This window comes from Neoarius graeffei, chromosome 8, assembly GCF_027579695.1.
Source record: "Neoarius graeffei isolate fNeoGra1 chromosome 8, fNeoGra1.pri, whole genome shotgun sequence".
Classification (NCBI taxonomy): Eukaryota; Metazoa; Chordata; class Actinopteri; order Siluriformes; family Ariidae; genus Neoarius; species Neoarius graeffei.
Genome location: NC_083576.1, coordinates 13,597,575 through 13,738,105, shown reverse-complemented (window position 1 = coordinate 13,738,105; position 140,531 = coordinate 13,597,575). Strand labels below are relative to the sequence as shown.

The 140,531-nt window shown below is 41.1% G+C and overlaps 8 protein-coding genes across 14 annotated transcripts in view; 3 read left to right on the top strand and 5 right to left on the bottom strand.

Annotated features, from left to right (window-relative positions):
* The window catches only part of si:dkey-6i22.5 (polyamine-modulated factor 1), a 16,035-nt gene extending 3,308 nt beyond the window's left edge, over nucleotides 1-12,727 (bottom strand). The window contains exons 1-3 of the mRNA XM_060927316.1: nucleotides 12,454-12,727; nucleotides 4,925-5,030; nucleotides 4,616-4,716 (exon numbers count right to left, since the gene is read on the bottom strand). Of these exons, the coding sequence (XP_060783299.1) occupies nucleotides 4,616-4,716; nucleotides 4,925-5,030; nucleotides 12,454-12,665 (419 nt within the window). The 5' untranslated portion in view covers nucleotides 12,666-12,727. The remainder of the gene's footprint in view (nucleotides 1-4,615; nucleotides 4,717-4,924; nucleotides 5,031-12,453) is intronic.
* A 7,545-nt stretch (nucleotides 12,728-20,272) lies between these two features.
* Nucleotides 20,273-32,548, top strand: tmx2a (thioredoxin-related transmembrane protein 2a). Its single transcript, XM_060927315.1, has 8 exons — nucleotides 20,273-20,461; nucleotides 24,002-24,062; nucleotides 27,032-27,145; nucleotides 28,980-29,056; nucleotides 29,161-29,267; nucleotides 29,399-29,464; nucleotides 29,602-29,731; nucleotides 32,393-32,548. The coding sequence occupies exons 1-8, from the start codon at nucleotides 20,273-20,275 to the stop codon at nucleotides 32,546-32,548; spliced, it is 900 nt and encodes a 299-aa protein (XP_060783298.1).
* Nucleotides 32,549-35,805: 3,257 nt separating this feature from the next.
* On the bottom strand, nucleotides 35,806-64,035 carry zdhhc5b (zinc finger DHHC-type palmitoyltransferase 5b). 2 transcript variants are annotated; one of them, XM_060927313.1, is made up of 12 exons: nucleotides 63,780-64,035; nucleotides 50,355-51,692; nucleotides 50,147-50,268; nucleotides 45,653-45,810; nucleotides 45,393-45,565; nucleotides 43,863-43,965; nucleotides 43,665-43,756; nucleotides 43,445-43,559; nucleotides 42,698-42,806; nucleotides 42,492-42,592; nucleotides 40,983-41,737; nucleotides 35,806-37,484 (listed from the first exon to the last, which is right to left on the bottom strand). In XM_060927313.1, exons 2-12 carry the CDS (start codon nucleotides 50,489-50,491, stop codon nucleotides 37,379-37,381), a joined length of 1,971 nt encoding a protein of 656 aa, XP_060783296.1. In that variant the 5' UTR covers nucleotides 50,492-51,692; nucleotides 63,780-64,035; the 3' UTR covers nucleotides 35,806-37,378. The 2 variants fall into 2 exon arrangements, with proteins under 2 accessions (XP_060783296.1, XP_060783297.1); XM_060927314.1 differs by lacking the exon at nucleotides 63,780-64,035 and adding an exon at nucleotides 63,394-63,755.
* Nucleotides 64,036-64,999: 964 nt separating this feature from the next.
* On the bottom strand, nucleotides 65,000-76,893 carry clp1 (cleavage factor polyribonucleotide kinase subunit 1). The gene is made up of 6 exons (XM_060927309.1): nucleotides 76,732-76,893; nucleotides 76,094-76,374; nucleotides 71,176-71,283; nucleotides 70,973-71,092; nucleotides 70,722-70,859; nucleotides 65,000-66,040 (listed from the first exon to the last, which is right to left on the bottom strand). The coding sequence occupies exons 2-6, from the start codon at nucleotides 76,370-76,372 to the stop codon at nucleotides 65,345-65,347; spliced, it is 1,341 nt and encodes a 446-aa protein (XP_060783292.1). The 5' UTR covers nucleotides 76,373-76,374; nucleotides 76,732-76,893; the 3' UTR covers nucleotides 65,000-65,344.
* Nucleotides 76,894-76,904: 11 nt separating this feature from the next.
* selenoh (selenoprotein H) lies at nucleotides 76,905-85,380 on the bottom strand. 2 transcript variants are annotated; one of them, XM_060927311.1, is made up of 5 exons: nucleotides 85,285-85,380; nucleotides 79,416-79,533; nucleotides 79,089-79,231; nucleotides 77,844-77,965; nucleotides 76,905-77,703 (listed from the first exon to the last, which is right to left on the bottom strand). In XM_060927311.1, exons 1-4 carry the CDS (start codon nucleotides 85,370-85,372, stop codon nucleotides 77,859-77,861), a joined length of 456 nt encoding a protein of 151 aa, XP_060783294.1. In that variant the 5' UTR covers nucleotides 85,373-85,380; the 3' UTR covers nucleotides 76,905-77,703; nucleotides 77,844-77,858. The 2 variants fall into 2 exon arrangements, with proteins under 2 accessions (XP_060783294.1, XP_060783293.1); XM_060927310.1 differs by having other exon boundaries at nucleotides 76,905-77,685.
* Nucleotides 85,381-88,456: 3,076 nt separating this feature from the next.
* On the bottom strand, nucleotides 88,457-91,638 carry mif (macrophage migration inhibitory factor). The gene is made up of 3 exons (XM_060926854.1): nucleotides 91,412-91,638; nucleotides 90,951-91,123; nucleotides 88,457-88,770 (listed from the first exon to the last, which is right to left on the bottom strand). The coding sequence occupies exons 1-3, from the start codon at nucleotides 91,517-91,519 to the stop codon at nucleotides 88,704-88,706; spliced, it is 348 nt and encodes a 115-aa protein (XP_060782837.1). The 5' UTR covers nucleotides 91,520-91,638; the 3' UTR covers nucleotides 88,457-88,703.
* A 1,292-nt stretch (nucleotides 91,639-92,930) lies between these two features.
* si:dkeyp-121d2.7 (zinc finger protein 776) lies at nucleotides 92,931-98,994 on the top strand. Of its 5 annotated transcripts, none has more exons than XM_060927305.1 (5): nucleotides 92,931-93,147; nucleotides 93,481-93,798; nucleotides 94,041-94,231; nucleotides 96,514-96,595; nucleotides 97,052-98,994. In XM_060927305.1, the coding sequence occupies exons 2-5, from the start codon at nucleotides 93,498-93,500 to the stop codon at nucleotides 97,867-97,869; spliced, it is 1,392 nt and encodes a 463-aa protein (XP_060783288.1). In that variant the 5' UTR covers nucleotides 92,931-93,147; nucleotides 93,481-93,497; the 3' UTR covers nucleotides 97,870-98,994. The 5 variants fall into 5 exon arrangements, with proteins under 5 accessions (XP_060783288.1, XP_060783291.1, XP_060783287.1 ...); XM_060927306.1 differs by having other exon boundaries at nucleotides 92,933-93,046; XM_060927307.1 differs by having other exon boundaries at nucleotides 92,980-92,998.
* Nucleotides 98,995-129,252: 30,258 nt separating this feature from the next.
* cabp2b (calcium binding protein 2b) overlaps nucleotides 129,253-140,531 on the top strand; it is a 15,712-nt gene continuing 4,433 nt past the window's right edge. Inside the window, 3 exon segments of the mRNA XM_060926853.1 lie at nucleotides 129,253-129,294; nucleotides 136,165-136,195; nucleotides 136,344-136,484. Coding sequence (XP_060782836.1) covers nucleotides 129,253-129,294; nucleotides 136,165-136,195; nucleotides 136,344-136,484 — 214 coding nt within the window.

Genomic DNA, 140,531 nt, shown 5'->3' with positions numbered 1-140,531 from the left:
TGCTAACAATATTGCATGCTATTGAACAAATGAATGAAACCTGTTAGAAAGGAATAGAACATGTTTTTTATTCCAGTGAAAAAGTGTCCTGTATGTATAATGTATAATAATTCCTGATATTTCACTCAGATGACGTCACTCCCAGTGTTTTCCCGCTGATTAGACACACGTTGTCAAATGGTGAACAGGTTCAAAATTAAAATTCTTTTGATTAACTTGCCTTTTTTTTATGGATGCGTCCATATAATATAAAGAACATTACACAGTGGCACGAAGATATGAAGTTTATCTTCTCGTGTTGAAAATATATCACCCATTCAGATATATCCATTCACCACTCGAAGATAAACTTCATATCTTCACACCACTGTGTAATATCTTCTATTTATTTTTTTCGTGGTCCGGTTTCCATCAAATCCTGCGCTCTGATTGGCTGGCGAGCTGGTCCGTATCCTACGATACGGACCCCAGTTACGGACCTCTGGCGATTCATTCGTTCACAACAAACATAGTAGCATTTTTTAATCAGCATTTATATTTTTTTAATAAGATTTACTTATAAGATTATCAAAAATCTTATACATTTTTGCCAGCACTTCTCAGGAGAATAGCATTATTAGCTAACGCCGAGCAAAAACATGGCTGAATCCTGAATGACTCAATTTTGTATAAATAGGGGACTACATAGGCGGCAAAATGTAGTTTTTTTTCCTGCCATGGAAATGCACTTGTATACCGAGGAGGAAGCAATTTGCATTACAGCCATGAATGAGGATTCAAACCTGCGGCGTGGCTCGCCTCAGCTCGGTTTTTCCTTTCGGGCGCTCTTGTTTTCTGTTAGAATTTGGTAAAGAAAAAAATAAATATATTATTTACCAGCTTAAGGTCAGTCCATATAGTGAAATACCGTGACCTTGGCCTTGAATACTGACCTCGGCCCAGACGGCCTCGGTCAGTACTTTCAAGACCTCGGTCAAGGTATTTCACGATACGGACCTCCCAGCTGGTAAATAACATATATTTTTTTATTTCAATATCAAACACTTGATACTTTTACCAAAAAATATGTGACTGAGAAAAAATAAATAAAACTCATATTGACGCGTACTTCTATTAATTTGATTAATGTAGGTCTTGTAAAGCAGGCACAATATCTCATTCTACAGGGTCGCAGGCAAGCTGGAGCCTATCCCAGCTGACTACGGGCGAAAGGCGGGGTACACCCTAGACAAGTCGCCAGGTCATCACAGGGCTGACACAGACAACCATTCACACTCACACCTACGGTCAATTTAGAGTCACCAGTTAACCTAACCTGCATGTCTTTGGACTGTGGGGGAAACCGGAGCACCCGGAGGAAACCCACGCGGACACGGGGAGAACATGCAAACTCCACACAGAAAGGCCCTCGCCGGCCCCGGGGCTCGAACCCAGGACCTTCTTGCTGTGAGGCGACAGCGCTAACCACTACACCACCGAGGCACAATATCCTTAACCTAAATTGTTCAAAATATAGTTGCACAGACAGATAGTGTTTTGAGGCAGTATTAGTGATAAAGACTCTTTTGGAAGGCTGCCAACAATGGAAACTAGAGTGCTCCAAGAGCCCCACTGGCAACTCGGCCATAACTCTGGTAAAATGCGACTGAATTGAACGAAATTATAAGATGCATATTACTGACATATAACAAAGAATCCTGTCAAGTTTTGTGAAATTCCTCCAAAAATTGTGAGGGGAGTTGATTTCAGAAGGCGAGTACCCTTTCCTGGGACAGATGGACATTGCCATGACATAATCCCCCTTCAGGCCTTCCAGCCAACCGGGGATAAAAATTGTGAGGGAAGTTGATTTCAGAAAGCAAGCACACCTTGATGAAATTGCCAAAGTCCAAGTTTGTTAATAATGGAGGGCATAACTCTGGGAAAATTTGCCCAAATGAAAGGAAATTTCAAAATGCGTATAACTGTCATATAACAAAGCCTTTTACCAAGTTTGGTGAAATTCCTCCACAAACTGTGAGAGGAGTTGATTTCAGAAGAACCTACACCCTCATGAAATTGTCAAAGTACAAGTCATTTAATCAAGGGTTAAAACTCTGGTAAAAATTTTCACAAATGAAATTAAATCGCAATGTGCGTATTACCATCACAGAACAAGGCCTTCTGCCGAGCTTCGAGAAATTCGTCCAAAAACTGTGAGAAGAGTTGATGTCAGAAGGCAAACACACCTTCATGAAATTGTCAAAGTACAAGGATGTTAATCAAGGGCTGTAACTCTGGTAAAATGTGACCGAATTGAACAAAATAACAATATGCGTATTACCGACATATAACAAAGTCTCTTGTCAAGTTTCATGAAATTCTTCCAAGAATTGTGACAGGAGTTGATTTCAGAAGGTGAGCGCCCTTCCTGGGACGGACGGACAGACAGAAATCGCCACGACATAATCCCCCTTGGGGCCTTTCGGCCAGAGGCAGATAATAAAAACTGCATTGTTGCAAAGAGGAAAAAATAATAATAATAACCATATTTAAATGGTAGTGTCACGCCCCCGAGCTACGTACAGTTAGGTTCATAAATGTTTGGACAGAGGCAACATTTTTCTAATTTTGGTTCTGTACATTACCACAATGAATTGTGAACAAAACAATTCAGAAGCGGGCGGCACGGTGGTGTAGTGGTTAGCGCTGTCGCCTCACAGCAAGAAGGTCCGGGTTCGAGCCCCGTGGCCAGCGAAGGCCTTTCTGTGCGGAGTTTGCATGTTCTCCCCGTGTCTGCATGGGTTTCCTCCGGGTGCTCCGGTTTCCCCCACAGTCCAAAGACATGCAGGTTAGGTTAACTGGTGACTCTAAATTGACCGTAGGTGTGAATGTGAGTGTGACTGGTTGTCTGTGTCTATGTGTCAGCCCTGTGATGACCTGGCGACTTGTCCAGGGTGTACCCCGCCTTTTGCCCGTAGTCAGCTGGGATAGGCTCCAGCTTGCCTGCGACCCTGTAGGACAAGATAAAGCGGCTAGAGATAATGAGATGAGATGAGACAATTCAGATGCAGTTGAAGTTCAGACTTTCAGCTTTAATTCAGTGGGTTGAACAAAATGATTGCATAAAAATGTGAGGAACTAAAAGCATTTTTTAAACACAATCCCTTCATTTCAGGGGCTCAAAAGTAATTGGACAAATTAAATAATTGTAAATAAAATGTTAATTTCTAATACTTGGTTGAAAACCCTTTGTTGGCAATGACTGCCTGAAGTCTTGAACTCATGGACATCACGAGACACTGCGTTTCCTCCTTTTTAATGCTCTGCCAGGCCTTTACTGCAGCGGTTTTCAGTTGCTGTTTGTTTGTGGGCCTTTCTGTCTGAAGTTTAGTCTTTAACAAGTGAAATGCATGCTCAGTTGGGTTGAGATCAGGTGACTGACTTGGCCATTCAAGAATATTCCACTTCTTTGCTTTAATAAACTCCTGGGTTGCTTTGGCTTTATGTTTTGGGTCATTGTCCATCTGTATTATGAAACGCCGATTATTATTTGGCTGCATTTGAGCACACAGTATGTCTCTGAATACCTCAGAATTCATCCGGCTGCTTCTATCCTGTGTCACATCATCAATAAACACTAGTGACCCAGTGCCACTGGCAGCCATGCATGCCCAAGTCATCACACTGCCTCCGCCGTGTTTTACAGATGATGTGGTATGCTTTGGATCATGAGCTGTACCACGCCTTCGCCATACTTTTTTCTTTCCATCATTCTGGTAGAGGTTGATCTTGGTTTCATCTGTCCAAAGAATGTTCTTCCAGAACTGTGCTGGCTTTTTTAGATGTTTTTTTTTTTTTTTAGCAAAGTACAATCTAGCCTTTTTATTCTTGAGGCTTATGAGTGGCTTGCACCGTGCAGTGAACCCTCTGTATTTACTTTCATGCAGTCTTCTCTTTATGGTAGATTTGGATATTGATACGCCTACCTTCTGGAGAGTGTTGTTCACTTGGTTGGCTGTTGTGAAGGGGTTTCTCTTCACCATGGAAATTATTCTGCGATCATCCACCACTGTTGTCTTCTGTGGGCGTCCAGGTCTTTTTGCATTGATGAGTTCACCAGTGCTTGCTTTCTTTCTCAGGATGTACCAAACTGTAGATTTTGCCACTTCTAATATTGTAGCAATTTCTCGGATGGGTTTTTTCTGTTTTCGCAGCTTAAGGATGGCTTGTTTCACCTGCATGGAGAGCTCCTTTGACCGCATGTTTTCTTCACAGCAAAATCTTCCAAATGCAAGCACCACACCTCAAATCAACTCCAGGCCTTTTATCTGCTTAATTGAGCGTGACATAACGAAGGAATTGCCCACACCTGCCCATGAAATAACCTTTGAGTCAATTGTCCAATTACTTTTGGTCCCTTTAAAAACAGGGTGGCACATGTTAAGGAGCTGAAACTCCTAAACCCTTCATCCAATTTTAATGTGGATACCCTCAAATGAAAGCTGAAAGTCTGGACTTTATGTCCATTATATAACTACAACTTGAATGTGTTTCAGTAAACAGGTAAAAAAAAAAACAAAATTTGTGTCAGTGTCCAAATATATATGGACCTAACTGTATATAGTAAATCTACCATGCAGGCCCTGGCGTGTCTTTAGCTTGCTCTTCTAGTTTGTCCAACTCCTCCAGTTTCACCTGCAGGTCCCCTTCCTCTATCACTCTGTTTATGTCCTCCTGCATACACAAAAGATCCAGGTTAGTTATACATTTAGAACCTGCGTTCCTAAAAACAATGCAATAATTAGTCCTGAGAATATAGTACTAATGACACTAGTTTTAGCTATTAGTAAAGGCTTATAAGAAACTAGTGGTTGTGAAATATATACAGTGGCATACAACGTACAATAGTATGCTAATAAGCACATATGACTGCATATGTTACCTGGATAGCTTTCTGCAGATCGGTTATGAACTGCTTATGGATGACCTCGGCCATCTGTGGATTCTGCTTGCACAGTGGATGGAAAGAGTGGGCAAACCTGTTGAAACTGAACCAATGCACACAACATGATCTGTATGTTTACATCAGTTTTTAATGTTGCCTTTTTCAGTTTACAGCCTGGATAAAGAAAACATCCAGGCAGCTTTTTTCTCCCGGATGTCCATTTATAGCAATGGATGAGGTAGAAAGGGGTCGGACACACCGTACAGCGCAACAGACGGCGGGCTACAGACTAGTGATGGATCTTTACAGTGAGTCAGATGATTTGGTTCAGCTCACCAAGAAGAGATGACTCTTTAAGCTCCCGAATGGCTCGCTCTCATTCATTTTTGCTTGAAGCTTTTTCTTCTTTGCCTGACTGTCACTGAATCCGTTTCATAAAGCCATGAAACTCTGTCTTTTAAAATTAACAAAACATTAAGCTGTACATTAAACAAATAACGCATTTTTTATTTACACTTGACTCCATGCAGTACTTTTCAAACAACTGAGATTCAAACCTAGCAAGCACAGAACATTTCCCCAATGTTAGCATCTGGATTATTTTACAACGTTCTAGGAATGTTTTATTTTGGTTAATAAGCCCAGTGCTGTTTCCACAGCTTTCTGGAAACACAGTGTTCTCTTACTGTTCTATGACAACTGAAACGGAACAATCGCCAAAGGTTGCTTTTAAGAATTATCTTTTGTTTCTAACTATAAACTATCATTCTGAGTAATGATCCATCCATCTATCCATTCATTATCCGTAACCGCTTATCCTGTGCAGGGTCACGGGCAAGCTGGAGCCCACATAGAGACAACCATTCACACTCATTCACACCTATGGTTAATTTAAAGTCAACAATTAATCTAACCTACATGCCTTTGGACTGTGGGGGAAACCGGAGCACCCGGAGGAAACCCATGCAGACACGGGGAGAACATGCAAACTCCACACAGAAAGGCCCTCGTCGGCTGCTGGGCTTGAACCCAGGACCTTCTTGCTGTGAGGCAACAGTGCAAACCAATACACCACCGGCTGCCCAAAAAACAAATTTTAAATAAAAACTACGTTTTGTTAACTGAATATTACATACCAATTATTATTATTATTATTATTATTAATTTTATTTTTTATAAATAATCATCTGGATGTTGATAATTCTGGAACGGTGTTGATAACTGTAGACAAAGGTGTCATGTGATCTGATAAGCTAAATAATCGGAAATCAACTCTCCCCCCCCAGTGGAAGTTTGAGTAATTATTCATGCACAATTTACGTATTAAAAGTGTCTTCTACAATAGCCAAAAGATCGTTAAGGTGTCGATAATTGTAGTTATAATTTTTTTATAATAATTGTAAATATTAGACTTATCCTTGCTGTGAATAAGTTATGTCTTGTGTCTGAAATTTGGGCAAACTCTCCCTGGCCCACCCTATTGCCCCCTTACTGTACTGAACTCCTACAGAGTGCAAAAATATGATGTTTATTCGTTTATCATGGCTGTCTGCCTGAATGCTATGATATCTATCATAGCATTCAGGCAGACAGCCATGATAAACGAATAAACATCATATTCTTCATATACATATGAGAGAGAGAGAGAGAGAGAGAGAGAGAGAGAGAGAGAGAGAGAGAGAGAGAGAGACTCTAATTTGGGGCCCCCGGCAAACTCTCCCTGGCCCACCTTATTGCCCAGAGCTGGAGCCCTTACTGTACTGAACTGAACTCCTCCAGAGTGCAAAAGTATGAGGTGTATTTGTTGATCATGGCTGTCTGACTGAATGCTTTGATGCTAATTAGGGCCCGTTCGGTGCGAAGACCCTATTGTTTTTCGAAGGATTGTTATTATTATTCTGCCGCGTTTGGCCTTATTTGAGGCATTTCCCATGCATGAAAACTCATGAAATTTGATACACACATCAGTCATTGTCATCGCTACTCAGCCACAGACTTTTGGCTCCGGGCATGGCCCAGGGACTTCATAGCACCCCTTTTTCCATTTCCCATTGAAATGAATGGGTAGAACTTTGGAATGATGTCATAAGGCCATTTGGAGTGAAATTACTGTACACATGGTCATTTTTAACATACTCCTCCTGGACGGTTCATCAAATTCATGTCAAACATGATGCCAAGATATTGCTGAAGTTGAATTGCTCAGGGATTTTTGATATGTTGTAATATGTTGAAATATTATAACATAATATGCCAAGATATTGCTGAATGTTGAACTTGATATCTTGTAATATGATTCTGATACTCTTTAAGCCTAGGGCCAAGTTTACATTAGACCGTATCTGTCTCATTTTCTTCGCGGATGCACTGTCCGTTTACATTAAAACGCCTGGAAACGGGAATCCGCCAGGGTCCACGTATTCAATCTAGATCGTGTCTGGTCCGGTGCTGTGTAAACATTGAGAATACGCATATACGCTGTGCTGAGCTCTAGCTGGCGTCGTCATTGGACAACGTCACTGTGACATCCACCTTCCTGATTCGCTGGCGTTGGTCATGTGACGTGACTGCTGAAAAACGGCGCGGACTTCCGCCTTGTATCACCTTTCATTAAAGAGTATAAAAGTATGAAAATACTGCAAATACTGATGCAAATACTGCCCATTGTGTAGTTAGGATGCAGTGCTGCAGCACAGCAACCTATGGACTCCCCTAGGGGAGCCCATAGGTTGCAGTGCAAAGCACTGCAACTATTGTTCTTCTACATATTTCTTCTTCTTCTTCTTCATCTTATTCCTACGCAAATTTCGATTTCGATTAACTCAATAACCGTACGTCGCACACAGACAAACAATATATCAAAACGTGCGGCTCGATCGGACTCGCTATGCTATTACTTTTCTCTACAGATTACGATTTTTTCGCGACGTAGTCGCGAAAAAATCGTCCAAAAAAACCCCATTCATTTCTATGGAATTAATTGAAAAAAAAGCACTTTTTCAACGTTTTTCAAACGTCCGCTGCTCTGGGATGCTTTCACCTAGAGACGTGATTCAAACTCTAAAACGTAGGAAAACTTCTCCTCTGTGGATCTGGCATTCAACTTTTCTGCTAGGTTCTACACTTTCGGATCAGTCCCGGCTCAAACGCCATGTGGGTTCTGGGAGAAAATCCGGCTTTTGAATGGGTGTCTATTGCGTTACACACCAGTGGACCTCGTTAAGCTCAGAGTGGAGAGAGGTTAAAAAAAAAGGGTCAAACTTTCTCGCTTAAACTGTGTTTTCAGCCACAAATTTCACTCTACAGACATGATTTTCTCAAAAGTAGTAGGAAAACTTGTCCTGATTCACACAATGTGTCTACCTAAACAATAGGATTTACGGTTTTTGAATGACAAGCGTCAAACTGAGGACAGGGCAGCTGACAGCCCTCATTGACACACATTATAAACGTGAGAGAAAAGTCACTCGTTTTTAAATCGCTCTAGTGTCGTTATTTTTAAGACTACAGACAAAAAAATACATCATTTTATTCAGGAGACCCTTCTAGCGCTCACTGTGAAAGAATTTTGTGAATAGCTGCTTCCGTTGTCGAGTTATTTGTCATTGTTCGAGGCCTGCTCCTTCATAAAAAACAGTAGGAAACTCCAGCCCTTGTGTGTCTTAGTTCATTGACACGCATTATAAACGTGAGAGAAAAGTCACTCGTATTTAAATCGCTCTAGTGTCGTTATTTTTAAGACTACAGACAAAAAATACATCATTTTATTCAGGAGACCCTTCTAGCGCTCACTGTGAAAGAATTTTGTGAATAGCTGCTTCCGTTGTCGAGTTATTTGTCATTGTTCGAGGCCTGCTACTTCATAAAAATCAGTAGAAAACTCCAGCCCTTGTGTGTCTTAGCTCATTGATACGTATTATAAACGTGAGAGAAAAGTCACTCGTTTTTAAATCGCTCTAGTGTCATTATTTTTAAGACTACAGACAAAAAAATACATCATTTTATTCAGGAGACCCTTCTAGCACTCACTGTGAAAGAATTTTGTGAATAGCTGCTTCCGTTGTCGAGTTATTTGTCATTGTTCGAGGCCTGGTCCTTCGTAAAACACAGCACAAAATTCAAGACCTTGTGTGTCTTAGCTCATTGACACGCATTATAAACGTGAGAGAAAAGTCACTCGTTTTTAAATCGCTCTAGTGTCATTATTTTTAAGACTACAGACAAAAAAAATACATCATTTTATTCAGGAGACCCTTCTAGCACTCACTGTGAAAGAATTTTGTGAATTTCTTTTTATTGTGGAAAAAAAAACAGCCTCGGTCGGCATGACACTTCACCTTAGCCGCCCACTTTATTAGGAACACTTCTGTTCGTACATACAAACACTCTTCTTAGAGTTTAGAGTTTATTTTATTTTTAAAAGGGACAGTGCACAAATTAAACATTATCCTTGTGGTAAGGACAGATGTCTGTCCCAGGTTATAGCAGTACATGCTAATTTCCGCCTGTAGTCACTTTGGTTATACTCTTGAATAGCTCTTATTCATGACGGCTGCTGTCTCAAGCATACACACAATCATTGCATTGAAACATCATTGCAGGTCACACATTCACGGCCAGCAAATATGCGTGACCGAATTGCTTCGCGCACTGCATCCTCTCACAATTTCCCCCGGGGAATTGTCCGGTCTAGTTATGATTGTCTTTAGGCTTGCCATCCTTCCACTTGCAAGTGGTAAGTGATATACGCTGGGATCACACACACAGCAGCTCAGTCCCGAATCACAGCTTGTGCACTTCACTCGCGCGCTCTGCGAGCTGCGCAGGGCCGGAGTGCGCACCCTCCAGAGGGCACTCGCTGTTCAGGGCGGAGTGATTTGGAGCGCAGGATGCCTGCGGAGCCGAGCGTATCCGTGTATTGGTGTTGCTGTATGCACGCGAATCGTGTACTGGTGTTGCTGTGTGCACACTAATCGTTTTAAAAACGTTAATCTGATGATCCGCTGATATGGTCTAATGTAAACCCCACCTAGGTCACAACCGGACGTACGATTTTTTGGCCATGCGATTTTTGGCGTTTCCCAAATCGCTGCATTTCTTTTGTTTGTGGAGAAAGACGCACGTTAGCCGTAAGTTTGTCTTGCAACCTGAAAAAAACGTAAGCACCCATAGAGTTTGTTTGACATGACAAAGAACCTCTGCAGCCGGTCTGCGGCCAGTCTACGGCTCGAAAATCAGCACATCACACGCGCGCGCCCTCCGTGCGTTTCTTGCACGTAGACCGGCCGTAGGAGCACGTACGGCCCGTTGTAACCTAGGCTTTAGCCGTTATGGGCCTGTCTGGTATAGCGCCACCAACTGGCCAAGGAAAGAATAGAGTTTTGAATATGTGTGTTTTGACACATGATGAATTTTAACATGCTCCTCCTAGACGGTTCATGAGATTCATGTGAAATTTGTTATACGTGATGCCAAGATGTCACTGATATTAAATCGCGAAGGGATTTTTGATATCTTGTAATATGTTGAAATGGCCTTATGATTTTAATTTCTTGCCACATAAACAGGAAACGTGTCAGAAAGCCACAGTGCATTGACTGTATGGTCAGACACTTCTTACTTCAATAGATATGATTATTATGATAACCTGACGCCCAATGGGCCTGCCTGTTATAGCGCCACCATCTGGCCAAGCAGGAAATGGGGGAAAAATGTTCAATTCACTGACGGATTGATCTGAAACTTTACAAAATATTGGATATCATGAGTCTGATATATACAATTCTGTGCACACTCATATGCATATTTATGCATACACACAAGTATGCATTCATATACACATGCAACATCTATGAGCACACTCTTTCACACACACACTTTCTCTCTCCCTCTAACAAACAGACAGACACACACAATAATAGTGGAGCTCCAGCAGAGCACCATACCCAAGAAAAAATGGTAAACCCATCGAGTCGATTTTTTTGTGGTTTGTCCGTGTACCACCAGGCATACACACCGCCTAGTGGTCAGTGCTAGTAATTACCGGTCATACACACCGCCTAAAGGCCGGTGCTAGTAATTACCAGTCATACGTGCCGCCTAGTGGCCAGTGCTAGTGATTACCGGTCATACGCGCTGCCTAGTGGCCAGTGCTAGTAATTACCGGTCATACGTGCCGCCTAGTGGCCAGTACTAGTAATTACCGGTCATACGTGCCGCCTAGTGGCCAGTGCTAGTGATTACCGGACATACGCGCCGCCTAGTGGCCAGTGCTAGTAATTACCGGTCATACGCGCCGCCTAGTGGCCAGTGCTAGTGATTACCGGTCATACGCGCCGCCTAGTGGCCAGTGCTAGTGATTACCGGTCACACGCGCCGCCTAGCGGCCAGTGCTAGTGATTACCGGTCATACACGCCGCCTAGCGGCCAGTGTTAGTGATTACCGGACATACGCGCCGCCTAGCGGCCAGTGCTAGTGATTACCGGACATACGCGCCGCCTAGCGGCCAGTGCTAGTGATTACCGGACATACGCGCCGCCTAGTGGCCAGTGCTAGTGATTACCGGTCATACGCGCCGCCTAGTGGCCAGTGCTAGTGATTACCGGACATACGCGCCGCCTAGTGGCCAGTGCTAGTGATTACCGGACATACCGGACATACGCGCCGCCTAGTGGCCAGTGCTAGTGATTACCGGTCATACGCGCCGCCTAGTGGCCAGTGCTAGTGATTACCGGACATACGCGCCGCCTAGTGGCCAGTGCTAGTGATTACCGGTCATACGCGCCGCCTAGTGGCCAGTGCTAGTGATTACCGGTCATATGCGCCGCCTAGTGGCCAGTGCTAGTGATTACCGGTCATATGCGCCGCCTAGTGGCCAGTGCTAGTGATTACCGGTCATACGCGCCGCCTAGCGGCCAGTGTTAGTGATTACCGGTCATACGCGCCGCCTAGCGGCCAGTGTTAGTAATTACCGGTCATACACGCCTCTTGGCCAGTGTTAGTAATTACCGGTCATACACGCCGCGGAGTGGCCACTGTTAGTATTTACCAGTCATACACGCCGCCTAGTGGCCAGTGTTAGTAATTACCAGTCATACACGCCGCCTAGTGGCCAGCGCTAGCCAGTAAAGAAATAAAACAAAAGAGACTGGCTAGGATATAAGAAAATTCTACAACCCAGAAACATGGGAGCTCCGCTTTTAGGCAGTGCCTAAATCTATATAGTGACCTGCCATCATTGTGCATTTTGTTGCAGACATATGAAAACTCTGCATGTATACACACACTGCAGACACAGGAAAGCTAAGATGACTTAAGATTACAGCGTGAGATAGAGATAAGGAGGAGACACATGTATAGTTTTGTACATGTGACTGTGTTGTTGGGTTGCGGAAGCAAATAAGTACTCTGTGCCTGTAGCTGCGGATAAAAATATGTAAAACCAAACTGTTAGAAGTCATAACATGACATTTTATACATAACCCAGTGAGTTTTAATCCAAACAGGAGGGTTTAGTTTCAATCACCTGGCATCCGCTACCAGCCGCTGCAGGCTTTTCTCCATCACTTTATTAAAGACTTTCAGTCTGCTCCGCCGCGGCTCACATTTAGCCGACTTCACCGAGACAGTTTCAGGGCCTCCGGTCTGAACCGACCCGTCCGAACTCGCATTCTCACTGGTTTGACCAGACTCTGTTAAACTGGGCTCATCAGACCGACGCTTAGCGGCTTCCTCCATAGTCTCTCGCCCTGAATGTTGACATTCTCATCGGCCCGCCAACAGGAGCACACCAACTACGGAAGCTGTAGTAGCTCACGTCATCTTTTTCAAATCGCGTTTTATTTTGTCAGTCTTCTTCAAGCACTGTATCTCTCAGGATAGTGTAGTATGGAATCAATTTTGTGCCAAAATGTTCATACAATACTTTTGAAATATCAAACAATAACGACAAATCAAAATACAAAAAAAAAGTCAATTTTTTTAGACTGGCAAACAAATTATTCGTGTAATCGTGCAAAATATCAGTCTATTACTCTTCAGAAACCTTTTATTTTTGTTCCGTGGCTTTCTCAGTTTTGTTTGACGTAATTTATTTTGGTTGCGATTCTAGCTCTCTCGTTTGCGCTCCCTGACTTTTTGATTGCAGTTTTGGCACAAACGTCACGTGTAGGCGGGCTGTCCAGGAATGCATTCCCATTGGCTAACTTGTGTTTGACTGACAGCTACGCTCAGCCATTCCCCGGAAGCTGTTGCGGCCATTTCCTACTCGGATTTTGGCGGACTGTTTGACGAGTGTAATATCATAGTCGCCACTGAAGTCCACTCGATCCTTGTTTACCGTCAATGGATCGGTCACTCGTCAAACAGTCCGCCAGAATCCGAGTAGGGAATGGCCGCAACAGCTTCCGGGGAATGGCTGAGCGTAGCTGTCAGTCAAACACAAGTTACCCAATGGGAATGCATTCCTGGACAGCCCACCCACACGTGAAGTTTGTGCCAAAACTGCAAGCAAAAAGTCAGGGAGCGCAAACGAGAAAGCTGGAATCGCAACCAAAATAAATTACGTCAAGCAAAACTGAGAAAGCCACGGAACAAAAATAAAAGGTCTCTGAAGAGTAATAGACTGATATTTTGCACGATTACACGAATAATTTGTTTGCCAGTCTAAAAAAATTGACTCTTTTTTGTATTTTGATTTGTCGTTTTTGTTTGATATTTCAAAAGTATTGTATGAACATTTTGGCACAAAATTGAGTGGTTAGCACTGTCGCCTCACTGCAAAAAGGTTCTGGGTTCCTTTCTGTGTCGAGTTTGCATGTTCTCCCCAAACGTGTGCTCCAGTTTCCCCCACAGTCCAAAGACATGCAGGTTAGGTTGCACGTACAGTGGTGCTTGAAAGTTTGTGAACCCTTTAGAATTTTCTATATTTCTGCATAAATGTGACCTAAAACATCATCAGATTTTCACACAAGTCCTAAAAGTAGATAAAGAGATAAACAAATTAGACAAAAATATTACACTTGGTCATTTATTTATTGAAGAAAATGATCCAATATTACATATCTGTGAGTGGCAAAAGTATGTGAACCTCTAGGATTAGCAGTTAATTTGAAGGTAAAATTAGAGTCAGGTGTTTTCAATCAGGTGTGAGTGGGCACCCTGTTTTATTTAAAGAACAGGGATCTATCAAAGTCTGATCTTCACAACACATGTTTGTGGAAGTGTATCATGGCCCGAACTAAGGAGATTTCTGAGGACCTCAGAAAAAAAGCATTGCTGATGCTCATCAGGCTGGAAAAGGTTACAAAACCATCTCTAAAGAGTTTGGACTCCAACAATTCACAGTCAGACAGATTGTGTACAAATGGAGGAAATTCAAGACCATTGTTACCCTCCCCAGGAGTGGTCGACCAACAAAGATCATTCCAAGAGCAAGGCGTGTAATAGTCGGTGAGGTCACAAAGGACCCCAGGGTAACTTCTAAGCAACTGAAGGACTCTCTCACATTGGCTAATGTTAATGTTCATGAGTCCATCATCAGGAGAACACTGAACAACAATGGTGTGCGTGGCAGGGTTGCAAGGAGAAAGCCACTGCTGTCCAAAAAGAACATTGCTGCTCGTCTGCAGTTTGCTAAAGATCATGTGGACAAGCCAGAAGGCCGTTGGAAAAATGTTTTGTGAATGGATGAGACCAAAATAGAACTTTTTGGTTTAAATAAAAAGCGTTATGTTTGGAGAAAGGAAAACACTGTGTTACAGCATAAGAACCTTATCCCATCTGTGAAACATGGTGGTGGTAGTATCATGGTTTGGGCCTGTTTTGCTGCATCTGGGCCAGGACAGCTTGCCATCATTGATGGAACAATGAACTCTGAATTATGCCAGTGAATTCTAAAGGACAATGTCAGGACATCTGTCCATGAACTGCATCTCAAGAGAAGGTGGGTCATGCAGCAAGACAATGACTCTAAGCACACAAGTAGTTCTACCAAAGAATGGTTAAAGAAGAATAAAGTTAATGTTTTGGAATGGCCAAGTCAAAGTCCTGACCTTAATCCAATCGAAATGTTGTGGAAGGACCTGAAGCGAGCAGTTCATGTGAGGAAACCCACCAACATCTCTGAGTTGAAGCTGTTCTATACGGAGGAATGGGCTAAAATTCCTCCAAGCCGGTGTGCAGGACTGATCAACAGTTACCGCAAACGTTTAGTTGCAGTTATTGCTGCACAAGGGGGTCACACCAGATACTGAAAGCAAAGCTTCACATGCTTTTGTCACTCACAGATATGTAATATTGGATCATTTTCCTCAATAAATAAAAGATCAAGTATAATATTTTTGTCTCATTTGTTTAACTGGGTTCTCTTTATCTACATTTAGGACTTGTGTGAAAATCTGATGATGTTTTAGGTCATATTTATGCAGAAATATAGAAAATTCTAAAGGGTTCACAAACTTTCAAGCACCACTGTACGTCACGAATCTCCCATGATGCTCTCTGACTTTGTTGTGTCCACCATCTTTGTGGGGTCGTGAACTGTAATTTTTCGCAAATATATCACAAATTGAGTAACAGTGACAAGGTCAGGTACTGGGAAAAGATAAAAGACTGTTCAGGGGTGGATCCGTACAGCGATGTTGTAGAGTATGAAGACGATGTACGGATGTGGCTGAGTGTGAATTACACAGACATTGTGAATTACCTGGTGTTCACTACTAGCTTTGTCACTGGGAAGCAGATGAAAGCATAGAAAAGTTTAGCGCAAGTTTACTGTAAGGATCTAGTAGGTTCCTGATGTGGGCAAAGGTTACACAAAACACAAACCAAAAAACCCAACCTAATTATTGACGTCTTCTAAGGCAACATTTTACCGAGCTCAACTACCTACATTTTACTGCGGCTTTGTGCTATCCATTTGTAACTGCAATATAAATTGGAGTAGCGCTTACATGTATATCACTTACAGTATGTTGCATCTTTATATACATTTGGTCTATGGTTCACATAAACGGAAGAAATATCAACTTTCCCTATACAAAGTGATCTGCACATACTCGTACATATTTGCAGCTGGTCCGATCTGTTCAGATTTGCAAGCTCTGTCGTCTATGGGTTAGATCTTCCATTTGGGGTCTTTCTTGCATTTTAACAGTGGGTAAACTAAACAATCTGACTCCAGCCTTATCAGAATTGTTTGAGCAGCCGATAACTGCGCAAATTTGCGGCATTTCGTATTAAGGTACTTGTCGCTACGCATGTGTTATTCCACAAAGATGGTGGACACAGCTAAATCAGAGAGTCCCATGGGACATGTGATGTCATGTGCAAACGCTCTTGACTGTAGGTGTGAATGGTTGCTTGTCTCTATGTGTCAGCCCTGTGATGACCTGGTGACTTGTCCAGGGTGTATCCCGGCTTTCGCCCGTAGTCAGCTGGCATAGATGCGACCCTGGTTATGGATAATGAATGTACATCTCACACATTGGACCCTGCATAAAAACCTGGAAAACTCTTAGCCTATTCCCTGCTGTACAGACGAGTGAAGCCATCTGGCTGCCATCTTACCACTCACATTGCGTGTATTTGGTTTGTGTGTCAAACAGGGGCATAGCCATCATTTTAGAAGTGAGGGGGACAAATTGTTCAGAGGTCTATTGAGTGATTTATCATCCTCTCACATTCAATTCCACCTCTCCTTAGCAGCTAAAGAACCACATAACCACAAACAGCACAGCACCAGGGAACCGACTTTAGTTCTTTAAAATGATATACTATCAAAATCTAAAGTCAAAATCTATAAATCTATGAAGTAAAATTTACAAATAGAATTAAGAATAGTAGTAGTGACATAGCTAGTTATATTCTCTTCTCACCTGTGACCCTGCATAATCCTCTCTGTTGGCCTCTGGTCCACTGTCTCCTCTCTCACCCTGCTCTTTCTATTGTGGCAATAAAGATTAAAAAATATGTGGAAAGCAACATTTTGAAATAGAATTAGGAATACAGTAATAATAATCAGCAAATTCATGTACTTTAAACTTTAACTACCACAAAAATAAATTAAATATTTACAAAAATAACAGTCAAAGGAACACAAATACATTTATATTCTTATTTTCTACCCAGAAGTGAGAAATCTTAGAGTAGCCAAAATAGTAACGTTACTCAAGTAAGCGTATTGTTACTTTAGAATAATATTACTCAAGTAAAAGTAAAACGTATTTTGCAACAAAACAACTCTTAAGAGTACAATTTATCCAAAAAGTTACTCAAGTAAATGTAACTGAGTAAATGTAACTAGTTACTACTGTCTCTAAGTTAGCTAGCTAGCTAGCTTAACTAACTAAATTGACATCTATTTGTCATCTTTTAGCTAAACATTATCTACATTCAACAGCATTACTCAACTTACACAGTTTGTTTGGAAAAAACTGTCTAAAGTCTTTAGCCTCTTGGTTGGTTTGCTGAACATACAGAAGCACTGCCCAGATCTGAATCACACCAAAGATAGTCATACAATATTTTCTAAAGCATCTCTGATCACGGGCGGCACGGTGGTGTAGTGGTTAGCGCTGTCGCCTCACAGCAAGAAGGTCCTGGGTTCGAGCCCCGGGGCCGGCGAGGGCCTTTCTGTGTGGAGTTTGCATGTTCTCCCCGTGTCCGCGTGGGTTTCCTCCGGGTGCTCCGGTTTCCCCCATAGTCCAAAGACATGCAGGTTAGGTTAACTGGTGACTCTAAATTGACCGTAGGTGTGAATGTGAGTGTGAATGGTTGTCTGTGTCTATGTGTCAGCCCTGTGATGACCTGGCGACTTGTCCAGGGTGTACCCCGCCTTTCGCCCGTAGTCAGCTGGGATAGGCTCCAGCTTGCCTGCGACCCTGTAGAAGGATAAAGCGGCTAGAGATAATGTGATGTGTGTGATCTCTGATCACACATGACAGCAGTGTTTGTTTGCCGCCTTAGCGCTGCCTGCTCATGATGTGTTTAGAGGCGGCTCGGAAAAATGCATTTCCACATGTTAAAAATGAATTGAGTGGTTGTAATGGCTGTAAAACAGTGCGGGGGACAGAGGGCACAAATACGGGAAATGCGGGGGACATGTCTCCCGCGTACCCCGCGTCCGCTACGCCCATGGTGTCAAACCGTCATATCCGATCACATTTGCTGCAAGAAAAAGTATCTCCTAACTTTTTATTCCCTTTCATTACCTCCTCTTATTTTCTCAACTTTACCTACATTCCTTACATATCTTTGTAGCACTCCCCTTCATTGTTATTGTCTTTTTTCCTTTTCCAGGATCATTTAATGCCTCTTTTACGACTATAATTATTTTTACAGAGATCGTTTGAGTTTTTCTTTGTACAGGAAATCATATATTGGACTCCGTCTGGAAAATAAGCCGTTGACCGGGAAATATGACCAACCCTGATTTAAGAGTACAGTTTATCAATATACTTGCACTCAATTTAAACTAAAATCATGCAGTTAAAACAGACCAGGGTGGCACGGTGGTGTTGTGGTTAGCACTGCCGCCTCACAGCAAGAAGGTTCTTGGTTCATGCTTTCTGAGTCACGGGAAAGTGGTCAGGCTCGCTCTCTTTCTTCTGATCAAGTTCCGACTGGATTACTCGTGAATATCAATCAGATAACTTTTACAGGGATGTTCTCTAACTCTGACTGTTTCTGATGAAGTATTCAGCAAAATTTTCCATCAGCTAGTTTTGATGTTATGATTCACGGGAGACTTTGAAGTGAGTTTTCGTAGCTTTACCTACTTATTTTTTCAAATCAAACTGATTCTTGTAAATAAATAACTATTTTAGAATATAACTGAAGTTGTTTTGATGAAAAATCTTGAGAGCTTAGTGGTCGGAATGATATTTTAAACAATCGGAAGTCAGAAACGCAAGTGTCAATTTCAATTCAATTAAATTGGAAATGTTTATTGGATGTGGCTCAGACACTTTTTTCGAGGTTTGCCTTGAAAGCTGTGAATATTAGGATTCATATTCTTTAATATAAACACTACTAGGCCCTACGTTTGAGAAATACAAAAGTCTACAGAGCACGAAGAGGGGATTAGAAATAGTCTTTTATTACTTTTTTATTGAGTGTACCAATTTAACGGTTTTATCTCATCTCATTATCTCTAGCCGCTTTATCCTGTTCTACAGGGTCGCAGGCAAGCTGGAGCCTATCCCAGCTGACTACGGGCGAAAGGCGGGGTACACCCTGGACAAGTCGCCAGGTCATCACAGGGCTGACACATAGACACAGACAACCATTCACACTCACATTCACACCTACGGTCAATTTAGAGTCACCAGTTAACCTAACCTGCATGTCTTTAGACTGTGGGGGAAACCGGAGCACCCGGAGGAAACCCACGTGGACACGGGGAGAACATGCAAACTCCACACAGAAAGGCCCTCGCCGGCCACGGGGCTCGAACCCGGACCTTCTTGCTGTGAGGCGACAGCGCTAACCACTACACCACCGTGCCGCCCACGGCTTTACCTAATTAGCATAATTAATATTAATTAAATACTACTTTGCATAATTTGTTTTTACTCATTTTTCAAACTTTGTATTCAGTATCCAACCATCTATGTGCCTGCCAATTTCCATGGAAATATCTTGAAAAATAGAAAAGTTATTAAGAAAAAACATTTGATCTCATTGGTTAATGAGGCCCATTTTGGACCATGTGATCCTCATACAGAATATTACATCCGTTTAGTAAAAATTAAGCCGTTTCTTCAATCTTTGATTTGTAATATCTCAAGAACGCATAAACATATTTTAACTCTGTAAAAAGTATATTGTTCAGCATTCAATTCTGATTTAAATTCAGTCGAGAGCAGTTTCGAGCAATTTGGATTGAATTAGAATTTTCACCTGATATGCCTACTGTGAAATATAATGGTGGATTATTGGCGTTCTGCAGCCGTTCCTCACATTGTAGTCCAACGGCTACTGAAAACTGCTTCAGTTCTGCTAATTACCAGGATATTTTAGTTTAAAGCCTGGTTGCCTCTGCCAGGAGGTTCAGATGTGGCCTTAGAGGGATCAGCAAGACATAATATTTGAATAAATGCTAAACTAGGAACATGCTACATACCTTTGCTATTATTAACACACAATTTGTCTTACTATCCTTACCAACCAAATGTCTCTGTAGATTATCATTACATATTCTTGTCCTTGTGGGGACACATAGTACCCTCCAAGATATAAAAACCACACACACACACCTGTTGCTGTCCTGTTTCTGCCTCTCACGCCTCTCTCTTCTGCCTTTTCTCTCATTACATACACTTTTTTTTCTCACTCCACAAACTATGGGATTAATCACCGGCCTCTTCGCATTTTTCTTCAACCTGCCACAGATTTATAAATGGCTCTTAAAGCCATATTATTTGCTGTCATTTCTTCTGTCTGTTGCTTTCCTTGCTGTGCGGAAATGCCCTGGTGTGTGTGAGCACTTACCCTCTCAGAGAGAAGACGGAGACTCCTGCAGCTTTGACTGGGTTAGTTAAACATGCTTCACCTCGCAGGTTACTAAAATCTATTTTCCCTTTCCCTCATACACTGTAAAATGTCCTGTGATCCTCTTACTTAAAAACAGTTATTAAACATTGTTGTACTTTTAATTCAAGTAAAAGTCCACTCTGAAACACATTAATGATGTTTATATTGAAATATGTGTGACGTGTTTAGTGATCCTGGTGCTATTTTGTTAGTTGATGCTGTATTTTCATTATTCCAGTGAAAAGTTAACGCTTGTGTGCCATGCTGATGTCACAGGATGACACTGCTAGTTCAATTACACTGGTGTTTATTAGGTTGTATTCAGTCATGTGACTTTTGCTTGCGAGGTTACTTCTGGTGAATGAAGTGGTGGTCAGGCAAACCGATTTGGCTGCCGTTTTGTAAAGAGCTAGTGAAACCGTCTCCGACTATTTTCGCAGTTTAGAGGCCAATGCATGCTCAAGATACCTTCAGAAAGTTGCTCTTTGTGATGGGATAGATCCTTACACACTAGTAAAGAAGGATTTTTCCTATGAGTTGGAAAATTATCCATCCGTTAAGTTCCCCGGCATCTCAAACTACCTGGTGCTGCAGACATCGTTCTACACGGACAAACAGATGAAAAAATGAAACGGTATAGAAGAAAACAACTTTTTATATGTGGCTGGGTTAAAGATCTGGAAATCAGGACACTATAAGATAAATCCCTGTATTGTTTTTGCCCGGGTAAGGAGGCATTTTTGGGCTTTTTGTCCACGCCTTTGCGATGTTTGGTAGGACGCTATAAGTTTTAGTTTCGGGTGTAAACAAACCACAGACGCTCGATTCCCAATCCTCCCTGCTCTTCTCTTCCAGGTAAATCATTCATAAAGATCCACAGAAAGCCCTTTAAAGATCTAGGGATTGGTGAAACAGGATGGAGAAGTTATCACGGCTCACTGTAACTGCACGGCCGGGGAAGCAGTTTCGTGCTGTTAACTCGTGAGCTCTGCTTTTGTGTTTACGTGGATCGTCTCGACGATCTTATCTCTCTAGTTCAGTGTAGCAGCCCAATCTACATCATCGTCCTTGTAAAGATTACTCAGACATCCAGATAAATGAAGTGAAAACATAATGTTTTCATAATGTGTTAGTTTATAAAATGGCAACCAGGATCAAACAGTAAACAAAAACACGTCTGAGGACTGAAGCATCTCCTGAACTTCAAAACATCATGAAATAACAAAAAATGGTGAGAAAAGTGATTTGCAAATCCAAACGGAATAAATCAGAGGAATTTACAAACCTTTCACGAAGTGATCAGTGCAAACTCGAGCGTTCTTCAACTTGGCTCCCTTGAACCCTTCACAGTGAAGGGTTCAAGAGCCAGCTTTCTCATCATCTTTTGATAAAATCATTCACGGGGAACCCGGAAGAAACTTTTATCAGTTTCACGGTTTGTTCGAGTCAAGCAGCCCAAAACGATGCAAGCGTTGGGCATTTTAACGACTAGCAAGGAGTCCCAGTGATGGTAACACTTTGAACAGTGAGCTCAGCTGACCACCACTTCATGTCTTGCATATCTAATGAGGCAAATACAGTGGCATGCAAAAGTTTGGGCACCCTTACTGAAAATGTCTGTTACTGTGAATAGTTAAGTGAGCAGAAGATGAACTGATCACCAAAAGGCATAAAAGGTAAAGACGACACATTTCTTTTCAGCGTTTTCTGCAAGATTTGCGTATTATTTTTGTTTTGTACAATTGGAGAGTGAGAAAAGAAAAGGAACACCACGCGAAAGTTTGGGCACCCCAATACATTTGAGTTCTCAGGTAACTCTTACCAAGGTTCCAGACCTTAATTAGCTTATTGAGCTGTGGCTTGTTCAAATTCTTCATTAGGAAAGGTCAGATTATACAGCTTTGAAAGGTGTATAAATTCTCTGACTCCTCAAACTTGTCCCTAAAATCAACAGCCATGGGCTCCTCTAAGCAACTCCCTCGCATTCTGAATAATAAAATAATTGATGCTCACAAAGCAGGAGAAGGCTACAAGAACATAGCAAAGTGTTTTCAGGTAGCTGTTTCCTCAGGCTGTAATGTTATTAAGAAATGGCAGTTAACAGAAAGAGTGGAGATCAAGGTGAGGTCTGGAAGATGAAGAAAACTTTCTGAAAGAACTGCTCGTTGGATTGCTAGAAAGGCAAATAAAAACCCCTGTTTGACTGCAAAAGACCTTCAGAAAGATTTAGCAGACCCTGGAGTGGTGGTGCACTGTTCTACTATGCAGCGACACCTGAACAAATATGACCTTCATGGAAGAGTCATCAGAAGAAACCCTTTCCTGTGTCCTAGCCACAAAATTCAGCATCTGAAGTTTGCAAATGAACATCTAAATAAGCCTGATGCATTTTGGAAACAAGTCCTGTGGACTGATGAACTCAAAATAGAACTTTTTGGCCACAATGTGCAAAGGTATGTTTGGAGAAAAAAGGGTGCCAAATTCCAGGAAAAGAACACCTCTCCATCTCTGAAGCATGGGTGTGGATCGATCATGCTTTGGGGTTGTGTTGCAGCCAGTGGCACAGGGCACATTTCAGTGGTCGAGGGAAGCATGGATTCGAATAAATACCAGCAAATTCTGGAAGCAAACATCACACCATCTGTAAAAAAGTTGAAGTTAAAAAGAGGATGGGTCCTACAATAAGACGATGATCCAAAACACACCTCAAAATCTACAATGGAATACCTCAAGAGGCACAAGCTGAAGGTTTTGCCCTGGCCCTCACAGTCCCCTGACCTAAACATCATTGAAAATCTGTGGATAGATCTCAAAAGTGCAGTGCATGCAAGACAGCCCAAGAAACTTGTAGAACTGGAAGCCTTTTGCAAGGACGAATGTGTGAAAATCCCCCAGGTAAGAACTGAAAGATTATTAGCTGGCTACAAAAAGCGTTTACAAGCTGTGATACTTGCCAAAGGGGGTGTTGCTAGGTACTAACCATGCAGGGTGCCCAAACTTTTGCTTCGGGCCCTTTTCCTTTGTCATTTTGAAAATGTAGAAGATGAAAATAAAAAATTGTTTTTGCTTAAAATATTAAAGGGAATGAGTCATCTTTAACTTTATGCCTTTTGGAGATCATTTCATCTTCAACTTGCTTAACTGTTCACAGTAACAGCAATTTTGACCAGGGGTGCCCAAACGTTTACATACCACTGTATGATGTCAAACACAACCCACCCATAGGAGAAATAATTCGAACATAAGGGTTCAGGTTCTGCTTTTAGCTCCTGAAAACAAGAGCTTCTTTTTCCTCTTGCCATTTTCAAACAACATTCAACATCATGTTAATGAGAAGTCCATCACAGAAGGAGTGGAGACACTGGTGCAAATGTTGGCACTGCAGCTATACAACAGTTACAGTAGAGATGAAGAGCATGATGTTGCTACTATGTTAGCATCAAAGCTGGAGCTCTTTATTACGATGACTGTTTAGTTTACAATCATTTGGTCCAAGATCATAAATCTGGATAATATTTTCATCCTGAAATGTGTTTCAGAGGGAGGTGGAGATCCTCATGTTCCTCAGTGCTATTGTCATGATGAAGAACCGCAGAGCGAGTGAGTGGCTGTCCTGGACTCATTCATCTCATCTCATTATCTCTAGCCGCTTTATCCTGTCCTACAGGGTCGCAGGCAAGCTGGAGCCTATCCCAGCTGACTATGGGCGAAAGGCGGGGTACACCCTGGACAAGTCGCCAGGTCATCACAGGGCTGACACATAGACACAGACAACCATTCACACTCACATTCACACCTACGGTCAATTTAGAGTCACCAGTTAACCTAACCTGCATGTCTTTGGACTGTGGGGGAAACCGGAGCACCTGGAGGAAACCCACACAGACATGGGGAGAACATGCAAACTCCACACAGAAAGGCCCTCGCCGGCCACGGGGCTCGAACCCGGACCTTCTTGCTTTGAGGCGACGGCGCTAACCACTACACCACCGTGCCGCCCCTGTCCTGGACTCATTCTTTCTTTATGTTAAGTAAGATAATAATTTGCAGTTAGGCATTTTAATGTCTATGACAGTTTATAAGTATGCCACATTCCAAAGATAATATTCTGACATGTTGTTATAATTGTAAGTACAATACATATGAAGATATAAATCCTAAACCTACATTCCAATCAGGAACTATGTAAGGAATAAAACATTTCGAGGTGTGATGTTATGGAAAAATAATCAACATTGATACAGCTTGATCTAAAGCAGAGTTAAGGTTCATACCTCAATGTTGTTAATTTTCTTTATTCCTTTTACACCTCAGCACGTTGCCAATGATTGTGATTTTATTTAATAACATTTAATTTAATCCATTTAATTATAACTGATGTTTAATTATATGTTTAATTATATGTTTAATTATAACTGATAACAAACCAGTTCCTGGTAATATTTACAGCAGTGCTGGAAAGTTTGTGAACCCTTTAGAATTTTCTATATTTCTGCATAAATGTGACCTAAAACATCATCAGATTTTCACACAAGTCCTAAAAGTAGATAAAGAGAACCCAGTTAAACAAACAAGACAAAAATATTACACTTGGTCATTTATTTACTGAGGAAAATGATCCAATATTACATATCTGTGAATGGCAAAAGTATGTGAAGCTTTGCTTTCAGTATCTGGTGTGACCCTCTTGCGCAGCAATAACTGCAACTAAATGTTTGCGGTAACTGTTGATCAGTCCTGCACACTGGCTTGGAGGAATTTTAGCCCATTCCTCCGTATAGAACAGCTTCAACTCTGGGATGTTGGTGGGTTTCCTCACATGAACTGCTCGCTTCAGGTCCTTCCACAACATTTCGGTTGGATTAAGGTCAGGACTTTGACTTGGCCATTCCAAAACATTAACCTTATTCTTCTTTAATCATTCTTTGGTAGAACGACTTGTGTGCTTAGGGTCGTTGTCTTGCTGCATGACCCACCTTCTCCTGAGATTCAGTACATGGACAGATGTCCTGACATTTTCCTTTAGAATTCGCTGGTATAATTCAGAATTCATTGTTCCATCAATAATGGCAAGCCGTTCTGGCCCAGATGCAGCAAAACAGGCCCAAACCATGATACTACCACCACCATGTTTCACAGATGGGATAAGGTTCTTATGCTGGTATGCAGTGTTTTCCTTTCTCCAAACATAACGCTTCTCATTTAAATCAAAAAGTTCTATTTTGGTCTCATCCATCCACAAAACATTTTTCCAATGTTTGTCCACGTGATCTTTAGCAAACTGCAGACGAGCGGCAATGTTCTTTTTGAAGAGCAGTGGCTTTCTCCTTGCAACCCTGCCATGCACACCATTGTTGTTCAGTGTTCTCCTGATGGTGGACTCATGAACATTAACATTAGCCAATGTCAGAGAGGCCTTCAGATGCTTAGAAGTTACCCTGGGGTCCTTTGTGACCTCGCCGACTATTACACGCCTTGCTCTTGGAGTGATCTTTGTTGGTCGACCACTCCTGGGGAGGGTAACAATGGTCTTGAATTTCCTCCATTTGTACACAATCTGTCTGACTGTGGATTGGTGGAGTCCAAACTCTTTAAAGATGGTTTTGTAACCTTTTCCAGCCTGATGAGCATCAGCAATGCTTTTTCTGAGGTCCTCAGAAATCTTTGTTCATGCCATGATACACTTCCACAAACATGTGTTGTGAAGATCAGACTTTGATAGATCCCTGTTCTTTAAATAAAACAGGGTGCTCACTCACACCTGATTGTCATTCCATTGATTGAAAACACCTGACTCTAATTTCACCTTCAAATTAACTGCTAATCCTAGAGGTTCACATACTTTTGCCACTCACAGATATGTAATATTGGATCATTTTCCTCAATAAATAAATGACCAAGTATCATATTTTTCTCTCATTTGTTTAACTGGGTTCTCTTTAGCTACTTTTAGGACTTGTGTGAAAATCTGATGATGTTTTAGGTCATATTTATGCAGAAATATAGAAAATTCTAAAGGGTTCACAAACTTTCAAACACCACTGTAGATCAAGCGCATTAATATAAACATGTTATTTCAAATAGTCAGTATTACTGCTGCGATAGAGAATTAATCAACACCATCTGACCAATCAGATTCAAGAATGCAACAATGCTGTGGTATTAGGAGCCCTGATATTACATTACAATACATTAGAGACATTTAGTGGACGCTCTTATCCAGAGCAACGTTCAACAGAACCTTGACATACCCACAGCAGTGGGCAGCCCAAGGAGCAGTTGGGGGTTAGGTGTCTTTCTCAACAGTACTTCAGCCATTCCTGCTGGTCCAGGAAATCAACCCAGCAACCTTTTGTTCCCAAAGCTTCTTCTCTAACCATGAGGCCACGGCTTCCTCATATAAATACCCTGAAGAGTAGATTTACTGTATGTTGTTTGTTTGTTGGGTGATAACCTCATATCACGTTCAGATTTCCCTTGTTTACTCTGGACTGTAGTGTCCATGTGCTTGGTCTATTCAGAATGATGAAAGTGTGGGAAACATTGCTTGCTCTTGTCTGTGTTATCAGTAACTCTGGAGCAGCATTTTGGAAATATTTTCCTCTTCAGTAAGGTGGCAAACTTGGTGCTGTTCTTCAGAGTGGACCTGAGATTTGGCCTCCTCTACATCACACTGTGTGTCGGTAATAAAGCTGATAATATGCATTATATTTTATATATCCACACCTTCTCACCAACACGTGTCACATTGCACTCTGTAAGTATTTGAACAGACACAATTTTTGTAATTTTGCATCTGTACACCACCACAATGGATTTGAAATGAAGCCATCAAGATGTAAGTGAAGTGTAGACTTTCAGCTTGGCAAAAATATTGTATTAACTATTTAGGAATTATAGCCATTTTTACATAAACTCCATTTTTACAGATTCAAAAGTAATTGGACAAACTAATCTACAACCCCAATTCCAAAAAAATTGGGATGTTATGTAAACTGAAAATAAAAACAGAATGCGATAATTTGCAAATCATGGAAACCCTATATTTCATTGAAAATAGTACAAAGACAACATATCAAATGTTGAAACTGAAATTTTATTGTTTTTTGAAAAATATATGCTCATTTTGAATTTGATGTCAGCAATACATTTCAGAAAAATTGGGACGGGGCAGGTTTACCACTGTGTACCACCTCTACTTTTAACAACACTCTGTAAACGTTCAGGAACTGAGGAGACCAATTGCTGTAGTGTTGAAAGAGAAACTTTGTCCCATTCTTGCCTGATAAACAATTTCAGTTGCTCGACAGGTGGGGTCTCCTTTGTCATATTTTGCAGTTCATAATGCACCAAATGTTTTAAATGGGAGACAGGTCTGGACTGCAGGCAGGCCAGTTTAGCACCTGGACTCTTTTAGCCTGGAGGACATGGTGTCCATGATTTCTAAAAAGAATTTCTACTTTTGATTCATCAAATCTTGGGACAATTTTCCACTTTGCCTCAGTCCATTGTAAAAGAGCTCGGGCCCAGAGAAGGTGGTGGCGTTTCTGGATATTGTTGATATTTGGTTTTAACTTGCATTTGTAGAGGCAGTAATGAACTGTTTTCACAGACGATGGTTTTCTGAAGTGTTCCTGAGCCCATATAGCAATTTCCACTACAGACACGTGTCTGCTTTTAATGCAGTGTCGCCCGAGGGCCTGAAGATCACAAGCATCTATTGTCGGTTTTCAGCCTTGTTTCTCACATACAGAGATTTCTCCAGATTCTCTGAATCTTTTAATGATATTATGGACCAGAGATGATAGGATCCCCAAATTCTTTGCCATTTTACATTGAGGAACGTTATTCTTAAATTGTTTCACTGTTTGCCCACGCAGTCTTTCACAGAGCGGTGAACCCCTCCCCACCTTTACTTCTGAGAGACTCCGCCTCTCTGGGATGCTCTTTTTATACCCAATAATTGGCCTGTTGCCAATTAACCAAATTAGTTGTTGTTTTTTTAGCATTACACAACTTTTTCAGTCTTTTGCTGCCCTGTCCTAACTTTTCTGAAATATGTTGTTGATAGCAAATTCAAAATGAGCATATTTTTCAAAAAACAATAACATTTCTCAGTTTCAACATTTGATATGTTGTCTTTATACTATTTTCAATGAAATACAGGGTTTCCATGATTTGCAAATGCTCACATTCTGTTTTTATTTACTGTTTACACAGCATCCCAACATTTTTTGGAATCGAGGTTGTAATTTTAAATATAAGGATTATTTTTAATACTTGGAAGCAGATCCCTTTGCAGTCAATGACTAGACAATTGTGTACTTCAAACTTTGTGGCAACGGTTTGGGAAGAACCACATACTTTTTGCCATATAGTGTATCATTCATGCACAGAGAAACACCTTATTAAACATGAAAGGAATACTATAAACATGATTCACCAAATTATAATATTTGTGTACTTTGTGAAACGCTGATTTATATTATTTATCTGAATGAATCCTCTAAACTACAGTGTTCCTGATCACATGTAAACCTCCCATCTACATGGGTCCGGAACACATCACATACTTCAATGACAAAACCATAGATGTGAGTATAGCACAAAAGACCATCAAGGGTTTGTTTAACTGCATACAGTTGTTTATATTTTATTATTATAATAGTCTGAAATTATACTTATTTTGTGACATTAGGAAGAACTGGAGAGGGACAGTCGAGTAACGTGGCTTGTCGAGTTCTATGCCAACTGGTCCTCAGAGTGTCAGTGTTTTGCACCTGTTTTTGCCAATCTCTCGCTGAAGTAAGGCAGCAAATAAACACTCAATATACAATCAATACAGAGAAAGGAAAACTAATATAGGTTTGAACTAATACTGTCTGCAGATTTTATATATGTACATGTAAAATGCAGTTCATCCTTATATCTTGCAGGTATAACTGTGCTGGACTCAAATTTGGAAAAATAGACATAGGACAATATGCAGGTGCTGCTGAGAGGTGAACCAACTTGTCTTTCTCTGAAACTGTAAACAATGGTGTGATATAAGGGGTCAATAACTACAAATCTAATTACAAAGTAATCTATATGCTGGATAAAATGGGCAGAACCTTTATAAACGTATTTCTGTGCTCAGGTATAAAGTAAGTCTCTCGCTGCTCTCCAAGCAACTGCCGTCTCTGCTGCTGCTGCAGGGCGGCCGTGAATTTACGCGTCGTCCCCAAGTGGATAAGAAGGGAAGAGCTGTGAGCTGGAACTTCACAGAGGTAAAGGGTGCATCAAATACTAACTACAGGGGGTGGGACTGGTCAAAAATGTTGTGCAGAAGTGAGCAGCATTCATCAGAGTTGCTTTTGAGGCAGGCAGAATTGGTCAGAACTGCTTTTAGAGCAGGCAGGATTGGTCAGAATTGCCTTTGAGGCAGGCAGGATTGGTCAGAATCGCCTTTGAGATGGCAGGATTGATCAGAATTGCTTCTGGAGCAGATAGTATTGGTCAGAATTGCTTTGGGGTCAGGCAGGATTGGTCAGAATTGCTTTTAGAGCAGGCAGGATTGGTCAGAATTGCTTTGGGGTCAGGCAGGATTGGTCAGAATTGCTTTGGGAGTAGATAGTATTGGTCAGAATTGCTTTGGGGTCAGGCAGGATTGGTCAGAATTGCTTTTGGAGCAGGCAAGTTTGGTCAGAATTGTTTGTTGGGGACAAGCACCATTGGTCAGAATGCTTTTGGAGTAAGAAGGATTGATCAGAATTGCTTTTGGAGCAGGCAGGACTGTTCAGAATTGCTTTTGGAGCAAGAAGCAGAATTGCTTTTGGAGCAGGAAAGATTGGTCAGAATTGCTTTTGGAGCAGATAGGATTGGTCAGAATTGCTTTTGGGGACAAGCAGAATTGGCTAGAATTGCTTTGGGGAGAAGCAGGATTAGTCAGAATTGCTTTGAGGAGAAGCAGGATTGGTCAGAATTACTTTTGGAGCAAGGATTGGTCGGAATTGCTTTTGAGGCACACAGGATTGGTCAGAATTACTTTGGGGCAGGCAGACAGAATTGGTCAGAATTGGTTTTGGGGCAGGCAGGATTGGTCAGAATTGCTTTTGGAGCAAGAAGGATTGGTCGGAATTGCTTTTGAGGTACGCAGGATCAGTCAGAATTGGTTTGGGCAGGCAGACAGGATTGGTCAGAATTGATTTGGGGGCAGGCAGACAGGATTGGTCAGAATTGGTTTGGCGGCAGGCAGACAGGATTGGTCGGAATCGCTTTTGAGGCACGCAGGATCGGTCATAATTGGTTTGGGGCAGGCAGACAGGATTGGTCAGAATTGGTTTGGTGGCAGGCAGACAGGATTGGTCGGAATTGCTTTTGAGGCATGCAGGATTGGTCATAATTGGTTTGGGGCAGGCAGACAGGATTGGTCAGAATTGCTTTGGGGGCGGGCAGGCAGGATTAATCAGAATTGCTTTTGGGGGCAGGCAGGATTGGTTAGAATTGTTTTTGGAAGATGAGGCAAGATTGGTCAGAATTGATTTTGGAGGAGGAGGCAAGATGATCAGAATTGCTTTTGGGAGTAGGCAGGATTGGTCAGAATTGCTTTTGGAGGAAGAGGCAAGATTGATCAGAATTGCTTTTGGAGCAGGCAGGATTGATCAGAATTTCTATGGGATCAGAAGGGAGTGGGATTAAAAATAAACTATCATACACCTCTAGATTTTATGTACTACAGCCTATGACCTAGAAATCAGTTGAAGCCTGCCATCTTCAAGGACATATCACTTAAGTAAATGTGCTCAGAGGAATCAAGCAAAAGGAGGTTTCTAGATCAAGGGTACACAGATACTTCCGACCCGGAAATCTTTTCTGTTTCTTGTTGAGGCTTGTGATGCTTGTAATTGTGCTAATGCACAATTAATGTAATGTTCACAAAGAACAGAGTCTACAAGTACAATTCTTTGAAATAAAAACAATTTAAATGTATCGGACATTAACAGACAATTAACACCATGCTGTGTATCGACAAATCCGGTGACCAATGTTTGTATTCCGCAATCTTGCATCACTTCCATTACTGCAGTGGCAAGTCGTAGTGACGAAAAACAAACTACTTGCCCATTCGCCACATTTAAAGTGATGAAGTGTAACATACTGTATTAACGTCGACTGTACTACTCTAGCTAGCATAATCATTCACGTGTTGCATTTCACCATTACAGACCAGTCACATTATTTAAAAAATAATAAAAATATGTACAACTTTAAGGTATTCGAGATTATTTAATTTATTGCTTGGCTTGTGATGACCAACTTCCGTTGAACATTTTGGTCCTCTGCATGCCCAGGGAATCTGTGTGAAGTGTATAGTCTCTGAGAGGGGAACCCTTCATGAACTAAAATGCTTGTGTATTTCACATTCAGTCCCCCCCCCAAAAAAAAAAATTTGAAGATTGCCACTACTTTTGGAGCAGCTGAGAACTGCACAGGTTTTTCCTGATTTCATAGACATCACTATCAAAAATAATGTTACATAGAAAGTAAATGTAAACATAGAACACTGCATACTTCTGAGGACAGCTTGCATTCTGACAAGCGCATCTTGTAGGGAGACATCACCGTAGTAATAGCGACTTGTTTTCTTCTGATATTTCCCCGGATTTGTCTGTACACAGACTCATTCTTTCCCATCAGCAAGAATGATATCTCAGACTGGGCATCTCATTTGCCAAATATGTTTGTCCTGATTTCCTCCTGTGCAAGTTTCCTTTCCTTGCATCCTTTACTCATAGTCTTCAGGATAAGAAGCTAAGAAGTGAATAAAGGAAACAAGGAAAGAAAATGAAGAGATGCAACTAAAGAAATGAGTAGTGCCCAAAGAATGAAGAAATAATGCTCACTGTGGCCATGATTAGGCTTGAAAACCCATTTTTATGTTTTGGCAGGAAAATATCATCCGCGAGTTCAACTTGAATGAAATACTTGAGAAATGTAAAAAGCTTGGCAAGGGCCGGAGTGAGAAGATAGAGGATCTCCGACAAGAACAAGCTGATGGAGATCAACCACTGATGGAGGAGTCGGAGAGCAAAAAAGACAGATAAAAGCAGAATCTGGCAAGATTGATGAAAGACAAGATATCTGGTTTTGTACCTCTGTAAAGCACAAGTTAATAAATTATTAGTGTTAGTGTTCATCTGTTGAAGTTGCACAGCTTTTGTTGTGGATATACCAGTGTGTCTCCTGGAAAGCACAAGAAAGGAATCGGTGTCCTTTGGTGATAAGGCAAATTTGTCTCCATCCATCCATTATCTGTAGCCGCTTATCTTGTACAGGGTCGCAGGCAAACTGGAGCCTATCCCAGCTGACTATGGGCGAGAGGCGGGGTACACCTTGGACAAGTCTCCAGGTTATCGCAGGGCTGACACATAGAGACACACAACCATTCACACCAGGGCTTTACATTAACTTTTTTGTTCACCGGCCACTGTGGCTAGTGGTTTTCCCGAGTCACTAGCCATTCAGCCTTTTCACTAGCCACAATTTTGTTGCCAGGAAATCGCAGTTTTTTCTTCACCATGATATGTTAAAGTTCGGACGATATAGATTTAATTATGAATGGCAGCGTATAATGTATCTCTACAGTAGCACTCAAGTATTCAGTGCTGTTAAGGTAGCTCCCTATATGAAAACATGCAACCAATTCAGACAAAAATATAAACAGAGTATTCTGTTTATTGAACTCAAATTCAAGCCCCTTACAATATGAAATATCGTATAATATGAAAAATAACATTCAGTACAACTGAACTGATTCTAATATTAAAAGTCCAATTCAAAACATTTATCATTGAAAAACATTTGATGTTTTGATATGCAAGTATTATATGTGTATTATCAAGTATCTCATCTCATTATCTCTAGCCGCTTTATCCTGTTCTACAGGGTTGCAGGCAAGCTGGAGCCTATCCCAGCTGACTACGGGCGAAAGGCGGGGTACACCCTGGACAAGTCGCCAGGTCATCACAGGGCTGACACATAGACACAGACAACCATTCACACCTACGGTCAATTTAGAGTCACCAGTTAACCGAACCTTCATGTCTTTGGACTGTGGGGGAAACCGGAGCGCCCGGAGGAAACCCACGCGGACACGGGGAGAACATGCAAACTCTGCACAGAAAGGCCCTCGCCGGCCACGGGGCTCAAACCCGGACCTTCTTGCTGTGAGGCGACAGTGCTAACCACTACACCACCGTGCCGCCCCATTATCAAGTATTATGTATTATCTATTAATAGTGTGTGTGTGTACAGTATGTGTGAACATGTGTAGAGAGAGACATTAAATGTCCTCATTACATTCATCATCAGATGAGTCTGAATGGTCCATGAAAAATGGTCTTCGTGACCTGAGGCTTCCAGCAGGCCGGAAGTTGATAGCTGGGTCGAGATCAACTTCTTTACAATCGCGTCAACGTTTCTAAACAGCAGCTCCATCCTCTCCAGCTCAGCCGACTTCATGACAGCCAGGGACTTGAAAGCAATGCTGTCCTGTAGTGAACCAGCCGTCTTTGCCGGTTTTGATGTTATAGTACCGATGTGTGCATTTGACTTTTCGTGGTCCTTTATAGTTTCGAGTTTAAAATTACTGGTGCCTGTCTTTGCCAGACTTTCTACAGTCTTCACAGTACATGGTATTTTCGGTTTTGCTATGAACTAGCCAATCTCACCTGAACTTCCATTTGTCATTCAACTGTCTTATCTTCCTATTAGCGTCTTGTTCATTTCCATGGCAGTAGCCAGCTATGAGGCCCCCGAGGGCCGGACCTCGGTCATTTTTAAGAGCTGAAAATACATTTGTACGCTAAATATTCAACTGGATAAAAAAATAAAGAATAACATTAAAATGTCTCTGTAAAAAGTGCATTGTTAATTATGTTAAACGTTGATTCTGTCTTCTGTGTCTGTTTCACGCTCGTGGCTCTGAGACCAAGAACACAAAAGCGAATGAGCGCGCGACTCGGGGGAGGAACGCAGTGCAGTAGACACGGGTTTCCATGGTAACCATCAGCGCACTTTCATCAAGCTGTTCAATTTACATTTTCGAAGCAGCGCAGTTGTAGTCTGCCTTGTTTGTGATTTTAAAAATAAATCATTCGATAAGCCAAAGCAATAGAGGGGAAAGTTTCAACTTATGTTTGTCTTGGATAACTTTGCCTAAAACAGTGGTGTATACTGATTTTTTTTCCCAGAATTTTTTTTTTTGTGTGTAGGTGTAACAGATGCCAGATTGTTAATGTATCTTAGTTCCATAGGCTACATGGTTAGGGTATCTTTTTTCCTCATTGCTTGGGCCAGATCAAACCATGAAACAAGCTTAAATTATTCTTACTCTTGCCACATACATAATTTTTTTTTCAAAACTGATGGTATTCAGTTCAAACACCATTAAAAGTAATTTCAGGAATAGATCTCTTGTGTGGCGTGTAATTCACCCCTCTCATTTAAATATGTCGAACATTTTTCGGCGTGCACTTTGCACATCACGGACCTCGGTGATTTTAAAATGCTGCTCCGGCCCTGATCATCTCTGCCCCTTTTTCCTGAGCAGCAGGGTTTGAAACTCCAGCTATATGCCGCCACATAGTGCGCTTGTCAGTTGTCAGCAACTTTGTTGCTTCGTTCATTAACCGCAGGTTAAAGTATCACTGATTTTATCTGAGACGTTAAAGTACGTTCTCAACAATTCTAACGTCAGAATGTTTATGCAGGTGCTCATGGGAGTTGTAGGTGCGTAATATTACATTGCAATGCGTTTATTATATCAGATGCCTTCAGAGAAAACTACAATTAAATATATTGTCATACCACAGAATAAATCACCCGCCAAAGTGGCTAGTGGGACTAAAGTCATTACCCGCCAAAGCCAAATTTTACCCGCATTTGGCTAATGTAAAGCCCTACGTAAAGGGCTACGGGGATCGTACATGGCGTGGGAAGGACTTTGATTTTGATGTTCCACAACATTAACTATAAACGGGTAAATATGTTTTAAAAAATTCTAACCGTTGATAAATTGCTGTGGTATAAGTGACTTCAGTGGTATAAAAAACACTTCAGGATGTGTTGCTATACGAAAAGAAACAACTTCTGCATGGTAGTTAACATCAAGAGCGCATCGTTGATTCTTTTCCTACATCAGCATGCCTTGCCTTGTTTATTCCCTTACATTATTTATCCAGAAACTTTTAAAAACATCACCAACCACACCTTTAAATATACGAGTGGAAGAATATAAGAGTGGAAGTTTACGTTCAATATATAAACCCATTCTGTATTTTGAATCAGTAAAACAGTGAAATTTCAGTGTTGCAATATTATTTATTGTTCTGTTGGAAATGTGTTGGCTCACGTGACCCAGTGTCACCTGCATTAAAGGAATACAGACAGGTAGAAAAAAAAACCTTCACCCTTTGAACTTGTCCTGTTAACACGTGCAGGTAAATTACATTTAAAAAGGCTTCATAAGGCCATGGTGGAAATGACAAAAGGTTATCAGTAAAAATACTTGTGTGTGTGTGTGTGTGTCACTGCATAAGCTCTTTTACGTTACACAGACCGTTCACTGGTCCTCAGATCTCAAAGCTAAACTTAAACGTAATGCGTACATATTCTCTTTTCGTCTGTTACTCACTCTCTCACACACACACACACACACACACGCTCTTCTTAGCAGAGTGTCTGAAGAGCTTCAAAGTTGGAATGTGCTCTAGTAGAATAGTTTGAGACATCAAAAATTGTTTCTCTGCCATTTTCTCATGCTCATTCACACACACACACACACACACACACACACACACACACACACACACACACACACACACACACACACCAATTCAGCTTGCAAACCTCAAAGTGATAATGGTCAGGAGACATATCATAATCCAGCTCTGAACTGCAGCAACAACTTCTTATAAAAAGAAAAGAAAAGAAAAGAAAAGAACAAGAATAGTTCCCCCGTCTCAGTGGCGTACTGCGCATCCAGCATGTACTAACACAGGACCAGAGCCCTCTCCTCCGGCTAACGACTGAAATGGCTCCTTCCTGATTGATGGACAAATAAAAACCAAAAGGAACCCTTATCTTGCACAAAAAGCATTCAGTATCCAGATAGTTTTTCCATCACAAAACATTTTGTGCTGTAATGATTCAGATGTTACATTCATTCTTCTTTACCAAGTGTGCTGTCTGTCAAAAGTAGGTCCCTGACTACACTTGTCTCTTTGGCTGTCAACTCCAGCTCGGGTTCTGACTGGCTGATGCAGCCGTCTATTATATCCAACAGCAAAACAACAAAAAAAAAACCCTCAAAAGCAGTGCCTACGGTACGTGCTACTATGATTGGCGTTCCTATCAAACATATTCAATAAATCTTACAATATACTGAATCAGTACCTGTATAAAATAATATTAGGAAAAGAAACATAAAAAATACAAGTAAAATGAAAGTCCCTGCGGCGTATGCAGGAAAAACAACTTGGGATTTTGATTTCCATTGGAGTCTATGAGCAATTGTTCATACAGCAAGGTCGGCAGGCAACTCCAGCCTGGATGGAACAGCCTTCGTGGATCTTAAACGATTCTTTAAATATGTAAAAAAAAAAAAATCAAAAATCATGGAGATTCATGTACCATGATATGGAGAATAAGAAACTTGAGCCAGGCTCTTTATTCACTAATCCACATTTTAGCATTCTTCCTCTAAAGGTGGATCAGTTACGAGTTTATTTGTTTTCTCTTTTTTTTTCCTCCTTTGTGTCTTTATACTTTGATTTCTTTTTTCTTTTTTTGGCTTACATGGATGATCTGATCTCTGGTTGCCCTCTCAGAAGACGACGCGAGTGAATCCTGTGCGTCATTTAAACAAAAACAGCTCATACTGAAATCTCATAGGTTGTTCCTCCGACGCCGCTCACTTTCTTCACACCACCGCCAGGTTTGTGCGCGTGGGAGCTGTGATTGTTCAGTCTCTGCCTAGAGCTGGATGAATGATCGGAAAAAAGAAGAGACACAGGCGTAAGTAAAATAAACAAAAACACAACACAACGAGGTTGTGTTAGTAAGTTAGGGGCTAGGGCTGGGCATTACATCATGCTCATCATTTCATGATATTCAATTACAGTGCCTTGAATAAGTATTTACACCCCTTGAACTTTTCCACATTTTGTAATGTTTCAACCTGAAACTGAAATGGATTTTGCTCGGATTATACGGGCTGTTTCGCAATCACGGTTGTCTTTCTGAATAACACCAACTAACTCCTGCAACTAGGTCCAGTATACTGTATATACACACTGGAGTGTCTTGTACCTTATTTTACAGGGACACACCAGCCCTACCTACAGCACTAATGTCTCATAAGTTCTTATAAATATGTCTGTAAGAGTCAAATCCGGGCTCGGTTTTGACCTTGAGGTCGTTTCTTTGAATTCTACTTTCATTATTACATTTAGATTTTTCTCCAGCTCGATGAAAAACAACCCTTTTTCTGAGGTCCAGGAATCTCCTTTGTTTGTGCAATGATACATTTCCACAAACGTGTGTTGTGAAGCTCAGACTTTGACAGAGCTCTGTTCTTTAAATAAAACACGCCCACACTCACACCTGATTGTCACCCCATTAACTGAAATCACCCGACTCTAATTTCATCTTCAAATTAACTGCTAATCCTAGAGGTTTGCATACTTTTGCGACTCACAGATGTGGATCATATTTTCCTCAATAAACAAATGACCAAATATAATATTGCTGTCTCTTGGGTTCTCTTTATCTACTTTTAAGACTTGTGTGAAAATCTGATGATGTTCTAGGCAGTGTTGTAGTTGAATCACTAAACCTCGAGTCCGAGTCCAGTCTCGAGTCCCCAGTGTTCAAGTCCAAGTCATTAAAAAAACCTTCAAGTCGAGTCCGCTACTGATCCGAGTCGAGTCCGAGAACAAGACTCCAGCCGTACCATTTGACGGTGGCTGTTTCAGCGCCATTAACATTAGTTCATTCCTGAACATGGCGTATGAACAGGTGAATGTGCTTCTCTTTATCAGGGAGTGTGAAGTATTCTGTTAGAGATGGTTGGGAGATGGATGTACAGTAAGTGCAGAAGGTGTGTTTATTAATACAAGTGAAGACGGTAAACAATCCAGAACAGCAGGCAAAATTATAAAACAGTGAAACAGGCAATAGGTCGAGCGAGGCACAAACAGGCTATCGTAGACTCGGCAGAATCAAAGACGAGAAACAGGAAATCAGGAAACCAAACAAGGAAATAAGGCTCGGTAACGTGTCAGTAACGCAACTCAATACTTCCCAAAGTAAGTGCGTTTTCACAGTTTTTATCTAGGCACGCTGATTGCACCTTAATCCTGTGCAGGTGCAAGTCATTTACGGCGCATGCAAAAGAGTCCGCTTAGGACACGCGCTCTCTGGAGCGCACCCAAGAGTCTATCTGATGTACGTGCCAAGGCGCACAGGTGTGACACTCTTGCACGAAATTAGTACAAAATTAATGTAGATATAAATATCTTATGCCAAATTATTATGGCATGTTACAAAAAATACAGAAAAGATCCGAGTCCTGGTCTCCAATTTACAAGTCCTAATGCAGTTAATGCACGGGTCCGAGTCATCAGTGCTCAAGTCCACGTCAAGTCACGAGTCCTTAAAATTAGACCACGAGTCGGACTTGAGTCCGAGTCCTGGACTTGAGTACTACAAGCCTGGTGTTAGGTCATATTTATGCAGTAATATGAAAATTCGAAAGGTTCACAAACTTTCAAGCACCACTGTATATCACAAAACAGCCCATAATACTGAAGGGAGAAGAAGATCAAAGAGGGTGAATACTTATGCAGTACTGTACATTGTATCTATGGTTATTAAAGGGGAACTGAAGTCATTTTTAAACTTGCTTTATTTCTTAATTAACGTATTATTCAATTACGTTTTCGGTTTTATTAACCTCATATCGTGACTCGTATTGGCATATAATATTACATTTATCAGCCTTTTCGGTTTTTAGCCACATTGAATATAGTTCATATGGTCCACAGCAGGCGTCGCTTATCCGCGCGATCTTCACGAAACTTGTGCGAGACTTCAAACGTGAAATGTCGGCGCCGCCATTTTGAAAACTGTTTACACAGTGGCCAGATCGCCGCATCATTCCACTTTAGATTAATTTTGAGATCTTCCAGCTTCATCAGTGATGGAGATTATTCCATACGACTTCGAACCAACGTGGAGTAGAGAAGAGTTGGAAAGACGACAGGATAAGGACGAGTCTGTCGCGCTGGTATTTACATCATTGCTGTCGCACAATTAAAACACGCCAGATCAGGCGGCTGGTGGGTTTTCAAAATAATAAATACATGCATGTGTTTTTGTGATTAATACATATTATACTGAGCGCATTTCCCACATAATCCTCACTAAGGTTTCAGACAGTGCTACAAAATGGCGTCCACACTATATAGTGCACTATATAGTGAGTAGGGAGCGATTTCGGACACAGGGAAAACTTCCGGCTTGATTACGTCAGCATTCGAAGGAGGGCGTGCGCGTCCTTTGACAACGTTGGCAGATGTTGGTCACTTTGATTTCCGCTGTACGTTTTACTTCCGTTCTACGAAGTCTTGCACAGGTCTCAGCGAATCTCATTTACGGCCGTTGCTTTGACACATGGACTGATATATTACAGAGCATATTTCAAACACTCATAACTTGCTATAGTGGTGACAAAATGGCTGTCAGAAATGCATTCCTATATTTAATAAAATCAGATAAATAGAATTTTGATAATAAAAAATTTGCCTTCAGTTCCCCTAAAATATGAAAATTTCTGCTTCTTTTCTTCAAGATAATAGAAGAAAAAAAATCTTCTACCTAACCTAAACCTAAGTTTCCCAATGTATTGCCTTTTCCTTTACAACAGTGTGTGTGATACATGCAGGGTGAGATTGAAGCATGCATGTTTTATCATAAAGATTCACACACACACACACACACACACACACACACACACACACACACACACACACACACACACACACAAAACACATCAGCACACATTTAGAGTGACACAAACAGAATGAACAAAGAGAGACAAACCTTAGCACAGAGACAGAGTCATCCTTAACGGTCACAAGGCAGGAGAAGTGAGGAAGAGACAGGAGAGGAAGATCGGAAAAGAGCAGGCAGATAAAAATAAAGGAGGAAAAGGGAACGGTGGGACAAGAACATCGCAGACACATGGGCAAATGAAAAAGAGGCAGCACAAGAGTGGAAATAATACGGTAGGTAGCAAGAAAGATATCACATTACTGACTGATCAGAGAGAGAGAGAGAGAGAGAGAGATTAACCCAAAAAACACAGAGCACCAAATCTCAGCAGGGACACAGAACTTTACCATCTTTAAAGGAGAGACAATGTGTGGGGAGGAGGGACAGAAAAATGGAACGGCGTTATCTGCGGGCGTTACTCACTTTGACGTGGAAGCCCCACCCCCTGTGTTATTTGGGCATTGCCGTAACTCTGCTCCACCTGCGTAGGATAATGATTTGCCCACAGGCATGCTTCCTGGGGCAGGGCCAGGAGGCGGTGAACCCAAAGAGCGAGCGCGAGGAGACAGGGGCGGAGCTCGGGAAGGGGGTGGGCTTGTGGGGCGCAGGAAAGGTCTGTTGGGGGAGGGTCTTAGGGGGGCAGGGCAGGCCTGGAGAGAACCCTCCCTCTGCTGAGCAGACAAGAACGGTGAGGTGTAACCCATGAGGGGTGGAGCTGCAGGAGTGGAACCGAGTGAGCGTGGGGGTGCCGGCCTGGGAGGGGACAGCTCAGGAGCAGCCGATTCAAACTCCGGACTCTCCGAGGGCGTCAGCAGACTGTCGTAGGACAGGCTGCCGTTGCGTGTCTGATTAGCCAAGCTTTTATAGCTGGTGGAGGTCGTGCCCTCAGACAGTAGTGGCCCCAGTGCATTGTGGGTTGCCTGAGCAGAGCGGATACTGGAGGAGCATGAAGCCACCGCTGAGTGTAGGAGTGTGTCAGTGAAGGAAGGATAAGACCGCCCTCCGAGAGTAGAGGGCCCACCCAGTCCCCCCGAGCCTGCTCTGCCTCCCTCCCCTCCCCCTCCTGGTCGCCACCCAGAAATAACCCGGCCTGAAAGGCTGGGCTCCGAGCGATAGCTGGCGTGACCGGTCGACAGGGGGACGGAGGGCGACTCGGTCACACTGTCCCCCCGATTCATCTGAGAGAAAGACACACAGAGGGAGACAGTGTATCAAACGCTCCACACAGCAGCAGTAACACGGGGGAGGTTTAAAGATGATGTGAAACAGAAGCAAACTCTCAACAGAGTCTCTCAACCATAACGGATTCTCACTCGTAATGGACGGAGCAATAGTATAAATAAGACATTAGCGTGAATAAGATGGACACAGTAGTCAAGATAGTGTTTTAATTGTGTGCGAGTAAAATTACAGATGCAAGCGATACATTTAAGTCACAAATAATGCCATGTGGAAAATATGGATGCAAGCCAATAAATTTCAATTAATTTAGTGGAAATGTGTGGAATTTGGACATTTTGGGTGAAGTATAAAATTGTCTGTTGTAGATCATCTGTCTCATGGAAGGGAACTTTGCTAATCAAAGCACAATTATAGCCAGTAAGCTGTAAGTGTAAAACTATAATGTTGTTTCACATCATGTTAACCAAAGGGGCAGGAGGAGAAAAGAAGAACATAACCCTTAAGACAGACTGAAACATATTCGTAGGAACTGGCACGGCATGACACAAATACAACCACAGAGCAACACAACACAACACAACACACACAGCTACAACATATGTGACTGTCTGATCATTAGAAGGTTAAAAACAGAGACATATTTGTGCACAATTATAAATATTACAAAAAGTGCAGACCATCCAGAGTGAAGAGTCTGTTCTTACCAGTGTGTGTGTGTGTGTGTGAGTTCACATCTGCACACTTTCTTACCTTGTGTGTAGAATGTGTGTGGTTTTTTCCTGGACTGCTATAGGCAGGCCGATATTTATATAATGCAGGTGTGGGTGGAGCTTCACTCAGGAGACTGCTCTCTGATTGGACGATGAGCGAAATAAATAATGTGCATAAAATTATACCAGACCTAATTCATAGATTTCATCTGATCCAGACTGTATGGGTGCGGTTAAAATACTGACCTTCGTTGTGTGTGTGAGGCAGCCCTTGGTATCTGTGCTCTGGTTTAGGAGGTGGGGGCGGTTCAATGTCTGTAGACTGACTTCCCATGGCCTCCAGGCTACTTTTGGACTACAACACACGCACAAACAACTTTATTCATGTGAAAAACTAAATGCTAATCAAGCTAACAAGACAACGATGAGGTGTGACACACTGTGGTAATATTAAATAGGTTATAAACACAATAAATCTATACTCGCTAGCCACGTACTCATGCACAACATTATCTAAGTTTACAATGAAAAAAACAAAAACAAACCCAAAGCAGCAGTTCTGCTATCAGAGCCAGCCTGGTTAAAGCGGACAGTAAAGCTATGGTAACTCAAATAACCACTCTTTACAACCATGGTGAGCAGAAAAGCAGCTCAGAACGCACAACACGTTAAACTTTGAGTTGGATGGACAACAACAGCAGAACGTTCCCATTCGGTTCTACTCTTTCCAGCCAAGAACAGGAATTTGAGTCTACAGTAGACCAAAGCTAGACAGCTAGAGACTGGAAACAGACCAAGCAAGGTTTTTCTAATCTTCAACTGTCCAGTTTCAGTAACTATAAAATGGAAACTAACAATAAAATGTCAAATAATAAAATAGATTTTAAAAAATGCAATGTGCTATTGACTAATATAAAAGACAGCACTGCAATACAGTTGTATAGATAACACCTGTGTTTGTGTTTACATGTGTCTGCGCGTGTAAATGTGTACCTGCTGGATCCCGTTGTCCAGAACTTTAGCAGCAAGCTGTGCTTCGGAAAGTTGAGGCCGCAGAAACGGAGGCTGAACCTGAAAAGACTGGCTCTGCCTCAACCTCCCTACATACCTGCGCACACATACACACACACACACACTCCTCAGGATCAGGATTACACTGGTAGGAGATAAAATAAAACAGATTTGTACACATTTATAAAATAAGTGTGCAAACCTTGGCGCTTGAGCGCTGCAGAGCACATGAGACACGTTTTTACAACATCCGTGTGTGAATGGGTTCACGCCCCCTCTGAACTTCCCTGTAACCTGAAAAGAGTGAAAGAAAAGGACAAAAAATGACTTTACAGGTTTCTACTACCAAACTATACATAATATTTATACTGCCTCAATCTTCACACATGTAAACACACACCTGTTCATTTGTTGTTCTTCCTCTGGCTACCAGTACAACATGGAAGCCTGTGAGTCCTGCGACTGGGACAAAAAACAGACCTGCGATACACATCACTGCCATACTGAAGACTGTGTTAAGGACGTATGATATTCATTAATTCCTTATCTTTACTGCTTATCCATTGCAGGTCACAGGTGAGAGAGGAACTGTGCAGGAAGTACATATACTATCTAAATGTGTGTATAGATTGTTTATGCAGCACTTTATATCATACACGATATAATTTCTCGCATTGTAGTTCAAGCAAATTGCCCAGAAGAGGATGGGTTCTCTTTCGAGTCTGTTTCCTCTCAAGCGTTTTTGAGTCCTTGTACAACTGGAATTTTTGTAGAGCTGCTTTGTGACAATGAAAAAGAAGAAGCCTTTATTTGGTCACATGTACATTCAAGCACAGCGAAATTCCTCCTCTGCATTTAACCCGTCTGAAGCAGTGAACACATTCATGCACACACAAGTGAGCAATGAGCACACACGCATACCCAGAGCAGTGGGCAGCTATGGTACAGTGCCCGGGGAGCAGTTGGGGTTTGGTGCCTTGTGCAAGAGCCTTGAACCCAAGGCTGCTTCTCTAAGCTTCAGACATTGTTAAAAGTGCTACACAAATAAAAGCAAACTGAACTGAACTAAGTGAAAATTCACAACAGCCAAACCCAGTGGAATACAGTACACAGTTACCCCTTTTCCACCAAATCAGTTCCAGGGCTGGTTCGGGGCCAGTGCTGGTGCTGGTTCACAACTCGTTCAACTTGCGAGCCAGCTGAGAACCAGTTTACTTTTCCATAGCTCGCGGTGCTAACGGAAGACACGTCATTACGTCGCTGTATACGTCAGTTATGTCGTTGTATACGTCATTACGTCGCTGTATACGTCAGTTACGTCGCTACGTTTGCATAAACCTTGGCGCGAATATTGAAGCAAAAACAACACGGAAGAAGCAGCAGCAGCAACAACAATAATAATAATGGATGACTTCGCGTTTGTACAGTTGCTGCTTCTCGTCGCTTAAAAATGGTGATCTTTTGCGGTCTTGTTATTGTTGTTGGTCTTAACAATTCCACCCCTCGCTGACGTAAGTGGTTCTTTCCTCTGGCCCAGCAGAGAGCTGGTGCTAGCCTGGAACCGGTTTTTCTGGCCCCAGAGCCAGTTCTTTGTCAGTGGAAACAGAAAACCCGGTTCCAAACTAAGCACTGGCCCCGAACCAGCCCTGGAACTGCTTTGGTGGAAAAGGGGCAAGTGTGAGTTCTTGGAACGTTTACTAAAAGGCAGGTTTCTGCTCCAAAACCCTTTTCAGGAACTTTTCCTTTATAGGAATCAGTGCTGATTTTATCTTTTGGTATGGTTTTAGTTCCTGCATCTGGCTAGCACGTGATTAAAACATGAGCATGGTTTAGCTCAGTGATATGGCAACTCAAAAGAAACCGGAGAACCTTCGTTCTACTGCCTCAGAGGCTGACCGAGACTCGCTGATGCCTTGTGTTAAAAGGATACGTAACTCCAGAATGCACTTCGTCCAGTTGTTCGGTGTGATAGAGGATGTACAGCAGGCTGAATCCAAACACGCCCATTATGTGTGTCGATAGAGATAAAAGGAACAGGAAGAAATAACGGTAGTTCCGCCTCCCGATGCAGTTATTCACCCATGGACAGTGATGGTCAAACTCCTAAAGTCCGAAGAGACAGAGATATTAAACAGATGATTTAACAGGGATACAACATGACACAGAAGAATGCAGTGAAAGTGTGCGCACCTCGACACAGTTGTCACACACAGAGCAGTGTGAGCATCGGGGAGGTCTGTAGAAGCGGCACGTGGAACACCATTTCATGCGCACCTGAATGCCCCTCACCTCCACAGTCTTATAAAGAGGAGCCCGGAAATCATCCTCCTTATCTTCATCTTCCTCCGCTGCAGAATACAAACAAACAAACAAACAAACAAACAAACAAACAAATAACCAGCTACTCGTGATTAAAATTGATGAATTAAAAGAAAAACTTGTGGGTATCTGGTGTGTGTGTGTGTGTGTGTGGTGGGGGGGATTTATTTTTTCTGGCATGGTTTCTATCCATCTGGAGGATGAAGCATCATGATGAAACATTTCTATCCTGATCGGAGTGTATTTCTAATATACGTTATTGTTTCTATAGCGACAACTACGCTACATGTAGACAGATTTTTTTTTTAAATATAGTGACGTTTTCTGGAAGTAAACACGGCTACAACTGAACTGAAATGTTTCTTGGATGTTCCACAAACCATAAACACACAAAATTAATAACATAAAATTTTATACATTTATTAATTTTATTAATTGAACAATTGTAATCGTTGGCAAACTGTTCTTGTACAAGAGAAACAAGAGTGCTCAGAGAGCACAATATCCCCCACTGGCAACTAGACCATAACTCTGGTAAAATGCGACTGAATTGAACGAAATTGCAATATGCTTATTAACGACATATAACAAAGAATCCTGCCAAGCTTCATGAAATTCCTCCAAAAATTGTGAGGGGAGTTGATTTCAGAAGGTGAGTACCCTTCCCAGGACGGACAGATGAACATCACCACAACATAATCCCCCTTTGGGAATTTCGACTAGCGGGGGATAAAAACTTTTTGCCAAATTACATGAAATTCCTCCAAAAATTGTGAGGGAAGTTGATTTCAGAAAGCAAGCACACCTTGATGAAATTGCCAAAGTCCAAGTTTGTTAATAATCGAGGGCATAACTGGGAAAATTTGCCCAAATTAAAGGAAATTTCAATAACTGTCATATAACAAAGTCTTTTACCAAATTTGGTTCAATTCCTCCACAAATTGTGAGAGGAGTTGATTTCAGAAGAACGTCCACCCTCATGAAATTGTCAGAGTACAAATTATTTAATCAAGGGTCAAAACTCTGGTAAAAATTTTCACAAACGAAATTAAATCGCAATATGCGTATTACCATCACAGAACAAGGCCTTTTGCCAAGCTTTGAGAAATTCGTCCAAAAACTGTGAGAAGAGTTGATGTCAGAAGGCAAACACACCTTCATGGAATTGTCAAAGTACAAGGATGTTAATCAAGGGCTGTAACTCTGGTAAAATGCGACCAAATTGAACAAAATAACAATATTTGTACTAATGACATACAACAATGCCTTTTACCAGGTTTCATGAAATTCCTCCAAAAACTGTGAGAGGAGTTTATTTCAGAAGGAAAACACACTCAAGAAATTGTCAAAGTATAATTTTGTTAATCAAGGGCTGTAACTCTGGTAAAATGTGACCGAATTGAACGAAATTACAATATATGTACCGTACTACTGACATATAACAAAGCTCCCAAAATTGTGAGAGGAGTCGATTTCAGAAGGTGAGCACCCTTCCTGGGACCGATGGGCATCGCCACGACATAATCCCCCTTCGGGCCTTTCAGCCAGAGGGGGATAATAAAAACTTAAACAATGGATAATTTTCCAACAAGAGCACACCCCCAAGTGTTCTACCCTTTACTTAAGGCCCTGGTCATGCTTTTGGTCCCAATCACATTGCACAAGGTGTAAAATTGAAACATCTTTGTATGTACCCAGTACTATACTTTTTGATTTCCTAATACCCTAAAGTTAACAAGTCACATGGAGTGCGATCTCAACGGGACCTAGTGCACATTATCCAGGCATCTGAATGAAGCAACAAGAAGGCTCTTCTGTTTCAAATAAGAAGGTGGTGTAAACTCGAGGTTTCTAAAATTCACTTTACCTCGGCTTGTCAGTGATCGAAGCAAGGAAAATAAACACACTTTCTTTGTGGCAAAACTTGAAAATTTCAGCAGAATCAGAACACCGCTTACAGAGGCGACTGAAATTCCGTATGTGACATAAATGTTTACGGAAAATAGTCGAATGAACTTTGGCCAAATGGCACATCTTAAAATTCTCAGTGTTTCAGAAGTCTGTGTATATTACACCTATACATGTTCGACTCTGCCTTCTGAGAGAGTGTTTTGAATGACTCCAGTTGTTACCTGTTGGGACACAGCAGCCTACTAGAAATAACTTAAAGCTGTTTACGGAAAATGTTACATACGGAACCATGGGTTTGCATTGCATCTGGTGAGACTGACATTCACAACATACAGCTTGAATCTTACTAAACATTTCAGCTATCAGCTGTTAGTAGTCCATTCAACCAACAAGAAATTTAGAGGCCATGCCAAACAGGTAAACACTATTAACAGTTCCTATCTGATCCTATATCTGCACACAACACGGCATACGGCCAAATGGGAGGCTTTTGGTGACTGTGGTCACCTGGACATAATGTGACCTAAAATATCATCAGATTTTCACACAAGTCCTAAAAGTAGATAAAGAGAACCCAGTTAAACAAATAAGACAAAAATATTATACTTGGTCATTTATTTATTGAGGAAAATGATCCAATATTACATATCTGTGAGTAGCAAAAGTATGTGAACCTCTAGGATTAGCAGTTAATTTGAAGGTGAAATTAGAGTCAGGTGTTTTCAATCAATGGGATGACAATCAGGTGTGAGTGGGCACCCTGTTTTATTTAAAGAACAGGGATCTATCAAAGTCTGAGCTTCACAACACATGTTTGTGGAAGTGTATCATGGCACAAACAAAGGAGATTTCTGAGGACTTCAGAAAAAGCATTGCTGATGCTCATCAGGCTGGAAAAGGTTACAAAACCATCTCTAAAGAGTTTGGACTCCACCAATCCACAGTCAAACAGATTGTGTACAAATGGAGGAGATTCAAGACCATTGTTACCCTCCCCAGGAGTGGTCGACCAACAAAGACCACTCCAAAAGCAAGGCGTGTAATAGTTGTCGAGGTCACAAACGACCCCAGGGTAACTTCTAAGCAACTGAAGGCCTCTCTCACATTGGCTAATGTTAATGTTCTTGAGTCCACCATCAGGAGAACACTGAACAACAATGGTGTGCATGGCAGGGTTGCAAGGAGAAAGCCACTGCTCTCCAAAAAGAACACTGCTGCTCGTCTACAGTTTGCTATAGATCACGTGGACAAGCCAGAAGGCTACTGGAAAAATGTTTTGTGGACGGATAAGACCAAAATAGAACTTTTTGGTTTAAATGAGAAGCGTTATGTTTGGAGAAAGGAAAACACTGCATTCCAGCATAAGAACCTTATCCCATCTGTGAAACATGGTGGTGGTAGTATCATGGTTTGGGCCTGTTTTGCTGCATCTGGGCCAGGACGGCTTGCCATCATTGATGGAACAATCTCATCTCATCTCATTATCTCTAGCCGCTTTATCCTTCTACAGGGTCGCAGGCAAGCTGGAGCCTATCCCAGCTGACTACGGGCGAAAGGCGGGGTACACCCTGGACAAGTCGCCAGGTCATCACAGGGCTGATGGAACAATGAATTCTGAATTATACCAGTGAATTCTAAAGGAAAATGTCAGGACATCTGTCTAGGAACTGAATCTCAAGAGAAGGTGGGTCATGCAGCAAGACAACGACCCTAAGCACACAAGTTGTTCTATCAAAGAATGATTAAAGAAGAATAAAGTTAATGTTTTGGAATGGCCAAGTCAAAGTCCTGACCTTAATCCAACTGAAATGTTGTGGAAGGTTCTGAAGCGAGCAGTTCATGTGAGGAAACCCACCAACATCCCAGAGTTGAAGCTGTTCTGTACGGAGGAACGGGCTAAAATTCCTCCAAGCCGGTGTGCAGGACTGATCAACAGTTACTGCAAACGTTTAGTTGCAGTTATTGCTGCACAAGGGGGTCACACCAGATACTGAAAGCGAAGCTTCACATACTTTTGCCACTCACAGATCTGTAATATTAGATAATTTTTCTCAATAAATAAATGACCAAGTGTAATATTTGTGTCTCATTTGTTTAACTGGGTTCTCTTTATCTACTTTTAGGACTTGTGTGAAAATCTGATGATGTTTTAGGTCATATTTATGCAGAAATATAGAAAATCCTAAAGGGTTCACAAACTTCCAAGCACCACTGTAGATCAGAAAAATATCATGATGCTACCCAGACTAGTCCTATATGAACACTATTAGGACATGCTGTGCTTTTGGTGATAAATATCTAACATTATCTAATAGGAGCTTAGACATGACATTTTTTGGAATTGGACCAATGGTGTGACCAGGGCCTTAACACTTAACACTGACTATACACCAGAATTTCAGACCATCCTGGTCTACGAATTTCACTCTTGATCACACAAACATGAGTTTGTACCTCTGGGGAAGATGCCTGGGTCCATAAACGTAGCCATGCAAAAGTTGGCCAGGGTGAAGAGGAAGACCACGACGTTGTAGACCGGAATGGAAGAAGAGAAACGCTCAGCCAGCCAAGGACAACTACAATCACAGAGCAAGGCAAATCATACTTTTCCTGCAGATTAAAGTCATACAGAGACAGACAAATGTAAAAGTCAGAGACTTACGTGAAGCACAGGAAAAGCGTCGTAGCCCCAACGAGGAAGGTTGTCGCCGCAGATACAGGCACATAGCGACTGGGACGAAAGCGCCGCGAAGGGGAGGGGTCTCCGAGAGCCCCACCCACACTGAGACCCGCAGGCATTGGGGAGAAAACAGAAAGCTAAAAGCGGATGGGAGGGCTCAGAAAACAAGCGTATGTTGTCTGCTGCGTGCTGAGCTACAGGAGGAAAGTACTGTCATTGTAAAAGTAACTTTTATAGTAACTTCTGGTGGAAAATAATAAAAAAAACCCAACAATAATAATTATAATAATAAAATGCACATTATAAATTATACATCGAAATGTAAAATGTAAAAATAGCCTCAAAATTCAAGGTGCACATATCCAAAACAATTTCATGAACACTCTGATGAACACAGTGCAGGTGCTTATGTGTACTTATACATAAAAATATTTATACAATTCATGATCTAACTAAACCGTGATAAAATAGATCTATAGTTTCATCAAAAAAATAGACATTCATATGGCTTGAATGTGACACGATTTGGCAGGAAGAGAAAAAAACCCAAACAAAACAAGTGAAAGCTCTTTTAGTGCAAATCGCTTCTAAGCCCTGTGTTTCAGCAATCAGAGACGCTGAGGAGAAACAGCAGCAAACAAAGCAGTCACTCATGCAGGAAGCCCAGTTAATTGACCTACAGTACTCTTTCTCAAGAACAAGGCGTACGTTTCAAAGTACACAAGTGATGAGTGAATGCGAATGCATGAGTCAAACATGAGGCAGCCCAAAAGAAAAACCCGAAAAGGAACAATGGAAGGGTGCGTGGAAATAATGAGTCAAACAGAAAAAGGAAACAATGGAATGAAAAATTCTGCCACAGTCTCTGCAGGAGCCCTGGTGCCCGCTGGGATGGTCCGTCTAATAAAAGATCGTAATTATGAAGATGAAGAACAAAAATGGCGCTCTTGCGGTCTTCTGGCCTAAATGACAGCTCATACTTCTGAACTTAACTCGTCCCAGGAGGAAAAAACTGGTCTTTTCTGGAGAAATATTGTGAACGCTCGAGCACTTTAGTATCCATATGAAGATGGCAAGGTCCAGAGTCCTTCAGAGGGTTGTATGGACACACACGGCTCCCTCGCCTGTGTGTGTTTCCACCGGGGCGAGTGCATCCGTCACGGCGCCCACGTGAGTCCAAAAGCATTTTGGCTCCGTTTTGCAACCCATCAGGCCCCTCTTTGTTTTACAGGAAACAAAAATGAATGGAGTTTATGAGCATTTCCGGAATGGCATCTTTTTCCCCCCTCTCTTGTCCTGCAAGCAGGTCGCAGGTTCAACCTATAAGAAGGAGAGAAAATGACACATTATTTCAATGATCATAAGTAAGGAATAAGGGCCCGATCCCACAACACCAATAACGATACCTATAACTATGACTATAACTCCACCTCTGCCTGAATTTACATCCAGGCAGTCTGGAGCAGAAACACCACAACTATAATCCCGACTCTAATATCACTTGGTCTTGACACTCAGGGAAATAAATGCATGCAACTTAGGAATAGTCATGGAAGTTTTTTCCAAGTAGTAGCACATTATTCCGGGTCATACTGTACAGCTTGGACTTCAAAACAACCCATGTACACACTCCGGTGGTTGATAAAATACAGATAGATCACGGACTACGTAAATATAATAAAAAAAGATACAAAATACGGAGTGGTTACGGATTTTAATACGGATGCTAATAATTTATGGACTGGTCATGGATGTTTCAGTATATTACAGATTGGTTACCGATTTTATACAGATAATGCATCACGGATAAAAAATTAAGAAGTCAAAAACAATTAAATGCTTGGACTGCCGAAGTTCTCATTCTCATCTCATTATCTCTAGCCGCTTTATCTTGTTCTACAGGGTCGCAGGCAAGCTGGAGCCTATCCCAGCTGACTACGGGTGAAAGGCGGGGTACACCCTGGACAAGTCGCCAGGTCATCACAGGGCTGACACATAGACACAGACAACCATTCACACTCATATTCACACCTACGGTCAATTTAGAGTCACCAGTTAACTTAACCTGCATGCCTTTGGACTGTGGGGGAAACCGGAGCACCCGGAGGAAACCCACGCGGACAACATGCAAACTCCACACAGAAAGGCCCTCGCCGGCCACGGGGCTCGAACCCGGACCTTCTTGCTGTGAGGCGACTAGGGATGGCGAAAACTAAAAAAAATCTTGACCGACCACCAAACCTCATTAGCCGGTTAAAGTTGGTTAACCTATGAGTTTAAACAGGGATGCAAACGGCGCGCCTTTTGGCGGATGCCGCCTTTTTCATGGCTGAATCGTGCAGATCCGATTTTTTTTTTAGGGGGGGCGTTGGAGTGATGAAATTATTCAGACACTCCAACATCCCCCCCCCCAAAAAAAAGAAAAAAATCGGATCTGCACGATTCAGCCGTGAAAAAGTCGGCATCTGCGCCTTTAGTTTGTGTGGAGAGATATGATCTGCAATAACATGCATTGTTGGCTACAGACCGAAACATACTTTCAGACTGCACTGGCCAAGGCAGGACTAAACTCGATGTGCCTTCTAATAATAATAATAATAAAATAAAAAAAAAACAGTAATTTGTAAGCTAAAAAGCCTGTGTCTACACTTTTTTCTTTCACCGCGTGGCAGCTGTCTTCACCTGGGGCAGGAGGGCGGGACATGACTGAATGGGTGTTTCTGATTTGTCAGCTGTCATCCTTACACCGCATGGCATGCCCCAAGCGTTTACAACACAGAATTCCAGGTTCTCCGCTCCAAAATCGTCAGCTTCAAAACGATTTTTTTTTTTAACCGACAACCAAAAAAAAAAATTAACCGGTTGACGTTGATTTGGTCAACCACCGGTCAAACGGTCATCGGTTAACATCCCTAGAGGCGACAGCGCTAACCACTACACCACCGTGCCGCCCCTGCCGAAGCTCATAATTAAAATATCTTACCTGCACTTACATGTTTACTTTATTCATTTGCTATTGATATTCCACAGAAAAGCACATATCCATGAATAAAAGAGCAGTGCTTTGCATTATGTTTTTATTTTTTGTGAATCCGTATTCCGTAATTTCATGATGCAACAAGGATGTACAAAGATACCCGGGGAAAAATAGCACATGCTCAGACAGCGTCACATGTAAACAATTACCTGATCGGTCAGGTGTTTTATCGGCTCAGGTCCAGGCCTGGAAAAATGGCTCCAGAAGCAACCTCACTGGTATAGATAAACCCAGACCTGGGCTATAGGGATCGTTATCGGCCTGGTGTGAGCACCAAGCACATAACCTGCAGGGGACCGATTTATTTATAGATATCGTTATAGTGGGACTGGGCCTTAAAGGCCAACTAAGATGACAATTATCCTACCCGTTTTTCTTATTTTAAACAAACAAATAGTTGTTTTCAACCACATAAGAGCCCATTTTCTGACTGTTTACGATAGTAAACGATTTTAGTTAGCCAATTACTTTCGCATAACCTATTTTACACGCTATCGCTGTTCAGTTGATGGTCAGAAATGTTCGTAAGCTCCCGACAGGTGATGTCACTCACAGTGCGAGGCCATATTTGAGAGAAGAGAGAACAGTGAGGATCATTTGCGTCTGTATTTTTTAAGATTATTTGAGGTAATGGTTGGATCCACGTGTTGTGCGGGAGTGTAGTGTAGAATATCCCAGCCAGGTTAAAGGTTTTTTTCTTTTACGTTCGTTAATTCAGGGGTGCCACCACTTCGCTCTTGACTCGTTCATAAAAACCTTCCTCATCAAGACGTCACCAGGCTAGCCTACCGTAATTACCATGGTAGACAGTCCAACCCCTGTGGCAATGCAAAAAGAGGGTAAACAAACATTACCCTATCCTCAGTGTTTGTTTACCCTCTTTCTGCGTTGCCGCGTGGGTTGGACTGTCTACCACGGTAATTATGGTAGGCTAGCCTGGTGACGTCTTGATGAAGTTTTTTATGAACGAGTCGAGAGCGTAGTGGTAGGAAGTGGTGGCACCCCTGATTTAACAAGCGTAAAAGAAAAAAGAAAACTTAAATAACTTAACTTTAACCTGGCTGGGATATTCTACGCTACACTCCCGCACAACACCTGGATCCAACCATTACCTCAAATAATCTTAAAAAATACAGACACAAATGATCCTCGCTGTTCTCTCTTCTCTCAAATATGGCCGTGTACTGTAAGTGACATCACACTTTACGGAAACCATTCGGAAAGCAGCTCGGGTGTTTCCGGCAATATTTCCGCCATTTTCCGTACAAGTGTGAAATAACGCATAGTTTCAGCCTCGTTTTACAGGTAAAGAGTTCGGATTTGTCCATAAGTCAGGGTTGCAGCTTGTTAATACACTATTTCAGAAGTACAGTGAACCCCCCCGACACTGTCACCTTCATGGATATTTAAAAGACAGTGTGAAGCAGTGTGATGTTATCGGATAACAATCCATGACCGGCTGTTGTGATGCTTTTTGCAACGAAATTGTTACTGCCTGGAAGTTGATTATTTTTCTATAACAGCATGTTGTATTCCTCTTATGCCCCTTTTCCACCAAAGCAGTTCCAGGGCTGGTTCGGGGCCAGTGCTTAGTTTGGAACCAGGTTTTCTGTTTCCACTGACAAAGAACTGGCTCTGGGGCCAGAAAAAACGGTTCCAGGCTAGCACCAACTCTTTGCTGGGCCAGAGGAAAGAACCGCTTACGTCAGCGGGGGGGGGGGGGGGGGGTTGTTAAGACCAACAATAGCAAGACCGCGAAAGGTCGCCATTTTTAAGCGACGAGAAGCAGCAGCTGTACAAACGCGAAGTCATCCATTATTATTGTTGCTGTTGTTGCTGCTTCTTCTTCTCCGTGTTGTTGTTGCTTCAATGTTCGCGCCAAGGTTTATGCAAACGCAGCAACGTAACTGACGTATACAGTGACATAACTGACGTATACAGCGACGTAATGACGTGGCTCCCCTTAGCACCCCGAGCTATGGAAAAGCAAACTGGTTCTCAGCTGACTCGCAAGTTGAACAAGTTGTGAACCAGCACCAGCACTGGCCCCGAACCAGCCCTGGAACTGATTTGGTGGAAAAGGGGTATTAGACATTTGGCAGTAATTACAGCCTTTTTTCTCTCTCTCATAAAATTAACAAGACAAAAAAACAAACACGTCGTAATGTTACTGAAAAACCAAAAAAGTGCAAACTCCCCTGTCCCATAGATGAAAAACTACTAACTAGAGGAAGCCATGGTCTAATGGATAAAGCAGCAGCTTTGGAACCAAAAGGTTGCTGGTTTGATTCTCTGGACCAGCAGGAATGGCTGAAGTGCCCTTGAGCAAGGCAGCTAACCCCTAACTGCTCCCCAAGCTGCTCTGGGTATGTTGTACATTGCTCTGGATAAGAGCGTCTGCTAAATGCCTGTAACGTATTGTAATTAATGTACTAACTTCCAAAGTGCTGACACTGGAGGCTCCTTCCATAAATGTGAAATACATATCTCCTTATAGAAAATGTCACCTTATCAACAATCATTAGTCTTTAATAGTTTATTTAGTATGTAGTCGATCGCCGTAAAACTTCCTGTGAATGTGTTGTTGCTATATTTAAAAATATTACTTGATTTGCAGACTCAATACTCAGAGCTGCTTTAATAGAACATTAATCAACACTTAAATTTAACAGCACTGTGGTATCATAATAAAAAAAAAAAAACCCGTTTTTGATTTTGTGCTGAAACTTGGTCGGAAGAATTTCGCAACGAATGTGAGAAAGAAAGACACAGCCCTGGCATATACGGTATATGTGTGTGTGTGTGTGTGTGTGCGTGTGTGTACATAACATGTTGAAACCTGATCACATGACTTCTTCCTCCCGTCACATTTGACTCAACAGACAAAGGGTGTGACCACGACACCCTGTCTATTTTAATTTAATTTATCTCAATGCAGTGATGCAAACATGTATCGCATTCCAACTGAGCTTGTATAGAGTCGTCACTAAAAGATGTCACACTTTTTCATGCTGTTGAAGAAATATAGGGGAATGTGTCCCATACCAGGAAAACATACCATACTCGCGTATACAGTTATACGACGAACATCCTCAAACAACAGACCCGCAATTAAACGGTGACGCTCTGCTCGTGTCATCAATTAAGGTCATGCAGAAAACAGGGTCGCATAATGAGAAACACCATCAATTAATATGTTTCGTTTACATTTCACCACTCACCTCTGGGGAGCTCTAGCTGTCCCCTGAGTTCTGCATAATCCTATAGAAGCCATCTTCCTATAAAGGACTTTCACTGATGTCACAAATTTTTGTTTTTCACACAGTGTCCGCCATATTCCCAGGCAAACAAAGAAACAGCTGCGACAATTAATAATGAAAATCGAGATGACTGCAGTCAGTACACTCTCTCAAACTATTAAAAATTTATATTATACCAGCAGATCACGTTACATCCAAAAGCTGAAACATGCAGGCATCACCACAGAGCCATATAATTTACCCACAAATGTGTTTAAAGGCCTAGAGAAATGTACCCCCTTCCTCCTTGGATAATAATAGTACAAGTCCCGACAGTGAAAACCTATAACAAAAATCCACATCGTAAATGTCGGGAACATTCAGAATTTGTTGAGTTTAAATTTCCCGCCAAGGGAATCCCGGTACCAACGTCGCCATTATTAGCTGGCTTTCACATGACGTCACGAGTGTAAGTGGTTTTACTGGCGGTTTTTCCACTGATGTCCACACAGTGTAGCTTCTGTCCGACTTTCTGCTAGATTACATACATTTTGACGGAAACTTGCGACAGAACACGACGTAGAAAGAGAGACAAATGGTTAAACGACACTCTATGACTGTTATGGAGAAGAAGGGGGAGAGGGGAAAAAAAAAGGGAAAGTGCCTGAAAAGCGATGTATCGTTGCCGGGTGCAGCAACAGAAATGCCGAGGGAGTGGCCCTGTTCCTCTTCCCGAAAGATAAAGGTAATCACTAATTAGTCAAGACTTTGCTACAATTAACTGCAAAGCATTTTGTTTCCAACATATTGTAATACTGTATTACTAACTTGAGGAATGCATCTTCAACTTCCAGTCATCCAAACCCCTTAAGGTGCAAAGGTGAGCTCGTGCCGGGGCGAATAACATCCCGAGGCACGGTCCTACTGGGCTGTGCCCATGCTGGTTCATAGGGGATCGTGTAGAGGGGGGTGCCTGCAAAATTTGGCTTCGGTGGGACCACCGGTGGCTGAGTTATGAGCATTTAAAGGCCGGCTGAAGCCGTGGATCAAATCAAAACTTAAGGTTCATCATTGTCACTGTCCCCGCTTTCATCGGACAATTCTGGCTCGAATCAGTACGGTTCGATACCTCTCTCTGCTTCCCTATCGCTGGGCACTTCTTCCTCTGTCAGAACATTGTCATCAACTTGAACTGACGAAAAACTACTAAAAGTTTCTCCCTCACTAAATTCCTGCTCACTTTGGTCGCTCATGATGTTGTTCATGGCCGACACACACCAGTGACGTCACGCGGCTCCCGTCTGCTACTTCCGGGTGGTTCTAAAAGGGCTAAATTTACTCGGCTTTTGTCTGCGAATATATCCGCTACTGTGCGGTTTAGAGAACAGTGGCCTCTGTCCAGGGACTCAATAAACCTCGCCGAATTTAACTGCTATTCTGTTTTAGTGCAAAAAAAAAAGCATTTCTCTAGGCCTTTAATTACCGTATTTTTGGGACTATAAGGCGCACTTAAAATCCTTAAATTTTCTCAAAAATTCACAGTGCACCTTATAATCCAGCGCGCCTTATGTATGATTACTTGTTGTGCTTACTGACCGATTTTATGTGGTACAATGCGCTCAAAAATTTGTCGAAATGTGTAAGTACGACTTTGGTAAGCAACGAAGCCGCTCCGCTCAATGGATATTCGGAGCATTACGGTACGATGTGTCACTACCTGATTGGCCCCATAACAGGACCCCTGAGCAGTCTACAAGACTGCCTGACTGTAATGTCTAAACTAGAACTGCATTCGTGTAAGGCAGCCCGGGCCCGGAGTACAAGCTAGCAACAATAAACCAATCAGAGAACAGTATTTAGTACGCTTACCCCCGCCACTTTTTATACGTAATACGTACTGTGCTTCAACATTATATTACAGTACATTTGTGTGTACGTAAAAGGACCCCCAAAATGGCACCTGTTAAGAGGCATGCTTACGAAGCGGGTTTCAAGCGGGTTGGAAGAGGAACGAATCAATAAGTGAGTGTATTTTTCTGTACCGGTATTTGTTGTTACAACTGAGTGGAATAAAGTTTGATTTACCGGACTGTGTTGTTTTGCTTAATGCGCCTTACAATCCAGTGCGCCTTATGTGTGAACAGACACGTTAATTCACAGTGCGCCATATAATCTGATGCGCCTTATCGCCTGAAAAATACGCTTTTTATTCTGCACACTGCCCTCTCGCTCTCTGTGTGTGCATGCTTGTTCACCGCTTCAGATGGGTTAAATGCAGAGGAGGAACTTTGCTGTGCTTGAGTTTATATGTGACAAAAAAAAGGCTTCTTCTTCTTCTTAATTCACCCACAAATGTATTTATTCCACTTGAAAAGTGTTCAGCAAACTAGCTACCAGATTTAGGACTTGGGACTTCTAAATACACAGAGACGTTAAAGGCAGACAGAAGTACAGATATTTCGAGGCAGGTTTTGTGCCGGAATATTATGGGAAATTCCCAATAAAGAAAAATACCTTATTATGACAAAGGGAAGCTCAAACGTGGACTTCTAATAGTAATAAACAAGTCAGGGCCGAGATCTAGCATATTTTATGGTGTTTAGTCTCGTCTATGTGATCAGTACATAACAAACATGCTGCTAGTCTTGCCAAGCATTCAGTCTAATAAAATATATCGCACCCAAAGCCCACATCCAGATCTACATTTTAACGTTACACAGAGCTTTCACACTAACCTGATATAAAATGTTCTCCACACACACGGGAATGTTTTTCTTCCTGTTTAATTGCAGCTCACCATTTTTCTCATCGTTCTGGGTTCTCCGGGAAGCGGTGAAAAGTTAAACCAGACTTATCTCCACATCTGTTATTACATCCAAAAGCACTACAGGTCCCTGGCATTGTTCTTTTAGATGGAACTTCTACAAGTTTATCTCTAGATGTTTACTGAACTGGGCTTACAATCACTCGCGTACACTTGCGTCGGCCACTGGCAAACACAAAGCTCGCCCGGCAACATAGCCACGTAAACAAATCCGCAGTTGCGATGACATCACGTGAAAGTCCTCTATTAGTGGGTTTTTAGATGTGTGTTGTAGCAGCGGTCGCACAGATTTCCGTGCTCTAGCCAACGCTTCCCTATCACGCAACAGCTACCAAGCAGGAAGGATAAAGCATAGCGTGCTTCCTCTGAAAGCACATTTTTCCGAACTGCAACTTCACAAGGTAGCATTACACACTCTGACGAAAGCGCTGTCTGCCCTCTTCTGCATACATGGGCTCATAAATGTACATGATTGGCTATGAAGCCATTATCATTCTCAACTCATGGCCAAATAATTACTTTTTAATGGTGCCCGATTTGTCCTTGTGACTGAAAAATCAGGCTGAAAATCAGACACAGCGTAAAGGCATTTTTAATCATTCATGACCAATTTAGTTGTTTATTTCTGTTTGGCACCCTGTTCTCATCAATGTGTCATGTGCTAATACGAGTTCCACATCCGTGTCTAAAAACCTGCTATACCTGATACACTCGTATTAACGCATGTTCCAGTGTACAAAGCAACATACCAGGCTATGTGTGGAAAATAGATAGAAGCAGAATGAGCTACAGAGTAGGATTATTTGATAAAAGTAATTACAGTGTGTAAGCACATGCCTTTCCACTAACAGATAATGAAAGTGAAATGATGTGTTTCATTTTGATACTGAGGATGTCATGTATGGTGTTGCCAGCTTGGAGACTTTTCTAGCTAGATTTGGTGCTTTTTTAGACCCCTTTAGTGACTAATTCTATTTTTTTTAAAAAGTGGGCCTAGTGACAGACCCAGCAACTTTTCCAGCACGTTAGTGACCGTCTCGAACTCGATACGGCTCTCTGGCTCACATCACACTTGCTGTTATTTGAGTTTAGAAAGCAGGCTCGCTTGACTCAGCATCGGTGTATTGGGCTTGTGACTAATCGCTAATCACCACTGTTTGTCCCACCCTCTCACCTCTTGGTTCTTCCTTTTACAACTCTCTTTTTGGAGATTTTATAATCACTAATAGCAAGTAAGGTGGTACAGTGGTTAGGACTGCTGCCTCACAGCAAAGAAGGTTCTGGGTTCGAGCCCAGTGACCGACGGGGGCCTTTCTGCATGGAGTTTGCCCTGGTTTCTCCCTCATAGTCCAAAGACATGCAGTTAGGTTAACTGGCGAGTGTGCAGAAGGGAACTAGCCACCCTACTGCTGCAAATTTGGCCAAGTCAACCAAACACGGTTCGCCTCAAGTCCAGATTGGGTTCAGCAGTGATGACAAACAGCAAGTAAACGTTTTCCATCACAAAACAGGAATGGGCATGTCCCATTTTTTCATAAACCATCAGACAACAAGCAAAAACTGACACTTGTACAGAAAAAAGAAAAGAAACCCTACCCACCCTCACCATCCCACACTGGTCCATTCCCATACTAAAGCAAAGTTTGTTCTGGTCTAATGTTTTTTTTTTAAATTGTACTGGAAGCTGTATACACTTTATCAAAATAAGAGAGGAAAGGCTGCCATGTAATGTAAAACTTCTCCGTTGATCCTCTTAGAGAAAATTTTATCTTTTCCAATTTCAGGAATGACATCACATCAGTTATCCAAGCGTGTTGTCCTGGGGCAACTGGTGACTTCCAGTGTAGGAGGATACATCTACGGGCAATTAGAGAGGCAAATGATAGCACATTCAATTTTTATATGCTGAATTTAGGATAATTCAAAGGGACTCCAAAAATAGCAAGAAGTGGACAAGGTTCTATTTCAATCTCTAAAACTTCAGACATGACTTTGAAAAAGTTCTTCACTGACTGAAAGTTTAGTATCTTGTTGAAAGGATTTGTTCACAGTATCATGACCAAACAAGACTTCTTTTGATAAGAAGCCAAGGCCTAATGGTTAGAGAAGCAGCTTTAGGACCAATAGGTCGCCGGTTTGATTCCCTGGACCAGTAGGAATGGCTGAAGTGCCCTCGAGCAAGGCAGCTAACCCCTAACTGCTCCTCAGGCTGCTCTGGGTATGTTGTATGTCGCTCTGGATAAGAGTGTCTGCTAAATGCCTGTAATGTAATAATTATTTTCAATTCTAATAAAGCTCTATTCTACTATATAAGTGAACATTTTCCTTCTTCATGTCGCATTATTTGCAATTTTGAATGATATGCCATTGATTTGTGGAGTAAAGCTATGGAACAGTTTGAATGTGGAGCTCATGAAATGTACAATTATAAACCAGTTCAAAAAAAAGGTATAAGGAACAGATCTTTATGAGGTATAGGGAGGAGGAATTACAATAACATCTCTCATCTCATCTCGTTATCTCTAGCCGCTTTATCTTGTTCTACAGGGTCGCAGGCAAGCTGGAGCCTATCCCAGCTGACTACGGGCGAAAGGCGGGGTACACCCTGGACAAGTCACCAGGTCATCACAGGGCTGACACATAGACACAGACAACCATTCACATTCACACCTACGGTCAATTTAGAGTCACCAGTTAACCTAGCCTGCATGTCTTTGGACTGTGGGGGAAACCGGAGCACCCGGAGGAAACCCACGTGGACACGGGAAGAATGTACAAACTCCGCATAGAAAGGCCCTCGTCGGACACGGGGCTCGAACCCGGACCTTCTTGCTGTGAGGCAACAGCACTAACCACTACACCACCGTGCCCCCCATATATATAAATATAATATAAAATGTATATATATATATGCATAATTATATTATGTATTGTATGTGTGTATATAACATAAGTCTTTATTGTCACCGTCACTTTTTCAAAGGTCCAACGAAATTGAAGTACAACAATGAAATATGCATAAGTATCTGTATATATGATTTGATTTGGTCGAGATTATACCATGTTGGTATGTTTTCTTTTGTATATATAGTTCATTATGGCGGAAAGTGACGTTTGATTAGCGGTGGTATAGAGGGTTAGGATTTGATAAGTTATTTACTTCTTCCTAATCCTTTCCGAACATTATTATATGTTACTGCCTTGTGGCTACGCTATTCTGCTTGTTTATGATGATGTTTTGATTATTGCTTTTTTTATACATCTTTCTTCTTTACTGTTCGGAATAAAGCAAGCAATCATGCTAAATACCTAGTATGCAAATGAGTCTGAGACGTCACCCAGCGACTTCTAGCCACTTTCTGAGCTTGCTTTAATAGCGACCTTACTTTCCCCTGAAAAGAGCTGAAACACTGAGGCACACAAAAGTGGACTCAAGTATTAGTGGCGGAGTGGAAAGACAAATTTATCCACTGAAACAAAGCTGACACTGTGTATAAAGTATTAATTCAATAGAAGAATGAATAGACGGTTAAATGTGCAGCATTAAATCAGATGTGTGTGTGTGTTTATGGATCTGGACTGAAGTGAAGCTGCTGGACGCTAATCTTCTCAAACAAATCCCCAGTCCCGAAAACAGCCTTTTAACACATCAGACCCAGTTCATTACAAAGTGCAACCCTACAGAGAACAATGAGACGCCACTAAAATATTTATTATACATGCCAAATACAAACAAAAGAGAGAAAGAGAGAGAGCAAAAAAAAAGTTTGTCGGCACACAGCGGAAAGAAACGGCCTGTGGTCCTGACAAGCTAACTAGCTAGCTAGGACATTTCAGAAAATTTGAAGGAATTGTTTTTGAAATTATTGTTCAAAACAAAACACACACAGAGAGAGAGAGAGAAACGATAATTTAGCTTACGGTTACAGTGTCCAGGAGGTCTTTCTGCTGAGCTAAGTTACACCTTCAGGTCTTTCAGGGAAGGCCAATGTTTGTGAGACTCGGCTAGCTAGTTTTAGCCAGCTAGTTTATCGACTGACAGATGGACGTTTAAATCCTCTCGTTGTTTTCAACCATGCAGTAAAGTAGCTTAGGCTTGTGCAGATTTTCGACATGTTTTCTACACAACACCTGACACGTTATCTCCAAACAAAACATTTAAAAAAAATCAGCTTAGAGAAGAATTAGCCAGCTAGCTAATGCTCCCTGTCCAGCCCTCGCGCTGTAATGTCACTGCAGGAGTTCGGCGCTTTCCCTGAAAAACCTGACACTCGCTAAGTATGATAATAAAGTGTTTATTACCGTACCTCAACGCTGTGTGAGAGGGAACACGGTCAAACCTGCAGTGTGTGCGTGTGTGAGAGATGCCCTCTCCGCTGTCAACTCCACACCGCCTCAACTTCCCATCAGCTCAGGTAAAAGAGCTCCGAGCACATCACATCACCTCACAGCACTACACACACACACACTCCTCCATCACTGCACAGCCTCAAGAGCTGTTAAAACACAAACGCTTTACATTTACAGACTTTTATTGTAAAACACCACCCTGTCACAGTTAAAGTGATCTCACACACACACACACACACACACACACACACACACGGTGTTTGTTTATTTATTTTATTACATAAGAACATGGCAAATCGGTTCAACACGTTTATTACAAACATCTTCCCAAAATACTTTACTAAAAAATTATATATTTAATATTTTAATATATCTACATTTCTGACGCAGTACTTGCAAGGAACTGGAAAAAAATAGGAACACACACACACACACACACACACACACACACGGGGGGGGGGGGGGGGGGGGGAAGAGAATAAATATGAAACAAAATAGAGAAAGCTAGTAAGAGACAAAAGTGAAAAAGATGATGGCAAAAGCAAGCAATAAATCAATAAAAAGGGAAAAATGATCAAAATTACAGAAAAGAAAGCATCCAAGCAAGCAAGAAAGAAATCAAATCAGAAGAAAGAAAGAAAGAAAGAAAGAAAGAAAGAAAGAAAGAAATCAAATCAGAAAAAAGAAAAAGAGGAGAAAGCATCCAAGTAAGCAAGAAAGAAATCAAATCAGAAGAAAGAAAGAAATCAAATCAGAAAAAAAAGAGAAAGCATCCAAGCAAGCAAGAAAGAAATCAAATCAGAAAAAAGAAAGAAAAGAGGAGAAAGCATCCAAGCAAGCAAGAAAGAAATCAAATCAGAAAAAAGAAAGGAGGAGAAAGCATCCAAGCAAGCAAGAAAGAAATCAAATCAGAAGAAAGAAAGAAAGAAAGAAAGAAAGAAAGAAAGAAAGAAAGAAAGAAATCAAATCAGAAAAAAAGAGAAAGCATCCAAGCAAGCAAGAAAGAAATCAAATCAGAAAAAAGAAAGGAGGAGAAAGCATCCAAGCAAGCAAGAAAGAAATCAAATCAGAAAAAAATAGAATGAAAGATGAGAAAGCATCCAAACAAGAGACAAAGGAAGCTGAAAAAAAGAAAGAAAAAAGATAAAAATGAAACAGAAAACGGAGCAAGCAAGCAAGAAAATCCAAGAAAGTGAGATGTGAATAATCAAAGAAACTGAAGGGATGCATGAAGTAATAAACTTAATAAGATTTAAAAAAATAAATAAACGCAAGAGCAAGATTGAAAAACAGAAAAGATGCTGACAGAGAGAGAGAGAGCAATAAAATGAGAGGAATAAAAAACCTGAGGAAGCGCAAGCACTGACTGAAACGGAGGTAAAATAAGGGCACAGGAATATCTCCCTCCATCTGCTGATCCCACTTCAGTTCATGTTCAGATGTAATCTCGTGCCATTTCTACATTCCTGCTTTTCTCAGCACAGTGGACCTCCCACTCATCCCCACCCTCCCCTGCACTTTTTCATTTGAGGTCTATGAAGCGAATGTCCATGATAAGGAGCGTGTGGCGCGGCAGCGGTCTGGGTGCAGGAGCGAGTACGGTCATCACCTGAGCCTGAGTGTCCACGGCCGTAACCACAATGAAGCCACAAACGGGACTCTCTAAAATCCCTCTGTTGCGGCTCTCTCCTCCTTCAGCGTCGTCCTCCACACAGCTAACGCTCAGCACGTGGTGAGTGAGGTCACGCCCCGGGCTCACAGGAACCAGCTTCAGCTGCGTGTCGTCCTGCGACATGCCCAGCGGCAGACACGAGTCCGGAATGGATGGCGCGCCGATCTTGTAGATGCGCACATCCGAGAAGCGCACGTCGAAAGCGTGTGGGTAGAACGAAGTGCCACGGAAGCCATAGAAATACTCACGGATCTTATCGTCACGTGTCTCCCGTCTGCAGTCCTTGGAGCGTTCTACGACTCCGCCGGACTTGGGTAGCAGCACGACACGGACAAAATGCGGCAGATCCCGTTTGAGCTCGTTGTAGAGGCGTTCCTGATCGAGGACCAGCACCACGTCCACCTGGAATGCTGAAGCGCAGTGGACCAGTGCCTGGTATCCTGAACCCTTCACCCAGCCACATGTGTTGATGATGCAGCCTCCTACGCTGGCCTTCCGGTTCACCTCACAGCGCTGTGAGAACACCATGGCTAGACAGGACGTCAGCTACATGCACACACACAAAGTATTGACAAGGAGAAAATGTTAGGCTTTTGAATTTGGTTTCATTTCATTGTTCTCCTAACAGACAGACTAAAGCGCTGCGGCATCATTCACTTTAGGTAGAGATCAAGCAAGGCCTAAATCCCCCTGGCACTGCTATCACTGGGACTCATTTATCAATTTATTTATCATAAAGGTTCTGACTGTAAAGTTAAATTCTGGGCAAAAATGTTCTATTTCTATTGCTGTTGGAGTTTCGAGATGTTTTGCTGCTGCACACACTGTGTATCCTGTGTGTAAACGTTTTGCTGAAATAAAAAGCGTCCTGCATTTTACGATTCCGGAGATTGCCGAAACAAGCGAGCAACAATATCACATGACCACCACGGGGTGTTTGAGCTACTTTTAACCCAAACAAATTGGCATGGGCAAACATAGCGGACTCGGCTCTCCCTCCAGCTAAAAGCTAGCGGAAAAGAAAAGGAAAGCCTGCCTAGTGAGTGCAACTACAAGATCGAGCAAGGTGACATGACGTGTCATTTTTCTGGACAGATAATTAAATCATTCTAGCTAGCGCTTAGCTATCTTAGCTTTAGAATGCATGGGCTCGACTCCATGGTAGCGAGTATGGAGTTATTATACACCTAATGTTTTGATCTTACAGAGAAAGAAACGAGAACACAAAAGCAGTAACAGAGAAAAGATGTATTCCGTCTTTTGTTTCATGGATCTATTCATGAATGTCGATCACAAATTACATCCCTGCGACTCAAAACTCTCCGACATCGACGCAGAGTCACGATGTTTCCTTGGTGGCGTCGCCATCTTGGTGTGACACAGTTCCATAGTTATGCTCATTAGTTAAAGCCCATTGTGTTCGGCTGTTTCCGTAGGGCCATATCGTTTACCTCAAGAGGGAGGAAAACAATCCCAAAACGGAGAAAAGCGACCCTCAGGACATCAAAATGATCACATCTCGTTCTTGCGAGACAGGAAAACGCCATGGACAATAAACAAATTTTAAAATTTCAGATGACTTTACAGTCAGCACCTTTAACAACTTGCATTATATACAGGATATAGGAATGAATTCAATGTCCAATATTTAACATAATGGTCTAATATCAGAATCGTACATGTCTTGAGCCCGATTTTGTCCAGCGTCGGACCTGAACGTGAACATCAGGAACGCGTGACCTATTCAAAGACCAGCAATGTGGCATCTGGGACGCCCCTCGACAAGTCTAGCCTGTCAGAATTTTTTTGTATTTTCTCACATACTTTGACACTCCGACATCACGTCCCTTGACGTTCCATCTGTAGCAATTATTAAAACTTCTTAACCCTCCTCCCCAACGACATGCAAGAACGTGAACAACAATTAGCTGGGGTCAAACTTGTAGCGTTGCCGGTCTCTTCACCAAGACACAGCAAGAATCTATGGCACTATGACTGTCTAATCTGACCATCATGAATGACAAAAATATCATGTGGTCTGACCCTGGCATAAGCTGATCATAATTTTGTGTTATTTTGATACTTATACATATTTATTTTTTTCGCAGTGCGGTTTCCATCAAATCCTGCGCTCTGATTGGCTGGTGAGCGGGTCCGTATCCTACAGTACAGGCCCCAGTTACGGACCTCTGGCAACTCGCTCGTTCACAACAAGAACATACATAGTAGCATTTTTTGTCAACATTTATCTTTTTTTTAATAAGATTTATTTATAAGATTATCAAAAATCTTGTAAATTTTTGCCAGCATTTCTCAGGAGAATAGCATTAACTTTACAGCATGGATAGTGATAACGACAGTCTTCACAGCGAAAGCGAGTTTTACTACCCGGAGGAAGAAGAAATAAAAGAAAACATTTCAGGAGAAAACTAAAAACCTGTAACTAATTGCTAACGCCGAACAAAAACATGGCTGAATCCTGAATGACTCAATTTTGTATAAATAGGGGACTACATAGGCAGCAAAATGTAGTTTTTTTCCTGCCATGAAAGTGCACTTGTATACCGAGGAGGAAGCAATTTGCATTACAGCCGTGAACGAGGATTCAAAATGGCGGCTCGGCTCGGTTTTCCCTTTCAGGCACTCGTTTTCTGTTAGAATTTGGTAAAGAAAAAAATAAATATTTACCAGCTTAAGGTCGGTCTGTATGCTGAAATACCGTAACCTCGGCCCAGAGGGCCTCGCTCAGTACTTTCAAGACCTCAGTCACGGTATTTCACGATACGGCCCTCCCAGCTGGTAAATAACATGTATATATTAAACAAAACACAAATCACCACCATGTGTATATCTGTACTCGGTCTTATAAGGCATTAATGGAAAAGGAATTCTGGAACGGGATATAAAATCACATGCAGTTCTGCATTCAGCTTTGGCTAAAAATAAAGAACTTCCACAGATCGCTGTCGTCACACTGCCATTTCAGGAGCATAGGTAACCGTGCTAAGAAAGCAGCCTCCTCCTGAAGGAAGCTGAACATTCTGAAGTGTTCACAAGAACAATATTATATACCGAGTATACAGATCTGATTATATCGTATATTATTCCATTCACATTCACTGGATATGAGCAATCATGCGCTCTGATTGGCTACTCTACCACTAGGATATCAGCTTATATACCGTGAGTAGAGATGTTTACATTCTTCATCTTTAAGCATTAAAATATGTTGATTTTTTTTTAGACCGGTTCAAAAGCTCAAAGAAGTTTGAAAATGACATCACTAAAATGTCCAAGGAAGAATTAAATAATTAGCTATTCTATACCTCGGCATGACAACAAGACGGCATTTTCTACAAAAAAAACCCCAACACTAAAGTCAATTTGTGCAGCCATCGATAGGTTAAGAAGTCCGTCTAAGCGGAAATTATTTTGTTGGACATTTTTATTTTATTCATAAAAACTAAAAGCATGGTTTAAAAAAAAAAAAAATTACCAAAATTGCAATATGCGTATTACTGACATATAACAAAGAATCCAGTCAAGTTTCGTGAAATTCCTCCAAAAATCGAGAGAGGAGTTGATTTCAAAAGGTGAATACCTTTCTCGGATGGACGGACATCACCACGACATAATCCCCCTTCGGGCCTTTCAGCCAGTGGGGGATAAAAATTGATTGGTTCGTTTTTCGCACACTATTGTTCATTGTTTTCCACTGTGTATGTAAGTTAGCAAAGCTCAGATGATAAAATGCTTATTAACTGAGTTAGGTCGGGCCAGACGGGAAAATATTTAGCTCTTGAGGGGTGTTCACACGGCAACTTTTACTCCGGTGTAGCACCGGGGCTGCCCCGGTAGAGCGTTCACACGGTACAAAGTTATACCGGTGTAGCCCCTGAAAGCTGCTTAAACCGGTGCAAATCTAACCCTGCTCGGGAGGTGGTTTGTACAGACCGAGTGCATGACCTTGAGGCAAATATTTTCCCATCCAGCCCTCCCTCCCACTCAGGCAATAAGCACAGATTATGTACCGCTTGGTCTCTTTTTCAAATACCAAAAATAGCGGTTTAGTAACCGACTGGAGTCACAGCTGTGGCTCCGCAAGCATTTGCGTGTGTAGATCTATGCATCATGATCATGCCTAATAAGGCAGACGATAGCATGGTTAAAAAACAAACAAAAACCCCGATAGCACAGTACATTGGACATGAGCAGGTCGAAAGTTGCTCTGATGTAAACAACAAACATGACTGCCTCCGGTGAGTTTATGTGGAGATTCAATCTCATAGATGAAGGTTAAGGTAGAACTGAAGTCATTTTTAAACTTGCTTTATTTCTTAATTAACGTGTTATTCAATTACGTTTTCGGTTTTAGTAACCTTGTATCGTGACTCGTATTGGCAACTAATTGCAATATTATACTTATCGGCCTATTTGGCTTTTAGCCATGTTGAATTTAGTCCGTTTGGTCCACGGCAGGCGTCGCTTATCCGCGCGATCTTCACGAGACTTGTGCGAGACTTCGAAACGTCAAGTGTCAGCCAGGTGTCAGTGCCGCCATTTTGAAAACTGTTTTCCAAACGAAATCTTGCACAAAAACGAGTTTAAATGACGATTACTGCCTACTTTTTTCAAACTTTTCTGTTTGCTATTAAAACAAACAAAACTTCTGGCTTGATTACATCAGCATTCGAAAGAGGGCGCGCACATCTTTTGACAACGTTGGCAGATGTCGGTTGCTTTGATTTCCGCTGTACATTTTACTTCCGTCCTACAATGTCTCGCACAGGTCTCGATGAATCTCGTTGGATATGGACTGATATATTACATCGCATATTTCAAACACTCATAACTTGCTATAGAAGTGACAAAATAGCAATCAAAAATGCATTCCTATATTTAATAGAATTATGATTTAAAAATTTGCCTTCCGTTCTCCTTTAAAAGTTAACACTTTTAGTTTGGAAGTTTTTGATGAGAGATATTAATCTAATATACCATGCACTGAGAGGCACAAGTGATTATAGATTCTCTTCAGGGCTGTGCCCTTCACAAAATAGTACTACACCAGATACCTCAGAGAATCCATAATTTCGACCAGAACCTCTCAGTGCATGGTACATTTAATTAATATCAGCACTGGACGCTGACAGCAAATATTACAACGAAGAACAATGAAGAAGCTATAAAGATTTGATCCATGTGTTGCACTTTGTGTTGTCTTCACCTTGTTATAGAGTTTGATATTGGTCCCTGGTGTCGTGGAACCAAAGTGGAAGACTAGAGGAGCCTGGACGGAGAAGCCTTCCTCGACATCTGCTGGACGTTCAATATACAGTGCTGACATTGTCCCTGGAACAGACACCTGAAAATACATTTTCCTTTAGTCGAGACAACTGGCTGCAGACAATCCATCTCGCAGTTGTCTCATTAAACTCTGCTAATAGACTATAAACTTTCTAGGTCATATTCTCTTACGCTGCTTTGGCCGACGTCCAGCTCTACGAGTGTGGGCCTCCTGCCCAGCCTCACTGCGTAGTTCAGCAGCAGACGACACACTGTGGATTTCCCCACGTCGGTCGGCCCCACCACCATGACCTACAAATTCACAGAGTGGCAATTACCATCACTACGTATCTGTAGCGAAAAGACAGAAAAATGAGATGGGAATAGTGACACACCCTCGGTCCTCTCTCGTTGTCTCTCTCAGCCTGCCGTCTCATTTGCTCCAAAGCAGCGTGCGTGTTCAGATACAACAGCATAGGGGTGTCTTTAGAGACGTACGCCACCTGCATACAGCGAGACGTCGACACAGAGACACCAGTTACATTCAGACATACACTTACGTACCTTATATACACACTATGTGGGCGGTTCTTCTGACAAACAGAAGCTTGTTGCGACTGGCGGACAAGGAACAGCTGATATTGTGTACAGCGAAGACGGTGTAGGGAACACAGTCCGTCTAAGAACTACAACAGTCCCTTTAAGAAACTACAGGTCCCATCGGCCAACTCCCGCGGTGACCTACGTCACGCCTGGGCGGGATCACCTACGGTACGTCACATCCTCCAGGAAGCCATAAGTAGCCCGGAAACTCCCAGCTCTTCCTCTTTCCGTCTGGAGCAGCTGTCTGTAGGCACAAAGAGATTCGCTCCGCCGAGCAAACCAGATAAAGACGTCTTTTCCTCAAGAATCAGAGTTTCACGCTTTTCTCTTACCTTTGGCCACGGTAAAGTCTAGAATTGCGCGATTTTGACTCAGATTGCGCTACAACCGGTTTTTGTTTGTCTATCAGTAACGTTACCAAACTGCAGCCCAAGCAGTTAAAGTTAGAGGCGACCGGCTCCCTCTAACAAAGCGCTGTGCACATTTTTTAATCAGAGACTTTCTTTTCATCACGAGCGACCACGCGTCGGACCAAGAAATCCTCTGCTTTCCACGGAAGCGACTCACGTGCTCCACAACGGTGAAACTCCAAAAGTCTCGGAACATCTCTTCATAATCTTGCGTAGAGGCAAGATACTAAGTAAGACTGGCAAATTTTGGGCATAAAACTAGTCTTAGGAATTAGCTTTATGAAGAAGTGTGAATTTAAACTCAGAAACGGTTTAAATGTGTACACTGTAGACCCTCAGGGTATTGAATTAATTATTGTTCTATTTTTGTCCTCTCAATTGCTTAATAGATAGGTTGCATGCTCTCTCTATTCCTTTCTAACCCTTAACTTCATTATTACATATATTTTGACCTCATCAAGATTTCAGTGGAATTAGCTGCTACGGTTAATTCTTTTGTTTCATTAGCATCCAGGGCTAATTGTATTGTCTCAAGGGACCACGAGGTCGTCATCCTCCCCCCACAAACACACGTGGAGTTAGCTACCAGAGCTCATTCTTTTGTTTCCACCACGTGGACACAGACACATCTTAGCTAGCAACCAAAGCTAACTCTTTTGTTCTACTTAGAAACACATGGTCACGACCCCCCACACATCACTCTCAAACACACACACACACACACACACACACACACACACACACTCTATCATATTTGTATATAATGATTCCAACTGCTATTATTCATTTTTATCTTTGTTATAATAAATTTAATTATTATTGAAACTGTGTTTATTTGTTGTACCAATATTTTTTGAAGTACCCAACCTCAAAGAATTCCAAGGTGCATGAGTTATGTAATACGGTAAGTGATCATAATAATTTGGAATATACCATAATTTAGCTGTTTGGTAATTTATTATTAAGCACCAAAATTAATAGTATTCATTAATGAGACTGATTTAATATGAGATTGATCACTCAATTACCAATTGCACCTACAACGGCATACAGCCTATAATCATATACCCACAGAACGTACACGTACAGTCATGTCCAGAAGTATTTGGACACGGCCACAATGCCCCACAAACAAGCAGCACCCGACAGTGGCTGCAGTAAAGGCCTGGCAAAGCATCTCAACTTTGAAAACTCAGCACTTGGCGATATCCACGGGTTCTAGGCTTGACAGCAAAGGATTTGCATTCAAGTATTAAAAATGATGCTTATAATTATATTATTCTCGAATCAGACAACACAATGTTTTTGTCTTTCACGATGGTCACTATGTGCGATTAGGCAGTTATAGCACTATAAATTCTCGCCTCGTCCTGGTCAGGAGACCGGAAGCACGACAAGTTTGACTTCCAACAATCATCATTCACATTATTGTGTGTCGTCAGGAGGAGGGTTAAGAAACTGTCAATCACGGCTACAGAAGGAACATGCTGTAGGCGTTTTCAAACTAGGTGAGAAAATACAAAAAAAATAAAAAAATTTTACATGCTAGACATTTTCTCAATAAGTCAGTTTGAGACTTTGCCTCAAGATTTTTAAAAAACCTTTTTGCAAATTCACTGGGTTCTTTAGAGAACCCAGAGACAAATCTAAAGACTTTCAGTAGACATTATTGACTGTCCTGCACTTGATACGGCTCTCCAGCTGAGAGTTTCAGCCGACTTAGTGTGTAAAGCTTGACTAAGTTGTCTTTATATGAACCAAGACTTCGACAATCACTAATCACCAATGACTGATCAATATTTGGAAACAATGGCCCATCACTGAATCTTGTAGTGCCATGCCTTCTTTCTAAAAGAAGGGTTATAATGTATTATACCACATCGAGGTTGAATGAACATTAGGTTCATATTAATTCGCTCATTAATACCTGTTTAAACAAAACATGGACGATGTGGCACCGTGCCCTTCTGTTTAATAGTAATGAAGCCAAAATTCCTCCGCCATGCTGTCAAATTTGGAGCCAGAGTTTGTGTCGGATCCCTGAATGTAAATACATTTAAGTCTTGGCAAAGGTTAGACTATACCAAGCTGCTATGTTGATGAGGCTCATGTGAGCATCGACGATATGGATTCGAGACAAATACCTCTCAAGATACCTGTCGTTATCGCTATCCATGCTGTAAAATTAATGCTATTATACTAAAGACAAACAACTGCTACGATGCTTCTTTTTGTTGTGAACGACCGAGTCGCCAAAGATCCGTAACCGGGGTCCGGATCGTAGGATTCCGAACCACTTGTGAGCCAATCAGAGCATGTGATTTGATGGAAACCGGACCGCGAAAAAATAAATCAAGGTTATTTTGGATATTCTTTTTCCCCACTTGTATCTGAGCATTTGGTGATCCAAATACCTCAGTATGTAATTTCTTTTTTGACCGGTAAATTATACAGTGAAGTCTTGGAGCAGTCATGTATACTCATAAGTTCGCATTTGTCCAGATTCAAATGCAGACCTGAGGCTTGAGAGAAAGAAAAAAAAAAAAAAGCTATATTGTTTCTAAAGCCCACCGCACACCTTCCCGATCCACTTACGATTTTGTCGGGCCAATTAAATTGCTTGCGAATCGTAAATGTGTGCGGGGGCACCTCGTAGCCCATTTCATCAGTTCTTGGTTCAGGTCAAACTAGTCTTGATATTTTCGGATGCGATCTCCTCGTACACAACACAATCGATAGTGTGTGCGTTGTTACTATGAACTCATCGGTTACGATAATTTTAAACAGCCAGTTGGAGTGCCAGGATTGATCACACATGGACTGCAGACCGGGAAGCACAACTTATGTCACTTTGGGAAGCATCCACCTGTCTTTATGACATTAGTTCACCTGATTACAGCAAACGGGAAAAGAGGAACGAGGCTATGGCTGTAATCGTGTCAGCTTTGAAAATGCCTGGTAAACTATTATAGCATTGTCAGTGGTACAGAAATCGCTTGTCCGGAATCCCAGAACAAGTTGAATTTTAAGAATGACTGAACAAATTAGAATCAATTCTTATTATTGATTTGTCTAGTTGGGATTATCCTTTTTTGATTCTAATATTCAAAATTGAATACTTATATATAAAATGTTATTTACCAGCTGGGAGGTCCGTATCGTGAAATACCGTGACCGAGGCCAAGGTCACAGTATTTCACCGTACGGACCGACCTTAAGCTGGTAAATAATATATTTTTTTTCTTTACCAAATTCTAACAGAAAACAAGAGCGCCCGGAAGGGAAAACCGAGCCAAGGCGAGCCGCCATTTTGAATCCTCATTCACGGCTGTAATGCAAATGGCTTCCTCCTCAGTATACAAGTGCACTTCCATGGCAGGAAAAAAAAACTACATTTTGACACCCTGTTTATACAAAACTGAGTCATTCAGGATTCAGCCATGTTTTTGCTCGGCGTTAGCAAGTTACAGGTTTTTAGCTTTCTCCTGAAATGTTTTCTTTTATTTCTTCTTCCTCAGGGTAGTAAAACTCGCTTTCGCTGTGAACACTGTCGTTATCGCTATCCATGCTGTAAAATTAATGCTATTCTCCTGAGAAATGCTGGCAAAAATTTATAAGATTTTTGATAAAAATCTTATTAAAAAAGATAAAATGTTGAAAAAAATTGCTACTATACATGTTTGTTGTTGTTGTGAATGAGTGAGTCGCCAGAGGTCCATAACCGGGGTCCGTATCATAAGATACGGACCTGTTCACCAGCCAATCAGAGCACAGGATTTGATGGAAACCGGACCGCGAAAAAAAATAAATACATTATATATTTTGTACTATTACGTGATATCTTGAACAAGTGACCATCTATTCGGGCTCAACGTGTACGAGGTCTTGCAAATGTGCGTGGGGAATTTTGAACCGATCAAATCGGGCCCGTATACTTGTAACCGATCGCCCGACACACGAAGCCCTGGTGAAATCTGGAAGATGTGCGCTGGGCTTATGGCCAGTACTATTCGTTCTTTATTTTTTAGGAAGGTCATCAGCAAACTGACTTATGATTATGTCTAATCCTTCAATATTCGAATTTCTAACAATTATAGCTAATAATTCTGTGATCGCAATGAATAGAAGAGGTGAGTGTGTTTTTTCATTTTACCAATGAGCTCACTATATAGTAATAACTAATGACGAATAAATTCATATGCAAATTAATACATGGTGACTTGGAGCGACTTTGTGAGCATGCGCGAGTCATTTCCCCCTGAAAAGAGGAGTAGGTGTTAACACGTGACCACTACCTCACCTCGGTCTTGCCGCTAAGCGACAGGCTGCATCCCTGCCACGTGAACACGGCGATCTTTGAACCAGGCCCGAATGTGTACTTCTTGTTCCGGTTCAGTTCGGAGCCAAACACCTCGGCCAAACCGGACAGCAGTTCGAGTTGTACCCGCTCCCCGGCTTCGACCTCAAACCGCAGTTCGGTCTCCTTCTCCAGGTCAAACCGCGCGCCTCCGCCGCTCCCCGCGCCTCCTCCGGAGCTCGGGCCTTCATCACCGGCTTTCTCCGGTGCCTCAGTGCTCATGCCTGGGAGGGCGAGGACAAACAAACTCCCGTCTCAAAAACAAAATGGACCGACGTCATACCAGTCATTTTATATCAAAATCAATTACCATACATATTTAAAATCACAATTAACAATTTTATTTAGCTTATTCGTATGAAATGCCTGTTTACTAACAGTTAAATATGTTCTGCTTGAAGGAAACACTACTTAAACAGTACACATTTCAGTGAGTTAGCAGTTAGCTTTGAGGTGTGCTATAACTACAATTCAACATTGGTTTCTTTTTTTTCCCTCCTTTCTTTGATTTAACTCGTCTATGTAACCATTAAAATTGCTATAAAACACACAAAGTGCTTAATCCAGGTGAACTAGCTTACTTTTAAACAAAAAGGAAACTCCAAATGTATCCCCGGTGCTTTTAAAAACACATCCACCAGCGTCAGGGCAACTCAGTCGCACGATGATGACGTCAACTTCAAGCACCGAACTGATGCCCCTCCCCCATTCGAAGTCAGTCAAGATTCAGTTCATAGACTCAAAAGAGGCGAAATAGTACAAAGCACAAACTTTATTCTTTTCATCCACAAAACCGTCGACGTACACAAATTCAAATGTTTAACAGTTTAAAAACATGTCACACGCACACCATTTGGCCAGAAGTATGTGAACACCTGTCCATTATGGCAACATTTTTGATGGAAAGTTCGAATCGCACAATTGTATAGAATATCCTTGTATGCTGTAGCATTACAATTTCTATTTCCTGGAACCAAGAGGTCTAAACCTGTTCCAGCATGCTTTGTGCACAGGGTCACTGTCAAGTTCCATGAAGACATGGTTTGCCAAATTTGGTGTAGAAGAACTTTTCCTGCCCAGAACCCTGACCACCTCAGCAGACATCAATGCCTGACCTCCTTAACACTCTTTTAGCTAAAAGTCTCCACAGCCACACTCCAAATTCTAATGGAACACCTTCCCAGAAGAGAAGAGGTCATTATAATAGCAAAGGGGAACTAAAGCTGGAACAGGATGTTCAACAAGCACACTTGGTGCAATGGTCTGGTGTCCACAAACTTGTCAGTAATAGTGTGTACCAAACATTTCCCCAAGACACAATGAAGCACAAGTCTATAAACATATGTAATAACATAACCACAGTTAAAGGTAAGAACACGTCAGTTTCTTACTATACTCAAAAGAAGCAAAGCAGAATATCACAAGGAAGCAGCAATGATTCCAGGTCAGGATGCCAAGCATCAGAGAACAGACTGGGAGTCATCTGTTTTGGTCCATCCTCATCATTATGCATCCAAGAAACCCAGGATCATTCACTGAAAATTGAGATAAACCTACGTTTAATTTAGTAAAAGTCAGGTCAGTTACAGGTCTTAAAACGCTTTTACAGTAGAACATGAATCTGAATTTTAATTAAAAGTTTGTCAAACATTCAGTAGCACTATGGTGAAGTCTATGAAAATTCCTCACACACCTTTCCTCAAAGTTTCTAACTGCTCTTCAGGGCATCCTCCAGGGCAGTTACAACCTCAGCAGGCTCTGGAAACTTCAGTTTACGGGGAGGACCTTTCTTGATACCAGTCCACAACACCACCTCTGAGAAAAGATCCAGGGAGAAAAATGGTATACAAAATGAGCTTTCAGACGCACCCTCCAAATAAAGTGGCTAATGGCATGCTGCGTGGGTCGAGACTGCAAAGACATCCAAATTATCTGAAATGATCAATTATGAGCCGTTTAAGCATGACTAAAGACTCCACGTTCTCTGAAACCAGCGAACACTATACCACATGCACAAGTCTTACATTTGCCAACTTACTGATTGAATTATTCAGTTTTATGGTGCAGAGACTTAAAGGAAATTGAGTAGCGAAGGTGTTCTTTAAGTGCATATCACAGGTAAATTCAGGAGCAAGATCAATGTAATTCTCCTATTTTATATTAAACTTTGGTCAAATATCTGTAACATTCTGCATTCTCTGCAATTTTTTTTTACCTTGCGCAATACCAGAAATATTCAGTTGAAATCAAGCCATTTGAGGCGAATTGGTCCGCCTCTGAAAAAATTTGGCATTTGAATTTCCCGGCAAACATTGATTTTTGTGACATCTGCGGGACTGCTCCTTCTGAATCCTACATCAGCGCTGGTTTGTTTATGAGAAAACAACCTAGTGGTTTTCTGCAAATTTCTTCAATGTTATCACGTAATTATTAAAATGGTTAACAGACGTATCGTAGGTGGGTGTAGCAACACCAATTTTGATGGGATTAGTACGCATCGTTTTCCAAAAGACCGGACAATGAGAGAGAAATGGGAGCGCTTGGTCTACACAGGCTGTGCACTGAAACCGTGCAAAGCTCACGCAGCCTGCTGGCGCTTCCGCAGATAACGTCACGAATCTGGCTCCAGACTCCCTTGGGATTTTTCCAGACGCGTTTTGTTATTTTATTTTTTTCTGCTGTGGACAGATGGCCTTGTGCAAAATTACCCTTCTGGATGAGTGTGTAAAGGGATATACTTTCAGAATAATAAAACAAACAAAAAAAAAAACCCACAAAATTGGTCCAGAATATGCACTTTAAAGACTACAAGTATGCATGCATTAGACTATACTAGCTTTTTTTGTAACAGAATCTACTGGGGGCCTTTCTGGTATATCATGAAAAAAAAATTTTTGCATGTAAAACCAAGTTGTCATGTGCTCCGATGTAAAAGTACCTTTGGTCCCCTCAATTAGAGTGACCTCAAAGCTGTTGCGACGAGGCTTCTGGGGGTTGAGCAGTACGTACAGCTTAGGATGTGCAGCAAGGAGAGCCTCACGCACTGCATCAGCATTCCGCCCATACACACGTCAGCTTTTACTGAGAGACAAAGTCCAGGTCACATGACTGTGTGTAAACTAATACAAGTTACTCAAGTTGATTTAAATTTCACTGAACCAAATAGACTTTTTCTAGACTGTTAAGGAACAGTTCAGAAACGTCAACCAATTGTCCAGGATTAAAGTAGCGACAAAAATGCTTTCCTTTTACACTGCACACTCACCAGTGTTCGATGATGACTCTCTGGCCTTGATCCTCCCGTTCAGCCTCATTTCCTTTATCCTGCTTTGCCACAGGCTCTGCTTCTGCAACCACGTCCGCCTTACGCTTTGCCTTACGGGCTGCACAAACACGCAAGATAAATACTGTACAGAGTGCCCCAAAAGTCTGGCTCTACAGGCAATTATGCTCAAACTGGCCAACTTGGAATTTGGGATGCTCATTATACAGTATACACACACACACACACTACAAGAGCATTGAACATTCCTTAATACATTAGAACTGATGCTGCATGCAGAGAGGATTTCATCCTTTCATGCAACAAGTGTTATGGGTCATGTTGGATAGACTACCAATTTCAGGTGATGCCAAAAGAAGAAAAAAAGTTGAGTGGTGTTTGGTTTGGAGATGGAGGCCATTTGACTGGATTTTGCCTTCCTTCCGATCCACTTGTTTAGAAAAAGCTGACTTTAGAAGTGTCCGTATAGACCCCTTTCACATGACGTCACCGCGCCGCGAGATTTTGTTAGGCGCCATATTGGAAGACCAAGTACATGCACTCACAATATAAAACAAAGTACGAGTGAGAGTAAAGTGACACGATGGATGATAATTCGGGTTATGTGAGTACATTACCAGTTGCAGAAAGGGCACGGTATGTAGAGAAACTGGCTGTGATTGATAGGTTTGACCCATATGATAAGACTTGCGGCAAGGGAGAATGGAAACATAAGGAGGACCGGACACCAATTCTGCCATCTCTGTTTGCTACCCAGACATTGTAAACTATTTGTTGTTTACACCCAGTGCCTACACTCAGTGTTCGAACTATGCCGATATTTTCGGGGGTGGGGGGTGGGTCCCTTTTTTTCCCTTGGGGGTGTGTGTGCTTGCGCTTGTCTCGGAGCGCGGATCTCCAAACACATGAGAAGCCTATCTTACGCACATATCACGCGGACTCCACACCTCCACACACGCATCGTATCTGAAGTCATAACTCATCAGGGGAAATCGTGTCTGCATTGGCATGTTCAAAAAACAACCTCGCGTCAGTGATACCACATGCAAGAAAAAAAAAAAAAAAAAAAAACAGTCAGGCTACTCAACAACCAACCTGGCAGCAGCGAGCAAGCCCCAAACCATCCTAAATTATTATTATTATTATTATTATTAAATTGTAGAAGTCTGGGAGGCTTGCTCCTCATACAGTTATCAACTTGGGGCCACTTTAGCATGTTTTAAATCTGAATTTCTTGCGTTTGCTTACCTCAAAGTGTCCGCAGATCATGCACAGACATCCATTATATCCACAGTTTTTTGCCAAGTCTCACACAGGTTTCTTTCAAGTCTACTGTTGGGCCAATAAATCATAAATAAAACAGCTCAGATTTGTTTGTTTAAGTCGTTTGCCACTCCACTTTATTCTCGTGGGTTCACATACCGCTGCCGTTATTATCCCCTTATCACGAGTTTGTTGGTCTTCCAAAATGGCGCAGGGTCTGTTTACTTCCAGTTTCGGGTGACGTCAGTGAAAGGGGTCTATACCATTGCAGAGGTCTTCATCAGTTACAGTTTTTTGATGACCACTACACTGTCGTTATTAGGGTGCATCTGTTGCCCTCACTTTCATAAAATCTGATGCATTTGTGTTTGGGTGTTCCTTTTCACCAATAAAGACATCCTGTAATTTTTTTTGACCATATTCAAAAGTCTAATGGTGGCACCACGAGGTTCATTTTTTGCCAAAAAAAATGCTTATTTTATGTTTTTGCGTAAGGTTTGAATCACAATGTTGGACTCCATTTATTGATTTCTTGTGACCCAGAGATCATGTTAAGAACCTTTGCAAGGGATTGAGAAGCATTAATGTGATTCATAATACATTTGTATTGTTTAAAAGTAGTTGAACAATGATTCAGTGAACAGCTAAAACTCAAACTGTGCTTGATAATATATTTAGAATATGTACTAAAAATGTGTATCTAAGATATTTGGTATACTCTATAAAGGTGCCATAATGTGGGGGCGTCGTGGCTCAGGTGGATAACGCGCCATACCATAAATCCAGGGACCTGGGTTCGATTCCGGCCCAAGGTCATTTCCCGATCCCTCCCCGTCTCTCTCTCCCGCTCATTTCCTGTCTCTACACTGTCCCATCCAATAATAAAGGTGAAAAAAGCCCAAAAAATATCTTTTAAAAAAAAGGTGCCATAATGTTTCATGAAAAGTGATCGACATTTTGTCATAAAATAGCAGCTTTTTCCAAAACTTTGAGCTCCTGGTGCCACCATTAAACTTTTGAATTTTGTCAAAATATTTCACCCAGTGTGTTTTCTTACCAAAAGGAACATAAAAAAAATGCATCATGATCGGAGGAACTTTTCATTTTTAGGGGGCAACTGATGCACTCTAGTCGTTATGCATACTTCCTGTTTTTCTAAAATTAAAACACTTTGAAAAAGACGCATGCATTATTGGATGCCTTCATTCAACTGGATTTTAGTAGAACACACCTCTGTGAGAAGAATCCTATCTTTCATTAATGAAAGAAAAAAAAAAAAGTTCAACTTGATCTATTGTTGGTTTCAAAGCAATTTTGGATTTGAAATAAAATTTACCCGAACCCTCTTTTAAGAGGGATCTTTCAATAGTTTAATCCCAAATAACTCATAGTTGCACTGCATAAGGTATGAAATAATGGCTTCTACATCCTTAGCTGTGCCCCAATGTGAGCCATGTGATTAAGCAAACCACCCAATGTCTTCCCTCCTATTGTCCCCTCTTTATGCAAAGATTTATACAATATCTAAGATTTTTGCTCTCCTGTCCAGGAGTCAAACTCACAGTTACCAGAGGACCAGCCCCCAACTGTAACCCTAGCTATGTAATAGGCGAGAGGCCGAGGGCTATAGAAATGGAAATTTGCACTGCCCAGTGTGTCTTAAAGGCCTGTAACGAGTATGAACACTCAGGCTACAGCCACACGACAACGGCAACGAGATTTTTTTTTTTTTTAAATATCGCGTCCACATGGGCAACGGATCAGTAAAATATCAGGTACATATGGCAACGCAACGCTTGCTGAAAACAATGCAATACACATGCCACACCTCTACGTGCGCTGTAAGACGGTCCCATCGGAGACACCAGAACAATAGAAGTAGGATGCATGCACATAAACCCCTTCTTCTGTAGCATCAGCCACATAAAGTTTTGATTATTAATCAGTAGCGTAAAATAGTATCTATTGTCTAAGACACTTATTTATATTTCATATTAAAACGTCTATGTAAATTAATACATAGAAAGCCTGGCCAGGCGCTGAACGTTCTTCTGCCTTCACTTTAAGAGAAATTCAGGGTGAGCATGAGCCTAGGTTCTTCCCTGTCACTCACCCTGTCACTGTCACATGCACACACCTTCTCACTCCCTATCCTATGGATATAGTCCCTTTAAATCACGTGCTCGTTTTTTGAATGGAGATGCGGAAAGAGGAATGAATGGGGGTAGATGGAAGCCGGTACGCCAACATTCTGATATCCTCCAGAATTCTTTAATGATCTGGAATAAATTGAATGCTACACGTTGATGGATTACTTTGTTCTTCTACGCCCTTTTTGAGGAATGTATTGTCGGACTTAAACCAACATCTGAAGAGGTGAAATCGCTCCTTTTTTCCCCTATTTTTGCTGGCGGGATTGTTTTTGGAAAGCGCACGGGTGGTGCGCGGTTTTGGTTATACTGCTTCTGCAGTGTTTGGACTAAAGACTCTGCCCTAAGGGCTATTCTCTCACTCTCTCTCTCTCACTTTGCACCATTACACAATAAATATTCACAGTGAAAATATTTTGTAAGTACGTTTCATGAACCAAGTTATAGGATTTGTTGACAACTCGCATCGAGTTCGTTACACTTCTGCCCGGCGTGAAGCACTCACAGTCATGTGGTTGTGACGTCATCATAAACAAATCCGTTCTACTCATCCAGACGACTTCGCAACGGCGCCGTTGCCAGATTTTTCCACTCTGGAACCCGTTCTCAAAAGATTTCGTTTTGGGGCACCCAAAACGCCGGTGCCGTGTGGATGCCAGGCCGAAACGATAAACAATTTTATCAGATTCACCTGAATCCGTTGCTGTGTGGACAGGGCATCACTCTCCTAGTTAAGATGCTCTTAGTGTTTAGAGGCTTTTGGGAAACCCACCACTGATTAGTACTTGGATGGGAGACTGCTGGGAACACCAGGAGCCACCCTTTGTGTGTGTGTGTGTGTGAGAGAGAGAGAGAGAGAGACCACTGAACTACTTGTACAATAGTGTTTATTTAGAAATAAACCTCACTATCCAGACTATGTGCAATATCCTACATGCTGCTATAAATACTTTATTGTGTAATATTTATATATGTAGCATAGTTAGTAAATTTTATTCAAGTTTTTTTTTAAGCATCTAATTGTAAAATTTAATATTTGTTTACTGGACTATGTGCAACAGTTATATACAGCAGTTATACTGACATAAGCCAGTGGAACGAAATTTCATTCAAATGTGTATACTGAATGTACGCGTGAGTGACAAAGTTGGCTATCTAAATTTATTATAAAACAGCATCATTTTTTGTTTAACCTTTTATCAACTTGTTCCATTTTCATGTTGGTTAACAGTTTCCGCCAAGATCATTAGTCTACCTACCGACAGTGATGCAAAGTCCTTCCCACGCCATGTGGCGCATAGGGTGGCGCCGATCTCCGTTTCCGTAGCCCTCGGCCTCTCGCCTATTACATAGCTAGGGTTACAGTGGGGGGCCAGTCCTCTGGTAACCATGAGAGTTTGACTCCCCACTCGCATCTGTATTGCAGCGTGCCTTGCCAGACGGTAGTAGGTACCATTTTTATGATGGTCTTTGACATGACCCGACCGTGAGTAGAACTCCCGATCGAGAGGCGGACACGCTAACCACTAGGCCACTCGCCGGTCAAGTGATGCCAATGGGATTTAACCTTAGTCTTCATCTCTACCGTAACAAAATGATGCAGCAGGGCTTTAATCCTTTAGTCCATCCAGTTCCTTCACTTCCTCATCTGTACACCCTGTTCAAACAGATCTTCCAAAGCTTCACTTTTCATACTAATCCCACCATCACGCCAGTGCAACCATATACCATAACTTGGACAGCATTCTGGGACTTTTGAATAATGTTTGCACCACATGTCTCCACTACTGCCATCATCAAGACTCTGAACGCCACTTAAAAATGGAGAGAGAGAGAGTAAAGACAGACAGACATTCTTGCAGTTTTGTTTCTTCAGAAAAGCTGACAGTTATTCCTGGTGTAGGAACATTTTTAGTCACATAAAAACACCATTGTGAATCGGACCGTGCAAACAAAATGTCCTCCATGACAAGTGCTTGGACAATTTCTTGAAGGAATAATACAATGACGTCTCAAACATTTCAACAAGAATATGCTTAATGTGTTCCAGGGTGGACTCATTGATTTAAGTCACTGTAGGACAGTGACTTACCACTTTATTTAAAAAATAATAATTTAAAAAAAATTTATGGCGCAATCACGTGACCAGTTAAGGTATTGTCCAAATACAAGTTACGTAATTAAGTGGCGCGAGCAAGCACGTGCCCAAAGGCGCAAAGATGCGCGCGCAAGCAAGCACGTGCAACGAGTTTATAGATAAATGCACTATAATTACATAAAGATAAAGGAAAATACAGTCTTTATGCTAAACAGACACCGGATACAAGCCTCATGAAATTTCGAAATGCATCACTTATCTTGGGTTTCCTACCAATTCTCAGTTAAACTGCCACGTTTCAGAAGATTTAATCAAGATAATCAGCAGAAGTTTATTATACCTGAAGAACGCGTCGCCATCCTCGTGCACAACAACAGAGAGAAGTTTGGTGCGCGCGAGAGAAAGCCTATCACCGGAAACGAGCGCATGCGCGCGCACGCCATCTACCTGTGGAGGAGAGCTATGACTGCCTTCAATCCTCAATACCGTCCACTTTATTAGGAACACCTGCACTTTCATGCAATTATCCAATCAGAAACTGCACACGTTCTGGAATCTTCTTCTGAGGCCTGCACACCACAATAAGGTTTACTCTACAAGGTAATTAATTAAAGGTACATTAATTCCATGCGCCATTTCAGGAACATGCAGTACATGTACTTATTTCTGAGAGCATAAAAGTTGAAACCCTGTACATCGGTTTTGTATTTGATCTAAAAAGATATTCAGATGTTAATCTGTGAAACTTGACACACCAAATGATTTGTTGGTTAAAGTAAATTTCACTGTTTGCATTTGAATGGCTGGTCTGTTGGTGCGGTCAGAACAATCTGGAGCTGAACACGCTCAAAACTGTGGAGATGACAGTGGACTTGAGGAGGAGACCCCCACCCTGCTGCCCATCACCAATAACATTGTGACTGCTGTTGAAAGCTTCAGGTTTCTGGGTTCCACAATCTCCCGGGACCTGAAGTGGGAGACCAACACAGTCACCATCATCAAAAAGGCCCAGCAGAGGTTGTACATTCTGCGCCAGCTCAGGAAGCTCAACCTGCCTAAGGAGCTGCTGACACAACTCTACACTGCCATCATTCAGTCTGTTCTGAGCAATTCCAGCGTTATGGACGTGACACTTGAACTCAAAATGGCAACAAATGACCCAGTGCATGTTTTATTGTCTCCCAGTATTTAAACAGGTGTTGCATATTTTAAGGCTGTACCATACTGGAGAAGTGATAGAACAAGAACAATTCCCATAGTACATCTAGGGCATGCCAGAAAATGCCAATAAAAGATGCGTTATGGATGTGACAGAAAAAGTATCACTTTTCTTGGGTGACTGTACATTTTTATCAAACTCTGTGAAATTGTAAACCTAATGTCGAAATGGATATATCCATTTGATAGAGGGGTCCAAGGTGAATATTAAAAAAAAATCTTTGTTTAAAATATTTTGTATTTCATGCAGAGTTTCGGAAGGAAAAGTCAGCGTTATGGATGTGACGAAATTCCGTTATGGATGTGACGCGTCTGAAATAGACATGGCATATGTTTAGAAAATCAGCAATTTAACCACCATAACCCTTTGAAAAACTCTCTAAATATCAGCTAAAACTATCAAAGTTCTTAAATAATATTTAGGATGGCTATTGTTTTGCTGTTTTGTGGATTTTAGCATACATTTCTGTGGCTTGTGGCAATAATATAGAATTGTACATGATCAAAGTTGATTTTAGCTTGGGTTTTACATTATAAGAAAGAAAGACTGACAGTGACATATTAGGTTGGTTACAAATTGGTTCAACTTATTCACATCTGTAAAATACAGGCCTAGGTGATATCTCTGGGAGTGGTTTTGATGTATTACATGTTGCTTTATTTTTGCATGGTGAGGTTGACATTTACATGGAATTGCCCTTCTCTGCTCTTCCATCACTGTTTGGTTTGGATCGGTCACCAAACAGGACAAGAACAGACTGCAACGGACAATAAGGTCTGCAGAGAAAATTATTGGTGTCAGCCTGCCCTCCATCCAAGACCTGTACCTGTCCAGAGTCAGGAAACGGGCAGGTAACATCTCTGCAGACCCATCACATCCTGGTCACAATCTGTTTAAACTTCTCCCCTCTGGGAGGCGATATAGATTACTGTATGCAAAAACAACCAGACACAAGAACAGTTTCTTCCCTCAGGCTGTCTCTGTGATGAACAGCTAAAACCAGACTCAAATATCAGTAACATCAACTGTGAAATATCTGCACACTCATACCGTCATTCTGTGCACACTGTATATTTATATTTACTAATTCATCCTTGCACTATGCTGTCTATACATATATTTACCCTTCTACATGTACATAGCTTTTTGTTTTTGTCTACACTTTTTATCTGTTTGTACTAAGAGAGTTAAGTGAAACCGGAGTCAAATTCCTTGTGTGTGTTCACATACTTGGCAAATAAATTATTATTATTAGTTTTATGTACACAGTGTATAAAGTATTGAGAAATTCTGAAGAATTAATTTTAACATCTCTTAGTAATGATACATAAACTATGAAGAATTCATTAGGATAATAAATACCCCATTTCACACTCGCACTGAAAACTGTATATTTAAGTTACTCCACAAAATCGAGTTGTACATGAGCTGATAGCCGAGTTGGCTATAATCCACGCATGATGAGACTGAGTGGAATAACTATTTTATTCTATCCACATTCATTGGATTTTGAGAAACGGAGCATTTTTTTTGCAAATTTGATAAAAACTTTATACAAAATGTCTGACAAAATAATTTCTGCTTAGAATGTAAACAAACCGGCAAAATGACTAGCAATTTGTGAAAAATGCTATCATAATTCTTGAAAAATAAAATGTGGGTTTTTTTTTTGTATTTTTGTTTTTGAATAGTTTTTATTTCGTCCTTGGTTGGTTCAGCAACACGCGCCGACATTTTGTTTTTCTCTACTCACGGTATATGAGCTGATAGCCTAGTAGTAGAGTAGCCAATTAGAGCACGCAATTGCTCATATCCAGTGAATGTGGATAGAATAATTTCTGCTATTATGCTCTAATGGTGTCCTGTAGGACCAGGAACAAAACAGTAAAGCTGAAATATTAATCTATCGCTAGGTCTGATGACCGAGTTGGCTCCACTGGGAAGAATCAACATCGTCAGGATTGCGTGTTGTAAATGAAAATGTAACGATATTGCAATGGAACTACTCATACTGTCTCAATGTAATGAAAATTTGCTATCTATCCCATGTTGTTTTTACCTCTTACAATAATAGGTTTCTTATGTAAAAGGGGTTAAATAAATCCTGGGAACACTGGGTGTGAAGCTGTGGATGTGATACCAGTCTCACAGGGCATCTTACACACCTATGGCCAATTTAGACTCGTTAAATCAACCTACAGTCATGTTTCTGAGAGGTGGAAGGAACCCAGAGAACCCTGAGTAAACCCACACAGACATGAGGAGAACATGCAAACTTCTATAGACAGCAAAATAAGCGCATTCATAAATCTTTTATTCATGACTTATTTTACATTTTAGCAAGGATTGTGAAGGGATATTAAGACCTTAATAGGAAAAACAACAGTAACATGTACAGGACATGTAACCTCTATGAACTACAACTTAAATTAAGTAAATCTATATTAAAGTGACGTATACAGCAAAATCTATCATATCTCTAGTGTGGTCCTGTTTATGACTCCTGAAGGAATGGGAATAGATGGGAAAATCGAGTTCCTTTAACCAAAGGTGGAGTTGTTCCAGGCCACGTTTGATGCGTCCATGTCGAAAAAGTTGATGTAGATCCTGAAACAGTGGAGAGAAAAAGAGAACAACACTGTTGAATTTTTAAACCTGATTGGTCAGAAGGTGTTGTTAATGTTCTAGAACAGCAGCAGGTTCATATTAACACACTTGTTCTAATACGTTATCGTGTCTATCGCAACAGCTCATTCACAGGAATTTGTACGGTGGACACGGCACGTCACCTAAACCTAATCACAAACATTAAAATGTGTTATTTAAGAAAATAACATGTATAAACTATTGATCTGGTGAAGCTTTCTGTAAGGAATATTTCTTTAATGTTCATGGAAGGAGTCTCTAGTGTAAGTGCTTTGTAACAGTAGCTGTGTTTACATGTACACATTTTTTACATTCGAGACAAATTCATTCCGATCTTCAATTCCAAACATACCATTTACATCAAAGAGATCAGACGGATGTGTATGTCCCAAATATACAACTGGAACGGAATTTCTGACGTGCACATTCCCACACAGCTAGCTTACTTCTTTACCACATGCTGCCATGTTTCACAGCTGTTTACATGGAAAAATTTCATTCAGATCAAGTTTGAATCATCGAGTCATTAGGGTCCATGTAAATGTAGCTAGTAAGGAAACCACAGGAAAGTCCTCAGGACAATGGAGTTTTCACTTTCCAGTTTTTTGGTAATCATCTTCCAGCTGCTCCCATTAGGGGTCGCCACAGCGGATGTGTTCCGCATATTTGATTTGGCATAGGTTTTACCCCAGATGCCCTTCCTGATGCAACCCTCCCCGATCTATCCGGACTTGGGACCAGCACTAAGTATACACTGACTTGTGCAACCCCAGTTGGCTGGGTGTTTTACTGAATCTGCATGTCTTTGGGAGAAACCAGAACACCAGACACGGGCAGAACACACAAACTCCACACAGAAAGGCCCATGTCGGCCGTGAGGTGAGGTCTGAACCTTCTTGCTATGAGGTGACAGTGCTAACCACTACACTACCATGCCACCTGATTTCTTGGTAATACAACCAAGAATTACTCGGGGAGGCCTTGGGGAAGTCCAAGGTTAGATAACCTTTTGGAACCAAAAGGTTGCTGGTTCGATTCCCTGGACCAGCAGGACTGGCTGAAGTGCCCTTGAGCAAGGCACCTAACTCCTAACTGCTCTGGCAAGAGTGGTGATGTATTTTGTGTCTGATTAGCCAAAGAAAAACTGATGACTTGATTATTGTCCTGTTTTACACCGTGGTGTGTTGGGGGGGGGCAGCACATCCAAGAAGGACACATCCAGGCTGGACAAACTGATCAGGCGAGCCGGCTCTGTGGTCGGCATGAAGCTGGACTCTCTGGTGACGGTGGCAGAGAAGTCGTCTATGGACAAACTACTGAACATCATGGACGATGCCAGTCACCCTCTGCACACCATCATCAGCAACCAGAGGAGCCTGTTCAGTGACACAATGCTCCTTCCCAAGTGCAGGAGGAACAGACTCAAAAACTCCTTTGTCCGTCACGCCATCAGACTGTACAACTCCTCTCTGGGGGGGGGGGAGGGGTAACAGGAGGACAGAGGATGGGAAGGAGCAGTAGTCTAGCCTAACAATAAGCAATAGTGGACAACGTGCAATATAAAGTGCAATATCTCTCCTGCTGGCCCCCTTCCTCTCTTCCCAATATCTTATTCTTTTTATATTTGTATATGTAAATAATTTATTTTAATTTATCTAGAAGTTTTCTCTATTTCTTTTCTCCATTTATCTGTAATGATGCTGCTGAAATCTTAATTTCCCTGAGGGAACCCTCCCAAAGGGATCAATGAAATTTTATCTAATCTAATCAGTTCAGGCAGTGTCAAGCCAAAATGAAACTGGTAATACAAGAAGCTGTTTTTTTGTATCTTATTAACTGAGAGAGAGAGAGAGAGAGAACTGGCTGGTCAGGGAATGCCCGTTTATAGCTGCTATAACAAGCAGGAATTTGGTTTTGTTTCATGTATGTAGAAAAACATTAAATGTAACTATAAATGAATAAAATATAGAAATGTGTCATTCAATATAATTTCAACAAAGCAGTTCGGGACATGTTCTTGTAGAAAAATAAGGAGCTTCAGTTAGCAAGGATTATTTTGCGATCACAACACTCATCATACTTCATGTGTATTTCTTCTGCTTTTCAGTGAATGTGGTGTGTGTGTGTGTGTGTGTGTGTACCTGTCCGGTGAGATGCCCAGATGTTTATTCAGCAAGCCCATGAGCAGTTTGGAATACTGTTTGTTCTGTGAGCCTCCAATCTTCCCGATGCTGTGGAGGGAGCAGAGGGCACATGGGTCTGCTTTGCCCCCGAACATCATCATTTGATCCGGGATGATGTGAACAGCAATGTACTGGGAGGAACAAAAAGTTCACACTCAAGTCTGATTCACAAGTATACACAGTATGAAATATTGTGAAATTATATATAGCATGATATATGAAATTTTATATATAGCATACACAAACACACTGCATGGTAAAGGAGGAGAATCATTAACATTATCCATGCAGACCTGTAAATCTGACTGCTAAGAGGAAATCAACAGTGTAGAACAGATCATTTCTAATCTAATTCCTCCAGGACACACAGACAGCCATGTGGCCTTCAGAGCTGAGCATGAGCTCCATCTCCAACTCACATTGGCTGGTTTCCCCATGGCTTTCGCGAGCTCCTGGGTCACTTCACACATTAATCCCTCAGGAACTGCACCTTTCGAAACATTTGTATTAACCACGAACATCGGCATGGCGACAGGCTTCCTTTAAAACACCCCACAACTGAGAGGAGAAAAGAAAATTGATGTCCTGTGCACAAAATGACGTTTCAGTTAAAGTGAATAACCGGATACTGTTCTCGGCCCCCACGTTTTCCTACAAGCCCCGCCTCCTGCACTTTTCAACCCACCGATTGGTCAGCAAAAAAGTCAATCAAATTACCGTAAAATCCAGAGTAGTAAAATAAAAGCAAGGTAGACGCACAGAAAAGCAATTATGGCATAATTATATAGCTGACTCATATGAAATCTTATTATAGCTTTCTTACAGTTTGAAGACTAATCTTCGTTTTGATTAATTAAAAAAATTCATGAGATGAGACATGTAAACAGCTTTTATTGTTATAATGTTTGTTCATATTGTTTTTAGAGCATCGAGACTGTGAAATGGTTTGAAATAAACTTTTATTATAAAGTATAATGATCCGAATAAGATTTAAGTTGGCAGAATTTAGCTGTACCATTAGTCATTAAAATGCAAAAAAAGGTAATAATAATTAATTAATTAAATAAATAAATAAATAAAATTGTAGTAAATGTTCACAGATTTTTTTTTTATTAACAATAATAATAAAATACAAAAATATATATTTTTGTACAAATCAGTCTTTAACGTTTCTGAAATTATGGTAATTTTTTTTAATCTACATACACTGGACTAGCAGTAAATAAACTGCTGTGTGAAAATGGTTTAAAACAACACCAAACGGCAAAGAAGATAAACATTTAAAAAAGAAGGAAAGAAAGAAAAACTACCGTTTTACCTCCAACACCAGGAAGTGAAATCACAATACGGGTAGGAAAAGAAACAATACGCCCACTCAGAACTTCTTCCTTTTCAAATCATGTGAGAAAATGTTAGAAAGAAAGAAAGTTTTTGCCCCCGTCGCATTTTAAGGTCTAAATATGTACAATACTATATATATATATATATATATATATATATATATATATATATATATATATATCTTCCTAAAAATGTTCTACACTCAGTCTGATAGGAAAACACTGTATATCCACACACAACCGTTAGCAACTTAAATTTCTAGATTTTTCTCTGAACATGCACATGTATTTATTTTTCTGAACATTTATATCTTCCTTTGTATTTGCTGTTGTTGTTTTTTTCCCCTGCTATATTATTTACTGTACCCGTATCTTACATTTACACATTTTTAAAACCAAAATAAAATAACATTACGTCCAAAAAAAAAAAAGTAATTTTTAACCATGCTTTTAAACGGCGCAAGCGTTTCTGACATTTACGCTAAGAAATCCGCGCATGCGTACATCTTCATTTCAGGGAGGCGTGAAAAAAAACCCGGTTTCACTTCAAACCGCCCTGTATTTGGAGCTAGCGTGCACTATATAGGGTGTAGAAAACATTATGTAATGCCTCAGACAGGCCACTGGAAAGAAAGGAGTGTGTTTATTTGGGACACGGCGAGTATCGTAGGCGAGAATTAAAAGCACTTGAGTTTGTGAAGGGGGAATAATAAGGTCTGGGTTTGTTGTGTGAATGGGGAAGAAGGTTGTTTTTATTTGTGTTTTGTAGGTAGGTAGGTGTGGGAGCTGAGAGTAGAGTGAGGATAAGCTGTGCGGTAATGTTGTCTTTTTTTTTTTAAAAAAGCAGTGTGTGTGAAGTTGTGATATCCGAGTCATTAGATAATAATAATAATAATAATAATAGGATTGAAGGTGAATGTATAGTAATGCTGGTTTAGTTGTGGTGTAAACAAGGGGTAGTTAAGCTTGTAGAAGGTTGCATGGGTTTGTTTTCAGTTTAAACTTTTCACCCTGAGCTCAATAATATGCTTTAAAAAATCCTTTGCATCATAGCAAGTATGAGTTAATGTTGTGCACTTTGAGATGATGGTGAGTATAGATGATCTAGTGCAGTATAGTGAGAATAGTGTGCATGTGTTTATTTCTAGCTCGTGCGTAAAGTGCCATGGCGGACTCGGTGAAGACTTTCCAGGCGCATCTGACCGCTGTGATGGACAGCCTGGTGCGCGCCTCTGTGTGCGAGATCACCAAGCTGTTCGAGGACACGGTGAACGACTACCTGGTGGAGATCTCGCTCAACCGGAAGGAGAACGAGGCTCTGAAGCTGCGCCTGAGACTCACCGAGAACAAGCTGAGGAACGAGCGGAAGTACGGGCTCGCTTGGGCGGCCAGTCGGCGCGCAGCCGGCCTGCTCGCTCCTGATGAGACCGGCGCAGCAAAAAAGCACAAGCTGGATCCTAGTAGTAGTAGGCACAGGCACTTTACTGCTTATTACTACTAATGAGTGCTTGTGGATGCCTAACTTTGGCTTTTTAGTGCAACCAGAATGCACTGAGAGAGAGAGTGTAATGGCGACCTACTCCTCAGCTTGCTCTCTCTCTCTCAGTTCTCATTTCTCTCCCTGTTCTTCTCCTTTCCTCTGTCTCACTCCCTCCCCCCTTCCTGATCTCCTCTCCCCTCCCTTCCTCCCTCCCTTTCTTTCTTTCAGGAGGCAAGCAGGCCAAGGAGTGGAGCGGTGTGTGGGAGGAGGGGGTTGGAGGAGCGAGGGAGGAGAGGAGGGAGGAGACGAGGGACGTGTGTCACACGCTTCCACCAACCGCAGTGGAAGGAGAGGAGCAGGAGGAGGAGAGGAGACGCGTCTCCGGGGAGAGAAAGGAGGTGGCCAGCGTTAAAGAGGAGGTGAGCGGGCCAATCGGAGACGAAGAAGCTGATTCACGGAGTGATAAGGAGAGAAATGGCAGGAGGGAGGGAGGAAGAGTATGATGAGGAGAAGGAGGGATCTGTGCGCGAGGAACGAAACAAAGCAGGAGCACCGGAGACAAGAGACACTCAAATTTGCACAAATGAAGCCAACTGCTCTTAGTCAGCTGGGACTTATCGTCATTCCTGTATATAATTTTTATATACGTCGGAGAGAAATGTTTTATCTTGCAATGTGTAATAATACAGCAGCGCACTACGCAGATACAGACTTTGGGGTTTTTTTTTTTTTAACTTGCATTTGTCTTGAGGACGGGTTCGTAACCCTGGTCCTGGAGCACTCCCTATCATTCATATATATTTTAGTGTTTTCCCTGCTCTAACAACCCTCTAAACTCAGGAAGGGCTGTTAATTAGCTGGGAACCTGTGGCCTAGAGGGCAAATAGTTTAAGCAACCAGAAGAAAAAAAACCCCTCCTTATTGACCTGGAATACAATAGTTTTCATTTTCACATGATTTTAAACATGATTCACTTCACAGTGGTGTGACAACACGCCTCAATACTATAATCATAGTGTGTGTGTGAGAGAAAGGAATAATCGTTCTGATTCCCACTGCCTGCTGCATTATGCACATCATGCCTTGACTGATAACTGAAATGTTCAACAGCAACTTATCTGGCAGAAGCTACTTCCAGTAAAATCGCGTGCTCTGATTGGTTCCTTGGCAGGCAGAATTTTCCCGTAATGCTCGTGGGCGATTATGGACTTACTTTCCAAGACGCTGGCTTTCATTGTTGCAAAGAAATAAGCAAAATGGTAAAAATAAATAAATAAAAAAGATTAAATGGAAATCAAAAATGGCTGAAAGACAAACAAGTCATCGAGTTATTCAGGAAATAGGCAATGAAAAGAATTTAGGAACCGCTAACAGAAATTCAGGTTTGAAACTGCTAGCTGTTTATTCCGCATGTGTGACTCAGCTATGTTACACACATGACATAACTGAAAGCAGGGTCACGCCTCATTATAATGACCATGTTTTAATCTTAGAAAAAAAAACCCACATAATAAACTCCTTATTAACCTCACTTGTTCTGTTTTTACAGAAAAATATCAGACTGAGGTCTTGATAGTACAGACCGGTCTGTACTGTCAAGACCTCGGTCTGATATTTTCCCGTACAAGCGAGGTTAATAAGGAGTTAATACTGACTTTTTTTTTTTTTTTTTTTTTTAAGATAATGATTATACGTTGATTAATTTGCCTTATCTTGTATCAGTGCACTTAACCATATAACTAGCCCACCATACCTTATTCCTTTACACTGGATACCACTTTGTCGCCTCGTCAGTTTCCAGGCAAACCGAACATCGGACTGGGCAGGACATTAGAGGTGTAATGTGGTATTGCTATGCAAATTTGGATGTGTACCCTGGTCATGTACAATTCCTGTTGTGCAAATCGGCATCCTCTTAATTATGCGTGTAATTCAATTGCACTGTTTTGTGGCAAGCCTGCCAGGCTACCTGCACTTGTGAAGTCTGATAGTCTGACGTCTTCAGATCACAATAACAACACACGTTATGTTATGTCATGTGGCCATGTTATAATGGTTGAAAAGAACTCCTTGGTAGCTTTCAAACAACACCAGAGGTCTTGGGAGATGGTCATTTTAGCTGCCTTGGAGCTCTGTTTCTGCTATCGAGCTCATTATGCTTGTCAATCATTTTGAAAGTCCCTATGTCAGATACTTTTTTTTTTTAATTATTATTAATTTAATCAAAATCTTTGAGAGAATTTATATATATATTTATTTTTAAGATATGGTGGGTTTTTTGGGAGTGATTTTAGTTTCATGCATACAAAAATGCACATTGTTTTGCGTTGTTTATTAATCAGAAATTAAAAGAGTATTTTTTTTCCTTTTTTTTTTTTCGAATTTTGAAATTGTGAAGCCAGTATTGTGAATCGAATGCAGTTATGACGCAACATTACAGCTCCTACTTACCTGGTTGGCTAACTATTGAGTTGAGGATTTGCCTGTCGGATGGCTGGATAGACAGATGGTTACAATATGCTTTACCCTATAAAGGATTTAATAATGTATTCAGAGTCGACTAGCAAATTTCCTCCATTATCAAACACCAGTATGTACGCGTGTGTGTGTGTGTGTGTGTGTGCACACGCATGCATAACCCAGTTTGCAGAATACCGTGTATATAAACACAACGGCCTGTTATTTCTCTGTGTTTGATTAGGAGGATGTTTACAGGTGCGAGTCAGTGAGGCTGCTGCAGGAGGCGCTTCAGATGAGCCAGACTGAAAGCAACACGGCACACGGTGAGCACCACGAGGCAGCATGTGGGTAAGAGAAGAGAAGGCGTATAGCTGCGTGCTTAGTGTGGGAAGGAGAATGTGGCAGCTTTGTGCTGAACAGTGGTCATGCTGGGACTGATCCCTGGGTATTATTTAATTCCTCCCTGCTTCGTCCCATCTTCCAACAACGTGCCTGTAGGTGAATTGGTGACTCTAAATGGTCTGTAGATGCAAATTGGTGTTCCCATCCGTCCTGCGTCATGCCCAGTGATCCTGGGATAGACTTCGGACCCAATGTCACCCTAACCGGGATAAAGAGCTTACTGAAGGAGAAGAATGAATGAATGAATGAACTTGGCTCATAAGTTTTTAACTGTTTAACTGCAGTAGTCTAATGAAGAAAGATGATGCATAGATATGTGCGTTGAGCTAGAGCTTGTTCTTGATTGTTTTTACATTAACTTGTCCATTTCTGTTTAGAAGATTTGGATCCGGTCTCTACTGGTCCAGGATCAGCTGTGGGTGAAGTATGGGAGCAGCCCAATCTCTCAGCCGGACCTACAAACAGCAGCAATGAGCTCAGCGGGCTAGAGACTGCTACCTTAAAGGTGGAGTGTGAGAGGGAGGAGGCGGGATCTGCACTGACCAGCCCGTCCCATGCTACGGACCGAGCCGAAGGTGTGGAGTTCATCGGCCTGGACGGTTTGTGTAGCTCTCAGCAGGACCCTGCTTCCTCAACGTGTGAAGCCAACACTGCTGAGTTAGGCACCGGGAGTCAGGAAGATGACGAGGAGGAGGAGTCAGGTCGAGAGGGTGAGGACTTACTGCATTTCTGCCCTCAATGCGGTGGCGGCTTTAACTCCGCATCGGACCTGGCTGAACACGTGTGCCCGTTGGCTGAGGAACGTTTCCAGTGTTCGGTGTGTGGCCGGGCCTTCAGTCACGCCTGGAGCTTGAAGAGCCACGAGTGCATACAGGTGGGCGAGCAGCCGCACCGCTGTGAACTCTGCGGGAAACGCTTCACACATTCGCGCTCCCTTGAGCGCCACCAGCTGGTACACACAGGCGAGCGTCCACACCGGTGCCCACAATGCGGCCGCAGTTTCAGCCGCCTGGGCAACCTCGAGCGGCACCAGCGCATCCACACGGGCGAGCGGCCGTACGAGTGCGGAGCGTGCGGCAAACGCTTCAGTCGCATCGAGTACCTCAAACGGCACCAGCAGATCCATAGTGGAGAGAGGAACCAGACACTTGGCGACACGGAGCTGAAACGCAATCAGTGCTTCTCCAGCGCTTGATAAACTGCTTAATACTTGACCTAATTCTCCATCCAGCTTTAAAAACCAATGATCCATACTTCTGAATGTCCTCAGATCCTTGAAGCTGATTTATTTTCACACATGAATCATATCTCATAGGGCTTCATAATATGTATGTCATTTGTTAATCATTTATTATAGGATTAGCGCTTTTCAATACTGATATTGGAGAAGCCTACATAATGCCAATAAGCACAAACTTTTTTTTTTTCTTTCCCCCCCAGATAACAGCTCTGTGGGTGTATTTTGGGAAAATCTGGCATTGGTGTAATCCTTAGATTAATCCTTATTCTTATTTGGTATGTCAGATCTTTAAATGTCACACATCACAGGCTCATTGATGTGTGGTTTTTTTTTTTTTTGGTTTGTTTTTTTTTTAAATATGTTAGGAGTCATATCACAGTTGAGACATGTAGAAGTAGAATCATAATGTACTCCTCCTTTCTTTTCCTCCATGTTGTACAGCCCTAATATTCCATCTTTTCCTGAATCTAATCATCCTAAAAACAGCAAGATGTTAGATAAGACTATTTTATTTCATTTGAAACATGTCAGAGAAAGTGTGTGTGTGTGTGTGAGAGAGATCCTGATCCTAAAAAAAAACCAAAACAAAGTGCACACATTCTTCTGCATCAAACAAGCACTACCTTTTGTGCATTACACTCTGCGTCAGTCATACGGTTAGGTGTCTCTTGTATGTCTTCCTCAGCCAGAGCTGGATTAAAGTCCGCGTTTCATCTGTCAGATGAAATCGGGATTCTAATCACTGATTTTATACCACTTATAGTTTGACACCTCCATATAAAGCCTTATTTGAATGGGATTCGTGTCTCTGGGTGAATTCTGGAATTAGTCATTTTATACACCATGTCCAGGAAAACTCCCATGTCTGTGTGTAGTAAACAAATTTGTATCACACCTGATCATATGTTGTTTTATATACATTCAAGGTTAGAATGTTATTGGCTCATTTGCAGTTATTTTATTTATTTCACAGCATTTAACATTATATGGTTAATAGAAATGCTGATCGATTTATTTCCAGAAAACTAAAGGATATACGATATGTTGTATAAATAAAAGGCGGCTTTGTAAATGACTATAAAAGCCATTTTAATCAGCCTGTGTGATCAGATGCAGTTTTCTGGTTCCATCATTACATACACATGTTAGCTGATTTAAATACTAGAGCCTGACCAATAACTATAAAAAGGTTTGTGATTTCCCGATAACCGATATTATCAGCCGATACCCCACCCCTCAAACAAAAAAGACAAATATATCTTCAGTGAATAGTATAAAAATAGTCAGGTAGGCCTAAATGTACATGAAAAAAGAAACTATGTACAAAACAGAATTACTTATTTATACTTATGACCATATATACGTACATAACTATTCATTTGGAAACATGCACATATATTAGTTATGGTTTTTTTTTCAAGGTATAGCCTACTTAATTACAAAAAAAAGTTCAATCCATCCTCATCACTCAAGTAGAACATCTATTTGACAATAGTGTTAATGTAACTATGAAATAGAATACTTGTTTATTTCGAGGAACTGTAGGGGAAAAAAATCAGTTAAAACTAAAAAATATTATTTGTACATGTACTCCGGTAATTTGTGTACAACTGAGAAGGACCTAAAAAGAAGAAAATAGCTAAATGCCTTCATTGCTTCATTGGTACCCTGCTTGATTCTGCTTAGGTCAGCCGATTGTTGTGATTTTTGGTGTGCCGATTAGGTGTATTGCCAAAGCTGGAGTTGCTGTCTGCCTTCTGGTGGACAAACTCAACAACAACAACCACTCAAAATAGTTAAAGGATACATAATCGTGGGCGGCACGGTGGTGTAGTGGTTAGCGCTGTCGCCTCACAGCAAGAAGGTCCAGGTTCGAGCCCTGTGGCCGGCGAGGGCCTTTCTGTGCGGAGTTTGCACGTTCTCCCCGTGTCCGCGTGGGTTTCCTCCGGGTGCTCCGGTTTCCCCCACAGTCCAAAGACATGCAGGTTAGGTTAACTGGTGACTCTAAATTGACCGTAGGTGTGAATGTGAGTGTGAATGGTTGTCTGTGTCTATGTGTCAGCCCTGTGATGACCTGGCGACTTGTCCAGGGTGTACCCCGCCTTTCGCCCGTAGTCAGCTGGGATAGGCTCCAGCTTGCCTGCGACCCTGTGGAACAGGATAAAGCGGCTAGAGATAATGAGATGAGATGAGATACATAATCGTCATTTATTGGCCAATTTATCAGTAATTAGCTCATATTGGCTGATAATAGTGCCATGCTGATTTATCACTTGGGCCCTAATGAATACAGCAAATTAATCTGTGGTTGGTTGAAGAGAGCAACTGGACTTGCTTGACGATTCTTGAAAACGTTTCGCCTCTCCTCCGAAAGGCATCCTCAGTTCTGTCTGACTACTGAGGATGCCTTTCGGAGGAGAGGCGAAACGTTTTCAAGAATCGTCAAGCAAGTCCAGATGCTCTCTTCAACCAACCACAGATTACTATGTACCTGGACGACTGAGTTTCTTCACAGATATGTTTCTATGCACTTTGGGATGAGATCCCTTCGACTGGTGCGGGAGTATGACAGGACTTCCAGAAAACTGGCAGACATCTTAGCCAAAAAGGATCGTTCATTTTTTGTCAACCTGGAACGACCATCATTGAACAGAGGTGGGTATCTATGACATCTTATCAGCCGCCCACAATGCAGCCATCAGCATTCTGATTCGGATTCTATGATGATCCATGAGAGAATAAATACTGGATACTCCCTAGTAGTCAGACAGAACTGAGGATGCCTTTCGGAGGAGCGGCGAAACGTTTTCAAGAATCGTCAAGCAAATCCAGTTGCTCTCTTCAACCAACCACAGATTACTATGTACCTGGACGACTGAGTTTCTTCACAAAATACAGCAAATTGCGGCAGAAACCCCCCCTCCCCAAACTATTTTCCTCCAGTTGGATATTATGCAGAATCACAGAGGTGTCATGTCTGAATGAGGTTAAATTAATTAAACCATCATAGAGTTGATTAAAAATAAAATTGTAGTAATTACAATAATAATGGTCATTTGGTATGCAATGTTCTTATGGAAGGAGAGAGCTAGAGATAAGCTGACATGGGTGATCTGAACGGAAATAAAATTATAAAGTAGCTCCTGCAAATGAAGGAATTGATGAAAGAACCCCACGTACAACTACACTGTCAGAAACGGGTACATTACGAGTCCATTTCTGTCCTCCAAGGTACAATCTACACTAATGTACCTCCTAGGGCTCATTATTGGACCTAAAGGTAACTATGTGTACCTTTTTTGGGTCAAAAAGGTACATATATATTCCCAAGCAGTATATAAAGGGTACAAATCAGTACCTTAGAGGGTCCTACCCCAGTGACAAGCCATTGTACCTCTAAAGGTACTTTATTTTTTGAAAGCGTACATCCTATTCAAAAAAGGCCTTTAGAAGTAATTTGCAAGTTGAATCATAATCTACTTCCTTCAAACTCACTCAATAGAACCCAATTAAATAAAATAAATACATCTATAAAGTAGACTATATCCTGTCATTATGCTGACATAGCGCTACCTGCAGACATCTGTGTTATATATTACATATTAATCCCTAAACAGCATTAATAGGATTAGTGCAAGTATACAAAAGCAGATTTTTCTTATATATTTTTTATTTTGAGCCAAAACATGACCAATGAGTTTCAGGACTCAGGCTGCCAAAGCATCTGTCTCTCAAAATACTTTTTTTTTTTAATTTTAATACATGGTGTACAGTGGTGTGAAAAAGTGTTTGCCCCTTCCTGATTTCTTTTTTTTTTTTGCATGTTTGTCACACTTAAATGTTTCAGATCATCAAACAAATTTAAATATTAGACAAAGATAACACAAGTAAACACAAAATGCAGTTTTTAAATGAAGGTTTTTATAATTAAGGGAAAAAAAATCCAAACCTACATGACCCTGTGTGAAAAAGTGATTGCGCCCCCATTAAAACATAAATTAACTGTGGTTTATCAAATCTTTGGAAAGCTGAGTTCAATTTCTCTAGCCACACCCAGGCCTGATTACTGCCACACCTGTTCTCAATCAAGAAATCACTTAAATAGGACCTGCCTGACAAAGTGAAGTAGACCAAAAGATATTTAAAAGCTAGACAGCATGCTATGAGCTAAAGAACTTCAGGAACAAATGAGAAGCAAAGTAATTGTGATCTATCAGTTGGGAAAATGTTATAAAGCCATTTCTAAAGCTTTGGGACTCCAGGGAGCCACAGTGAAAGCCATTATCTGCAAATGGTGACATCATGGAGCAGTGGTGAACCTTCCCAGGAGTGGCTGACTGACCAAAACTACCCCAAGAGTGCAGCAATGACTCATCCAAGAGGTTACAAAAGACCCTGCAACAACATCCAAAGATCTGTAGGCCTCACTTGCTTCAGTTAAGGTCAGTGTTCGTGACTCCACCATAAGAAAGAGACTAGGAAAAAATGGCCTGTATAGCAGAGTTCCAAGATGAAAACCACTGCTGAGCATAAAAAACATAAAGGCTTGTCTCAGTTTTGCTAGAAAACATCTTTATGATCCCCAAGACCTTTGGGAAAATACTCTGTGGACTGACGAGGCAAAAGTTGAACTTTTTGGAAGGCTTATGTCCCATTACATCTGGTGCAAAAGTAACCCAACATCTCAGAAAAGGAACATCATACCAACAGTAAAATGTGGTGGTAGTAGTGTGATGGTCTGGGGCTGTTTTGCTGCTTCAGGACCTGGAAGACTTGTTGTGGTAAATAGAACCATGAATTCTCTTGCCTACCAAAAAAATCCTGAAGGAGAATGTCTGGCCATCTGCTTGTGACTTCAAGCTGAAGTGCACTGGGCTCTGCAGCAGGACAATGATCCAAAACACACCAGCAAGTCCACTTCTGAATGGCTGAAGAAAAACAATGAAGACTTTGGAGTGGCCTAGTCAAAGTCCTGACCTGAATCTGGTTGAGATGCTGTGGCATGACCTTAAAAAGGTGGCTCATGATTGAAAACCCTCCAATGTGGCTGAATTACAACAATTCTGCAAAGATGAGTGGGCCAAAATTCCTCCACAGTGCTGTGAAAGACTGTTATCGCAAATGGTTGATGGCAGTTATTGCTGCCAAGGTTGGCCCAACCAGTCGTCTCCCCCCCAGGGTCATGTAGGGTTTGTTTTTTCCCCTTAAGTCATTTAAAAACTGCATTTTGTGTTTTTTACTTGTGTTGTCTGTCTAATATCTTAAGTTTGTGCTGAAACATTTAAGTGTGACCAAACATGCAAAGAAATCAGGAAGGGGGCAAACACTTTTCGTGTGTGTGTTGCACACCATAGCCCTGAGTTTTGACTAATTCCTATTGCTGTTACTCACTTCTGTCACCTCTACTAGCTACAAAAGTGCTTGAGGTCACACTAGTAATCACATCTTCACAGGATGTATTACATTTAGATCATTGGATTTGAAAATGTTAAATCAGACCCGATGTTGATCAGATGTTCCAGGGTAAAATCTGCCTGATCCAGATACTCACTCCAATATAGGACCTGTGAATCCCTAAAATTTTCTGGCATGTCTCATGCTCATAAACATGTTCACTTCTTTTTTTTTTTTTTTTTGGATACACTGATATGGTTTGTGAACTAATTAGTGAAGTTACTTTTTTTGTGTGTGTATCTAAAATGAGGAATAACATTTTCACTCACTGCATTTACGTTCTGTAAACTTGAATCTAAGGTGCTGGGGTTTTTTCTTTCACTTTTTTTTCCTCCCAGTTCTACAGGTAGAAATCTGTACTGGAGCATAGTTTCTTACACATTTAAACGGCAAGTTACTATTGCACAACATTTACATTCAAATTATTCAAACCTCCTTTTTTTTTTTCTTACATTAGTTACATTCTCCTAAAATGCATCATGTTTATACCTGTAAATGTACAAAAATACCCAAAAGTCAGCTTTTTGTAGAAATTCAGATAAATTTAGAGGGAATAAAACTTGTATCAGAGTCTGGATACCCAAATGGCACTCAACCAATCACACCCTTATTGTTGATCGACTAAAAGGAAATCACTCCACAGCATTTGCACACTCTTGTGCACTATTCTGGAGCCAGTTTGCCATTTTCACCTGGACACTAAAAATAAAACTCCTTTTGATTCCCTGAAATAGCTGAACTACATTCTAAAACATCCTGAAACACTGACATGCTGCCTGTTTGGTTGTCTCTATAAAATTGGTAAATTTTCAAATAGTCCTTGATACTGCACTAAATTGAGGAAATGTCAGTGGATTAGATGTTAGACATTTTCTGCATTAGAAATACAAATGCATTGGAATACATTCCACAAGGGGGAGTGAAAACCAAGCAAACACAGCAACTGTAGAGTTGGAAATTAGAAAATACAAGTTGCTTTGGTGTCCAAAAGTTTTGTCCAGAGAGCAAAATAGGATCATTTCCTTTAATAAAAAAAATCTAACCATCCCAAACTGTCTACGGACATATGTAGACCAGAACAGACCAGAGTTTTTAAATATTTTATTCATTTTATTTATATTCTACTAAATAAAATACTAAATGGTGTAACTTTTTGATACAACTGTTTCTACACATTGGCTGTATTTTATTGTTGGCTTGTTGGAACATGACTTTAGATGGTAAAATTATTTGGTTTGTGTGACATCCCAAATCTTTGGCCATGTTCCAGCAGGCTGTAAATAAGTTCTGAGGTGACCCATCTGTACGACTGAGTGCTTCTCAACAATGAAAGGTCAAGTTTCTGATATGACAAGTTAACTTTACTGTGAAATATGACAGGTAGTTGATATTTTATTCATCCATTATCTGCAACCGCTTATCCTCTGCAGGGTCACAGGCAAGCTGGAACCTATCCTAGCTGACTATGGGCAAGAGGCGGGGTACACCCTGGACAAGTCACCAGGTCATCGTAGGGCTGACCTCACTCTTTTTTCTTTCTACAAAAGCTATTTTTGCACAGTAGACTGTAGATCCTGGTGTCTACACCACTTGGGGGCCTGAACTTGGATAAGAAATATAATGCTACTACATGATGCAGAAAAACTAATTCATGCTTTTGTTACCTCCAGGTTGGATTTTGTCTGGATGTTCCAATAAGTGCATAAACAAGCTCCAGTTAGTTCCAAATGCAGCAACGAGAGTCCTTACTTGAGCTAAAAGATATCACCACTGTCTTATCCACATTGCACTGGCTCCCAATCAAATTTCACATTGACTATAAAATACTACTATTGACCTTTTTAAAGCACTGAATTGTCTAGCGCCACAGTACCTTAGTAAACTTCTGGTCCTTTATGACCCGACACTCCTACTTGGATCAAAAGGTGCAGGCTATTTGTTGGTACCTCATTATAATGAAGGCTACAGCAGGGGGCAGAGTCTTTTCTTACAAAGCCTCAGTTATGGAACAGCCTTCCAAGTACTGTTCGGGAATCAGACACAGTGTCAGTATTTAAGTCTAAGCTGAAAATGTATCTGTTTAGACAAGCATCCGAATAGGTGGTTTTTTTTTTTTTTTTGGTAAAGTTGATCTGGAGGGTCCTCAGGAATAGTGTTTTGGTAAACTGGGATGTATGGATGCTGTGGGGGTCCCCCCTCCCACTCTCATTCACTTGAGCTTGTTGACCGTGTAGTGGCTGGCTGCTTTATGTCCAACCTGTCGATGACATCGTTATCTCCCCCTCCCCCCCAGCTCTTCCCTCTGTCGGTCTCCCTCTGTAAAGTTTCATGTCAATCCTGAGACACCCGTGATGCTGACCTCTTCTGCTCTCTGGACCTGCCTGATCCATCCTGATGCCCTACTTCTGGCTGGAGTCTCATGATATCACTCCTCTCGAGGATGGGCCCCATAGGGACAGTCAAGTTGCACTTGGAAGATGCTCTGGACACTTATTTTGCTATGATGACTGAGGACTACAATTGACATAACTTTAGGACTGCAGTTGTCATTAACAGTTTTGCACTCAAGTTTCCATCATTGAACAGTTGGTAACTTCAACAAAACCGACTTCATGTGAAAACTATATTGAATTTCCTGGTTACACAGTTGTACACTGACTATAGAGGCACAGTTATAGAAGCAAGTTATTTATAATCATGCTATGTTATCACCCAAATGAGGATGGGTTCCCTTTTGAGTCTGGTTCCTCTCGAGGTTTCTTCCTCTTGTTGTCTGAGGGAGTTTTTCCTTGCCACCGTCACCATAGGCTTGCTCATCAGGGATAAATAAATCTCTTGGGCATAGAATTGGCTTACATGTTTTAAGCCTTTTAATATTGTGTAAAGATTTGTCCAGGGTGTACCTGCTTTTCACCTGTAGTCAGCTGGGATAAGCTCCAGCTTGCCTGCGACCCTGTAGAACAGGATAAAGCGGCTAGAGATGAGAGATTCTGTAAAGCTGCTTTGTGACCATGCCTGTTGATAAACGTGCCATAGTTTTACTTTACTTGAACAATTTCAGTACAATCTACATACTGTATATATTTCTCTTTATTTAGCTACTTGATGATAACCCTGTATAGTATGTGCTTAATATTATGCGGCTACTGGACAGAAAGGGTTTTTCCTTATAAACACAAGCTGATATTTCACAAAACTCAAGACAAAAGCAATTCCATGTATTTTATCCCAAGGTTCTAATGAACATATAGTATGTTTCCAAAATGGCAATGTGCAGCATCATGATAAACTTTGATAAGAGGAGAAACTGTTTCAGAGAAAGTTAAAATACAAGCTGTACTGGAATGACATGTATTTGGGTAAAGAATGGATCATACATAACATCCAGGTTAGGATTCTTCATGTGATTCATTTCTAATGTCTTTAATCTGAGCTGGGTGAAGAGGTAGGTCATGGGATCTCTTGGATGGTGGCACCTAATATGGAAAAATATGTACCATATTTTGTTCTGGTTTGGTTTTTGAGGTATATATTAAATAGCCAAAAGTTTGACACCTGACCATCATCTCTCCCCCCCCCCCCCCCCCCTGATTTAGTCCCACTTTTGCTGTTATTACTCTAATTCTGAATAAATTCAGTGTTCAAAAAACATTCACATTTGTTTGTACTGATTTGTGCCATGAGACATCTATATAATAAGTGGCAAAGTTTGTTTGTTTGTCTTGAGCTAACGTCACCATTTCTCAACCGATTTTCACCAAATTTGGCAAGTTGGTCTGGGGATGACCCGGAATTTTGCAGATGTAAACAAAATTCATGTATAGCCTCCAGGGAGGTCCCTGGGGGGCAGAACATCCATCCACCTCCTCCCTTAATGCCTTTTCACATTACATTTATCAACACAAACTCTTGACAGATCTTCACTAAACTTAGAAGAAGAAACCTTTATTCATCACATGCACAGTGAAATTCATCCTCTGCGTTTAACCCACCTGAAGCAGTGAACACACGCACTCACTCAGAGCAGTGGGCAGCCACACCAGAGCGCCCGGGGAGCAGTCAGGGGTTCGGTACCTTGCTCAAGGGCACCTCAGCCCAAGGCCGCCCCACATCAACCTAACTGCATGTCTTTGGATTGTGGGGGAAACCGGAGCACCCGGAGGAAACCCACGCAGACACGGGGAGAACATGCAAACTCCGCACAGAAAGGCCCTCGCCGGCCACAGGGCTCGAACCTGGACCTTCTTGCTGTGAGGCGACTGTGCTAACCGCTACACCACCGTGCCGCCTGTAGCATGTAGGTACAGGAGAGAGCCACAATTTGGCAGAACTCAGAAATTCCATATTTGGGCCACAGGGGGTCTGCAGTGGGCCCCTGGGTGGTGGATGTTTTGGATTTTTGTTTGTCTTGGGTTAACAACACAATTTCTCAACGGATCTTCACCAAATTTGACATGGAAGTCTGGGGGCAACCCAGAATTTTGCAAAACCCGGGCAACACCAGGTAACCTGCTAGTATATTATATGCTGTCCTGGTTTTTGAGATTATTCTTAGCTTTAGATGTGAACACATGTAATTCATTAGCCAAGAGTGACATCAGAGTGAATTTAAATGATACTAATTTGATACAACCTCCACTACATGTTGGAGCATGGCTGTTGGGATTTGTGTTCATTCAACCACAAGAGAGTTAATGAGATCGAGCACTGATGTTGGGTGAGGAGGTCTGGGGTGCAGTCGATGTTCCAGTTCATTTCAAAGGTGCTCATTGGGGTTGAGGTCAGGGTTCTGTGCAGATCATTTGAGTTCTTCTACTCAAACTTGGCAATTCATGTCTCTCTGAAATTAGCACTGTGCACGGGGCATTGTCATGGTGGAACAGGTTTGGCCCTTTAAGATCCAGAGAAGGGAAATTGTCATTGTACAGTATACAAAGACATTCTAGTCAATTGTGTGCTTCAACTTTGCAGCAACAGTTTGTGGAAGAACTACATATTGGTGTGATGGTCATGTATCCACAAACGTTTGGCTATATAGCGTATACCTTGTGGTCCGAAAGTCTGAGACAACATTGAAAACTCTGTGATACTGACCATGTACCAAAGGACAGAATTTCCTTGAGTCTTATCTCTTCCACTGAAGTGATCAAGCAACACTGATGGTTTTGATCTAACATGAATCATCAAGTTTTAGATAAAATTGTAGAGGCTGTGTCAGTTCAAGTGTACACGGTCATTAAAGCAAAAAGATGTACCAAATAAATATTTCTAAGGTTCTACTTTCAACTCAGGTTATTGTTTTTACGATACTATAATTTGTAATGATTAAAAAAAATTCCAATGAATGCAAAATAAAAGAATTCTCACTAGTTGTGTCAAACCTTTGAACCATACACTAATGTATTTTAAGTCTAAATACGTAAGCAATGATAAATCACGTGCGCTGATTGGTAGAAAAATTTGGACTATTTCTTGGTAATCACCTTGAGCGACTCAGCAAAATGGTGGCCAATTGCTTCGTTATCGTAAGTGAGGAAGAATTACAAATAATGAAAGAAAATGCTGTTCCTAAAAGCACTAAAGTTGCTATGAAGTTTGGTCTAAAACTATTCAAAGGTAAGGTGGAATTGTGATTTATTTTATTGATTTCAAAACAAAGTATTTTATGTGAGTCGGCATAGATAAGTGACAAGTCTGCGCCGCACCATTATTACACTTGCATGCAGTTTTTGAAGTTTGAAATAAACTTCTTAAAAATAATTTTTTTAATGTAATCACCTGTGTATTTATACGAAAACAATTATCTGTCTCAAGCTCAGTGATTAATTGTTAATGTACATCACAGTGCAATAAACCTTATATAGCTCAAAGCTAAAGAAAATAATCTGACCAAATTTGCATAATTTAAATTCACTCTGTCACTCTTGGCTACTGAATTACATATGCTCACATCTAAAGCTAAGAATAATATCTCAAAAACAAGGACAGCATAGAATATGGGTCTGTCTCAGAAACTGGGTACTGTGGGGGTACCCCACTAAATATACTCAGTCAATAAACTATATGGTTTTGAATGGTGATGTTGGTTTTAATTTGAAATAAAATGATGAAAGAAATAATACAGACAAAACTAAATCTTTGATGTGAATACTCTATTCAAAAATTCTGCAAATTTGTGGGAAAATGGCGGCTTGATCTGGGACATGATAAATGATTGACTACATCGCATTCCCTTAAAAAGGTTGTAGTCCACTGAAAAGTCTACAGTTATCACTAATTGTATTTTAAGTTGTAACTTTATACACCTAAGGATTGGTGCGCTCACAGAACAATCATAACCGTAATAAAACATCATGCAAAATATTTGATCACCGTTGTAACTCCATTTTCCGCATACCCAAAACCAATACGATCGTGTGTTTTGATCTAAACTGAAAGCCTCAGGGTCAAGGTCACGACCTCACCAAAAGTAATAACTTAAAATCACTACGCCATATAAAAATTTAGTTTTAAATCTGCGATTTTGTTTTTTAAAACGAAAGCTGAAAGTTAGGTATAGAATATGTTTCTTACAGAATATGTTACGATGGTAGCTGGTCTTGTATGAATTTCTGAGCTATAAAATGAGTTGTGGTCTATTTTTTACCGTAGCGTGTTATTTGTGTACGGGGAAGGACACACATTAACAATTTGCATGTGTAGAATGGAATTTTCCACTCCAACAGTTAGAAGTTGATCGTGCTTCCATTTGCGGTCTTTCTGTTACGCGGGCGATCTGTTCGGACGTTATCGCTGAAAAGGTGAGTTTTGACAGTTTTATTTTGTTTTAGTCTTGCAGTATAAGGCAATAGAATGTTTGTTTTTCTTTTTCATCTTACTTTCATATTTCATAGTGTTTGCGTATTTTTGGCCAATATTTTGCAACCATGGTCAATTTAGATCGAACTTTTGATAGAATCTACGGCCAGTCATTTTGCCCCGTCCCCACTCCGTCTGGTGCGGTAGTGATGTCCCGTTGCTCACTCGCCGCAGCAGAGACCCGCGCGACCTTCAGCCGGTACAGTTGCTGTTCTTTTACCACCACCGTTATTCTCATCTTTCCGGTGTGTTCTTGATTTTTCCATTGTGTCCTATTTCGCCATATCAAATACACAAAATGTATCATATTATTCATATTTAAGTGAATAATCAATTCAGTCATCATAACTTGGCATTTTTAACCCAAGCAATCAAAGAGGAAATTTATTCAATATTTTCACTCATCTGTGAAGGAGGGGCTTTAATTCTTCATGATGTAGTTATTTTATATGTAAATCAATTTTACAAAAGCATTTGAATTGTAATCAAAAAAAAAATTTCCACAGTGGAGGCCAGATAAAGCAAGATACTATCTTTATTCTTATTAAACATGACAAAACATTGAGTAAATGCAAAAAAATAGTAAAATTAGAAAATTTATTTTTTGATCATAATGTCCCAAATGAGAGACCAGTTTCTGAGACGGACCCATATGTGTCTTATGGGACAAATCAGCACAAACAAATGTGAATGTTTTTTGACACTGAATTTATTCAGAATTAGAATAATAGGAATTTTGGATCATTTTTTAAAAACTTTAATCTATATTAAATTACACATTTGTTGGAAATCTTCTTCTCATTATTATTATTATTATTATTATTATTTCTTTCAGGCGGCACGGTGGTGTAGTGGTTAGCGCTGTCGCCTCACAGCAAGAAGGTCCTGGGTTCGAGCCCCGGGGCCGGCGAGGGCCTTTCTGTGTGGAGTTTGCATGTTCTCCCCGTGTCCGCGTGGGTTTGCTCCGGTTTCCCCCACAGTCCAAAGACATGCAGGTTAGGTTAACTGGTGACTCTAAATTGACCGTAGGTGTGAGTGTGAATGGTTGTCTGTGTCTATGTGTCGGCCCTGTGATGACCTGGCGGCTTGTCCAGGGTGTACCCTGCCTTTCGCCCGTAGTCAGTTGGGATAGGCTCCAGCTTGCCTGCGACCCTGTAGAAGGATAAAGCGGCTAGAGATAATGAGATGAGATTATTTCTTTCAATTTACTGAAAGTGGCACAGTATTTGTTTCATGCTGACATTTTGCCTGATAGTTGACACAATGGAGTTGAGTTGAGGATGGGGATAAAGCACCGCCTGTATCTGTGAGCGGTGATAAGCGATAATCAGATGACTTGCCTGTAGCTCAGTTGGTCATGAGTTCAAACTCATTCTGTCACTGTGTCCATCCTGTCTTTAACCCTGAATAGTTCCATATATGCGATGTCCCAAGAATTGAAGTTAGGCATTTTCACCAAAACTTGGCCTACATGCTTTGTGTACACATTACTCACTGCAGGAGCATCTGTGCAGGTGGGAAGCGACAGAGTGTTTCTCAAAGATATTCAGAAGGTCGAACAGATTGCTTTCATGAGATGTTTAATTCATCCGAACGAGACAGTTCACCTGTCAGTGGTGCTGGGGCCAGGATGCAATCTCATTGCCCTTAACCTGGCACCGGACATAATCCAGTGAGTCATTTAATCCATTTTTACTCCTGGTTTAAGGTACGTTTTCAATCACGCATAGCATTTTCATTAGATTTTATCTAATTGTTGGCTTTCTAGGAATTTCTACATATCGCAAAATATATTTTATAGTTCTCCTGATTAAATTCTTTGAATTTAACATGTACTAAGTTGGAGAAGAGTGCTTATGAGTGCTGCTTACTTTCCATTAATTATACAGTAGTGGGTCATTTGTGGATATTATTTAACCAAGTTGTTAATATAAAGTAAATTAAAACGCTGTGGCTCAATAATAAAAGCATTTTTCCAAAGCAAATATGTAAACTTCCCTGGTGGGAAGCATACAAAACATACTGCCTTGACTAAAAATACACTTTTAGAAATTGGGGTACAATAGGAGTCCATTTCTGTCCCCCAAGGTACAGTCTACACTAATGTACCCCCCAGGGTTTATTATTAGACCTCAAGGTAACTATGTGTTCCTTTTTAGGGCCAAAAAGGTACATATATGTTTCCAATCAGTATATACAGTGGTATGCAAAAGTTTGGGCACCCTTGGTCAAAATTGCTTTTACTGTGAACAGTTAAGCACGTTGAAGATGAAATGATCTTCAAAAGGCATAAAGATGACTCATTCCCTTTATATTTTAAGCAAAAACTATTTTTTATTTTCATCTTTTATATTTTCAAAATGGCGGCATGGTGGTGTAGTGGTTAGCGCTGTCGCCTCATAGCAAGAAGGTCCGGGTTCGAGCCCCGTGGCCGGCGAGGGCCTTTCTGTGTGGAGTTTGCATGTTCTCCCCGTGTCCGTGTGGGTTTCCTCCGGGTGCTCCGGTTTCCCCCACAGTCCAAAGACATGTAGGTTAGGTTAACTGGTGACTCTAAATTGACCATAGGTGTGAATGTGAGTGTGAATGGTTGTCTGTGTCTATGTGTCAGCCCTGTGATGACCTGGCGACTTGTCCAGGGTGTACCCCGCTTTTCACCTGTAGTCAGTTGGGATAGGCTCCAGCTTGCCTGCGACCCTGTAGAACAGGATAAAGCAGCTAGAGATAATGAGATGAGAGATTTTCAAAATGACAAAAAAGGAAAAGGGCCTGAAGCAAAAGTTTGGGCACCCTGCATGGTTAGTACCTAGTAACACCCCCTTTGGCAAGTATCACAGCTTGTAAACACTTTTTGTAGCCAGCTAATAATCTTTCAGTTCTTACCTAGGGGATTTTCACATATTCGTCCTTGCAAAAGGCTTCCAGTTCTACAAGTTTCTTGGGCTGTCTTGCATGCACTGCTCTTTTGAGATCTATCCACAGATTTTCAATGACGTTTAGGTCAGGGGACTGTGAGGGCCAGGGCAAAACCTTCAGCTTGTGCCTCTTGAGCTATTCCATTGTAGATTTTGAGGTGTGTTTTGGATCATCGTCTTATTGTAGGACCCATCCTCTTTTTAACTTCAACTTTTTTACAGATGGTGTGATGTTTGCTTCCAGAATTTGCTGGTATTTATTTGAATACATGCTTCCCTCGACCACTGAAATGTGCCCTGTGCCACTGGCTGCAACACAACCCCAAAGCATGATCGATCCACACCCATGCTTCAGAGTCGGAGAGGTGTTCTTTTCCTGGAATTTGGCACCCTTTTTTCTCCAAACATACCTTTGCACATTGTGGCCAAAAAGTTCTATTTTGAGTTCATCAGTCCACAGGACTTGTTTCCAAAATGCATCAGGCTTATTTAGATGTTCATTTGCAAACTTCAGACACTGAATTTTGTGGCTAGGATGCAGGAAAGGTTTTCTTCTGATGACTCTTCCATGAAGGTCATATTTGTTCAGGTGTTGCTGCATAGTAGAACAGTGCACCACCACTCCAGGGTCTGCTAAATCTTTCTGAAGGTCTTTTGCAGTCAAACAGGGGTTTTTATTTGCCTTTCTAGCAATCCAACGAGCAGTTCTTCCAGAAAGTTTTCTTCATCTTCCAGACCTCACCTTGATCTCCACTCTTTCTGTTAACTGCCATTTCTTAATAACATTACAGCCTGAGGAAACAGCTACCAGAAAACACTTTGCTATGTTCTTGTAGCCTTCTCCTGCTTTGTGAGCATCAATTATTTTATTATTCAGAATGCGAGGGAGTTGCTTAGAGGAGCCCATGGCTGTTGATTTTAGGGACAAGTTTGAGGAGTCAGAGAATTTATACAGCTTTGAAATCTGCATCATTTGACCTTTCCTAACGAAGAATTTGAACAAGCTACAGCTCAATAAGCTAATTAAGGTCTGGAACCTTGGTAAAAGTTACCTGAGAACTCAAATGTATTGGGGTGCCCAAACTTTCGCATGGTGTTCCTTTTCTTTTTTCACTCTCCAATTGTCTCATCTCATCTCATTATCTGTAGCTGCTTTATCCTGTTCTACAGGGTCACAGGCAAGCTGGAGCCTATCCCAGCTGACTAGGGGGAAAAGCCGGGTACACCCTGGACAAGTTGCCAGGTCATCACAGGGCTGACACATAGACACAGAAAACCATTCACACTCATATTCACACCTACGGTCAATTTAGTCACCAGTTAACCTAACCTGCATGTCTTTGGGGGAAACCGGAGCATCCGGAGGAAACCCACGCAGACACGGGGAGAACATGCAAACTTCGCACAGAAAGGCCCTCGCCAGCCACGGGGCTTGAACCCGGACCTTCTTGCTGTGAGGCGACAGTGCTAACCACTACACCACCGTGCCGCCCCTCTCCAATTGTACAAAATAAAAATAATACGCAAAAGAAATGAATGTGTCGTCTTTACCTTTTATGCCTTTTGGTGATCAGTTCATCTTCTGCTCACTCATCTATTCACAGTAACAGACATTTTCAGTAAGGGTGCCTAAACGTTTGCATGCCACTGTATTTAACACGAAAAGCAATCGCTACTGATTATTGAAACTTGCTTACTATATACTGGCTAGCTACTGTAGCTCATTCAGCTAGCTAATGGCTTATCTGTACATATGTCATCAGGTTGGATGTCTCATCTCATCTCATTATCTCTAGCCGCTTTATCCTTCTACAGGGTCGCAGGCAAGCTGGAGCCTATCCCAGCTGACTACGGGCGAAAGGCGGGGTACACCCTGGACAAGTCGCCAGGTCATCACAGGGCTGACACATAGACACAGACAACCATTCACACTCACATTCACACCTACGGTCAATTTAGAGTCACCAGTTAACCTAACCTGCATGTCTTTGGACTGTGGGGGAAACCGGAGCACCCGGAGGAAACCCACGCGGACACGGGGAGAACATGCAAACTCCACACAGAAAGGCCCTCGCCGGACCCGGGGTTCGAACCCAGGACCCTCTTGCTGTGAGGCGACAGCGCTAACCACTACACCACCGTGCCGCCCCAGGTTGGATGTTGAGCTGTGAAATGTCAGTGTGAGACCTCCATGGGTTTTGGCTTGCATAATTTGTCCGTATGATTATGCTGTTTCTCTTGAAGAATTTTTAAAACTGAACACATCTCGTAAATTAGGCTAGGGAAGATCATCTGTGCTCATGACTTTTGGCATGAAACTGCTTTATTTTGATTGGGTCTTGAAATTTAATTATGTATTAAAATGTTCAAATAGTGACTTTTAATTGGCTTAAACTGTAACTTCACCCCAGGTCTGAGCATAACTCCGCCTACTGTATCATTTGAAAAATGCAAAAAGTGGGACGAGGGGCTGGGGTATAAATTCCTGTGAACGATGAATGTTGATCAGCGTATCGCTGGGTTTCATGTGACGTCACATCCGCCTCATTAGTTATTCAAAACTTTAGCTGGTGGTCTACCAAAGCTCAGTTGACAAAGCGTTTGTACGGAGAAGGTGCATTGCTCGCATGAAAAATGCCTCACGCTTGAGTTGTTTTAGGTTGTTCGAATTGATCAAACCATGAAACTGAAAAATTTCTTCAGGGTTCCCTGTGAATTAATAAAAAAGGGTGAATGAACACAGGAGTTCACAAAAAGACGTCGAGAAAGGTGGCTTTTGAACCTCTCACTGAAATCAAAGGGAGCTGAGTGGGAGTGTGCTCGAGTTTGCAGTGATCACTTGGTGAAAGGTTTGTATTTCTCTCTCAGCTACAGCCTTAGTGTTTTCCAAGTACTTTTCTTGCTATGTGTCATTATTTTATGGTACTTTTTTTTAGTCACGAAGCGCTAAAGTCCACAGCTGTTTCTTTGTTTACTCCTCACAAAGTCCATATGCATGAAGGTCATGACAAAATTCTTCCCCAGCCGTACAGTTACAATGCGCCGTGATCACTTCTCCGTCTTGTTTAACTAAGATCCAGGTCTTTAAAGGGGTTTCTGATGATCTTTGTGAATGATTTACCTGAGAGATAAGAGCCAACACAAATGAGAATCCAGCGAACTATTTGTTTACACTTCAACTTGCAGCGCTTCGTTGTAAAGACGTGAACAAAAAGCTTTTAAAAAAACATACTTACACGGGCAAAAACAATACAGGATTCATTCGGCAACGATCTTATACCGAGGTCCTTAACCCAGCCATGTACAAAAAAGTTGTAAGCCTCCATACTCTTCCACGCTTTCATCTGTTTTGTGGTGTAGAAGGACGTCTGCAACACCAGATAGTTCGAGATGGCGGGAAACTTGACTGAAGGGTAGTTTTCGAGATCGTATGACAAATCCTTCTTTCCCAGACTGTAGGGGTCGATTCCATCGCACATAGCGATCTTCTGAATATATCTAAAGCAAGCAGCGGCTTCTAGATTATGAGCATACTCTGATACGTTATCGCTAGTTGTTTGCACTATGGCAGTTGTTTAGACCACCAGCTATTTCACTTCCAGTAAAACCGCTAAGAAAAGTCGCGTGACTGAAACCCAGCAATATTTGAAAATGAGTGCGGTTTCACAGACTCCTTTGAGTGAAAGGTGAGAGCTGGAGGAGGTTGACCGCCCATCTCTGATTAGAGGGTGTTAACGTTCATTTTTTAAATATAAATGTCATGATATCGAGAAGTACCAAATGGTTGAAACAGCTTTGCAAGGTTCAGGATTATTTTAACCAGTAGATGACGTTTTGATGCATTTTCAACCCATAAAATGCCAATTTTTATTTAAAAAAAAGTAATTTTGTCAATATTAAGACCAGCATTGATGTATTTCATTACAGTACAGTTATCATTTAGTTTACAGCTTAAAAAACAGATTTAAGTCTGCAGTATCTCTTTAAATTCTTTTGGGGTTAAATACATTATTATTTTTTACTCTGAAACTGTAATTCAAAATAAACGCAGTAAAGTTTCTATTTTAATTCAAATTAAGTAAAAGTACTGTGATTTAATTATACACAAAAGAAGTACAGTTTCAGTGACAAGTACAGTTCTGTGCAAAAGTCTTTGACACATGTAAAGAAATGCTGTCGACCAAAAATGGCTTAAAAATAATGAAATGAAATGTTCCAACATTAAAAAAAAAAAAAACTATAAACAGTAATCAGTATGCCATAATAAATGAAACAAAGTCAATATTTGGTGTGAGATGACCTTTTGCTTTAAAAAAAAAAAATAGCAGTCTCAGGTCCAGTGAGTGCAGTTTGATAAGGAAATGAGCTGTAGGTTTTACTGAGCATCTTCCAGAACCAGCCACAGTTCTTCTGGACACTTTGACTCTCACACTTGCTTCTTCATTTTGCACCAAAACCCAGGAGCCTTCATTATGCTTTCTTTTTTAATCTGAAAAGTGCTCTCTTATGTAATATGCTGCTCAGATACAACCTTTTTTTTCTCTAAAGTTTAATTTTGTGCTGGAAAACAAATGTTTGGAACGCTAAAATATTTTTGTACTGACTCGGTAAGGTAGAACTCAGAAATCTATAACAAAGTTTGTATGAAAAACATAAGGTGACGAAGACTTTTGCACAGTACTGTACCTGTATTACCTCTATATTTATAATATTTATTATATAATTAGCAATTTCACTGCCATTACCTCAGCCTGATGTTGCATAGCATTGCACTGCCCATAAAACTGCGCATCATTGCACTTTATTCCAAATGTGCTGTAGTCTGTTCTGTTGCTGTCATCTTTCTTTTACGTCCTTTTTTATATTATATTTTCCCTTTTTTTCTTTTTGTAGTTGTAAGTAGTTTACATAAATTCTATTTTTATGTCATGGATAGCCGTAAAAAGCATTTAACTGCACGTCATATTGCGTGTGTGTGTGTGTGTGTGTGTGTGTGAGACCAATAAAATCTGACGTTGAATTTGAAAATGAATTCTGAGACATCGGTGCCAATCTGATCCACTTCTCAAAAGTTCAACATCCTATCTACTTTCCATATGAATAATCCATTGCTCTTGCATAGGCAACCTTTAAGAAAAAAGGGTCTAAATTCACGTGCTGCATTATTTCAAACATGGTTTTGTTAATCAATTAATTAATTTGTTCAAACACTATTTTTCCATAAGCCATGTCTCGGAGCTGTAATGTTAGTGTAGCAGGGCAAAAAGCAAAAAAGGTAGCATCTGTTCTTAATGAGACTCTCACTTCCAAGGTCAATAGAGTCATCAGGACTCATTAGTGTTTAGTGCTCAAGAGTAATTATGGCATTAATAATCGGTGGTACATCAACAGCAAAACATCGAGACTATGGCACAGAAAGACGCAAGGAGACAGTTAAATAAGGGTCAGGAAAAGCATGATAAATTGTCTATGGTTGAACTAATTGTAAACTCCTCAATTAATTAAAAGTACAGCCAGATAGAGAGAGCAGACCCGGTTCTTTCAAAAGAAGACTGCAGAACAAGCTTGTAGCTTTGACAAAATGAGCTGGTCTTGTATGCACAGCACAAAACAATATGAGTGTGCACAAAAAGTTACACATCATGCTTTATTACATTCACTGATACAGCAACACTCCTTGTCTCACCTGGCATGAAAGTCACACAGTACCATACGTCTGACCAATGCAAACAAATCACTCCATCCTTATGACTGACGAAGGGAAAGATGGTGTGTACAAGATAAGGAAAACGAGAAGGGGGTATCTGATGGATACCAGATACTTCTTTCACCAGGAAGAAGTACATATGCTGAGGAAACGACACTGTATCCTTCAACCCTAAAGCATAAAACACCCACACTTGGACAGAGAGTGAGAGACAGAGAGAGAGACAGAGAGACAGAGAGAGATGAATATCATGTTAGCAGACTATATAGTATGATATAAAAGGCACTTTTCCCACACGAAAATCCATCTGAAACTATTTTCATTTCATGTCTAACAAGTACAAAAGAGGGCGAATAAAATAAAAATAAAAAGACAGCGACTCAGTGAAATACAGATAGAAACAAGCAGGGAAGGGCAGGACAGGTGTTAGATTACAGAGCGAGAGAGGCATCGAGTGTTGCACTGATGTTCATGCTCATTCGAGACGGACAGGGAGGGGGAGGCAGTGCTGTCACGATGAGCGCTACACCAGAGCGAACGCCAAAACAGGTGTGTGGACACGTCTATGGAGGAAAACCGACAAAAAACGCACACTTATTTGTTTCTTCTGTTTTCTAGAGATATGTCAGATAAGTGTTTCTACTATAATGTACAGATTTGGAGTGTTTTATGGTGTGTGTTTCATGTTTAATGCAGGAGTGCGGCTGGATATGGTTACATGAATTAATTATTGTGTCTATTTCATCTTCATGGTTGATGATGGTTAATAAGCTGTCAAGAATTTCATTCATATTTGATGCAGTTAAGCTGATATGTCCTTGAATTCGTCTTGAAATATCAAAACATTTTTTTGATGATTAATGATTTCCTGGCTATTAAAAGCTTGATGTGTGTAATGACGTGAAATATCTTCCTTCAAAACGAAAGCTTCCACTATGTTATTGGAGAAGTTACTGATGTTTGTGGTTTGGAAAGCATAATGATTTAAGATGCCAGTAGTAAAACTGAAGTGAAACTTGTTCTCAATTAAAGTAATTACATTGGCTTTTTCATGACAATTAAGTGATTCATTGATTTTATCTTCATTGTCGAGACTTTAATTAAACAAAATATGCATTGACTTAAGCTTCCTGGCCTGCTTCAAATCAACAGTAAGAGCAGCAAGCTGATATATCCAGGACTGAAGGCTCATGTTCTATTAAAACCCAAAGCTCTGTATAGTCGTTACCTAGAGCTCATTTGACCAGCCATGGGATCTTGAGTTCCATTAACACTGGATAATTCAAAGCCAATTCAAATATCTTACAGTCCACCGGCATTGGACATGCATGGATCCAAGGGTCTCTCATTTTACAAACACTAGGTACTTCAACGAGCTATTCAAAGCATCTTGACTTTGACCAACACTCGGTAATCATGTTATGCCAATCGGGAAATCTTATGTTTTTCAACACAACAGAACACTGCACTGTCAGGAATAGGGGTACAGTAGGAGTCCATTTCCATCCCCCAAGGTACAATCTATACTAATGTACCCCCTAGGGCTCATTATTGAACTTCAAGGTAACTATGTGTACCTTTTAAGGGTCAAAAAGGTACATATATGTTCCCAATCAGTATATAAATGGTACAGAGAAGTCCCTTAGATGGTACTGCCCCAGTGACAAGCCACTGTACCCTTAAAGGTATAACTACCCTTCAAGGTACAATGATGCAGTTTGTTTTCTGAGATTGTGGGTACTCAATTTGAGCAAATTCAGAGATCTTAGTCCATCAACATTGGGGACTCATGGTGTTTGAATCCAGAGCTCTTCTATTCTGGAAACACTGGGTGCTCATATTGAGCCAGTCTAGAAATCTCATGTACTACCAACACTGGGAGCTTACCTTGAACCAATCCAGAGATCTCATATTGGACCAGTCTGGACCGGAGATCTCAATTTCTGAAAACACTTGGTACTCATGTTAATGGGGAAACCTTGGAGTGCTCATGTTAATCCAAAGATCTCAGGTTCTGCCAACACTAGCAATTTATGTTATGCTAAACCAGATACCTCATGTTTTACCAACACTAAGTAATCATATTAAAGCTCTCAATTTCTGGGTACTGGGTACTCATGTTAATTTGGAGATCTCAAGTTCTGTCAACACTGGTTGGTCATGTTGCGCTAATTCAGAGATCTCATGTTCTACGAACATTGGGTATTTGTGTTAATGGTGAGATCTCAAGTTTTTTCAACACTGGGTACTCATGTTAATTTACAGATCTCAAGTTCTGTCAACATTGGATCCTCGTATTGTGCCGATCCGGATATCTTGTACTCTTTTAATACTGGGTTGTTTTTTCAAACTAATCCGTAGAGCTCAAGTTCTTTCAACATCGGATACTCGTGTTAATCAAAAGATCTCAAATTCTGCAAGTAATGGGTACTCATGTTTTGTCATCCTGGATATCTGATCTTCTACCACCCCTTGGGAGTCATATCAAACTAACGGCATGATCTCATTTTCTCGCACGAGGTACTCATATTAATTTGGAGAGCTCAAATTCTACCAATACTGGGTGGTCAGGTTGTGTTAATTTGGTTGTGCTTATAATCTCATGTCATACCAATAGAGGGGTACTCATACTGAGCCGATCTGAAGAGCTCAAGTTCTCCCTGTATGAAATACTATCAATCCCAAAGGCTCATGTTTTCCAGAACTGTCAGCTTGTGTTTCAGACAGCGCTGGTGTTTTATCAGTAATGAGTACCCATGTTGTGCCAGTACTGACAGCTATGTTAACCAGTTCTGAGGACTCGTATTTTACCAATTCCAAGGTCATACCAATTTCAAAAGTGCATTTTTAGCAAAAGTGAAATCTTGGGATTTTGTGTTTAATCAAATATGGATTTTTTTTTTAAAACGAAGCTGCTGATGTTCTGACAATGCCTGGCAGTGTTACAACTTACCAATCTTCTGCACAATGTCAGTAGCTGTTACTGTAGGATCAGCCGCTTTAAAAAGGATCAGCTGTGTGAACATGGATCAAGTGTGTGCATGCTCCATGGCTTGACTATTTGACATGATATTATAACATTTTCCTGATGCCGATAGGTCCAAGCCGCCATTAAGAAGACGGTGGAGAAACAGAAGAAGCAGGTTGAAAATGGTGAGGCCATCAACAATACGTCTAAGTCTAATGGAGAATGTAGACAGAGTCTGTCTAGACCACATGAAAGAACAGGAGATGAGGAAGAAGAGGAGGATGTAGAGGTGGTAGCTGAGACAAAGGAACAGCAAGAGACAGCGGAAACTGACCTAACGCCAATTGTGGATTCAGTGTTTGGCCAAGTAAGAATGCATCATGTATATATGTACACACACATATCCACACACAAACGCATAACCTGCATCCTTTCCAAATATGACCTCAGAAAAATTAAGCATGTATTTCTGGTGAGGAAAGAACAACAACAACAAAACCATAGCATGGCATGCATGACATTTTCACTCTTAGTAAGTGATATTACATTACATTAAAGTACAAAATTTGAACTACAGTTAAAGTACCAGAGTAAAACCATGCTCAAGTCTTTAGTTAAATGAAGTGCCACAGTAAAATTACTGTAGATGTTTGATTAAAAAAATTACCTATATTTTCTATTCACTGAAATAGCACAGGGCGGCACGGTGGTGTAGTGGTTAGCGCTGTCGCCTCACAGCAAGAAGGTCCTGGGTTCGAGCCCCGGGGCCGGCGAGGGCCTTTCTGTGTGGAGTTTGCATGTTCTCCCCGTGTCCGCGTGGGTTTCCTCCGGGTGCTCCGGTTTCCCCCACAGTCCAAAGACATGCAGGTTAGGTTAACTGGTGACTCTAAATTGACCGTAGGTGTGAATGTGAGTGTGAATGGTTGTCTGTGTCTATGTGTCAGCCCTGTGATGACCTGGCGACTTGTCCAGGGTGTACCCCGCCTTTCGCCCGTAGTCAGCTGGGATAGGCTCCAGCTTGCCTGCGACCCTGTAGAAGGATAAAGCGGCTACAGATAATGAATGAATGAATGAATGAAATAGCACACAATTAAATATAAATGTGAAATTTTATACTCAGCATTTTGAAAAGATACAGAACACACAGTACCAGTCAAACGTTCAAACATACCTACTCATTACTATGAATGAGTGAATGTGTCCAAACTTTTGACTGCTACCGAAATTTACACAAAACATACAAGACTGCCCAAATTCTGCTCGGAAAGACTCACAACTACACTAAAAGTCTTTCCATTAGCAGTTCCCATGTGGTCGAGCTTTGTCCCTCTGTTCTACTGTCTACCCTGTTCTACTGAATAATTTAACATCTTTTCAGATCCTCTATTTCTTCAGTGATGTTTCTCCTCTTCCAGACTGTTTACATGCATTTGTTATACTATAACATATTAGCAGTTGTAGCTAAGTCAAAAAAAAAAAAAGCAGGGCGTCCTCTTTTGGCTTGTGAACCTGTTAATTTTATAATAATTCTATTTCAGTCAATTATAAAACTTCATCCTAATTCATTATTGTTGCTATTTTCATGTAGCTACTGGGCTTTTAAATAGGTGTGATTTATTTAAACATTTTAACACACTTTTATATTTAAGTTATTCCATGAAATCGAGTCGTATATGAGCTGATAGCCGACGAGGCGTGCAGTGCTGAGTTGGATATTAACCATGTACGACGAGATTGAGTGAATGGAATAACTGTTTTATTCTGTCCACATTCACTAGATTTTAAGAAACAGAGCATTTTTATTTTTTGCAAATTCGATAATTAAAAATTTTATGCAAAACCTCCGACAAAATAATTTCCTCTTAGAATATAAACAAACCGGCGAAATGACAGGAAGGATTTGTGAAAAATGCTATAATAATAATTCTTGAAAAATAAAAAAAGTTGCGTCCTTACCATCAAATACTTTCATTCCATATTTTGTTGTGCTTTTTTTGTATTTTTTAGGGTTTTGTTTTCGAGTAGAGTTTTTATTTTGTCCTCGGTTGGTTCAGCAACACGCTCCGCCATTTTGTTTTCTTTCTACTCACGGTATATGAGCTGATGCTCCTCTAGTAGTAGAGGAGCCAATCAGAGTGTACAATTGCTCATTTCCAGTGAATGTGGACAGAATAAAATATAACATTTAAGCAAAGAATCAAGGTTGAAAGTTTCAAACCCAACCACCAAGCTCATCGGCTTTATTAGTAACCCTTGTAGAGTGGGGTAATACGCCCCCATGGGGTAATACGCCCCCGGCCTGTTTTACCCAAAATAACCAACAGATGGCGCAAAGTTACATTTCTATTGTTGCTATGGACTGGCTTGACAACGGGGATATACAAATATCCACTGTGGATCGCATATCAGCAACGCAGCGGAGAGAAATCAAATTTCATGGTAAGTGATATAATTTTCAGATGTCAGTAAAACTGTATTTAGATAGCTGCTATTTCGTCAGATATCACAGCTGTGTATGTGGTATGAGTAGACAAGTCAGTACGTTAAAAAAAATACATTAGGTATAAACAGTTGAATCACATTTTGAAAGTAAGACCCTTTTTTGTAAAAGTGTAGTCTGTGGGGTAAAACGCCCCCTTAATGGCGGGGTAAATGGCCCCCAGGGGGCATCGTTTCCTTTTATCATAATTACTGTATTTCATACATTTCTGAAAAGCAGATACATAGTTTTTAATAACATCTTGCTTACCTGGTTGAGTAAAGCAAGTAATTTGAACTTAATATGAAAAATAATTGAAATAAAAAAAATTGAAATTAAAATGCAAAATATAATAAAATAATGCATCTATTCATTAATTCAGGGATATTTTCTTGTTTCTTTCACATTATAGGATTAAGTAAACACTTTTGCTATCCAAACAGCTTTTTTTTGAGTGAGGGGGCCTATTGCCCCACCTCAGAGGGCCTTTTACCCCGCTGGGGGGGTAAAAGGCCCCCTTGGCACAATGTTTGTTTTTGTTAAAAAAAAATTAAGTATTAATTTTAGGCAAACTTTAGGTGGCATTATTGTTCATGTCACTGTTGTCAAAAACTATGATTAAAACTAAACACATGGTTCATTTCAACTTGGAGAAAAACTGAATTTTCCTTAAGGGGGGCTTTTTCCCCCACTCTACTCTACAAATGCTCATTCGTGCAATTATCCAATCAGGCAATCTTGTGTCAACAGTAAAATGCACAAAATCACTCAGATACAGCTCAAGAGCTTTAGTTAATGTTCACATCACAACATCTGAATGGAGAAAAATTATGATCTCAGTGACCCCGATTGTGGTACAGTTCTAGATAGGTTGGTTTGAGTATTTCAGAAACTGCTTATCTCCTGGCATTTTCAGATACACATCAGACTAAACAGTTTTACCATAATGGTGTGAGGGGAAAAATACTGACAGGAAGACTATGGTAACCCAAAAAAGCACTCTTTACAATCGTGGTGAGCAGAAAAGCATCTCAAAATGCACAACACGTTGAAGCACTGGGTACAAGGAGACTACAATTTATAGATAATATCTATGCATGAGCAGGTCATATTATTATTATTATTATTATTATTATTATTATTATTATTATTATTATTATTATTATTATATACTCCAACACTCATGTGACACAGATACACACAGGTTCTCCGTATTAACCTCAGCTACTCAACCTTTAACTGACTCTCTGAATACTTCTTCACAAAGCAACTTCACTTCCATTTAAGCAGATAGCTTACGACAAAAGATAACACGCATGGCCTGTTTCCCTGAGCTTCACTCTTTCACTCTCGAGTCGGTTGACCTCTGTTTTGTGGTATTGCGTTCCTGTGCTAAGGATAATCTTGCTGTAATCACTTGGTTCTGACATTTTATAGCCAGAGAGAAGGGGACAGCAATGACACACAATCTCAAATGCTCACCTTCCTGGGAAAGACAATAGCCTCATGATTATTTCATCGTCTTTAGAGGCAGGTTATATGTATTTTTCCCAAAATTTTTAAATCGGTTCAAGCAAAGTTTAACTGAAATGGACAGAAAATACTGAGTTACACTGTTATCGGGAATTTCTTGTCCCCTTAGCGTGAGGCATCACAACAAATCAATACAAAGTATGTCCGATGGATTGCCTTTATCCAATGATGAAACATTTCTATCCTGATGGAAGTGGTCTCTTCCAGGATGGCCTTTCTCCATTCATAGGGCATGAAAGTGATGTCAATCATATGTTATGGCATTCACAGTAACCAGACTTCAACCCAGTTGAACTCATTGGAGTGACTGTTAGACAGCACTCTCTACCACCATCATCAAAACACCAACTGGGGGCGTATCTTTAGTAAGAACGGTGTTCATTAGGCTTTCAGAGAACTGAAAGAGTTCTGGATTGTCATAGTGATCCAACACCTTATTAACACACTATATGTTAGTCCTTTACATTGTCACCTCTGTATATGTTGTATAGAAGTAAGATTACATTAATGGTATTTAGCAGATGCTCTTATCCAGCACAACATACCCAGAGCAACCTGGTGAGCAGTTAGGTGCTTTGCTCAGCCATTCCTGCTGGTCCAAGGAATCGAACCAGCAACATTTTGGTCTCAAAGCTGCTTCTCTAACCATTACACCATGGCTTCCGTTGATCTGCTTGATAAGATAATTTAACAGGTAGATTTCTGAGTTTGTACACACTGACCATGTTTCATCAGTAAATGCCTAAAGCAGATACAGTAAAACTGAACCTGAACCAAGTTCCCAAATGCGCCATAGTGTATCAAAAATAATACTCAGTCTACGATTTAACAATTATCTTTTTTTCCCTACATTGCTGTTAGGAAGATAGCATAGTGGTATTATAGTGGTAGCGTAGCCACTGTCACCTCACAGCAAGAAGGTTCTGGGTTCGAGCCTAGTGGTCAACAGGGGCCTTTCTGTGTGGCGTTTGCATGTTCTCCCTGTGTCTCTGTGGGTTTCTTCTGGGTGCTCTGGCTTCCCTGATGGTCCAAAGACATGTAGGTTAATCGGTGGCTCTAAATTGACCATAGGTGTGAACTTGAGTGCCTCTATGTGTCAGTCCTGTGATGATCTGGCGACTTGTCCAGGGTGTACCCCACCTCTCACCCATAATCAGCTGGGATAGGCTCCAGCTTACCCACGACCCTGCACAGGATACGCGGTTACGGATAATGGATGCTGTTAGGAAATCGCTTTCTGGGTGGTAACAGAAGTCATGTATTTTCAACTTTATCAGAACAGCCTTGCCACTTTCTATCATGTCTGTCTCATCCTAAGACCTTCACTATAAGAGTATAACAGTTGTAGTTTTGAATTGTTATGTTATATACTTGTCTATTTTAAACATTTATGATGGAGTTCAACCACTTAAGCTTCTGTTCTAATTGAATTGAAAGTTGTACAGTGAAACGTGTTGAAGTACTTGTTTGTGGTAATAATTTGCTTTAAAAAATTGTATTGCTGCAATAACAGTGGCATAAAATCAAGTTCCACTTGTCCTCATAACTGCTTCAAACATACACTTGCAATTAGTGAGTCGAAAGAAAAAAAGGAATATTTTGGTTAAAGGAGTTCGCAAAAGGCGGCACGGTGGTGTAGTGGTTAGTGCTGTCGCCTCACAGCAAGAAGGTCCGGGTTCGAGCCCCATGGCCAGCGAGGGCCTTTCTGTGCAGAGTTTGCATGTTCTTCCCATGTCTGCGTGGGTTTCCTCCGGGTGCTCCGGTTTCCCCCACAGTCCAAAGACATGCAGGTTAGGTTAACTGGTGACTCTAAATTGACCGTAGGTGTGAATGTGAGTGTGAATGGTTGTCTGTGTCTGTGTCAGCCCTGTGATGACCTGGCGACTTGTCCAGGGTGTACCCCGCCTTTCGCCCGTAGTCAGCTGGGATAGGCTCCAGCTTGCCTGCGACCCTGTAGAAGGATAAAGCGGCTAGACATAATGAGATGAGATGAGTTCGCAAAATAACAATGGCATATTTTCCAAAGTAAGCAAATTAATTACACGCACAATTCTATTTTTTTTTTCAAACTCTGTGGGACAAATTTCTGATTGTAATGGATCATGTACACCATAATATTTAACCAAATCTTAAAATGGATTCTGCTGCCATTTAATGTGTTAAGTCACTTGGAAGCACTGGATATCCATACATACATGCACTCACACACACATATGTACATGCGTGCCGTACACACACACACACACACACACACACCAAAGTGTGCTATGTGATACAACACATAATTACTCAGACTCTGAAATGCAAGCAGTCTTGTTGATCGCAATCTCATAGCAAGAATGACCTCATTTGATAAGACCTGGCATAAGACACACACACACACACACACACACACAGTTTGACCCAGCTCATAGACTAACATCTAAATGTAATGTTAAATTTATTAATTAATCATCACACCAGTATGCAGTATAAGCACTGGACTAAAATTTTCTAATGAGCACCAAACGCATGTGTCATAGAGCCATAGGGAGACATAGAGAGACATATAGTATTACTGGGGTGACTGTGAGTATTTTTCTGTACATGTATGTGAGTATTCAGGAGGATTAGTGTGGATTATAGTCCGTGCCGACTTGAAAAAATCTGGTAACAGAAGCTAGATTTTGCTAAAATACAAGCCAAAGAGTGGCAGATGAAGCCCCATACATGCCTGCATAGTGATTAAATTAGGATTAAAACATGCACGCGTACCCACACAAACAGCAAAACACCACACAACCATGTAAAGTCAGCTTTACCAGTCCTTACAAACCCTAGTTTGCCTACTTGTCCTGTCCTGTACTGTACTTTCCTTCCCTTTTTCCTGTTTCTTTACTCTCTCCTTTTCCTTTCACCGTCCATCTGTATATCTTTAATCTGAAATGTGGGATTAAAAGGGTCATTTTCTTGTCTAATACTCACTCTGCCCACCCCTTATTATTCTCTCATCCAGCTTGTAAAAGTCATTTGCATGGGGCAGCAATCTGTGGTAAGAGGGCAGGCGTGAATGAGCGGGTGCAGGAAGAGTCATGGAAAGTGTGTAAAATGAGAGATTGCTAAGAAATACAAAATGCAGGTCATGTTCAGGCTGTTAATCCTTGCTTGACACTAATTGGAGAGTTTTTAAAAGGTGAGAGAAATTAACATAGAGACTTACTTGCGTCATTATCTTAGTTGGACTTAGTGGGCACAGGACAGTCGATGTGATGAGCTAAGATGAGATGAGAGTGATTAATTAAAGGAAAAAATGCGGAACGAAGGCTTTTTGTAACATGTAGAATATGAGCATGATACCATTCTGTAAAGTCATTACATAGAAAGAAAGGAAGAGGAAGAAAGACAGAAAGGGATCAAGCAGGAAAGAATATCAGATCTCCGAGGACTAATGGGAAACTGCACCAATCCAGTGAAATACAAACTAAAAAAGGTAAGGTAAGTGTTTAAGGTTGGATGCTATTGTCTGTTTCAAGATATGTTTATAACGGTGCAATTCAGAAACATAATATAACATGTATAATTCTATCCACATTCACTGGATATGAGCAATAGCACGCTCTGATTGGCTACTCTACTACTAGGCTATCAGCTCATATACCATGAGTAGAGAATAACAAAATGGCAGAGCATGTTGCTGAACCAACCAAGGACGAAATAAAAACTACTCGAAAACAAAAATCCAAAAAAGCAACAAAATATGGAATGAAAGTATTTGATGGTAAGAACATATCTTTTTTTATTTTTCAAGAATTATTATTATTATTATTATTATTATTATAGCATTTTTCATAAATTACTCCTGTCATTTCGTCGGTTTGTTTACATTCTAAGCAGAAATTATTTTGTCCAATGTTTTGTATAAAGTTTTTATTCATAGAATTTGCAAAAAATAAAAATGCTGTGTTTCTCAAAATCCAGTGAATGTGGATAGAATAAAAGTTATTCCACTCAATCTCGTCGTACATGGTTAATGGCCAACTCAGTGCTAAGCGCCTCATCAGCTATCAGCTCATGTACGACCCAATTTTGTGGAATAACTGTTAATTGTATGTGACATGTCTGATGAATTATAATGCCATGTTATGCCGACAAAAAAAGTTAATGGTCCTGTATTCTAATTTGTAATTATTGTCATTTTAATTTACTCCATCTTCAGGTGTTTGTTTAGAGACATATCCATAACAGGTCCTAACTACTTTGTAATTTGTCTTAACTGATATCTGGTCCCACCATAAGCGTATACCAGAGAGTAATGGATTGACCAATGGGGCGGGGTCAATATCATCTGGACCCCGCCCACCTGAAGTGTCCGATGAAGAGAAGGAAGTAATCTCTGAGTTTAAACAGCCTCTGAATGCGCTGGTCCAAAACTGCACTATGCTGCACAACATCATCGGACCTGCATGCATCTTCCTCAGGCAGGGCCTCTCTCAGGCTCAGCTCGTATGTATGCAGAAATCTGATCTTATTTTTAGTAGATCATTAGTAATAAAAACTCCACATCTGCCATTCTCATCACCATGTCTTTGCAAACCATCATGGAAGCTCCTGTCATGCCTTCAACGATCATCTTCATTCAATACACACTTAATGATGTGGCACAGTACTTGTTTACGTCTATGGACGTGGGGATGCTTTGGCTCATGAGCATATTTATTTTGATAAGAATGATCTGCGATGGTGTTAAGAGGTTGCTTTGGATTCTGGTCTAATGCTGGCCCGAAGTTTAAAGTTGTGACAGTACACTATAGTGTCTTTAGTGTTACAAATCATTCAAAGTTCAAACCTACGTACTTCATGTTAACACATCTAACACAGCTTCTTGCTTGAAACTGTGTAATGTATCATATAAGTTTATCACAAAGGTTTCATTACTTAAAAAAAAAACCTCCAGGGTTCAATCTTTATCTTGGGATACTGTCTGTATGGAGTTTTGCATGTTCCACCACTTTAAAACACTAACTATTACATACAAAATGGAAAAAAAAATGCTACATTTCATGCATTTTTTTTATTACTTGGCCCATTTTTTGCTCCCAAGTATAAAATAAGTCAAATGTTTAACTTAAAGGTGTAGTCAGTGATTTTTGAAAGCCTTTTTTTTTTTTTTTAATTCTGGCAGCCACAAATGAAATATCTTCTCAGAGGAAAAACAATGGTTTCCGTGGAGCTCCAGGCTCCATAAACAAAAGAACACTCCCCAAACAACATGCACCACCAACGTGCATGCAATCAGGACAAGGCAGCATACGATTGGAACGTTCTACAGTGGTGCTTGAAAGTTTGTGTACCCTTTAGAATTTTCTATATTTCTGCATAAATATGATCTAAAACATCATCAGATTTTCACACAAGTCCTAAAAGTAGATAAAGAGAACCCAGTTAAACAAATGAAACAAAAATATTATACTTGGTCATTTATTTATTGAGGAAAATGATCCAATATTACATATCTGTGAGGGGCAAAAGTATGTGAACCTTTGCTTTCAGTATCTGGTGTGACCCCCTTGTGCAGCAATAACTGCAACTAAACAGTTCCGGTAACTGTTGATCAGTCCTGCACACCGGCTTGGAGGAATTTTAGCCCATTCCTCTGTACAGAACAGCTTCAACTCTGGGATGTTGGTGGGTTTCTTCACATGAACTGCTCACTTCAGGTCCTTCCACAACATTTCAGTTGGATTAAGGTCAGGGCTTTGACTTGGCCATTCCAAAACATGAACTTTATTCTTCTTTAACCATTCTTTGGTAGAATGACTTGTGTGCTTAGGGTCGTTGTCTTGCTGCATGACCCACCTTCTCTTGAGATTCAGTTCATGGACAGATGTCCTGATGTTTTCCCTTAGAATTCACTGGTATAATTCAGAATTCATTGTTCCATCAATGATGGCAAGCCGTCCTGGCCCAGCAAAACAGGCCCAAATCGTGATACTACCACCACCATGTTTCACAGATGGATAAGGTTCTTATGCTGGAATGCAGTGTTTTCCTTTCTCCAAATATAACTTTTCTCATTTAAACCAAAAAGTTCCATTTTGGTCTCATCCGTCCACAAAACATTTTTCCAGTAGTAGTGTTGTGCATGAACGCGTTCAAAAGAACGCGTTCACTGAACACGCTCGTTTTTCCATGAACTTTGAACTGAACGCAACAACTTTGTAATGAAAGAACTTGAACGTGAATTCGTTCAAATTATGCGACATAAACGACAAACATGAAGATGAACGAAACATGAAACCTGATGAATCGAGTGGCACGTCTACTTGCAAGATATTTTACATTCTACTACTTCACTGTCAGTCTGATGTTGTTGTCACTCACTGCCCTGAGGTGCCGCGTGTGTGCAATGCATCATGGATAACGTAGTGTGAAGCCGGAGATAGTGGATGGCTCTATGATTTGGCTCCATACTACGTTACCCATGATGCAGCAGAGCAGAGTAGGCGTAACCCAGCGTTCCCTAGCTACAGGCAGCAGACAGCGCGCACACCACAGCCGGCGCACACTCACAGCAACATGGCCAGTGAAAGTTCAAGTAGCGGCATGGAGAACACAGATGAGACGGATTCTCCTCATGGTTATTTACAGCAATTTTACACAATTTCACACAAAGACTCAGACGGTAAAAACCTTACCTTTCTGTGTAAGCTCTGTCCACCTGCTCTGAAAAAACAAGTAAGAACATCGACAACGTCGTTCTCAAATTTGAAACGACACATTGAGTTGAAGCATCTGTCCAGTTTCAAAGCATATATGCAAGTCCTCGAGGATCAGAAGGGAAAGGGCAAGAAGATCCCCTGCCAAAATCCCAAAATCCAAGTCACACTGCCTGCAGCCTTCAAGAGTACCACTGTCTCCCAGCAGCAGGTAGATAAACTGATTATTGACTACATTGTGGAAGATTTACAACCACTAAGCAAAGTGTCCTTTTTCCATATATAGTATGTACAATAACTTCCATTTTGTGTGATAGAATATAATATCTATAATATGTGAGTAGTTTTGAGCTAGAATGTAGCATATGATTTTAGTCTTTATTTTCATATCCTGCCTAAAAGTAAAATGAACTGAACTTTGAACTAGTTCAGAATTAAAACTGTGAACTATGAACGTGACCAGTTCACTTTTAACATGTTTGAACTGAACTTGAACTAGTTCAAAAAAAGTGTGAACTTGCACAACACTGTCCAGTAGCCTTCTGGCTTGTCCACGTGATCTTTAGCAAACTGCAGATGAGCAGCAATGTTCTTTTTGGAGAGCAGTGGCTTTCTCCTTGCAACCCTGCCATGCACACCATTGTTGTTCAGTGTTCTCCTGATGGTGGACTCATGAACATTAATATTAGCTAATGTGAGAGAGGCCTTCAGTTGCTTAGAATTTACCCTGGGGTCCTTTGTGACCTCGCCGACTATTACACGCCTTGCTCTTGGAGTGATCTTTGTTGGTCGACCACTCCTGGGGAGGGTAACAATGGTCTTGAATTTCCTCTATTTGTACACAATCTGTCTGATTGTGGATTGGTGGAGTCCAAACTCTTTAGAGATGGTTTTGTAATCTTTTCCAGCCTGATGAGGATCAGCAATGCTTTTTCTGGGGTCCTCAGAAATCTCCTTTGTTCGTGCCATGCTACATTTCCACAAACATGTGTTGTGAAGATCAGACTTTGATAGATCCCTGTTCTTTAAATAAAACAGGGTGCCCACTCACACCTGATTGTCATCCCATTGATTGAAAACGCCTGACTCTAATTTCACCTTCAAATTAACTGCTAATCCTAGAGGTTCATATACTTTTGCCACTCACAGATATTTAATATTGGATCAATTTCCTCAATAAATAAATGACCAAGTATAATATTTTTGTTTCATTTGTTTAACTGGGTTCTCTTTATCTACTTTTAGGACTTGTGTGAAAATCTGATGGTGTTTTAGGTCATATTTATGTAGAAATATAGAAAATTCTAAAGGGTTCACAAACTTTCAAGCACCACTGTATTTGTACTGGTATGTTCCCTTTCAGAAATGTCAAGTGGAACACCCCATGAGGTCGGATTTCTGACTTGGAATATGGGAGGAACCTCACTAACCCCAACTTCAAAATCCAAGATGGCTGATCTGTGCATCAACAGTAATGAGAGCTGTAATAATTAGCACTTCTGTCTTATTTGTGTCTCTTTAATTCAGTCAGACACACAGTACTACCCAACTTGTAATGCCTTGTTATCAACTGGTATTGCTAATAATGGCTAGAACTAGTTTTGTTAATTGCTGGTATTAGTTTTCTGATGTGTTGTACTGGAACATGGTCAACTCAGGTGTGATGTCATTCCCAGCTCCGATTTCCGACTTCCGAGGTAAATAACATGGCTGCAATTTTTCACTAGCATGCATGTTTTTCTAGCCTAAGCAGGAAGGTTTGGGGTCATGGCTTTGGAGGGAACATTGGAGGAAAGAAGCTGAAATAAACAGCTAATTTCTGCCAAAGTCATTGACTATACTGTATCTTTACATTATTTAATTAATTACATCAATAGCATTTAGCAGATGCTATTATCCAGAGTGACATACAACATACCCAGAGCAGCCTGGGGAGCAGTTGGTGTCTTGTTCAAGGGCACTTCAGCCATTCCTGCTGGTCCAGGGAACCAAATTGGTGGCGACCTTTTGGTCCCAAAGCTACTTCTCTAACCATTAGTCCATGGCTTCCCACATTTTGCGATGAAAATGATATTCTTTTTCCATCCGTTGGACATTTTGACTAAACATCAATGTTGATTAATGTTGATTTGGCATGGAATGACTTGTTTGTTATTTTATAAGTCAATTTGTACCTGACATCTAATAATCAATGACATTCTCAAATTACACATCACTAATGATAAACCACTAAGAGAGAAAACATTTAAGTTATTCCATGAAATCGAGTCGTACATGAGCTGATAGCTGACGAGGCGCATGGCTCCGAGTTGGCTATAAGCCATGTACAACAAGAGTGAGTGGAATAATTGTTTCACTCTATCCACATTCACTGGACTTTGAGTAACACAGCATTTTTATTTTTGGCAAATTCGCTAAATAAAAACTTTATACAAAACATCCAACAAAATCATTTCCTCTTAGAATGTAAACAAACCGGCGAAATGACAGGAGCAATTTGTGAAAAATGCTCTAATAATAATAATTCTTGAAAAATAAAAAAAAGATATGTTCTTACCATCAAATACTTTCATTCCATATTTTGTTGCTTGTTTTTTGTATTTTTGGGGGTTTTGTTTTCGAGTAGAGTTTTTATTTCGTCTTCAGTTGGTTCAGTAACCCGCTCCGCCATTTTGTTTTTCTCTACTCATGGTATATGAGCTGATATCCTAGTAGTAGAGTAGCCAATCAGAGCGTGCGATTGCTCACATCCAGTGAATGTGGATAGAATAATTTATGATATACTGGATGTACTGTACAGTGTGATCCCTCAGTGGAAAGCTACTTCATATCATATATCATATCATGTCATATCATATCATATATCATATCAACCACTGTTCAAAATCTTAAGAAGACAATATTTGATTTCTTTTGAGTGAACCAAGGCAATATTCTGCAATAGAATTGAAAAACAAAAACAAACAAAAAAAAGAATTCTCAAGTAACGTCATGTAAAATGACAACCAGTAGAGTAACAGAAAGGTTTATATCTAATGGTGCTTGATGAAAATGTACGAGACTGGAGAGGATTAGCTACAGAAGGTAGGTTTGGGGTCCATCCCGAACAATCCACTGAGAGTAGTATTGGTATTAGTCTTGCAAATAACATTGTGAATGGAATAAACCATCACTTCTGGGAGTTTCTCTCAGAGCAGAGCACTAAAGTGAACAGCTTCATCCATTATGATGACCGTGAGGACAATGTGATTTTTTTTTGTGTGTGTGTGTGTGTGTGTGTGTTGTGGGGTTTTCCTCAAGTTAAACCTTTGAAATCTCTTTATCTGAGGCTGTTGCCATGCAACACTTAATCTAGTCATTGTGTTAAATCACATAGTAATGTGATTTTGTAGTACGTACAAAAGGATTCTCACTGTTCCACATGTTCATTTTCACTCCTCTTTTTCCCCTCATTGATTGTTACTCACTCATCTCTTGCATACTTTTGACATTTTGTATTAGTGGGATGCTCAATACGATGAGCCTGGGAGTGAGAGAGAGGGAGAAAGGGGGAGAAAAGGGATGATGTAGGGAGAATATCTATATCTTTGGTAGTAAATGTGTCTTTTTTTTTTTTTTTACATCACATTGCTGTCATGCAACAGGACAGGGATCTCCGTCCGGAGGAGATAGAAGGTACTTACAGAAACCATAGACAAGTAATGTTGGTAGAGAGCACGGCTTAATATTGGTAGACAGCACGGCTCATCAAATTAAGCATGTTGTGTGTGTGTGTGTGTGTGTGTGTGTGTGTGTGTGTGTGTGTGTGTGTGTGTGTGTGTAGAGCTGCGGGAGGCTTTTAAAGAATTTGATAGGAACAAAGGCTACATCAAGTGTGCGGATCTGGGTGAGTGCATGAGGACTATGGGATACATGCCGACGGAGATGGAGCTCATTGAATTGAGTCAGCAAATGAGTAAGTGACGTCTCCAATTATGATGTGTTACACTCACCAGCCACTTTAATAAGAACTTGTTCTTGATTCTAAAATTCCTGTTCTTGGCTGGCAGGAGTGGAACCTAAAGGCCCGGTCACACAGCGCTTTACAGCTTTATCACGGCCAAAACCCGTCAAAAAGTGCTCTCCCGTGAAGCAGACGATGTTGTTCGTGTTGATGTCGAAGTTAAGACGTGTTACAGTCGATATACAGACGTGACAGGACGCAGGGGAAAATCAGAACGGCATCGGACGCGGCAAAAAGTTTTGGACTGCTCAAAACTTTAGACCGCGGACAACCACGGCCGGCACACGTGGTAAAGACGTGCAACACACGTGAAAAACACGTGATAATCAGTGTCCCGACCGTTATTAAAACTTGGGGAGATGTGGTAAGACGCGAAAGTTTGGCGGTCTATCACGGGCAGAGCACGGTCATCGGACGGGTGTTACGCGTTGGTATCACGGGATATAGCGTGTGTTTAGCGGCTTATCACTGAGAAATGGATTTTTCCGCGTACATAGCACTGTCTAAGCCCGTTAAACGACGTCTCAAACAAGTTCTAAATTCGATTGATCACTGTCTAATCACTTCTGCATCACTTCTGATTTGCGGCATGTATAAATACTGTAATTTTCTGAGACCTCGGCACTTGCAGTCTAGATGTCGAGGGGTGAACATGAACCCTCAACGCTGTGATGTCCTCATCTTAATGCTCCAGCACCAACAGAACCAACTGATACAGGCTCAACATATCCTTGCTGAGAGAAGAAGAAGAAGGAGGAGGAGGAGGAGGGTGGTACGGAACATCTGGGTGCGTGACTGGATTGCGAGGAGACCTCAGCTTGGGCTTTACGACCGTCTCATGGTCGAGCTGCGTAACGAAGATCCAAGAGCCTTTCAGAACTTTATGAGGATGCCTCCTGCGATGTACGATGAAATTGTGCAGAGACTGAAACTAGCCCTGCACACAGCCGTGCGCGACCGCTTTTATATGCGCAGCAAGCCGCTCTTCCAACGACGCTGAGCTGCGGTTACCCGTGATTTGGCAGTGCTATGGCAGTGGAGTGCCCGTTTTACGTCCGCGCTCAACACGTGATCGGCAGTGCTACAGACGCGATGAGGCCGCGGTTATCCGTGGTAACTTGTCGCTTTTTTTCCCTACGTGCGAACCTATTTTTAGCCTTACACGTGGCTGGACTTGGTTAGCTGTGCTTAGGCAGTGCTGCAGCAGTGAAACAGCCGCCGACGGCCATACCCCGTACAAAGCACGGCAAAGCCAAAATTGACCAAAAATTACCACTTACGACCACGTCCACCAGATTTTTGTATCTTTTTGTACGTGATATAGACGTGGAGTGCTGTGTGACCGGGCGTTAATGTGGTGTTCTGCTGTTGCATGCTGAGATGCTTTTCTGCTCACCACGGTTGTAAAGAGTTGCTATGAGTTACTATATCCTTCCTGGCAAAAAAGATCGAACCAATCTGGCCATTTTCCCCTGAGCTTTCTTATCAACCAGGCGTTTGTTGCTCACTCAGTGTTTTTTGTTTTTCGCACCATCCTGTGTCAACTCTAGAGACTGTTGTGTGTGAAAACCCCAGGAGATCGGCAGTTTCTAAAACACTCAAACCAGTCCATTTGGCACCACAGTGAAAGTCACACTTTGAGATCACAGTTTTTCCCATTCTAATGTTTGAAGTGAAGTGAACATTAACTGAAGCTCTTGATTTGTATCTGTATGATTTGATGCACTGTGCTGCTGTCAAGGGATCGGCTGATTAGAGAACTGCATAAAACAGCAGGTGTATGGGTGTACCTAATAAAGTGGCTGGTGAGTGTATATAAGTATATTATTATACATACTTTAATGTACTATATGATGAGGTTATATTTTACACTATACGTACCACTGTATACTTATATCTATAATTGTTATGTATAATTGTTACCTCATGTATGCACATAACTATTTTTACTAGCTAATGAGGCTACATTATGTACAGTCTAACAATGTTATTTAATGTTCTACACCACTTGTGGTTTGGGGGCAGTGGACAGGGTTGTGGTGTCCCCATGGCCAAAAAAATGCCATGAAAAAGCCCCCTATGTTGTCACTACAGTAATATGATAAAGTGCCCTCTAGGGGGTCCTTATGAGGAGAACAATGCCCCTCTAGGATGCCACAATGTGCAAAATGTAACGAAGTGAGCCCTTCCAGTGGAGAATATGTGATGAAGTGAACCCTAGGGTGGCCCTGCATGCCAGAAAACATGATTAAGTGCCCTCTAGGATGCCATTCCAGATGGGAATATGTGATGCGGTGCCCTATGAAGTTTTCCTCCATGCAAAGAAATAGGATTAAATGCCCTCTAGGGTACCCTTCCAGTCAAGAATACATGATGCAGTGCCCTACAGGGTTTCTCTGTGTGCAAGGAAACATGATGACGTGCCCTAATGGGTGTCTGTCCAGTCAAGAAAACAAGATGCAGTGCCCTATAGGCTTCCTTACATGTAAATGAATGAGATGAAGTGCCAGCTGAGAAAATATGTTTGAGAAAATATGTCCTGTGGATTAACTCATGCAGCGCCCTCCACAATTATTGGCACCCCTGGTTAAGATGTGTTAATAGCCTTAAAATAAATTCAATTTTTATTGCAGGAGCATAATCTCACACTGAAAATTGTAGAAAAATGTAACCCTTAACTCAAGTGAATTAAAAAAAAAAAAAATAAATCCCTGACTAAGAAATAATTATTTTTCATAAAATCACCTGTTCCACAATTATTGGCACCCATAACAATTCCTAGAAAATAAATGTAATTGAAAAATTTTTGTCATTTCTACTGTAGTTTATAAAGTTGATCAGAGTATCTAGGAACCTTTAATTAGTAATTCATCACATCCTGTTTCCCTGGGGTATAAATATGATGTGACACAGAGGCCTATTTCTCTTATCCACTCTTCAACATGGGAAAGACAAGAGAACACACCATTCAAGTAAGGCAGATGTGTGTCGACCTTCATAAGTCAGGCAATGGCTACAAGAAAATAGCCACTCGCCTACACCTGCCCATATCTACAGTCAGAGGAATCATCAAGAAGTTTAAAACAACTGGAACAGTGGCGAACAAGCCTGGACGAGGATGCAAGTTTATCTTGCCACCACCCACAGTGAGGAGGATGGTAAGAGAAGTAAAAAGTTCTCCAAAGCTCACTGTTAGAGAATTGCATCAAAGAGTAGCATCTTGGGGTCACAACATCTCCATAACAACCATCAGGCGCTATCTACACGCCAACAAGCTGTTTGGGAGGCATGCACAGAAAAAGTCTTTTCTCACTTACAAGCATAAACGTAAATGTCTGGAGTTCGCTAAGTGGTACTGGGACTTCAACTGGGACCATGTACTTTGGTCAGATGAGACCAAGATAGAGCTTTTTGGCAACAAACACTCTAATACATCACAAAACATGAGTATGCGGAAAAGCACCTCATGCCCACTGTGAAGTATGGGGGAGGATTGGTGATGCTGTGGGCCTGTTTCTCTTCCAAAGGCCCCGGGAACCTTGCTAGTGTGCATGGCATCATGAACTCTTTGAAATACCAGGACATTTTTAATCAAAATCTGGTGGCCTCTGCCCGAAAGCTGAAGATGGGTCATCACTGGGTCTTTCAGCAAGATAATGACCCTAAACATGTGGCCAAATCTACACAAAAATGGTTCACCAGACACAAAATCAAGCTCCTCCCATGGCCATCTCAGTCCCCAGACCTCAACCCAATTGAAAATTTGTGGGGTGAGCTGAAGAGGAGAGTGCATAGGAGAGGACCCAGGACTCTGGATGATTTCGAAAGATTGTGCAAAGAGGAATGGTCGAATATCCCTCTCTCTGTATTCTCCCATCTTGTGAAATGTTATAGGAGAATATTAAGTGCTGTCTTGTTGGCAAAAGGGAGTTGTACAAAGTATTAACATCAGGGGTGCCAATAATTGTGGCACACATGATTTCATGTAAAAGAATTATTTCTTAATGT

Coding starts and splice junctions, on each gene's coding strand:
- tmx2a (XM_060927315.1), top strand. CDS start 20,273: ATGGGATTAATCACCGGCCTCTTCGCATTTTTCTTCAACCTGCCACAG. Junction 27,146..28,979: donor CTACATCACACTGTGTGTCG/GTAATAAAGCTG, acceptor TCTAAACTACAG/TGTTCCTGATCACATGTAAA. Junction 29,732..32,392: donor TGAGCTGGAACTTCACAGAG/GTAAAGGGTGCA, acceptor ATGTTTTGGCAG/GAAAATATCATCCGCGAGTT.
- clp1 (XM_060927309.1), bottom strand. CDS start 76,372: ATGAGCACTGAGGCACCGGAGAAAGCCGGTGATGAAGGCCCGAGCTCC. Junction 71,284..76,093: donor CGCTTAGCGGCAAGACCGAG/GTGAGGTAGTGG, acceptor CGCTGTATGCAG/GTGGCGTACGTCTCTAAAGA. Junction 66,041..70,721: donor ATATCAAACTCTATAACAAG/GTGAAGACAACA, acceptor GTGTGCATGTAG/CTGACGTCCTGTCTAGCCAT.
- zdhhc5b (XM_060927313.1), bottom strand. CDS start 50,491: ATGCCTGCGGGTCTCAGTGTGGGTGGGGCTCTCGGAGACCCCTCCCCT. Junction 50,269..50,354: donor ACGCTTTTCCTGTGCTTCAC/GTAAGTCTCTGA, acceptor CTGTGATTGTAG/TTGTCCTTGGCTGGCTGAGC. Junction 42,593..42,697: donor GCCTCACACACACAACGAAG/GTCAGTATTTTA, acceptor TCGTCCAATCAG/AGAGCAGTCTCCTGAGTGAA.
- mif (XM_060926854.1), bottom strand. CDS start 91,519: ATGCCGATGTTCGTGGTTAATACAAATGTTTCGAAAGGTGCAGTTCCT. Junction 91,124..91,411: donor CCATGGGGAAACCAGCCAAT/GTGAGTTGGAGA, acceptor TGTTCCTCCCAG/TACATTGCTGTTCACATCAT. Junction 88,771..90,950: donor CTGGGCATCTCACCGGACAG/GTACACACACAC, acceptor CCACTGTTTCAG/GATCTACATCAACTTTTTCG.
- si:dkeyp-121d2.7 (XM_060927305.1), top strand. CDS start 93,498: ATGGCGGACTCGGTGAAGACTTTCCAGGCGCATCTGACCGCTGTGATG. Junction 93,799..94,040: donor CAAGCTGGATCCTAGTAGTA/GTAGGCACAGGC, acceptor TCTTTCTTTCAG/GAGGCAAGCAGGCCAAGGAG. Junction 96,596..97,051: donor TGAAAGCAACACGGCACACG/GTGAGCACCACG, acceptor ATTTCTGTTTAG/AAGATTTGGATCCGGTCTCT.